The following is a 142,601-nucleotide window of genomic DNA, read 5'->3' on the forward strand; positions in this document are numbered from 1 at the left end:
CTTGGGGCAGGGTGGGGGCCGTTGGATCCTCAGCAGAGGAGTAGGTGGTAGTTGCAGCTGAAGAAGTAGATTGTGTTGAGGAGAAGAGAATGGGACAGTGTGCTCCTCACCAGCATCAGTCTCACACTCGTGCATGCCTTTGGTCTGTATCCCATGGAATTCAGCTGTTGGGTGTGGATTTTTATGATCAGAGGCTCTGAGCTCTAATCCAGCTTTGTGACTTGCCAGGTGTACAACCCCAAGCAGTGAGTGCCATAACCTCTCTGAGCCTGCTTCCCTATCTGTATCACAGTATACTAATGCTTCATAAAGTAGGTGAGGGGTGATTGAGATGCTACTGGTGAACACTTTGTAAGCTACAAAGTGAATGTGTCAGCTGTCATTATCACTGACATGAGATGCAGCCACGCAAAAATGGAAATGCTCTTTGCTAAAAAAAGAAAAAGGAAAGTCACCCCACCTGGAGGCCCCCCATCTCCCGCGAGGTGCCCTGCAAAGAGCAGAGAGCTGGAGCAGAGATGAAAACCCAGTGACAAGAACCACAGAGAGGAAGGAGGTGGCGCCTGCTCACAGCCAGGGCACTGACACCTTCCCCTTTCTCTCTCCCAGGCCTTTGACTGAGTGAGAAGGGCAATCCCTGAGGGCTCTTTCTGGGCCTGGTGCCGAGCAGGGTGGGGGCCTCCGGAGAGCAGGGGTATGGGGAAGGGGACCAGGAGGCCTGGGCCTGAGAGTGGAGACCCCGGTCTTGTGGGCAGGAAGTGTGAGGTGCACAGCAGCTAGGAGCCTGGGGAGGCAGCTGAGCGGGAAGGGGTGTGTGTACTGGTGGTGAGGGGGGAGCGGAAGTCGGAAGCTCCAGCTGCCACACTCAGGGGGCGGACGGACTGTGCAGCAGGGGCCGCTCCTGGGGCGCCTAGGCTAGCTCACCCCTTCTTGGGCTATTCAGAGGTGAGCTTTGGGTGGGACCTGGGGGAAGCAGTCTTTGGAGGCCCATGTGTGGGCCCTCGTGGCAGAGGCTGGGGCGGGTGGGCAGGAATGTGATGAGGGCTGTGTGGGACGTGGTATATGCCCTGCTGCGTGCGTGCACACTAACCGTGAGCCTGGCCTTGTGCTAGAACCCCGGCCCTGCCCTTTCCTTTACTCTGTCCCCCTACCCCATTCTACTTCCCCTCCCAGTCTGGCCCTTTCTCAGATTTCCTGTTCTGGCCCCCCACTCACCTCAGTGGTCTGCCTTCCCATGTCTTCAGTTGTGAAGGGTAAAAGGCCTGCTGTGGGCCCTTGTGACCGCTGTGGTTTAGTACCTATGGGGTCTTTCATGGCCAGAGGCCCCAAGGGAGCCTTCACCCAGACCCTTGAGTCGAGGGAAGGAGGGAGGCCAGACTGGTCAGGGTTTGTGGGGAGCTGGTGGGCAGGTTGGGTGTCATAACTGTAGGAACAGGTTAGACTCAAACTCAGCCGTTATGGCTCTCCCAGCTTTACTTTGCCTTTTGGGCCCCACCCAGAGGCTTGGTTTAGTGGTAAGGAACGCTGCTTGCTGGCCTGCCGGGACAGCTCTGGTTTAAGCTTATCGTCCTGGTGTATTTATTAATAGTACCTATGCCACTCTCCAAAGTGTCCCTATTTATTATCCTATGGTGAAGGGAGCCAAGTAGAGGAAAGACCCCCGTCCACTGTCTCCAAACATCCCCTTACTCTTGGGCCTGAAATCCAAAATCCCCCAGTTGGAGTCACTCTGCTAAAATGCCAGGAAGGGGGGCCTGCCATCAGTGGATGGTAAGTGCTACCAGCACTGTGGTACCTTCACCAGGTTTAAAGGAATGAGCCCTAAGCAGGACTGTCTGCCCCACTTCCTGGGGCACCAGGACATCATATCACCCCTCTTCTGCAGATAAGGACTACACCCAGCACAGAGATTAAAACCTGGACTGCTGAACTCTCTGTGGCAGGAAGGTGAGAGGTCCAAGGAAGGGGTGAGGGAGGGTAGTGAGGATAGAGGGTGACCCCTCTTGATGGCCTTTGTCCTTCATGGTAGCAGCTGCTCTCGGTTGGCACCCAATCCTCCCATCCTCAGGGCCTGAGCCCAGGCCGGCCCCACACCACAGGGCCTCAGCACCACTGTCCTCTCTCTGCGCATTTTCATGAAGGTTCCTTCCGGTGTGGGCAGGATGTGGGGCCTTCCGTACTCATTTCTCTCACGGTGCTCTGGGCCCAGGTTCAGGCAGGGGTTTCTGCCCTGGGATTCCAGACTGGGGAAGGTTGGTCTACCTGTGGTTCCTGGCCTCAGGAGCTGACACACCTCACCCATCTCCTGCCCGGGCTCTGCGGGTACAGGGTGGCCACCACTTGTATCCCTTGATAGGCCAGGATCCTTCGCACTTTTTCCACAGGGAGGAAAAAATTTTAAGGGTAAAAGGAAGCAATGCTTGCTTGCTGAGTCTGGAAGCTTAAAGGGGATGTAGAGGAGAAAGAGAGACAGAAAGAGGCAGAGACAGAGATATAGGCACTCTGGAAGGAATGGTTGAGGGCAGCCCCTTGCGGAGCTGAGAGCTGAGGGCACCAATGGGCTGAGGCAGTGCTGAGGGATTTTTTTTTTTTTTTTTTATTATTGTACTTTAGATGAAGGTTTACAGGACAAACTTACTTATTCAACAGTTAGTACACATATTGTTTTACGACATTGGTTAACAACCCCACGACATGTCAACACTCTCCCTTCTTGACCTTGGGTTCCCTATTACCAGCTTTCTGTCCTCTCCTGCCTTCTAGTCCTTGCTCCTGAGCAGGTGTGCCCCTTTAGTCTGGGTTTGTTTTATGGGCCTGTCAAATCTTTGGCTGAAGGGTGAACCTCAGGAGTGACTTCATTACTGAGCTAAAAGGGTGTCCAGAGACCCTACTCTTGGGGTTTTTCCTGTCTCTGTCAGGCCAGTAAGTCTGGTCTTTTTTTGTAGGTTAGAATTTTGTTCTTCATTTTTCTCCAACTCTGTCTGAGACCTTCTATTGTGATCCCTGTCAGAGCAGTCAATGGTGGCAGCCTGGCACCATCTAGTTGTACTGGACTCAGACTGGTGGAGGCCATGGTACTTGTGGTCCATTAGTCCTTTGGACTAATCTTTCCCTTGTGTCTCTAGTTTTTTTCATTCTCCCTTGCTCCCGAAGGGGTGAGACCAGTGGAGTATCTTAAATGGCTGCTTACAGGCTTTTGAAGATCCCAGATGCTACTCACCGAAGTAGAACGTAGAATATTTTCTTTATAAGCTGTGTTATGCCAATTGAGCTAGATGTTCCCCGAGACCATGGTCCCCAGCCCTCAGCCCAGTAATTTGGTCCCTCAGGGAGTTTGGACGTATCTGCAGAGCTTCCATGACCCTGCCTTGTACAAGCTGTGCTGGCTTCCCCAGTATTGTGTACTGTCTTACCCTTCACCAAAGGTACCACTTACCTATTGTCTATCTAGTGTTTTTCCATCCCCATGCCTCCCCTCCCTGTGACCATCAAAGGTTGTTTCTTTTTGTGTGTAAACCTTTTCATGAGTTTTTATAGTAGTGGTTTCATACAATATTTGGCCTATGGCAATTGACTTATTTCACTCAGCATAATGCCCTCCAGGTTCATCCGTGCTATGAGATGCTTCGCAGATTCATCGCGTTGTTCTTTATCGTTGTTTGGTACTCTGTTGTGTGTATATACCATAGTTTCTCTATCCATTCATCTGTTGATGTGCATCTAGGTTGTTTTCCATCTTTTTGCTATTGTGAACAGTGTTGCAATGAACATGGGTGTGCATGTCTATTCATGTGATGACTCTTATTTCTCTAGGATATATTCCTAGGAGTGAGATTGCTGGATCATATGGTATTTCTAGTTTTCTAAGGAAGCGCCATATCATTTTCTAAAATAGTTGTACCAATTTGCATTCCCACCAGCAGTGTATAAGAATTCCAATCTTCCTGCAGCCTCTCCAAAATTTGTTATTTTCTGTTTTTTTGATTGTGCCAGTAATGACAGGCTGAGATGGTATCTCATTGTGGTTTTGATTTGCATTTTTTTTTTTAATAGCCAGTGATGGAGAGCATTTCCTCATGTGTCTGTTAATTGCTGAGGGCTTTTTGTTTGTGTGTTTGTTTTATTTTGGCTTCTCTGAACTGACCTGCAAAGCAGCAGATTTAAACTGAGAAGGACACACTATTTTCTGAGCACTTCCCCAGGGCCAGGCCCAGCATTAGCACTCACAGACCCATTCCCATTTATAACAAGCCTGCATAGTAGCTTTACTAGCTCTTATTTCCCACTTTTATAGATGAGGAAGGAGGTTAAGTATTTGACCTAGAGTTACATGGCTCATTGATTGCAGACTCAGGACTGGAGTCCAGTCTGTCAGCCCCCAAATCTGTGTCTTAACCATCACCCTACAGAGGCCCTGGAGGGGAGGAGTACAGGATACCCAAGGTGGTCAGCTTTCTTCCCCAGGGCAAGCTGTGCCTCTGCTGAGGTGCCTGGACCTCTTGTTCCTCAACCAGTGTACAGGCTGCATCCCCAAGGCCTGACAAGGCAAAAAACCAAGGGCAAAACCAAATCCATTTGTAAAAAGTACAATCCAGGTGTCAATTGGGCTCCTCCCTGTCCCAGAGTCTAGAAGAGAAATTGCCTCAAAGCCCCAGGCTGGGTGTGGGGTGGGCGTGGGAGATACTTCTGTCTTCTAGGTCCCCAGCCCTCATTTTCAGAGCCCTTCTTCCCCCATCAGCTAGGGTACAAAGCTCAGCCCGCCCGTGTGCTCCAGGAGAAAGCCCCTCAGGATAAAAATTCCCTGAAAAGTAGTCAACTGTGCTCAGGATGAAGGGGGTCCCTAGGGAGGTTCCCCAGTGGAGTGGCACCATCTCGTCCCCCCACCTCAGCTCCCTTCCCGCTCACTCTCTTCTGAAGTTCCAGGCCATTTTTCTGGATTATGCAGAGCCAGTCCGCTGGGCTCAGAGCTTAACGTTAAACAGAGTCATCTCGGTGCTCAGAGAAATGAAGGGCCATTTTATTTTAGAATTTTTGTGAGGCGCGGGGCCAGTCGCTTTCATTGCTGATTCTCTCCCCACTCTTGTTCTGGTTGGGACACCCGAGGCAGATAACCAGTTGCCACCCAGTATGCTCCACTCATGGCGACCCCATGTGTGTCAGAGTACAACTGTGCTTCACAGGGTTTTCAACGGCTGGTTTTTCGGAAGGAGATCACCAGACCTATCTTTCGAGGCACCTCTGGATGGACTCAAACCTCCGACTTTTCAGTTAGCAGCAGAGCACTTTACTGTTTGTACCACCCAGGAACTCCCTGAGACAGGCAATTTCAAAAGGGATATTACTAAACATCGGAGGGGGGAGGGGGGAGGGCGGGGAAGGGAAGAAGAAGGCAAACCAAGAAAATTCTAGATATGTAAGACCAGGGCTCTGCTTCCCAGTTCCTGGCCCACCTCTCCGTGATACAGGCTGGTCTCCACCCTTTGATCCTTCCCAGACCAGGCTGCCCATACCCAGGTGACTAGTGGGACTGCTGTGATGGCCATAAGAAGTGACTTCACCCTTCAGGTCATCCCCCCAACTTCTCTCATCCCACACCCCCACCCCCATGCAGGGAAGAGCAATTGAAAACAAAAACCAAAAATCTTTTAAACACAGAGCATCCCCTACACAAGCCAGGAGCACAAAGAAGATGACTGAATAGATTTCTGCAGGCTTTCTCTGCTCTGTCCGGGCTGCTGTCTGGGAACTAGGGCGAGCTAATGTGTTCCTGGCAACATGATCCTGATGCCCACAGGAATGTGCCCCAAGGTGGGCACACATTCAGATACAATGTGTGTAAGTGTGAGGGAGGTGAGGGCAGGAAAATGGGTCACAGAGGGGAGAAAGCTTGGTACCAATAGGCAGGATGGGAGGGGGCAAGGGAAGTGGGGCTTGGGGTCTGGGGAAGGAGGCTGATGGAGGGGGGTACCTGTAAACCTGGTGCTTCTCCCTGCCTCTCACCCTAGCTACTAATGGAGATACCTTCGTAGTCATTTCTTGAACCTCATGGGCTGGTTGAGGAGCCCTGGTGGAGCAAAGGTTAAGGCTTGGCTGATAACCGAACCTGTCTAGTGGCTCTGCAGGAGAAAAGACCTGGCGATGAGCTCCTGTAAAGATTAAGCATAGGAAACCCTATGTGGCAGTTCTGTTCAGTCCTATAGTGTCACTATGAGTTAGAATTGACTGACAGCACACAACAACAACAACGTGGCTGGTGGTTACTGGAGAAGGCTGGAGTGATGAGGTATTTCACCTCTTTGCTGACTGGTTTTTCTCCACCAGGCAGGCCTGGGGAGAGTGATTTGGGACCCAGGGTGTTGCAGCCAAATGCATTAACTATTTGGTCCATCCAGGGACTCTGGAGTTCATCCTGGTCCTGCCTTATTTCTCTTGGGCACTCTCTTGACAGAAGGCACAGGGCGGAGCGGTATTTTCTAGGTGACTTTAAACAATAGGTAGAACCCACCTGACCTTGGTGTGACCTTGGTTTGACCTTGGTTTAACCTTGGTTTAAAAGCTCTGAGAGTTACCATTTATTGGGTGTCAGACAGTGTGCCAGGCCTGGGCTGAATGACAGACACAATTCAGCTGGGCTAACCACCAGCACACCTCTGGGGTTGGGCTCTGAGAGGCTAAACAACTTCCCAGGTTCGCTCCGTCAGCTGGTAAGTGGCAGGGTGAGGGTTTGAGGTCAGGCCCACTTGGTCATTCACTCAGCCGCATACTCTTTACGTGGCTACAGAGGAATTGTCCCCTTGGGTCTTTTATATGTGCTGGTCAGGCTGGCAGGCTAGGACAGGGCATGAACCTCCTACAACCTGCTTGTGGCAGGACCTCAGCTGGGGGTGATGCTGGTGAGGGGTCTGGTCCTGGGGAAGGCCCCTGGGGCAGCACTCTGTCCATGCTAGAGGCCGAGGCACCTATAGCAGGGACTTGGCTGAGGTGGGTGCCTGAGGCAGAGCTGAGTTCAAGAAGGGCCGTAGACTGGAAGTCAGGTGGGCTGGGGTCAGATCCAAGCCCTTGTCTTACCACCTGTGAATTTTTAGGCCATTCTCATGGTTTGGCTTCCTTGTCTGTGACACCAGGGACAAGACCAGTGCCTGCTAACCTTCCAGGCACCTGGGTGGGTCAAATGGTTTACACTCAACTCTTAACCGAAAGGGTAGCAGTCCTAATCCAACTGGTGGTGCTGCAGAAGAAAAGACTGGTGATGTGCTTCTGTAAGATTACAGCCATTGAAAACCCTATGGAACAGTCGTACTCTTTAACACATGGGGTTACCACGAGTCAGAATGGACAACAACGGGTTTAGTGTCTTGGTTTTGCATACCTCCCAGGGCTGTTGTGGGGTTGAATGGGTGGTAGCTAAGGAGGGGCTGGACTAACTGTGCAAGTGGAAAGGACTGTTGTCTTGGGTATCTGGACATCACACATGGTTATAAGTCAGGAGCATGTGTGTGTGTTCATACCCTTGTTCCCAAAAATATTTAGATAGAACTTACACACGCATATAGTTCTCCAAGACTCTAAGTGAAGAAAATGAAAATAAGAAAAACATGTGATGAAGCCAAGGGTACATTTAATACTGGAAATACATGACATAAGGGCCCTTGTACTTGCTAGAGGTTCAGTTCTGCACTTTCTGACAGCCTATACCAAGAAGGAAACGGGTCGACTTATGAGTTCCACAGTGTCCATTGGATAGAAACAAACTGATTGTTCTGAAGAAGCAGGCCACTCCTGGCCCTGAACCTTGAGAGCCATGGAAGACGTGGGTCCACATTGTTCAGCACGCTTAGAGAAAATAACCTGTTTGCTTCTAACGAGGTCCTACCCAGAGTCTGGCTAGTGCATAGGGCAGCTCTGAGTTGATACAATGCAATGATGCTGCTCCAGGCCGACATGGTGCCCTGTCACCAGCATGCCCCACCCTCCCCAGAAGGCAAGGCTCTCTTTCCCCTGTAGCATGTTGTCTGTGCAGTGGTGGGGCAGCAGGGCTGAAGTGTCCTCACTCCATGAGGCCTGGGCTTGCCTTCCTGGAGCCCCTGCTCCCACCCTGGCCAAGTGGCACAGCTGCTACGGCTTGCAAGAAACCATCAGGCGAGCTAGCTGTGTGAGTTGGGCATGCCCCAGGCCAGGAGCTTTGGCAAGTGGCAGTATAGGACAGTATGTAGCCTTTCTTTCCTGGGTGCCTGTTTCTCCCATGTGTCTGTTCCATCCTTCTTGCCTCCAGTCTTTTTGGCTCCCACGTACTTCGGTTTGCTGCTGCTGTCACACAGCTTTGAGGCATTTCACCTTCTGCCAACACCCCAGTGTCTCAGTTCTCCGATCCAAATTCCCAAGAGAAGGGTCTGATTTGGCTAGTTCATCCTTTTCAGCTAAGCCACTCCAGTCAAAAGATGGACTCTCTTTGGGGCAGGTGCCATCCAGCCTTGACGATCTCCTAACTTGACTTGCTTTGGGCATTTCCAGGGTAGATATGAATTCCCAGTGACCCCGTTGGCCAGCACGCACCCTAATCTACAAAATGGGTTTGTGAAGGCAGACACTTCTGGGGGCTCCCACGCGGCTTTCGCTCTGTGGACGATGGGTGACGACAGACTGTCTGACCACACCACATCCACGGAATTTCACAACATCTATTCGGGAGACGACCTGCAGCCCAGCCCAGGAGTGCCCTTGAGGGAACTGAGCAGCCAACCTGAATCTTCTGGACCTTGTGGGGAGCAGATCTGGGCCTTCGAGCCTTCTGATTCCAGGGGGCAAGATGCCCCCAGGGGCCCTGATGCACAGCCCATGCATCTGGAGAGCTGCTCTTCCCAAGGGGAGTACAGGCAGAGAACAACACCCCCTGGGTCTCCTGGGGACAGCCATCCTCTGGGGAGCCCACAGCAGAGCCAGAGCACTTCTGCCCAGGTCATGTTCTGGGCTGGCATCCTGCAGGCCCAGATGTGTGTCCTCGACTTGGAGGAGGAGCTGGAGAAGACAGAAGGGCTCAGGGCCGAGCTGAGATGCTGCCTCCCCACTGCCCCTGCGGACTTGCCCCCCTTCCCCTCCAGCGCAGCGAGTCCCCAGGACTCGGGCCTCCACCCAAGGTCCCCACCCATGGAGGAGGACTTGGGGGAAGACAGTAGTGGGCCTCAGGGGGAGAGCCGGGGGTGGTCGAGGGAGGGAACGCCAGGCTCTTCTCCAGAGTGGGGCACGGAGGAGGAGAGCCTCTTTTTCGACAACCCCCTCTTCCTGGAGAGCCCTTGCTCGGAGACCAGCAGTTCCAGAGAGCGCTTTTCCTGGGAGTTCCCAGACACCCTTGTGGACGAGAGGACTGGGCCTGGAAGCCCGCAGACCCAGGAGACCCCACTTGCAGGAGGTGGCGTTCCCTGGCAGCTGGGAAGTGAGCCGGATTTGGGGGACGGCACAGATGATTCCAGTGGGCACACCACCCCTCCGTTCCCTGTGCCCATCTACAAGGTGCACTCTCTTTTCTGGGCCACAGGGGACGCCACCGAGGGGGCTCCCGCAGCACTTTTGGGCCAGGCGGAGAGTGAGGTAAGGCGCGTCCGGGGAACCCACCCAGGCTGGTCAGGGCAGCACATATGGGGAGGGCCTTCTGGAGTCTCCAGGCCCAGAATGCTCTTCAGATGCTGGGGTCTTTTGGTATCCTGGGATAATATAGCAGAAAATAAGGACTGCTTTGGCCTTCAGAATTATGAGAAATATTATTGATGCCATGATGTCACTTGGGAGCCCTGGTGGCACAGTGATTAAGAGCTTGGCTGCTAACCAAAAGGTCGGCAGTTGGAATCCACCAGCTGCTGCTTGGAAACCCCATGGGGCGGTTCTACTCTGTCCAAAAGCAATGGGTTTGGCTTTTGATGTCACTTGAATATCATGGAGATTAAGTTTTTTTTAAGTTCACAAATGTCTCCATCTAGCCAGCCCCAAAGGGCTACATCTGGGTACCTTTGGAGAACAAACAGCTCCTCCAATAGCAGCCTGCTCCAGGCCATTCTCAGATTCTGCCCCTCCTACCTCCCAAACATTCCCAGCAGGGCAGTGGTCAGCCTGCAAGGGTGACTTCTTTCCCTAATGATGAGATGTCTATTTTAGTAGGTCTCGCCCCTTCTTTTCTTGAGAGATTTCAGTATTTTGTTATTTTGTGCTCGTCATCTCTCACCCTCCCCCGCCCCTTGTCAGTAGATCAGGCCTTCATGACAATGGCAGGGATCCTTCATATTAACGAGGGTGTGGACAATAGGAAGCACGGTTTTCCCACGGAGGCCTCTGCTTGAGAGATAAGGCAGCACGAAATGGCAGAGCCAGGGCTGTAACTTTCTAATCTCCCGGATCCCACAGAATAGAGAAGAACTGTTAGCCAGAGCAGCTCTCACACCTGAACCCTGAGATCAGAGGAGCTCCCTGAGTACTGACTGAAGTCCCCTCAGCCCATAGGCCGACCAGGTCCCCAGTGTTAGGTGCCAGAGCTGTGTCCTGTGGAGGTGCATTCTCTCAGGACCTTCTTGCTCTAGGGGCCTTGTGGGGGAGGCCTGTGATCACAGTCTTTGGAGCTGGGTGTTTGCTTGAGTTCTGGGATGGTAGAGCCCAGCCCAGTGCCTGGGGCCTATCGCCTATTAACAGCCTCTCCTTGGCTGGGGCCCCTAGGGGCAGGGCCATCTGGGCGGACTGGAGGGAAGAGGATGGGGGCAGAGAAGACTAGAGGACTTTTGGGTGTGGGAAAGGCCCTGGAGGCAATTTCTATCTGGTCAAACCTGTCTCCTCTCTTTCTCCTCTCTCCCTAAGAATTCCTCAGGAGACATGGTTGTTCCTGCCCCATCTGTAGCATCTTGTGTGGACAGAGCATGGGCCTGCGAGTCAGGACACCTTGGATCTGGCCCTAGCCCTGCCACGCACCCTGTGCAACCTTGGGCAAGTCACTTCCTTCCCGTTTCTGGGCCTCACCTTTTCCATCTGTAAAAAGAGGAGCATGAACCCCATGATTCCCAGGGCCTAACACCAACGTGGACACCCTGGTGGCGCACTGGTTAAGTGCTATGGCTGCTAACCAAAAGGATGGCAGTTTGAATCCACCCAGAGCTCCTTGGAAACTCTTTGGGGCAGTTCTACTCTGTCTTATAGGGTTGCTATGAGTCGGAATCGACTCGATGGCAACGGATTTTGTTTTAGCACAAATATTTCTAGGATGTAGTGTTTCTCTCATGTAGGATTCCTCTTCTGACTGAGGGCCCTGACTGGTACTAGTGTCCTCTGGGCAGGGGGATGGGAAGGGGGGTGCTTCTGTGTGCCTCCTAGTCAGTCTTCCCCTCCCCTCCTCTCCCTACATCCTGCCTGGCCTCTCCCTCTTCTCTCAGGGTCTCCAGGGTTAATGGAAACTCTGTGCTTCTCTCCACAGGCTATGCTCTGCCCTGAGGGCTGGCAGACAGAGGAGGGTTCTTCCTGGCCCCAGGTGCCGCTCAGCTCCCAGGACACAGGTGAGACCCAATCTGGGGGGAGGGGATTCGTCTCCTGGGAAACTGGGTGGTGCGAGTCTTTGGGGTCTGGAATGGGGACAAAGGTAGTTCTTGGTCCCTGGCTATCACTAAGAGGCCTTGTTGTATTGTACTGAGCCAGACAGACTTGGGGGAAATCCTGCCTCAGCCTCTGTGACTTCATCCATAAAATAGGTGTAAAAATACTGATCTTATAGCACAAATGCAAAAATGTACAAAAGAACCAACATTTTTGATGCCCAATTCTCTTTGTGGTTTAGCAAAATTCCTGAACTGCTGGTTAAATTCCTGAACCGCTGGTTGCCTCGGGCTGGAGTCCTGGGAGGCTCTGCCCGCTGCCTCCGCATGTGGGAGAGGTCACTGCCCAAGGCAGGGACGGGACATGCTGCCCAGCTCCAGGGGAGGAGTCTCAGAAAGGGAGCTTCTGGAGGTGGCAGCCCAGGCCGTTCTCCTGGCTCTGCCAGGCCCCCTGACCCACAGCCAGCCTCCCGCCTGTGTCAGCCTCGCCCCGTGTTCTTCCTCAGGGGAGACGGATGCTGAGCGCCTTCAGGATTCTGCCACTTGCACCTTGGCCCCTGGCCCCAGGGGGAGCCCAGCTTCTTCACCACAGCCCAGCAGCCCTGAGTCTGAGAGCAGAGCTCCTGGCCCCTGGCCCAGCCCAGTGTCCTCCCAAGAGGGGAGTCCGCAGCTTCCACACCATCACTCGAGCAGCATCTTCCCCAAGGGGACACTTGATGCTTCACACCTTTCACTCTTGGAGACAGACGGGGCAGAGCCAAGTTCCCTGGAGAAAAAGGAGGCAAGGGAGGCCCCAAGCCCAGGGGAGGAAGTAAAGAGCGAAGACGAAGACGCAGTCAGGACTAAAGAGGCCAGAGCTGCCCAGCAGGACGTTCACTCGACTTCTGCAGAAGGGTAAGTGTCAGACTAGTTATGGATGCTCATAAGAATGCCCTGATCTAGATGGAGCACGAGAAATGCACGCTGCGATTTAACTAAGATTTACTAAACAGGAGTCCCTAGGTGGTTCCAATTGTTAAGCACTGAACTACTAGCTGAAAGGTTGGCGGTTCAGACCTACTCAGGGGTGCCTTAGAAGTAAAGCCTGGTGATCTGTTCCCAAAAAGTAATGGCCTTGAAAGTCGTATGGAGCAGCTGTACTCTGGACACATGGAGTCCTCGTGAGTCAATGGCAACTAATAACATTTTCTAAGCCAGGATTATTTGACTGGGAATCAGCAGAGTTTTGAGAAAGGCTGTTGTTGTTAGGTGCCGTCAAGTCAGTTCTGACTCATAGCAACCCTGCGTACCACAGAACGAATTACTGCCCAGTCCTGCACCATCCTTACGGTCGTTGTTACACTTGAGCCCATTGTTGCAGCCTCTGTGTCAATCCATCTCGTTGAGGGTCTTTATCTTTTCCGCTGACCCTCTACTTTGCCAAGCATGATGTCCTTCTCCAGGGACTGAACCCTCCTGACAACATGGCCAAAGTATGTAAGACATGGTCTTGCTTCTAAGGAGCATTCTGGTTGTACTTCTCCCAAGACAGATTTGGTCGTTCTTTTGGCAGTTCCTGGTATATTCAGTATTCTTCAGCACAGTATATGCAATATTCTTTGCCAGTCTTTTGAGAAAGACTGGAGGCTTTAAAAGGACAAGAAATGGCAGAGCAGACAGTCACACTCCTGGACGCAGTTTTGGAATGTGCTCAGGTGGGGCCATGCGGGAAGTGCCCAAGGCAGGAGATCAGGAGAGGAGGAAAAGAAGGTGTTCAGGGAACCTGACCAGGGACATGTGCCTAGAAAAATGGCAGCAGTGTTAGGAAGGTTTGGGGAGTGGAAGGTCAGAGCTTGTGACCATGGAAGTTACAGACGGCTTTGAATTTGAGGAGGTATCTGGAGAAATTCACTAAACAGCCTGGGGCCAGGGTGCTGGCTGGGCTTGCAGGGGAGCACTAAGGGGAATGTTTTGTCGGAACCCAGAGAATGTACCCCAGGGCCCATAGCAGGACTGAATAACCCTAGAATAGTGGCCAGAGATAGGAGTGGGCCAACTGGGAAACCAAACTTGATTTCTTTCTGCCCCAAGCTATTGTGTCAAGGCTGCAGTCCAGGGGGTCTCTACCCTGGGAAGGGGTTTTATTATCTGGTTGCCCGGATAGGGGTATTGAGGAAACCAGGAGGAACCAGGAGAGGTTCAGGCCGTGTACCTAATGTGCAGTACCTAAGGGCTAACCCCTCCCATCTCACCATCCTTGGGTGATGGTGACCCAGCATCGGTCTGCACCAGAAGCCAAGGCACCATCTCTCTCATACACCTAGAAAGCTGTGCTGTCCCTGGAGATGTTCAGACAGAGGCCTGGTAACGAGAGGAGACTCTGAGAATCTGGAGAGGGTGACATTCATTATACCAAAAATTAAAGTTAATCCAACTTAAAACGAGTAAATCCGCCTAAAGTGAGAACCATACTTTCATAATAAATAATGAAAAAAGCTTTAATCAGGGTTGTTGTTGTTGTTAGGTGCCGCCGAGTTGATTCTGACTCATAGTAACCCAGTAGGACAGAGTAGAACTGTCCCATAGGATTTCCCAGGCTGTAATATTTACGGATTGATTGCCTGGCCTTTTTCCCACGGAGCTACTGGGTGGGTTTCAAATGCTGACCTTTCGGTTAGCAGCTGAGCACTTAGCAATTGTGCCACCAGGGACCCTTCTTACAGCATCACTTTTGTGGACTTCATGAAATTCTACATTTTGTTTTGCAAGATTTGTATTTTCACTTTTCATTTCGTTTTCATTATGTTTGCCCTGCACTGTTGGATGTTTATGAGCCTAGGTAAGCAGTGAGAGGTTATCAGCAAAGACCATGGACCCAGTCAGTGGGCAGAGATGGACATTCGCGTTAAGGGGGGAGGGCTGTTCATCTGAAATCTAATTTTATAAGTGGTCAGTTTATTAGTGAATATTTTCGTATTTTGGTGACTTTTGCTTGCCTGCACAATTCCCATAACTGTGGTAACTTGAATAATGAGTATTCAAGTAACTAGGATACCCCAGACCCGATTGTGATGTTGCAGGGGAAACAGAAGAGTCAGGTAGAGGTTGGACTTAGTGAATTGTGAGATTCTGAGTGTTTTCTCAGTCTGCTGGGGGTTCCCTGAGCCTGTTGACAGTCATAATTGGTTACCATCCAAACCCCTCATGGTAAAGGAGTTACTTTACCACACAGCTACTAGATAAGGGATGTGAAAGGTTGGAACCCCCCTCTCTGCTCCCCCAGCTGTCCCCATTCCTCAGGCCAGTCTAACTTCCTGTTCTTGGCCCCATCTTACACCTTTCTTAGCTCCAGGCCTAGGAGTAGAAACTGGAGCTGGTGGGAGGTGGGAGGTGGTGAAAGGGGTCAAAGAGGCGATAAGAGGATGGCAGGATAGGTGGGGGAGATGAACAAATGGCCTGCTGAGGTTTGGGTAGATGATCCCACCCCATTTCGGGTGAGATTCAACACCAATTTAGGTCTCCAGAAGGCTGATGCATCTCCCATCTGAGGTGAAATAAGCTCGGAACACCCTTGGGGCTTACCTGAGGAAGTGCTGAGTACCAAGCTTGGCTTCAAACCTTACCGGCCTTGGATGAATCGCTTCCCACTTTGGGTTCGCCTGGTTCTCAGCCCAGGCCAGGTCCTGATTCTACCTTTTCTCTGGGGAGGCTCTGGGCCCAGCTCTTCCCCTACCTTTCAAGGCCTTGAGCTCCAGTTCTGACCCTGAGCTCTGGGCGTGGACTCTGGGATGCCCTTCCATGATTGACCTGCAAAGACACTCGACCCAGAACCCCCTGGTGTCTAGCCTAAGTGGTATTGGCAACCTGTGGGAGTCTGAGAACACCAATGGCATCTTCTAGGCTTCCTGAGAACCCCATGCCCCAAGAACAGTCCCCAGAGGAAGGCCAGAGGCCACAGGCTGGAGACAAGCTGGCTAATGGCGTCAGGACCGACAAGGTGGCCTGGAACTTGGCCTCACGCCTCTATCGTCTAGAGGGTTACCGAAAGTCTGAAGTGGCTGCCTACCTGCAGAAGAAGTAAGGGTCCTTGAGCCTGAGTGAGGCTGGAGGTTGAGGCAGGACAGGAAGGGGCTGCAGTGAGCTCCTCCACTGGCCGCCCTCCCCTGCCTCATCTCCCTCCAGCCCCCTCACCGACTGCTCTCCCCAGTATTCTTGCCTACTCCCTCCCCATCCTCATCCCTTTCCTCCTCGATCCCTCACCACCCCTGCTTCTTTTCCTCAGCCACGCCCTATTACCTCTTCTTTGCACCCCTGGTCCTTGCTGATGGCCACTGGACCCTGCCACCTTAGCCACCTCAGACTCCTCATGTCCCTCCCACTCAATACTGGACCCTGGCTGCCCCCTTACCCTCTTGGGACCCAGGACCCAGCTGGCTATGCTTTTCCCTTGCCCAGTCTGCCCCGTCAGACCCCATGATGTGTGCAGGCCCTGGGGGCCCCTTTGCACCTGTGCCCTGCAACCCAGGTCCCTGGCTTCAGGCTTCATGCCCTTTCTCCTCTGCAGCAATGACTTCAGCAGGGCTGTGGCTGAGGAGTACTTGTCCTTCTTTCAGTTTGGAGGCCAGAGCCTGGACCGTGCCCTTCGGTAATGCCTTTGGGCCATCGCTGGGGAGGCTGTGGGGAGGAACGGCTGCAGGGCAGTGGCAACAGGCCTGAGGCTGGGACCCGATTAGGTCCTAGATCCTGGGGCCTGCAGGGCCCTCTCAGCCTGGGCTCTGCTTGACTTTGGCCCTCCTCGTCAGGGGCTTCCTCCAGGCCCTGGTGCTCAGCGGAGAGACTCAGGAGCGGGAGCGAATCCTCTACCAGTTCTCAAAGCGCTTTCACTACTGCAATCCTGGGGTCTTCTCCTCAGTAGGTAGGGAGGGGCCAGCTCTGGGTGAAGGGTGGGGGCTTTGGGGTGCCTGGGAGAAGGATGGCACAAAAGTAGTCCCCCATGTCTGCTCAGGCTTTCACTGGTAGTTCAGTGGTGGTGGTGTTGGTGTGTTGTGGGTGGGGGAAGCGGAAGCGTTCTGGGGTCACCCAGCCAAGTGCTGCAAAGGGAGAGCAGCAGTCCTGATTCCAAACAAGCTTCTTCTCCTCTGGCCTCCCGTGGGACAGATTCTGTGCACACCTTGACCTGTGCGATCATGCTCCTTAACACGGACCTGCATGGACAGGTAAGAACGTGGGGAGAGTGACTGTGGAAACTGAGGCAGGGGCTGCGGGGGCCTGGGAGTCTCCAAGGGTAGCTGTAGGAGGTGAGTTGAGAGTGCATGGGTAGGGGTGAGGGGAAGAGAAGACCAGAGGCCTGGGAGGGGATCAGGGAAGGGCCCTGGGGGTGTGGGTGTGGGGAATGGGCAAAGGCTTCTGAGGGGCTGGGGGTTTATAGGGTTGGGGTGTGGTGTGACAGCTGCCCCTTCTCTCCGTGGCCACAGAACATTGGGAAAAGCATGAGCTGCCAAGAATTCATCACCAACCTGAACGGCCTGCGAGATGGTGGAAACTTCTCCAAGGGGCTGCTGAAGGTATGGTGGAGTTCAGGACCCTGGGCTCCCTGTTGGGGGTCTGGAGCCTTAGTTCCTTGTCCCCAGGGGATTGCTGAGCTCTGGCCTGGCTGTGCCAAAATGTCCTGGAGAGAATGTTGTTGTTGTACCTGCTGCGGAGTTGGTCCCCAACTCAGGGTGACCCCATGCACAATGGAACAAAATGCTGCCTGGTCCTGGGCCATTCCCATGGTTGGGTGAGGACTGTACTGTTGTGATCCATAAGGTTTTCACTGATTTTTGGAAGTAGGTCACCAGGCCTTTCTTCCTAGTCCACATCTTAGTCTAGAAGCTCACCATCTTAACAACCTTCAAGTCTCCACTGACAGATAGGTGGTGGCTGTACACGAGATGCACTGGCCTTGTTGAAAGGCTACTGAGAAGTGGTCCCTGGGTAGACGCCTCAGCCACTCCATGGAATTTGTTAGCAATGTGTATTCATGGGCCCTGCCCTGGACCTGCTGAACCAGAATCTCTGAGCTGGGGCCCTGGATCCACTGCAGGTGATTCTAAGGCTTGCTGAAGTCTAAGAAGCGCTGGCTTATTGGTTTTCTGAGTGAGCAAAGGGCAAAGCTTCAAGTGGAGCAAGTCTGGAGCTCAGACCTGGGAGCCTGGTGTTCCTGGGTCTGAATTCTTGTCTTGGCCACGTCTCCCTTGGCCAACTCTCGTTCCTCCTGGGGGTTGTGGCCATCTCACAGTGTTGCTGATGAGATTAAATAGTTTGTCAAATGCTCAGCACTGTCTGGACCACAGCATGCTCTGCATAAGCAATCAGATCATTTGTTCTTTCATCTATTTAAGAAAAACAAACCAGTTGCCTTTGAATTGATGCCGACTCCTGGTGCCCCCATGTGTGTCACTGTAGAACTGCACTCCACAGGGTTTCCAGTGGCTGATTTCTTGGGATTAGATTCCTAGGCCTTTCTTCTGAGGTACCTATAGATGAACTCCAACCTCCAACCTTTCAGTTAGCAGCCAAGTGCACTAACCATTTGTACCATCCAGGGAACATTTATTGAACAGCTACTTTGTGCCAGGCAGCTTGCTAGGTGCTGTGAAGGCCACAAAGCAAGGAAAATACATCTACATCAATACTCTTATATCATTTCAAAGTCATAGCACATCGTCCATCTGTTCATTTATTCATCGCACATCTACTGCTGGGGACGGTGAGCCAGTTCCTTCTCCGTCAGGTCCATCAGGGCAGGATGGTAAGTGGGTAACACATTTTCCTTCAAGATAACTGCAGGTAGCCCCCGACTTATAACCGGGTTCTCTTCTAACAGATGACCCCATCCTAAGTCAGTTCTAACATAAGTCGAATACCTCAATTTTTTTTTTTTTTTAGGTTTTACTGCTATTGCCTTTTATTACCAGTATCTTTGTAAATCTGATCTTTATTTGTCTTTGGGGGTTGTAAACATTACATATAAACTTACAGATATATTTTAATACATACCTACATACATAAAAAATACACAAATCGTAAAAACTTACTCTGAAGGATGAAGAAGAGTTGGACAGCATTGGCATTTTGACAGTTGAAGTAGTAACTCCACTTGTGGAAGGTTCTAGATCATCTGGATTACCCCCGGGAATGGGGATGGCGTTTCTAGTCAGAAAATTAGTGAGAGTTGTCTGTATGGTCCTTTTCTTTTTTTCTTCATATAATTCCTGGTAACATCTCACCACTTCCCGAACCTGCCTGTTGACTTTAGCAAAGCAATCAGCATTTGGATCCATGTTTTCAAGCAACTGAAGCCCCTGATTTAGTTTAGAAAACTAAATCTATACGACAGCGTTTTGAACAACACATCATAAAACTGAACATCTGTGAGGGAACGTCTGAGAATGATAACATCAGCAAATTACTCACAGCAGCCCTGTATGTAGTATATAGCATAGTACTAATGATAAGATGTACCAAAAACCAGATAGTCCTAAGCGTGGTTCGTCATAACTCAAATATGTTGTAAGTTAGGGACTACCTGTGGTTCAGGTCTCACTAAACTCGGGCAAGAGCTGGGGTTGTCTTGATCATCTTTATGTCTCCAGCCCCCAGCACAGTGCCTGGCACATGGCAGGTGCTCCATAAATAATTCGTTGCATGGATGGATTAACAGATGAGCTGGTTCCCTGGCTCAAGGCAGAAGGGCAGCTGTGTTTGGGGAGGTGTGGAGGAAGCAGGCTGCAGATATACCCCTGTTCTACCTCTCCCAAATAGAGAGGGCCCTACAGGCCCTAGGCTCAACTGCCCACCTGTGTGCTTCTATTCCAGGCCCTCTACTGGTCTATCCGGAGTGAGAAGCTCGAGTGGGCTGTGTAAGTGAGAGCCCTTCCCTTCCCCTTCTTGACCTCTTATGGTCCAGGTGAGAGTCCCATCTTTGGGCCTGTCTTCCCTCCCCCTGCCCACTTGGGAGTTGGAAAAGTTCAGGGTCCTGGACAGCGCTCCCAGCTGAGTGGGTCAGGGCCTGAAGCAGGACACTGGTCCAATCTCAGAGAAGGGTGGAGAATCCCAGGTAATACCTGGAGGAGCCAGAGGTCGCAATGGGGTGGGTATAGTTTTGAGTCAGGGAATTAATGGGTTGGCTTGAAGAGTTGATTTTTTGCGGGGAGCCCTGGGGTGTGGATCTCCAGCAAAAGAGGGGGCACTGAGGCCTGGGGAGACAATGGGCAGCTCCTGATGGTCTTTGCCTAGTCAGTCCTCCCAGCCTGATCCTCTCATGTCCAGGGATGAAGAAGATACAGCCAGACCTGAGAAGGCCATGCCATCTGCCCCAGCTGGCAAGATGGGCAGCCCCTTCCTCCAGCTGGCCCAGGACCCCACAGTGCCCACCTACAAGCAGGGCATCCTGGCTCGGAAGATGCATCATGATGTGGACGGCAAGAAGAGTGAGTGTCTGCTGCCCAGTGGCTGTGTGTGGGTGTCTGTGTGCAAGTGGACAGGACTGGCATGTGCACAGCAGGGGCTCTGCTCGGGGCTTGTGTGGCTGTGTGCATGGGGAGTGCAGAAAGACGGCACATGTCGAGTACAGGCAGCGTGCGTCCCTCCCTCAGCATGTACTGTGCACTGAACATAGGCCAAGTGCTGTGTCCATGGGGGGAGGGAGGCAGAGCAGAGATAAAACAGGTGGAGTTAGTCCCTGTCCTCAGAGCCTGTGGTGCAGCAGAAATCAGACAAGCACATCAGTGTCTACAATGAGAGATTGGGGGTTTGGAGGAGGGAAAGTTTTTGGGGGTGGGGTATGGGGGGAAGATTCTGGAAATGATGGTGTCCAAGCTGAACCTGGGAGGATACAAGGGTGTTGACATTTGAAATTGGGCAGAGGGCATCCCCCACAGAGAAAAGAGCAAACAAAGTTTGCTCAGAACATGGGGTGTGTCAAAGAGAATGAGGAGGTGGTTCTGAGCTTGGGCTCCTTCCGCAGGCAACTGGAGGTTTTGAGAAGGGCAGCAGCATGCCTGGAGCAGCGTTCTAGGTGTTAATCAGGACTCATGATACAGAGTAGACAGAATGGGGATGTGGCAGCTAGGAAGGGGATTAGCTGTCATCTGCGAGAAGCTACAGGGACATGAGCCAGGCCCTGGTGACGTGGCCACAGGGAATCAGGCCTTCTGTCAATGGAGCTTAGGGTTGAGAAGTAGGAATGGGTCCCCAATCAAGACCAGGGTAAAGGGCAGTGGAAAAGAAGCAGGTACAGGTGAGGGGCAACCCAGCAGTTGGTGCCCAGAGTAGGGTGCACAGGGATGCATGGCTCCCCTCAAGAAACCCCTCTGGATGGGCACACAACGGAGGAACTGTGCTTGTGGGTGTGTGTTTGCGTGTGGGGTTCTGGGTGCGTGTTTGGGGAGGGGGTGGTCTGTACGAATATCCGCGTTTGTACAAGCGCGATTGCCTGTATGTGGAGAGTCTGTGTACGTGTGTGATTGTATGAGCCCATGTAGGTACATGTATCTGTGATTGCATGTGGATAGGGTGCATCCTGGTGAGGGACTGGAGGTGGTGTTGGAAGGTGAGGACTCGGGGACCGTGTTTGCCCATGTGTTTGTCTGAGTGTGTGTCACTGTGTTTGAATGGGGGTATGGCCAGTTAGCTTTGTCTTCTGCTCCCGGAGCAGCACCTTGGGGCAAGCGCGGCTGGAAGATGTTCCACACCTTGCTGCGAGGGATGGTACTCTATTTCCTGAAGGTAGGAAGGGAGTGGACACCCATAATGGGGGAGAGTGGGGAACAGGGAAGGGCCAACTGTTGGGAGGGTGGGCACCTGATAACCTCCTCTGAGCCTCTGTGCCCTGTGGCAGGGAGAGGACCACTGTCCTGAGGGGGAGAGTTTGGTGGGGCAGATGGTGGACGAGCCTGTGGGGGTGCATCACTCGCTGGCGACCCCTGCCACCCATTACACCAAGAAGCCACACGTCTTCCAGCTGCGTACCGCTGATTGGCGCCTCTACCTCTTCCAGGCACCGTAAGTCCCTGGGGAGACAAGCAGCAAGGGCTCAGACCCTCCCTGCCCACTTAGCCTTCCTCTCCTCTGACTCCCAGCTCACACCTTTGTGTCTGCTGGCTCTGGCCATAGTGAGAGCTGCCATCCTTACCAAGAATACCTTAGAATGCTGCAGCTAGAAGAAGCCCTAATACCAGTTGGGTAGAGTCGATTCTGATTCATGTTGCTGTTGTTTGGTGCCATCGAGTCAGTTCCAACTCATAGCAACCCTATGTACAACAGAACTAGACAGTGCTCGTTATACTTTGTCTTCTCAAGCCACCCTTTGAAATCTTCTGTTCAGCTCTTTTACTTCATCATTTCTTCCATTCAATTTAGGTATTCTATGTTCAATAGCAAGTTTCAGAGTCTCTTCTTAAATTCATTTTAGTTTTTTCTTTCTTTCCCGCCTTTTCAATGACCTGTTGCTTTCTTTATGTATGATGTCCTTGATGTCATCCCACAACTTGTCTGGGCTTTGGTCATTAGTGTTTAGTGTGTCAAATCTATTTTTGAGATGTTCTTCAAATTCAGGTGGGATATACTCAAGGCCGTATTTTGGTTCTTCATGGTCTCGTTTTAATTTTCTCCAGCTTCAACTTGAACTCGTATATGAGCAATTGTTGACTGTTCTGCAGTCAACCCCTGGTCTTATTCTGATGATATCAAGCTTCTCCATCATCTCTTTTCATACCCATACCCCATTGCTGTTGAGTTGATTCTGACTCATAGTAAACCTGTAGGACAGAGCAGAACTGCCCCATAGGGTTTCCAAGGAGCACCTGGTGGATTCAAACTGCTGACCTTTTGGTTAACAGCTGAACTCCTAACCACTACACTACCAGGGTTTCCAATAGATGTAGTCGATCTGATTCCTGTGTATTCTATCTGATGACATCCTTGTGTATATTTGCTGTTTATGTTATTGAAAAAAGGTATTTCCAATGAATAGGTTGTTGGTCTTGCAAAATTCTATCACGCAGTCTCCGGCATCATTTCTGTTACCAAGGCCATTATTTTCCAACTACTGAGCCTTCCTTGTGTCCAACTTCTACATTCTAATCACCAGTAATTATCAATGCATCCTGATTGCATGTTTGATCAATTTCAGATTGTGCAAGTTGGTAAAACTCTTCAATTTCTTCATCTTTGGCATTAGTGGTTGGTGCTTAAATTTGAATAATAGTCGTATTAACTGGTCTTCCTTGTTGTTGTTGTTTGCCATCAAGGCGATTCCGACTCATAGTAACTCTATAGGACAGAGTAGAATTGCCCCGTAGGGTTTCCAAGGAGCAGCTGGTGGATTCGAACTGCCAGCCTTTCGGTTAGCAGCCTGAGCTCTTACCCACTTTGCCACCAGGGCTCTGGCCTTCCTTGTAGCATTGTACTTCAGGCTAGATCTTGAAATATTCTCCCTGATCATGAATGTGAAGCCACTACTCTTCAATTTTTCATTCCAGGCATGGGAGACCATATGATCTTCTGATTCAAAATGGCCAATACCAGTCTATTTCAGCTCCCAGTGCTTAGGATATCCATCTTTATGTGCTCCATTTCATTTCTGGTGACTTTCAATTTTCCTAGATTCATTCTTTGTACATTCTACACTCCAGTTACTAATGGATGTTTGCAGCGGTTTCTTCTCATTTTGAGTCATGCCACATCAGCAAGTGAAGGTCTCAAAAGCTTTGCTCCATCCACGTCATTAAGATCAACTCTACTTTGAGGAGGCAGCTCTTCCCCAGTCATATTCTGAGTGTCTTCCAAGCTTGGGGACTCATTGTCTGGTACTGTGTCAGACAGTGTTCCGCTGCTATTCATAAGGCCGGTTTTATCAGAAGTAAACCACCAGGTCCTTCATCCCAGTCAATCTTAGTCTGGAAACTCCGCTGAAGCTTGTCCACCATGGGTGACCCTGCGGGGATTTGAAATACTGATGGCATAGCTTCTAGCATCACAGCAACAGGCAAGCCATCACGGTACAACAAACTGACAGACGAGTGGTAGAATGACTGACTCATGGCAACCCCATACGTGTCAGAGTAGAACTGTGTTCTATAGGGTTTTTCATGGCTGATTTTTCAGAAAAAGATCTCCAGGTCTTTCTTCTGAGGTGTCTGTACGTGGACTCGAACCTCCAACTTTTTGGTTAGCTGCTGAGCGTGTTAACCATTTGCACCACCCAGGGACTCCTTGAGGAGGCTGTAGGGATAGCAGATATGAAGATACATGCCCCCTGTTCCTCTCCTCTGCCCTTGGCAGACTTTGCCAATGGACCAACCTGCCTCACCATTCTGAATAGAGGAAGCCACTAATAATGGATTGTTTTGGGCACTTAATATAAAATGTATTGCCTTCCGGCAAAATTCCTCATTGACAGATAAGAGAAACCCGCTGAGGTGAACCACCCTGCCTGTGGTAGAACTTCTGGTTTTTAGAGGGTCTGAGCTGGCCTGTGTCCTGAGGGCCTGGATGGCTCTGCAGTCCACAGGAGGTTGGGGAGTGGAGGAGGGGCAGGTGACAGGACCAACTCTGTGGCCCTGGGGACCCACGGCGCCCTCTGCCACAGCACTGCCAAGGAGATGAGTTCGTGGATCGCTCGCATCAATCTGGCTGCCGCCATGCACTCAGCACCGCCCTTCCCCGCAGCCGTGGGCTCCCAGCGCAGATTCGTGCGGCCCATTCTTCCGGTGGGCCCGGCACAGAGCTCCCTGGTACAACACCGGAAGGGGTCGGGGGTGGGGGGGTTTGCACACCGGGGCCAGGGAATGGGTGGGGCGGGGAGGGTTAAGGGGGACTTGCACATCTGGGCTCGGGATGGACGGGGCGAGGAAATAAAGGGGAGGTGGTTTGCAGAGCTGGGCCGGGGAACCGGCAGGGAGAGGGGGGCTGCCTGGCTACACTGACCCTTGGCACATGTCCCCACCGCCTCTGCTCCCAGGAAGAGCAACATCGATCCCACGAGAACTGCCTGGACGCTGCCTCCGATGACCTCCTGGATCTGCAGAGAAACTTACCCGAGCGGCGGGGTCGCAGCCGCGAGCTGGAAGACTACCGCTTGCGGAAGGAATATCTGGAGTACGAGGTGAGCGCCTGAGTCTCGCCGCTCGCCTGGGCCCTCTCCTGGCTCTGCGGCTGAGCCTCCCGGCCTCTCGGCTGGACCCTCTCCCGCCCTCTAGTGGCTGCGCCGGTTCTTGCAGCCTTCACTCCCCTCTGCGGACGCGCGGGGCGCGTGGAGGCGCTTCACTTGGGCCTGTGTGAGCTGTCTGCGTGCGTACGTGCGTGTGCACACACATGGGCGCACGTGTGCAGGCGTGTGCGTAGGTGTGTGTGCCCGTGTGCATGCAGCCTCTCACATTTTGTCCTGGAGGCCTAAGGCAGCTGTGTGTTTGGAAACAGAGGGGGCAAGTTATTTATTTTCTCCTAAGAGTTCAGCTTTTCACTGATCCTAAATTGAAAGACAAAAATTGTATTTGATCTGATTATTCCCCTTCATGTAGTTACCGTCTAAATAACAGAACAATCACATTCTAAATTCTAATTATAAGTAGTATAGGCTCAATGGTTAGCACTGTTTGGCTGCTAACTGAAAGATTGGCAAACCAGCCAGCTGCACTGCGAGAGAAGGACCTGAGTGTCTGCTCCTGTACTATTACAGCCTAGGACACCCTATGGGGCGGTTCACCTCTGTCACATGGGTGGTTAGGAGGCCAAAGTCGGCTCAGCGGCACCCAACAACTACCTAGGCACATTGCATGGACTGTCTTCTTTAATTATCACACAACTTGGCTAGGTACAATTATCCTCATAGTACAGAGGAGAAAATTGAGGCACAGAGAGGTTACACAGCTTGTCCAAGGTCACACAGAGGGTAGAGGAGCAGGAATTGAATCTGCACACGCTCAGCCACTACACCCTTCCACGCCTGATAAATTACACGCTACTCCAATTATGTATGTGCCTCAGTATGATGCTCACCAAGCAATGACCATCTTAGGATCTTGGCATCTCTGTGAGAGGTGCCAGCAGGGTTTATCTCCTACCTTCTAAAAACACACGTGAATTCTGTTTTGGCGTCACCTCAGCGTGCATTCAGCGACTCTGTGACTGAGTGCTCTCTTCAGGGGTCTTGGGCATCCTGTTGGGCAGGAGGGGTGGGTGCACTGCAGTGTGAGGACAGAGGAGATCAGAGGCCACCAGGGGCAGAGACCACGGAAGGGGCTGTCAGCATCCATTCCTGGCTCTGCCCACTGGCCTTCATGTGGCCCTTCTCCCTCCATTTCCTGGCCTTTCTTAAAGCTCCTTGTGTAGTCCTTGGGGTATTTGGTTGAATACATGGTTGTGAGCACACCACTTCCCAGAGGCCTTGAGGTATGGCCAAAGGGACCTGGATCAGCCCTCAGAAACCGGTCTTTCCCTGCCACTGACCAGCTGTGATGCTCCCTATGCCTCATCTTCCATCTTCATAAAACTGAGGCAGTGGTTCATGCCTGGCCAGCCTTACAGGGCCGTGATGAGTATCCAGTGGGATGAAGGGTGGGAGAGCACTTTGCAAACTGGGGACTGCCCCCTAAGGCTGCTGGTTACTGTTACCAAAGCCCTGCCCAGAGGCTGTAGGAGTGTTAGACCAGGGCAGTTAGCATCACCTGCTACAGATGCCAATTATGAAATATTCTTCAGACTGGAACCCTCGTGGCGCAGTGGTTAAGCATTCGGCCACTCATTGGAAACTCTGCAGAGGCAGTTCTACTCTGTCCTATAGGGTCTCTATGAGTTGGAATTGACTCAATAGCAGTGGGTTTGGTTTTGGTTTATTCAGACTCAATTAGGGTCCAGTACAGCTGAGAACTATTTATGTCTAGTGCTGCATAGACCGTAGGTACAGTGGGCTGCAGACCTTTTAGTGTCTTGGAGATACAGCATGTCATAGAGATGTTAGTTACAGCACTACAAGCTGTTGGTGATTGGAACAGGGCTGAGCTGATATCTGTTATAATAATACTAGACAGATAACTACAGTATTGTAATAGGTTACCATTGTGCTCTGTAAAGTCTGGTTGTTCAGGCGCCCTGGAGACATAAGCTGTTGGTCCAGGCCCTCTGCAGATGTGAGCTGACCCTCACGATGCCAGCTGCCTCCCTGCCTAGAGGCAGGTGGGTGCTAAGGGAGTGGGCCTGTGTGTTGCAGAAAACCCGCTATGAGACGTATGTGCAGCTGCTGGTGGCCCGTCTACGCTGCCCTGCTGAGGACTTGGACCTGTGGGAGGAGCAGCTGGGGAGGGAAGCTGGAGGCACCTGGGAGGCCAAGCCCAGCCTGAAGAAGTCCCACTCGAGCCCCTCCCTGCACCAGGATGAGGCCCCCACCACGGCCAAGGTGAAGCGTAACATCTCAGAGCGCAGAACCTACCGAAAGATCATCCCCAAACGGAACCGCAATCAGCCGTGAAGCTCCCACCACCTCTCAGATACTGGCCCTTGCTCTGGGGTAGACCTGAGGTGAAACCTGGAGGAGCCCTATTTCGATGAGCTCCTTCCCAGCTAGGAGGGGACCCATGTCCTCAGGTTCCCTGTGGAAGGACAACCCATCATTTCCCTGTGGTCCTCATCCCTCACTCGCTGGCGCTTTCCCAATACTGCTGGACCCTGTCCCCCGTGGAGCTTTTCAGCTGCCCCAGGCCCTGGTCACTCCTGAGGGAGGCTGAGGACTTGGCTCCACTTCCTGAGGTCTTCCCGTCTCACCCTCCAGCTTCCCTTCCTTAGGCAGAGTCCAGAGCTGTCCCTTTCCCAGGCCTGGTGAGGAGCTCAGCCCTTGTTTGGGAATCAGAGCACAGGTGGGTCCCCGGGCTCCTGGGAGATCATAGCTGCCTCAGAGACCCCTGGGAAGTCAAAACAGGAGAGCAGCAGCCCCGAGGACGGTGTTGCCTCAGGGACGAGGTGCCTGCTGGGGGAGGCCCAGGAGAGAGGACTCCCAGTAGACATCAACCAGCCCATCTTGCTAGAGCCTGCCCGCCAAAAGGGCTGCCTTGTGGGCAGGAGCAGGGACTTCAGCAAGCTCCAAGGCTCTGGGAGGCTGACCGTGGGGCCCGTGTCTTTGTCTCCTTCAGCTCTTCTTCCCCTACAATCATCCATGAACCCAGGCAGATGAGAGAGGCCCCAGCCTCACGTGCCCAATTGCTGATCAATAGAGCAGAGCTGCGGGCTGTGAGTGAGGGGCGGAAGGAGTGGGGGGCTTCTAGAGCTCTGTGGAGAGCCCTGGGGCCCTGGGAACAAGGGGCCTTTGTTTCCTCAGAGCAGAGAAAGAGGTTCTCCAGGTTCATACCCCTAGGGAGAGTGGTAAAAGCAGTAACAGTTGGGGGGAGGGGGTGTCCTCCCAGGCTGGAGCCACAGCTGAGATTTGTGAGGGATGGGGTGGAGGCCTGGGAGACCAGGTGAGGCCCTGGTCAGGCCTGGGATATCCCTGTGGTTCAGCAGGTCTGAGAAGACTCCTCCATGCCCCACTTGCCACACCCCACATCCCTAAAAGCCCCAATCCTGTGGGCACTAGACTTCCTTCTGTTCCCCATGTCTTTGTCTCCTTCTGGCCAGCTCATACCACCCCTCACCAGCTCACAGAGGGCTTAGCTGCCCTCCCCTGAGAAATCCCAGAGCACTGCCCTCTGGCTGTCTCCCAGCTGGGCCTATTCTCGGGGCAGGGGGGTGGGCGGGGGAGGTTCCGGAGATTCAAGGACTGGAGGCTCTGCTGTGGGAAGGAGGCTGGGCTGGAGGGAGCAGCCACCATTGTCTCTGTTCAGCCAAGTGTGCGACCAGGCTGTCCGCCAAGAGGGGGCCTCTCTGCTGCCTGTCGGCCACCTGCTGGCTGACACCCTGCCTCTCCAGGCTTTCTGCTGGCCAGCTCCTCCTTTCTGATGCTTGTTACCAGTCCCTCAGCTGGGGATCGGCCCCTGGGGCCATGCAGGGTCTCTGGCTGGGCCATGCACCCAATGGGTGCACAATAAATACAGGGTGACAAGGAAGAGGTGTGTGCAAGAGTGTGAGGAGGGGAGGGCCGGGCAGTTCTGGGTGATCAGGTCCATCTGGAGTGTGGTAGGCTGTTTTCTTCTTTGCCCCTGTGTGCGTATGGGTGTCTGCTTGTGCACCGGTGTGTGTGTGTACGCAGGACTCACATATTCATAGACTGTCAAAGCTGGAGGAGATGTCAGCATCCTTTATTCATCCATTCATTCACTTGCTGATTCATTCACTCATTTCACAAATATATGCAGCACTTTTGGTGGGCCAGTGCTGGGGGATTCCAAAATGAATTAGGAAAAGGCGGTCTTGCCCACTGGCTCCCAGCTGTCAGTCTAGAAATGCACTTTATCACGCAGGGGAAGCAGGCTGCAAATACATTCCCACCCCACTCCCAGGATTCTCATTCAGTAGGTCTGGGTCAGGGACAGATGTCTATTTTTGAAGCTCCTGGGGCAGCTCTGATGTAGTGGGAGTGAGAGTTACGGTGGAGTCCAATTATCTCATCTTACTGAGGTGAAAACTTAGCAACAGAAGCGTGTGGTTTGGCCAGGACGGATGCTTAGAAGAGAAATGGTCTTGAGTGGGTTACTTAACCTCACTGAACATGTATCCTTATTTCTGAAACTGGAATAAAAGGTGGAGGTTTGCTTGCATATATGTGTATGTGCGTGTGTGTGTGTGTGAGAGAGAGAGAGAGAGAGACGCTTTGATGCTCCTTTGTCTTGTAGAAAGGGCACCTCCCCTTTCACCTGGGCACATGAAACCTTCAGAGCCAGGGTGATGGTGGCTGCCTGGCCTCACCAATCAGTGTTGCCCAGGACCCTTGCCCTTTGTCTGGAGGGTCTTCCAAGGTGGAGATTGGGTTCCTGAGCTGCAGTTATGGCATGTGGCCACTTGGGGGAGGCCTTGCATCTTCCTAGCTGCCAGCAGGGAGGGTCTCCAGCTGCAGAGCTGGGCTCATTGGAAGGACAGGAAGTTAGTCTTTGTGTCCCTGTGTGATCACCAGGGAAACCCTGGTGGTGTCGTGGTTAAGAGCAGTTGAAAAAGGTCGGCAGTTCAAATCTGCCAGGTGCTCCTCGGAAACCATGTGGGGCAATTCTACTCTGTGCTATAGAGTCATTATGAGTTGGAAACGACTTTATGGAAATGTGTTTTTTTTTTTTTTGGTCATCACCAGAACCAGGACCTTCACTCCCTAAGCCCACAGTGGCCAGGCCAGGATTCTCACCATCTGGGGAAGTCTTTCTCAGACAAAAGGTTGGGACTCTGATATCTTTCTACAGGTGAAGAGGAAGAAAGAAGTTTTTGGAACCTTATAGGGTTAGCACAGAGCTCCCCACAGGATGGCTTCAGGTGACCCAAGAAAGTAAAAGCTAAGTGATCACCCAGCCCCAACCCCCAGGGTATAGGACAGATCAAACCAACACAGACCTACGTCACTTTCTTGCCCCCACCCCACCCTGTTTTCCCAGCTGTGTGGTGAGTTGTTCCAGCTCTTTGGAGGAGGAGGGGATAGGCAAAGGCTCTTGGTGATGAGCTCAGCTCAGTGAGGGTGGTTGAAGTTTGTCTTCAATGTCTTCCATCCTAGGGGAGCTCAGCCCCCAGGGCCCTGGGCCTGCTGTGGCCAGCGTGATAGCCCTGATAGACCTCTTCCCGGCTCTCATGGTCCTGCTTGTTCCAGCTTTCTGCTAATGGCTGTCCTGTCTGCTGTTTGTCAGACACCACAGAAGATCTGAGAAATCACTAAGGCCTGGGGCCTGGGGCCTTTCCTTTGGGAACTCGGAGTCTTCTGGGGATGGAAATAGCAAGTGGCATGTTGTAGGGGCTTGAAAGGAGCTGGGCTGAGGGTGGGGGAAGTGGGGAGGGGAAACATGGCTGGAAGGGTGGGCTGGTGTCGGATTATAAAGGGCCTTGAATGCAAGGCCAAGAATCTTATTTAGCTGACCACGAGTGTGGCTTTTTGTGAATGTACAGTGTGGCTGTCAAGCTGAGGAGTGACAGGCTCACGACTTGGGAGACAGCCTGAGTTTTGCTTCATGAAGGTGGAATGACTTGAGTGAGGCAGGCCAATGGGAAGGGTCAGAATATGGCCTGGAAACACTGTACTATTCGTACAATTTGTAAGTCAAAACTTATTTGGGGGGCAGCGGTGGTTCAGTGGGAAAATTCTCACCTTCCGGGGTTCCATTCCTGGCCAATGTACGTCACGTGCAGCCACCACCTGTCAGTGGAGACTTGCTATGATGAACAGATTTCAGGGGGGCTTCCAGACTAAGACAAACTAGGAAGAAAAGCCTGGTGATTCACTTCAGAAAATCAGCCAATGAAAACCTTATGGATCAGATGTGGTCTCCATGAACCAGGGACCAACTCAATGGCAGCTAGCAACAACAAACTTATTTCAAAATAAAAGATACAAAGGAAAGAGGGAAGAAAAACTATGACCTGGAACCTTGGGAGAGCCCTAAGGCAACGTGGAAGCCTGGAGATCGGGCCGGCCTCTCCCTCCTCCCCTGGCCTCCAGCCCCACCCGACGCGCATGCCCACATGTGTTTATGGGTTTGCTGAATGGCCGCAGAGCCACACTGTCTGGAGAACTCCTCACCACTGTTCCTCTGTCACCTCATTTGTCCCCAGCTTTTCTTGATGCCGTGTCCCATCCTCATCTGACAGTGGCTCACACCTTTGCCTGTCCTGTTCCACTTCCCTTCTCTGTAGCCTGGGATCAACCCTTCCCCTGTGCCCCCAGACCATCCCCTCTTCTCCTGCCTTTGTGGACCTCTGCCCCTCAGGGGACACATCTAGGCCTCTTCTCTACCCTCTCTATTATCTTGCCTCACACATACCTTCAGGTATCATCACCATGAGGAAAGAGAAAACTAAAAGCCTACTTCCTGTTGCTTCCTGTGGCTAAGACCTGTGTCCTTCTCTGTGATAAACTCACAGGATGTGTGGTCTTTGCCCACTGTTTCTCTTCCTCACCCGGCTCTCATTCACACCTGGCTTCCAGCCACCCCTTCCCGAAATGCCACCCCCAGGGGCACCAATGCCCCTCAGTTACTAAATCCAATGTCTTTTCTCAGCCTTCACTCCCCTTCACCTCTCAGTGACCTTTGGCCCTGCTGGGCACACAGCCTGCCCCAACCCTGCATCAAATCCCTGGTGCTCACCAAGCCCAACAGGACCTGACATTGACAACCAGGCCCTGCTTGGCCAATGTCCTTTTCTAACTATTTGACCTTGGGCCAGTTACTTAACTTCCTGTGCTTCAGTTTGCTTATCTATAAAATGGGGATAATAACAGTACTTACCTCACAGGGACCTTGTGAAGATTAAGTGAAATTATGCATGTAAACATCTGAGAACAATGCCCGGCACAGAAGGAAAACCTGGTGAGTTAGCTATTAATGTGGCCTTACCTCAGGCATCCTCCCCCTGCTTTTCTGGGTTCCAGCTCAGGTTCTGCCCTCAAGCACGCCAGTCCTGCTTTGATGCTAGGCCCCTGCACTTGGCTTTCTGAAAGTCTGCCTGGAAGTTGCAAGTAACAAATCTTAGCTCAAATGAGCTTTAGCAGGAAACGAAATTGACGGCTTCAATAACCGAACAGCCCACGTCCAGGTTCGGTGAGGCTTACTCTAGGGCTCCACACAGAGCCAAGATTCCATTTCTCTCTTGCCTTCCTGGGCTGTGTCTCCCAGGCTTAGGAGCTGGAGCAACCCTGATGGTACCAAGATGGCACTAGTAGCTCCTGAGACTCCCTTTTCCTGGCACAAACCTAGAAGACAGATATCTGCTTCCTGTAAGTTTCAAACTCTTGTCCAGAGTCCTGAATATCCTTGGGTGGCCTGCCTTGGCCATGCCTGAACCTATCACCAGGGCCAGTGCCTAAGGTAATGAGAGCCTGCCTTTGGAGAGATGGCATAGTAGAGATAATACCACCCAGAGCCTGGGAGCAGCAACCAAATGCTGAGAAATTTCAAGGACTACTAAGACAGGGAAAGGGTAAACCAACTAATTTCCAAATGACACCTCCTCCAAGAAGCCTTCCCTGAGTAATGCCTCCTCACCCCATTTTATTTCTATCACATCAAAATCTGTAACTTTTTACATTTGTTACTTTCTTTACTTCTTTGTTTGCTCTCAGTAGATCATAAGCTTCACAAAGGCGGGGAAGCAGGGATGTTTTCTGTTGTTTCCCCAGGGCCTGTGTAGGACTGACACCTAGGGTTGAAAGAATGCAAGTTTTGAAACTCTATTCCCTCTGCTTTCAGGGCTCCACTTTTCTCCTGGTTCCCATACTTTCTAGGATGCTCTTTTTCTGCTACCTCCTCTTGCTCCCCACATCCCTAAACTCAGCCTTCCCGTAAGATTTAGCCTCAGAGATCTCTTTGAGGTAGCTGCAGAGCCTCCAGGATAGCTTCTAAGAAAACAGTCCCCAAATCTAAATCTTCAGCCCCAATCTCTGTTGTGAATTACAGACCTGAGCTCTAACTGCCTAAGGGATGTGATCCCTCAATAAACCTTCCAGAAAGCACCACGGAGATGTTACTCATTATACACACGTAAGGACTGGACTTAACGTTACCGCCCTCAAGCTGGTCCCCTCCTCACTCCCCTATTTCTACTAATAATTCTGTGGATGTTCACCCATTGCTTTGCAAGCTCACACACCAGTGTATGTAAGGAGACTTCAGCCAGATGGGCTTTTGTCTCACCTTGGTATCAGGGAAGATACTTCTGGTTTTCGGATCTCTTTGCCCCCATCTGTCTCATGACACACCTGGGGTTGGGAGAAGAGGCTCCTTCGTTCAGGGTTTGCTGAACAGTCCTGCCCCCTCCTCTACGTATATACATTCACTGCCCTGACCCTGGGCCAGACCCAGCTGGGATCCTTGACTTCAGCTGCCAGTATTTCCTCTGGGACCCTGGGCACGTCCGTGTGCTAATCTGTGGTCCAAGGCTGAAAGAAGTCCCAGGGCTGAAGGAAGGTTTGAAGGGTACGGAGTCTTTCTCTGTTGAAGATAATTCTGCATTTCAGCACTCTCACTGCCTTGGGGTCTGGAGTGACTGCTTCAGCTCTGCCCGCTGGGCGCTGCTCAGAACAGCCTTGGGCAAGCTACTCCTAAATTTACTGCGGTGTCTTTGCAGGCACCGTACCCTCTTAGTCACCTTTGTCAAGGCGGAGGGGAGTAATTTCCTTTAGATCCAAGTGCTGGGAACAGCGTTGCTTCTCCTGAGAATAGTTTGTGGTCTGCCTGTGAATAATGAGAATCCTGCAAGTGACCATGATAGACTTCTCACTTGGCCACTGAGATACTCAAAGCCAGTTTCCAGCTCTACTTGGAGGCTCTCAGGCCCACTAGAGCGCCCATTGGCTATTTTCTGTGGTTGCCCTGATGCTTTTTTACTTGTGTTTCACTAATTTATTACATGCATTTCCTGTGAACGGTCTCAAATTCTCTCTGGAACAAGGTGGGGAATACATTAATATTTAAAATAAAATAAACACAGGGTCAGTGTGTGTGTCTTAGGTTGGAAATTCCTTAAGGGCAGGGACCATGTCTGTTTATACAGTGCCTGGCACAGTGTCAAACAGAGGCTTAACACATGAACTTTGATGAAGAGGAGAAAGAAGCTGCGTGAACTAAGACACAAAGGTTTAGGTCTCACTCTCCAGCTATCAGAAACCCTGGTGGCATAGTGGTTAAGTGCTATGGCTGCTAACCAAGAGGCTGGCAGTTCAAATCCGCCAGGTGCTCCTTGGAAACTCTATGGGGCAGTTCTACTCTGTCGTATAGGGTCGCTGTGAGTCAGAATCAACTCGACGGCAGTGGGTTTGGCTTTTGTTTTTTTTCTCCAGCTATCCCTCCTCCAAACCCCCTTATGCAATGAGTAACCTTCCTCATGTCTGACGAAAATTATCCCACATTCCTGACCATCCCTAGGCTCACCTCCCTCTCCAGGCCCTGTCCACACACTCCACGTGCCAGCCTCATTCTCACCCACACTCATTCTCACCCACACTCATTCTTACCCACACACATGCACTCTGGCAAATGCTGCCTTCCTCGCACAGATTCAGCATTCTCACGCCTCGCTCAGCCCCACCCTGCAACGCCCAGACCACCCTTTCACCCACTGCCCCAGCCCCGCAAGCTGGCCCAAGGCAGGGCAGCAGTGCATGATGCTAGAAATGCCACCAGCCTGGATTTGGAGGTGCTGTCCCCACGCGGGGGCCTCCAGCCAGGCGGAGACCTGGAGAGGGAGGGAGAGGATAGCAGCTTCAAAACTCCAGATGCAGCAGTTAAAAAGAGGACAGAGGCAATGATCCTTCAAATTGCCACATCTGTATAATCTGCCTTTTATTTTCTGCTTCATGAAGTTTTATTTCCTATTATTTATTCACCTCCCCGCCCTCCCATCCCCCGCCTCTGCTCCTCCTTAGTAGGGGACATGCTCAGATGGGCCTTGGAGCCCTGGCCGGGGCCCACCCCTACACAGCCCCCTGGACTGCTGCCGGGAGAAGGCACCTCTGCCTTCTTCTTCCTCCAGCTCTTCCTCCCTCCCTCTCCTTAGGGCATTTGGGGACTGCACCCCCCTCACATATATTGTTTTTCGGCCCCTAAAGGCCCCTGGCTCCACCCATCAAGTAGAGATCTGAGGAACTATGTATGGGGAAAGAAGGGGACCATGGAGGTGAGGCCTGCCCCCAAAGCCTGTATCACTGTCACATCTCAAAGCCACAGCTGTGTGGGGAAGAGGAAACTAAGAGTCCTGGAACTCACAGCCAAGTGATGCCCCCACCTTCACACTCTCTCTCCGCTCCCCTTTCTTGGCCTGTCATTTTTCCACCGTCTCCACTGAGTGCCTTTCCCCTACTACTCCTTCTAGCTCCTGTGGGCCAGCTTGGGTGAGGGAGGTACTGAGATGGGAAGGAGGGGGACCAGCCAAGACTGTGCAGGGAAGAGCAGTATTTGGTCTGTGTTTTAGGCCCTGGGCACCCACCTGCCCCTTCCCCACCCAGCTCTAGGAACTAAGAGCGAGGCCTTCTGGTTCATCTTCCTTTCTGGAAGGGTTGGGGGCCAGAGAGTATGAGTTGAGAAAATGTTTGGGAAAGAACACTTACATTTTGTCTAGATCCTAGTCTAGAGCCCTCCTTATCCCTCTCTGAGGCCCAGAAGCACAGGAGAGCAGCCCTTTTCCAGGAAGGGTGGTCAGACTTTTGGGCCTGCATATTGGGTGGTACAAATGGTTAACATGTTCAGCTGCTAACTAAAAAGTTGGAAGTTTGAATCTACCCAGAGGTGCCTCCTAAGAAAGCCCTGACCATGTACTGTCAAAAAAATTGGCCATTGAAAACCTCATGGGGCACAATTCTAGTCTGACACACACGAGGTTGCCATGAGTCAGAGTTGACTTGATGGCAATTGGTTTAGCAGTTGGTGTCCAAACCCACCCAGATATGGGGCGGTAGAGAAGATAGGGGTGGTAGAGGCGACAGGGATGGTAGAAAAGATAGGGATGGCAGATGAGGCAGGGATGGTAGAGGAGTTGGGGATGGTAGGGGAGATGGGGATGGTAGGGGAGATGGGGATGGTAGGGGAGATGGGGATGGTAGGGGAGATGGGGATGGTAGGGGAGTTGGGGATGGTAGGGGAGATGGGGATGGTAGGGGAGATAGAAATGGTGGAGGAGATAGGGATGGTAGGGTAGACGGAGATGGTAGGGGAGATGGGGATGGTAGGGGAGATAGAAATGGTGGAGGAGATAGGGATGGTAGGGGAGACGGAGATGGTAGGGGAGATGGGGATGGTAGGGGAGATGGGGATGGTAGGGGAGATGGGGATGGTAGGGGAGATGGGAATGGTGGAGGAGATAGGGATGGTAGAGGAGATGGGGATGGTAGAGAAGATGGGGATGGTAGGGGAGATGGGGATGGTAGGGGAGATGGGGATGGTAGGGGAGATGGGGATGGTAGGGGAGATAGGGATGGTGGAGGAGATAGGGATGGTGGGGAGACGGAGATGGTAGGGGAGACGGGGATGGTAGGGGAGACGGGGATGGTAGGGGAGACGGGGATGGTAGGGGAGATGGGGATGGTAGGGGAGATAGAAATGGTGGAGGAGATAGGGATGGTAGGGGAGACGGAGATGGTAGGGGAGACGGGGATGGTAGGGGAGACGGGGATGGTAGGGGAGATGGGGATGGTAGGGGAGACGGGGATGGTAGGGGAGACGGGGCTGGTAGGGGAGATAGGAATGGTGGAGGAGATAGGGATGGTAGAGGAGATGGGGATGGTAGAGAAGATGGGGATGGTAGGGGAGATGGGGATGGTAGAGGAGATGGGGATGGTAGGGGAGATAGAAATGGTGGAGGAGATAGGGATGGTAGAGGAGATGGGGATGGTAGAGAAGATGGGGATGGTAGGGGAGATGGGGATGGTAGAGGAGATGGGGATGGTAGAGGAGTTCGGGACGGTAGGGGAGGTAGGGATGGTGCAGAAAGGCCTGGGATGGGCATCCAGGACTTAATAAATATTATCTGAAACCCAGCAGCACTTTATATGCATCTCTTCTATGGTCTTCATGGCTTTTCCACCTTGCTCTATGCTTGTGTACAAGTCTCATTTCAAGTCTGGGTTTGGGGGGGTGTGGGGAGGGATGATGAGGGTTCTATCAGGTGATCTTGTTTTCTTCTACGTACTTAGCAAAGGTTTTTGCACATAGTAGATGCCTCATGAAAGACTCTTGATTGAATGAATCAATGAATTAACATAAACACCAAAGCAAAATCCTCATTCCCCAGCCTACACTCTTGTTAGGTGCTGTTGAATCAATTCCGACTCATTGCGACCCTACAGGATAGAGTAGAACTGTACCATAGGGTCTCCTAGGCTGTAATCTTTATGGCAGCAGATCACCAGGTGTTTCTCCCTTGGAGCCACTGGGTGAGTTTGAACCTCTGATCTTCTGGTTAGCAGCTGAGGGCTTACCCTTTGCGCCACCAGGGCTCCTTCCAATCTATATTAATTGTGGCTAATTAGCACCCCTGTGGTTTCTGCCCTGCTGTGGAACCCTTTAGAAGCCCGGCTTTAGCTCAGTGAACTGAATCAGGACTTAAACAACCCACCTGGGTGGGGTGCGGCACCAGAAGCCACCCCACCCCTACCCCAAACAGAAACCAGATTCCAAATATGGAAATACTGTGGTTGCCTGATGGAAAATTACCTGGGGAATTTGGGAGACAGAGGGCCTCATACCTGAATCAGTCAGATGAGGCCCTGAATGCTTTTCACTGACCCAGGTAAGTATCGAGTCAGAATGTTGGAGCTGGAGATCATTCTGGCCCAAGCCATGCATTTTATAGATGAGGAAACTGAGAAGTCTCCTGGGGTCACCAGTGAGTGGTGACAGGTGAGGCCACAACCCCATACTACAGCTCTTCCTGGGCCATTTTAGCAACATTCCTGGGTGATTCTTTCCCAGGAGGATTGAGCTGACTGCAGGGATGGGAAGACTGACCAGGAGCCGCGTTATTATGACGAGGATCCACAGCTTCTAACAGCACCCACAAATTCAGTGCGGGGGATAACAGGGAGAGCAGGTCCTTTCCCCATCATCAGGAAAGAGGCTGGCTGTAGGAGAAAAAGGCTATAGTTTTTACAGGTAACACACTCCATAACCTTCATAGCTGCCAAGAGACATTTTCACCAGGCCTTGCCCCTTCTTTCTTTCCCTTTTCTTCCTTTTTTCCTTTGGTGGGGAGACGAGGCTCCATTCAGGCTAAACTTATCCATTTTACTGAAGATTTCTTTTCTGCTGCAGTTGAGTCTCCTGGCGGGTGTGTGGGCAGATTAGGCCATGGTAACCTCTTACCCCAGGAATTACATGTGTAGAAGCAGATGCCCAGGGCACGGGGCCCCACTATGGGTCCCCACCCAGAAGGCAAGGGCAGGGGTGAAAAGACTGGTGTGATGGTGATGGAAAGACAGCTGAGTTCCCAGCCTGTGCTCCTAGCAAGGCCTGGAACCCTTGGTGAAGCTTGCTGCCAATGACCCCACCCCTAAAAAAAAGCAAACAAACATAAAACAAACAAAAAAAGATTTATTTGTACATGAAAATGTCTCCTGTTCAAGGGTGGTTCCTGGAGTTAAGCAGGAGGCAGTGGGCAGGCATGTGTGTGGCTGTGTGCAGGTGTGTGCCAGTCTCAGCATCACATGGAGGGGGGCCCTTGGCTGGGGGAGAGGCATCCTTGACTGGAGAGAAGGCAGGAGGGTGTCTGATGGCGAGGGAAAGGATGAAGAAGGAGGGGAAGGTGGGGGTCCTCAGAAGAGTGGGGGAGGGTGGGGGGGCGGGGGGAGGGTGCTGGTTTCATGCTGTTACTAGTTTGATTTATCCCTAATGAGTTCTCAGCACATGGCTGCTCCCGGCTCACTCCAGGGGCCAGCGCAGCCTCCTGCGGGCCAAGCCCGCCTGGCTCTGCAGCAACAGCCTTCGCTTGCTCAGAAAAGAGCCAATTTCCACACTGCACAGTCTGCTTCACTCAAGGGGAAATCACATTTCCCTGGGAGAGCCTCAGGCAGCACTTCGCACCGCAGCCTGGCCTGCTGCCACTGGGCACAGGCGCGGGAAAGCTGGGCCCAGCTCCCCCTCTCCCCAACTCAGAGCCCCGCTTCCCGGCTCCATTGAGGTCTGAGTTCCTCACCCCCAATCTCCAGGGTGGTGGCAGCCTCCCACAGCTGGGGCTTGGCCTTCGCTGCTTCTCAAGAGCAGGGTGTTGTCCAGGAGAAGAGGAGAGAAGCAAGGCCAAGATGGGTCCGGGCTGCCTCCTCTAGCTTCTTTCTTCCAGGAAGCTAGGCGCCCTGGTTCTGTTCTACGAATGGATAGGGGCTCAGCAGTGTGCAGTGGTTGATGGTGGTGGTGTGTGTTTGTGAGTGAAGGGTGCTGCAGGGACTGGAGATAGTAACCTCCCCTGTCTGTGTCCCCGAGCCCCCACAGAGCCAGAAGAAGAAGAAAGTAAGAAGAATGAGAAGCCAAAAAGACAGGGAGGTGGAAACTGGGAGAGGAAGTTTTCCCTAGTTGGTGGTTTCTAAATTGCAGAGGCTACCTTCACAGGAGCCCTTCCTGGGACCTTCGAATTATCTTTCAGGGGGCCACGGCCTGAGAGACACAAAGGTCTCTCAAATGATGGGGAAAGGAATCACTGCAGGAGGCTCAACAGAAGGAAGAAGGAAGGAGAAGGAGGTTCGGAAGGGAGAGGAGGTGGCTTCTGCAGGCCGAGCTCTTTCACGGAACACAGCCAGGTGCCGCTGGCTGTCAGGAAGGGGCACAGGAACTGAGGCTGAGCGGCAGGCTGCTCCCCTGCAGAGTGAAGTACTTTATGACCCTTAAGGTCAGTAGGGGGCTGCCAAGGGGCAGCCTGCGGGGACACTCAGGGCCAACCTTGAAGGAGAACTGGGGCTCAGCCTGGCACCCCCTGTTCCTGCCCCAGCTTTCCTTCTCAGCCTGAAGGCTGACCTCCGGCCTTACACACAGGGCTGACTGGCAGAGTGCGAAGTGTGTGGCAGCACCCTCGGTGGTGGCTGGTAGCTGGTTTGACAGGAAACCCCTGTCTCTCCTCAGACAGCAAAGGATGCCTTGAGGTCTCTATGGGAGCCTGGCCACATGCAGACAGCTGAGGCTTTAGGTTTGCATTGAGATTAGGCCTCAGATTAGGGATCAGGCTGTGGTCCCAGCTTCACTGCCAACTAGCTGAGTGACCTGAAAAAGTCAAGTCTCAGTTTCCCCAACTGCAAAATGGGGCCAATGTTCAGAATCACAAACAAAAATTGATGTGAACGGATTTTGTAAACAGAAAGAAACTAGGCCTATGTGAAGTGTTATTATAAATTCTGTGGAGGAGGGAGGACACGGGGCTATTAGTGGGTAAAGCAGGTGGGCTCCCTTCTTCTGCCCAGGCCTCCTTCTGCCCAGGACCCACTGACCATGGGCATGAGGTGAGACTTTCTGTCCCCTCCTCCTGTGCCCACTCCCAAAGGTCAATGATATTATCAGCTGCCTTAAGAGGGCTGATGTTTTTATGCGGAATCCCTCGGTGGTGCAAATGGCTAATGTGCTTGGCTGCTAACTTAAAGGTTGGAGGTTCCATTCCACCCAGAGGCACCTCAGAAGAAAGGCCTGGCAATCTACTTAAAAAAAAATCAGCCTCTGAAAACCCTATGGAGCACAGTTTTACCCTGACACACATGGGGTCAATGGGGGTCAGAGCTGAGTGGATGGCAGCTGGTTTGGGTGTTTATATGTACAGAGAAGGTGTGTGTAGATGTGTGAAGGAGGCAAGAGGATGAGGAGGGCAGGTGGGCTTGGGAAAGTTTAGCGAGTTCCTCAAGTTCTTTGGCCTAGTATTTTCTAATCTACAGACTCTGGTCACAAATTCCTCTTGCCTGGGGTTGCTGGGAGCACTGAGTGTGTGCCTGGCACATGGTGGGCAGAAAATACACGTTTTAGTCACATAAAAATATTCCAATAGAATATTAGAGAAGTGAGATAAGGCAGAGGAACTGGAAGAATCAGAACTAGCCTGGGGGCTGAACTTGGAGGAGGAGGGGCATCCAGTAAGTGCCAGAGGGTTCAGCAGCTCAGGTCAACCTTAGGACAGGTCCTCCCAATCCAGTGCTCTGCATCCCACCAAGAACCCTTTCGCCCTTCAGGGGCTGTCTGGTCCACAGGCTTCCTGGGAGCTCCTTGCACCCTCAGCTGTCTACCTGCTGGGAGAGCAAGGAGGGCTGGAGGAGAAGGGATGAGGGTTATGGACCCTGGAGAGCTGACCGCCTGGAAAGTTAACAGAGGTCTCTCTACACAGTGAAAGGGATTGTTACAGGACCACGAGGCCCCAGTGTGCAACGCAGGGGAGGGTGGACCTGGATGCCTTGGGAATGAGTCAGGCACAGCATCCCCCCGACCCTTCACACTCCGCTACCCAAGGGTATTTCCCATCCCAGTCCCCATCCAGCTCAGCCTCTGCAGCCCTCCTACCTGTTGTGTCTTCCCTATCTTTACACACCCTCCCCTACAGTGCCCCCGTGTGCCACCTCAACTTCTCCCATGCCACCCCAATGCCTTTGCACCTTAATTATCTCTCTCCCCCAATGCATAATGACTGTACTTTCCAAGTTCCAAAGCAGGACCCATGGTTTGACCATGGACAAAACATCAGGATGGGAACAGGTAACTGCTGGGCTTGGGGCATGCCACATACTCCCCAAACACCCACTCAGAGCAAAGCAGAGCAGAGAGTCCTGGGGGGCCCAGCTCACCTCAGAGAGGGAAAGGTGAGTTCTGAACCATGTTGTCATTCGGGAGTTGGAGCAAGTTTGCCTGGAGCACACAGCGGAGGGAGGATTTTGGCTGCAAATGTAAATTTTAGCTCTGCAGGTTCCCCAGGACAGCATGCATCTCTAAATAACTGTTGCGTGTGTGTGTGTCTGTGTCTGTGTCTGTGTCTGTGTGTGGCGGATGGGTGGGGGGGGCCTCACTATGGCCACAGAGGTAGGTTGGCGGGTTGTCCTAGGGCTCTGGAACCAAGAAGTTCAGGAGCATGAAGAGCCTCAGATATAATGGGACTCAGAAGCCTGCTGCTGTCATGCTCATAGCTAGAGGGAAGTCCTGTTATTGAAAAGCAAATGTTGTCTCAGATTCCACTCAGAAGAGATGGGGAACAGGTTTTCTTCATGGGAGGGTCCCCCATGGCTCAGCTCTTCTCACGCCATCCTTGGTGAGCACCCCTGGCCTCTCCTTTGGGAGGACTAAGGAGCTAGGGCCCCATCTTCCCACCTCCCTTCTTAGCCTTGGAGTTCTTCATCTGACTCTGCCCCTGGCAGTTGTCTGCCCGACTGCTCCTTGTCAACATTAACCTGGGCACTGAGGCTGCAGACCCCTGCCCTTCCTGTCAACAGGGTCTCACATGGAGAGGGTCCTAGCAGACCCCAGGCAGCCCCAGGTGGGCCAGGCACCCTGTTGGGGGCAGAGCCCTTGCAGTCACCCTTGTATTCTCACCCTTGTTCTCCCAAATTCCTCAAAGGAATTGTCCTAAGCCCCTGCAGACACCTTCATGCTGCCTTTCTCCCCCTGGCACCCTGTGCCTCCCCACTGCCTAGTCATGCCAAATCTTTAGAAACTAGATTCTCAGTAACAGCCCCAGAACCTTGGGTCTGGAACTGTCTGGTATCCCTGATGAGGGCCCCATGGTGTTGGGCAAAAGGGCTGGACTTGGCATAAGAAGACTTGGTTGAATCTACTACTTCCTATCTTGGGAAGTCATTTCATTTTTTCTAAGCCTCAGTTTTCTCATATGTAAATATGTAAAACAGTGCTAATCCCAATTTAGCTTATACAAAGCCCTCCACACTGTGCCTGGTATATAATAAGCATCTTCAAGCACTGCTTACATAGGCTCTAGGTAACAGCTATTTTCAGTTGCATCACCAACCCTCCCAGTTGACTCTCTGGCTTCCTGTTGATAACAATAGAGACTACTTGTAGGGAGTCTGTGACTGGCCAGCACTATGCCATTTGCTCATTTTGTCCCCGCATTTACTTACAGCTGAGGAAATCAAGGCTTGGAGGTAACTGATTTACCCAGCATTAACCATCTGTTAAGGGCAGAAAGAGAGTGCCAAGCCAGGGCTCTTGGGTATTATATGGTTCCTTTCAACCTGCAGTAGTCCCAGGATAGTGCAATGGTTAACACGCTCCATGCTAACCAAAAGGTTGGAGGTTCGAGTCTATCCAGAGGCACCTTAGAAGAAAGGCCTGGTGATCTACTTCTGAAAAATCTGCCATTGAAAACCCTGTGGAGGATATTTCTACTCTGACACACATGGAGTTGCCATGAGTCAAGTTAACTTGATGGATGGTCTGTGTTTTCAACCCACAGCTGGGTACTTGGCTCTGAGGTTCTCGGGAGAAGGCCCAACACTGAGGCGCCTCCTTCCCCAGCCAACCCCAAAGCCAGAGATGAAGAGTAATGGTTTATTGAGTCATGTGGCAATGGTGTCTTTAAAAAAAGAAAGAAGCAACAAGGACAGAAGCCTGACATGGCAGGGAGACAATTCATTTGAAGGTCAAAGTCTGGCGGATGGAGAGAGGGAAGCTTGTCCCAAACAGAGCTCATTTACAGTATTTACAGTTAGGTGTGGGGGCAGCAGCTATGGGGAGCACGAAAGTAAACCTCCATTGTTGGTTTCAAGGGGCTACATCAGGGCTCCTTCAGAGGCGGTGGGCTTGGACTGCAGGAAGCACATTGGCTTGGGAGGAGCTACTGAAAAGGGAAGTGGGTCCCCAGCAATCTGCCTTCCTCTGTCCTGGGCACAGGAGTACCTCACACCATCCCAGGGCCCAGAGGCCCTTTGGAATGTCGATCCCAAACTGTGTAAGGCTGGCACAGCTGATGGTAGCTCCCAAAGGGAAGACCCACCGGACGAGAACCTGGGATGGTGTTTGTACATTCACTGCAGCAGGCAATGGAAGATCAGTTAATAACGGGGTGGAGTTTCTGATTGACCAGACCCAGCCTTCAGCCCATACCCAAGAGAGGGGCATAGGAAGAGCCAAGCAAGGTGAGTGGAGAAGGTGGACAGGTAGGGAGGCTGAGGGAGGTGACCATCAAGATCTCTGGGGGAGACAGCCCTTGCACTGGGCTATGGCTTGTGGGCTGGATGGGAGTGTTTCCAGCACACAATTGCTAGAGTTGTGTTGGAGAAAGAGCCAGGAGGCATCACTGTTCACCCCTCAGGCCCAAGTGGCCCCGTCTGCCATCCCCTCAAGGTCGTCCAGCTGTTCCTTCTTCTCTCCTTTGATGGGAAGCCTCCAGGGGCCATGGTCTCTCCTCCAATTTTGTCTTTTGCTGAATGGGATGGTTCTCTTTCCCTGGGACTCCTGCCCCTCATTAAGGAGTCTTAGAGGACAGTTTGGCCTTCTCCAAGATCATTGTGTCTTTCAAGGTTCATTAAATTAACCACATGGGGAGTGAGCCGCAATGCTGGACTTGTGGTAATTTTTCATGTAATAAATAAAGATTCCTTTGTGTGACTCTCCGGGGCCTGTCCCAGGCTGAGTCCTCCTGTTGCTCGGTGGCTCCCACTGTCCCCATGGCAACTACAGATGGTCAAAGGCCGTAGCGGTGGTGGGCGGTACACTTGGCCTTGATGTGGAACTGTAATAATATGGGGAACCTGGACATGTTGAAAAAATAACAACACTGCTGGTCAGAAGGGGAAATTGCACCATAGCTTTTCCCTGCATCTGCTGACCTTTAAGACAGCACAAGTTAATCATTTATCCCTCTGGCCTATCTGATCATCATAGATTAACTCCTGTCCGGTCCTATTTCCTCCTTCTCCAGCCTCACCTTTGAGTTTCTAGCCAGAATGAGAGCAGTTGCTTCTCTGCCCCCTCCCTCGATGACTGCTTTGACCTTCAACACCCTCGATTCAGGGAGAGGCAATAGAGAGCATGATATCTGGGGCTCCGAGGACCTAAGCACACTGGGGGGAGCACCTGGATCCTCCACGCTTTGCACAAACAGGGCGAGGTCAGACAGTCTTCATCTTAAGGCCCAGGGATAGAATCCTGACTGGTCAAAGGGGGTTGGGATTTGAGGCCTAGGGCAGGATGGGTGTCCCGGAGGCCCAGCAGGAAGATGCCCTGACGCTCCAGCACATCTCACCGCCCTCATTCGTTCTGGCTAAACTGAACAGAAAGGTGGCCTGGAGCTGAACTCATCTGGGCAACAGAGCTCAGGTCAGCCATCATCCCAGTCACTTCTGGAGCTCCAGGAGGCAGTGGGAGCAGGGAGGACTCTTGAGAAACGGTGGTCCTGCCTGGTCTGAGAGAATGTCCAGCAGGGCCGGCCACACTTGCACTGCTGACTCTCTCTGGCTTCAGGTTCTCTCTGAGATCCCCAAGGCCAACATGTGAGTGAGGTCCCCTTGAGCACGGTCTCTCAAGCCTCCCTTTCTAGGGCCTTGGTTTCCTAAAAAACTTCTCTACTCAACCCAGTGTTCCAGGCTGAGAGAGGGTTAAGAGTGGCCATGCGGCTGACTCTCTGGACCTCACTACAGAATGCTGTCCAGTTCTTTCAAAGCAGATATCGGGGAACATGGTGGAGCGAAGGATTTCTGTGTAAGGGTTTTGGCGCAGAGCCCTTTAGATGGTAAACATGGAAGACAGGACAGCATTTTTGGCATTGGGAGCCTCCCAGAAAGAAGGGCAGCTGGTGTGCCTCTAGGTGGCTCTTAGTAGCTCCTGCTTTTAGACTGTAAGCCCCTAAGGGCAGAAGGTCCACTCCTAGCTTTTCTTGTGCGCAACTTCTCCCTTCCCTTCAAGGCCAGAGCCCAGAATCTCACACAAACCAGGACTTAATAGACATGGATGTGGATGCTTGGAGGGAGACTGCTGCAGGGGAGTCTCTTCCCTCTGCCCTCTTCCCCACAACCAGCCAGGTACATTACCCTCCCCTTCCTTCTCCAACTCTACAAACATCACCTTATTCCTCAAGCCCTTCGTCTAACCTAGGGCGCTGAGCTTTGAGACAACTTTTGACCCACTCTTGCACACCCAAGTCATCCCACACAGCAGAGGCGCTGGCCCCAGAGGTGACTTACTCAGCAAGCTGGAGTTGGGGAAGCGCCAGGCCTCGCTGTAGGAAGAGTAGGGGGTGTGGCCATAGGCGTTGCCAGAGTATTCACTTCCTGTTGGAGGCACATAGAGAGACCTGTGAGATGGTGGGTGCCACCATGGGGCTGGGGTCGGGGAGATGGCCCTGTAGGGCTGGCAGTGGGTGAGCCTGGGGTGGGGGCAAGTGGCAAGGGCAGTAGAGTTCAGAAGCCCCCTCCGTTATCCTTTGGGAGCCCCTCAGCCTCGCCATTTTGGATGACGACGTTTTTGCAACATACTAGAGGTATTTCCTTGACACACTGCGGTCCTCACAGAAGCCCCAGGGGGTAGAGATTATTAACCCCATTTTCCTGAGGAAAAAACTGAGGCTCAGGGATCTGCAGAAGCTCACACAGCTGGAGAGTTTGGTGGAGTTTGGAAGTTGTGTTCTATGATGCCAGGATCCAGATTCTAACTGCTGCTTCTACTGCTGCCTGGGCCTTCTGCAGAAGAGCCTTTTAGGGAGGAGCCACTAGCGGGGGGCTTTAGAGGTCAAAGAGAAATCTGTTATGTATGTGTGTATATATGTATGTACGTATGTGCTGCAAGTGATTAACATGCTTGGCTGCTAATGGAAAGACTGGAGACTTGTGCCCACCCAGAGGTGCCTCAGAAAGAAGGTCTGACGATCTACTTCTGCGTAATTGACCACTGAAAGCCCTATGGAGCACAGTTCTACTGTGACACACCTGGGCTCCCCATGAGTTGGAACTGACTTAATGTCATCTGGTATGTATGTATGTATGTATAAACTTTTTAGCCTGCTGAGCATGAATTTGTTGAAGAGAAGTACATGTATGTGTATGTGGGAGAGGGGTGCTAGGCTTAAGGAAGGGAGAGGAGGGAGGGACCCTGGAGGGCACCAACCACTTATGTTCTTGGGGAAGCTGGGCTTTGAGGAGTTTGCAGTCCCATCCTGAGTCCACCGCTTTAAGCAAACTCAGTGCATGAATTTACACAAAGTAAATTAGATCATCTCCGTCTGTGAGTGGACTCCTGGCTTTACCAAAAGAATTACTACAGGATTCCTTCAAATAACAATCAAGTCAGCCTCAGTCACCACAACTACCATTGGTATGAGCTTAAAGTTTGCAAAGCACTTTCACACACATCACACCCTTTATTCTCACAACCATCCTACGAGTGCTCATCAATACTGCCAATTTGTAGAAGAGGAATTGGAGTGCAGCAAGCTTAAGTGGTTTGCTCCAAGCCTCACTGTTGGTAAGTGGCAGGACAGACCTTGACCTTGGGCTCTTAATTCTAAATTCCAGATATCCCCTTATGCACTTAAAAGATGATTCTGTTTACAAAGCAAGGTTCCTGCCAATCCTGAGATCCAATGAATGTCTACAGCCATTCAGAGGCTCATCTACTATTGGAAACCAAGTGCCTTCGGTGGCTCAGTCTCCTTCCCATACTCTCTGTTAGGAAGGCTTGAAACCCCTTTGCTCTAGAGCTGGACTGCTTGGAGTCAAATCCCCACTCCCCACTTCCTAGCTGTGTAACCTTGGACAAGGCATTTAACCTCTCTGAGCCTTGATTTCTTCATCTGTAAAACGGGACAAATTATTGTCCTTATCGTATTGAGTTGTAAAAAACAAGTATTAAATGAGATACATATTAAATGCCTATAATAAGCACTCAGAATTAACTTCTATTATTTTCACATTAAACAGGCACTAAAATAAAGTGCAATGGAGGCTCAGATCTGTCATGCAATTAGCGAGGAAGCCTGGTTGGGGCGGCTTCTTTTCCAGAGAAGAAGGCATTACTACAGAGAAATGGAAGCCAGGAGGAGGAACATGACACAGAAAAAGGTGCTGGATCCCTCCATTTCTAAGGAGTCAGTGATAGGCTGTGAGACAGTAAGTTCCACAGGGACAGGGACTACTGTCTAACACAGAAAAATAAATAGAAAAAGGAAAGCTAAGAGTTGACCTAACCCAACCATTCATTTCAGAAACGAAGGTGCTGCTACCCAGAGAACCAACTCGCTGCCGTCAAGTAGATCCCAAATCGTACTCATAGTCACCCTATAGGATAGAGTAGAACTGCCCTATAGAATCTGAGGAGTGGCTGGTGGATTCAAACTGCTGAACTTTAGGTTAGCAGCTGAGCTCTTCACCACTGCACCACCAGGGCTCCAGAGAGGGGAAGACGTTTGTCGAAGGCCATACTTCAATGAGAGCTGAACTAGAACCCTGGCTCCTAATTCCTACTTCAGTGCTCCCTCTTGTATTCCATAGATCATCCTGTTTACTGATGGTATACCCCAGAGCTCTCTGGTTTCAGTGGACCCTTGAAGGAAATCAATTCCTTGCTGTCTCAGCTACATGGCAAGAGTCCCCATGCTTTTACCCTGTCCCACGCAATGTCAAACACTGCTGGTTCAAGGATAAGGAAGACAGGTGGAAAAAAATGTGTGCTGTCATTTTGCCACTCATTCATACACTCACTCATTCACTACTTACTGACGACTTAACACACACTCACTAAGTACCTATCTGCCTCAGTTACATGGGGTCAGGGTATTAGTACATCCCTGGGTGCAGCATCTTCCCACCACCAGATCTGTCAACCTGCCTGCAGCCATGGCATATGAAATGTTCCTGAGCTGACAAAGAGCGAACACTACCTCTTTGCTCTGCATGCCACCCCACTCACTCTCCCAAGGATGTGGCCCCTGTGAATATGCCCTCTCTTTCCTGCTTCACCCATTTCTCCTTCTCTAGTTCATTTTTCCCTTCAGTCTGTAAACATGCTCTGGCATTGTCTATCTTTTTTAAAAATCCTCTCCTATCCCCATACCCCCTCTAGCTACTGGCCCATTTCTCCGCTCCATGATCTCTTCCTTTACCTTCTCACTGTCTTCCAACCAGGCCAACAGTGATCCCTTCAAAAACCCTACAATCTCTATTCCAGTCATTCCAACAATCACTTCTATGTCAATCGTTCAACCTCTTGGCAGACTTGGAATTCAGCATATCACTCTATGCCCTCGGTTTTCACTTTTCTGGTTTGCTTCCTAACTCACTGACCTTTCCTACTCAGTTTTCTTTGCTAGTTCCCTCCCTGTTAGGCCACAGAATGTTGAAGAACCCCAGGGCTTGGTTTCCTTCTGTGCTTTTCTATTCCCATTCTCTTTCTGGTGATCTTGCCTAATCCCTTGGCATTAAATGATATCTCTGTGCAATGACTAAAATTTATACCTCTAGCCAGGATTCTTCCTGACTGCAGACATGCCCATGGGCCTACTGACTTATTAAATTGGGTATCTAGTAGGTAGGCAGCTCAGTTTTAACATGCCAAACACAACTCTTGATTTCCACTTCCCCACTCACTCCACTGCTTCCTCTTCTAGTCTCCCACTACCATCCATGCAGTTTCCCAAGCCCAAAACCTAGGAGTCACCCTCGTTTCCTCATTCCTACAGCCGATTCACCAGCGAGTCTTGGCTAAACCACCAAAATACATCCTCAGTGTTTCTGTGCTCCTTCTCCTCTGTCACCCTAGTCCAGGTCACTGTCATCTCGTGCATGAATTACTGCAATTGCCTGCAAAGTGGTCTCTAAGCTTCCTTTCTTGACTCTCTACAATCACATTTTTCCAACAAACTGAGTAGTCTTTTAAAACTTGATCCAGCCACTATCAACATCACTTCATCTTGCAGCGCTTCTACTGTCACTCACTAGTCTCTAGATAGACGCACCTTCTTTCTGTGTGCTATCATGTTCAACTAGTTCCTGCCTTAGGGCCTTTGCACTTGCTGTTCTTTCTGGCAAGGGATGATCTGCCCCAGTTTATCACTTGGCTGACCGCTTTGAACACCTTCTCAGAGAGGCCTCCCCTGACCACCCAATCTAGTCATCTCCTCTCCCTGTGGTTCTTCATTACATCATCTCATTTTATTGCCTTCATGGTGCTTATCATTATCTGAAATTATCTTGTTTATTTACTTCTTTCTTTACTTACTGTCCACGTCCCTTCCTATTAGGTTGTAACCTCCATGAATACAGGAACCTGTCCTGTTCCCTGTTGTATCTCCAGCATCTTAACCAGTATTTGTTAAGTGAAAAATGAGATGAATGAATGGGTGGATAAAAGGAAAGATGGGTGATGGAAGAATGACAGAAGGAAGGATGGATTGATGTATAAAAGGAAAGATGGATGATGGAAGGATGGATGGAGAGGAAGACACACTAATGTATGAAAAAATGTATGAAAGATGAACGGATGAATAGATAAATGGATGGAAAGATGGATGGATGGTGATTCAGCTCTAGAACTTGGTTGAGAGTCATTAACTCTGTTAATGGGGCAGGAACAAAAAAATGAGAAGGCAAAACAGAAGGTGAGTGGACTAGAGAAAGCTGTGTTTTAGCCCTGTTCCTATGCCTCTGTCTTATAACTTGTATCTTTATTTCCAGTATGGTGGAAGACAGTGTGTGTATATAGTGGAAAGAACCCCAGATTTGAAATCAAAAGAGCTGTACTTGAACAACTCGGCTACTTAGTATGATTATGACTTGAACACATTTTTCTTTTTAAAACCCCAGTTTCCTTATCTATAAAACTGGAATAATACCAACCTCCTGGGCTTATAAAAAAAAAATTATGGTGAGGATTAAATGAGAAATAAAGTTACATGCGTGAATGGTTGGACCGAATGGCTGAGCACACAGATGTGCCTAATAAATAAATGCTTCCTTCCTTCTACAATTGATTGAAGAATGGCATTAGCATGCTTTTCTTTAAACTTTCATTATGTACCTAGCACAAAGCAGAGTCCCTGGGCATAAGAAGACAAATGGTTAATGTGCTTGGCTGCTAACTGAAAGGTTGGAGGTTTAAGTCCACCCAGAGGTACCTCAAAAGAAAGGCCTGGCAATTTACTTCTGAAATATCAGCCACTGAAAATCCTATGGAGCACAGGTCTACTCTGACACACACAGGGTTGTCATGAAGCAAAGTTGATTCCAGGGCAACTGTTGGAGCACAAAGTGGTGTTCAGTGAATACTGACTGATTTGAATGGAAGGAATTGCCATTCAGTCAGCTGGGAGGTCACAGGTAGTGGTATCAGAGGGGCAAATAATTTTTCTACAAAAAAAATTCCTTTAGAATTTGCACAGTAGGGTTCCGAGGAATTGGATGAAGCATTTTCTGAAAACTGATTTGCATTTTTTTTTTTAGTGGTAGCCCATCCACTTTGTATGGCAAGGCCCCCCACCTTCTGCAAAAAATAGTTGTGCTATTTTTTTCCACAGCACCCACTCAGAGTGAGGTCTTTCTGGAAACAACCTGGAGGCCTTTGATGAGAGGCCCAGGCCTTCAAGCTGCTCACAGGTCAGACGCTGGGCCCCAGGATCCCCTCGCCCCAGGTCTGCCCTGGGAATGGTTCATAATTAAGAGAAAAGCCCAGTGCTTTATGTTTCTTCCTCCTCCTCTGAGCGGGAGGCAGGGAAAGGTGGAGAGGTTGGAAGGGGGATGGGTGGAGCAACTGAAGCCTGGGATTTTGATTGAGAGGCCCCATTATCCACACTCTTAAAAAAATAACTGAATCTTTTCCTTTTTTATCTTGACCAATCTCATTTCACGCTCCAGAAGAGGAAGGGAGGGAGGGAGGGAGTCCGGGGCCAGGAGGGAGAGAGGAGTCAGTATTCTGTATTTTCAACACTGCATTAAGCACATCTCCACGGTAACCAGGCAGCAACAAGTGCCAGCTCAGCAGGTTCCCAGGGAGTGCACAGTCTTCTTCCTTCCCTCTCTCCCTCCCCTCTCTCTGCCAGGAGAATCCAGCCCACCTGCCTCTGCACAGGGTACCTAGGGCAGGTGGCCAGCAAAGATTAACCCCTGCTAGTTTTTTTAGGGAGGCAGGGAAGCAGGCCCAGGTGAACGTACTACATTTGTGGATTAGAGCCAGGGAGGCTGGGCCAGGGCTAGCATGGTGGTCACAGATGCCCATTCCAGAAGCATCAGGTCCCAGGCCTCTCTGAGTAGTGGAAATTACTCAATTCTACCCCACACATCCCTCGGTTCTTCCTTTATGGTTCCTAAAAGAGTGGGACTCATTCTAAGAAATTCTTGTTGTTCTTCTCCCTTGCCCAGAGTTGATACCCTGAGTCCCCTCTGGGTGATGATCACACTGACAGACAAAGAAATCTAAATGATCAACAGTAAAGACTCCAAAAAAAAAAGCCAAACTCATTGCCATCGAGTCAATTCCTACTCATAGTAATTCCTACTCATGGCGACCCTATAGGACAGAGTAGAACTGCCCCATAGAGTTTCCAAGGAGCGCCTGGTGGATTCAAACTGCTGACATTTTTTTAGCAGCTGTAGCATTTAACCATTACGCCACCAGGGCTTCCAGTCAAGATTCCAGGACAGTCCAAATGAGGGTGAAGAAATATTCCCAGCTCATCTCCCACACCATGGTACCAATAAGAACCTGAGTTCTCCCCATACAGGGGTGAGTGTGGGGTGGGAAGGAGAATACATTTGAATCATTTTCATCATTGTAATTCATATTCATCTTTTACAGAAGGAGTAAACTGAGACCCATCAAAGTTAAATAACAGGGAGCGTATAGACTGCTTAAGGTGGGTTTAGACTGGGCTCACAGCTGTTTTGCTGGCCCTAGAGCACTCTATGGCAATTCTCACTGAATCAGTGAGAGGCCTGTCTGAGTCCATGCTGTTCCCTCAGCCGGTTGTTCTTCCTGGAGGTGGTAATACGGGAGCAGACGGCCTCTGGGAAGGAGGAGGCTGTGCTGGAGAGAGGCAAGGAGCCAGGACTGCACTGAGATCTTTTCTTCAGGTATTTACAAGACGATGCACCCTCTGGGCCATCCTTCCATGCCTTTCAGGAAGTCTAAGCATGACACATGCCCTACATCTTGCCCCCTCTTGTCCAACCTTTCTCCGGCACTTCCTGTTTGTAATGCTCCCCCCATCCTGTCCAGTTCTGTCCAGTCCCTCCTCTTACCTGCCACCATGCCTGCGATGGCAGAAGAGGCATAGCTGCCCTGTCCACTGGTGGGGATATGAGGTGGGTATCCAGGCAGCGTGGGCCCCACCATCTCACGGCCTGGAAAAACACAGCAAAGAGACATCATTTGAGACATGGTGGGCTCCTGTACTTTCTGTCTTGCTCCCCTGCGGCTCAGCATGCCTGACCTCAAGCCATTCATATCTCACCAAAGCCATTCTCCAAACCCATCTCTTTCCTCCTCCCTCCTCTTCTGAGTCCAAGTTCCTCTTTCCTCTGTCTGGTCTTCCACATGACAGAAGCTCCACCACACAGGAAGCACTTGCTATTGCAGTCATGTATTGTTCACTGTCCTCCAGTGCTTTTATTTATGTGAATCTATTCACCCAGAAAAGTGCCATGGTACTGGAGGCCAGGGGCTATATCTTCCAGGTCTTTGTTAGCCCCCCAGCACCTAGATTAGCAGTGGGCACAGCTGATCTAAATAAATACATCAGAGGCCACTTGACTCAGAGCTTAAATTCATTTCAGGCTCAGGAGAACCAAAAACTGGCCCTAGAAAAGGATGGCATGGGTGAACCAAAAACTGGCCCACCGCTCTCCTTTCTGGGCCTATGACTGGCACTGCTTATCGATCACCACGCTCTTTTCCACTGAGCCAGAGAGGGGGTTCCTACACCTTCACCTGGCCTTCTAGGTGGTTACAGTCCATCAGATTTGCAAGGGACATGAAATCTAGTGGCTATCTCTGACCTAGAGAAAAGTCAGATGAGAAATCTTTAGTACTAACACATGGCCATAAACCACACATCTGGTAGATTCCATTCCCAAAAAGATCCAGTTCCATCAAAATACACATCAATCTCTCTTTGTTTATAAGTTGGAGATGGTGGCTAATTTGAGTAACACCCTAGCCTTGGTGACACTAAGGCTGCTCTGTAAAGATTAGCCTCTTCTTTATATCAGGAAGGTAAACCTTCTGATTTTGGAGACCTCACCCGGCCTTGTGAGTTTCTCCCATGTGTCACACACGCCAGCAACCACCATCCCTTGCTCACAGGTCTTTTGCCATCGCCCCTTGTCCTGCAGACCCAGACTAGAGTCTCCCTTACCCAAGGATTCTTGAGAAGGTGACCATACATCCTGGTTTGCCCAAGTCAGTCCAGGTTATACCCACTGTCCCAAAGTATTTATTAACGGTGTTCATTTCGCTCTCATAATGCCCCCATTTGAAGGATGAATTATTCAGTCATCCTAGTTCTTGATGGTATTCACAGGGTTTATCAACCTCAGCACTATTGACATTTTGGGCTGGATACTTCTTTGCTGCAGGGAGCTGTCCTATACTTTGTAGGATGTTTAGCAGCATCCTTGGCTTCTATCCACTAGATATTGGTAGCAGTCCCCACACAGTGTGACAACTAAAAATGTCTCTAGACACTGCAAAATATCACCTGGCGAGCAAAATTGTCCCTAGTTGTGAACTGCTGTGTTAGAATATGGCAGTTTTACCCAAATGTCTTCTGCCTCTTCCATATTGGGGGCTGGTTTCTCTCCAGGATTTAAGAGGCCACCTGTTAGCCCTATCAGCCAGCTTACTAAGGCCACCCCTCTACAGCACTGCAGGCCCAACTTTCCCCCTCAGTCCCCCAAGGTCCTTCATCAGCCAGCTTACCAAGTCCATCCCCCTATAGCACTGCAGGCCTAACTTTCCTCCCTCAGTCTCCCAAGGTCCTTCATACATCAGTCCTCCAGGGGTTGCCTGGTAACGATGGAAGGGAAGGTACATCCTGTGAAACCTTGGAAGTTGTCAACACCACAGTAACTAACTCCTTCTTCTCTCTCTGTGATAGACAATTCATTCATCCAGCAAATATTTATTGTTTAAATACTATGTTGTTGTGTGCCATTGAATCAATTCTGACTCATGATGACCCTACAGGAAATAGTGGAACAGCCCCATAGGGTTTCCTGGGCTGTAATCTTTATGGGAACAAATTGCTGGGTCTTTTCTCCCATGAAGCAGCTGGAGGATTTGAACTGCTGACTTTTCTGTTAGCAGCTGAGTGCTTAACCATTGCACCACCAGGGCTTCTTAAAGACTATGCACTAAGCACTTTTCTGGGTGCTTGGGATACAACAGGGAACAAGAATGCTACATTAACAAGGCCAGACACTAAATCTAGATGGGCATGGTCTGGAATGGGCATTTGGAACCAAGCCTAAGGGGTCAACAAACAAGACCAAGCACACGCAACTTCTCTCCTTCCCTGGAAGGCAGAATCTAGGCATCAGAGGACATGGGTTTTCTCCTGCTTCTATCACCAATTTTCTGACTGCCCTTAGACCAGCCACTTGCATACCCCAAGCTTCAGTTTCCTCACATGTAAAATGGGGAAAATAAAAGTAGCTTTACACAATTTATTATTATTATCATGATGTTATCAGCATAATTCAGAGCCAGGGTTTCATACTTTGGATGGACCTTGACTGGTACAATGGGTACATCCTAGAAACAGTTATGTGTTGATGGAGCTTTTATGAAACAAATCCTATTTGAAATGAGCCATCAGTGTTCATGATTTAAAACAGTATGAATGTTCTGATAAGACTGACCACCACTCTCTAAACGTCTGATGTTTAATACATGTCCAGCTAGGGTTGGCACTGGACCAAATACGGTGGAGCCCATTGGAATTCTACAGGTGGGTTCACTTCACTGGACACAGGGTCATCACGGAACAACTGAAGAGATGGAAAAACTGGCGATGGAAAGGGAATTTTAGCATATTTAGAACTAGAGGGAGAAATGTGCAGAAGATACGCTGTTGTTCTTGGGTGCTGTCCAGTCAATTTTCAACTTATGGCGGCCCCATGTGATAGAGTAGAACTGCCCCCACAAGGTTTTCTAGGCTGTAATCTTTATGGGAGCAGATCCCCAGGTCTTTCTCCTGTGGAGCCACTGGTGGGGTATGAACCACCAACTTTTGGTTAGCAGTTGAGGCTTAACAAGTTCCCAGGAAGCTATACATAAGAACCACCTGAGGACCTTGTTAAAATGTGGTTTCTGATTCAGTATATCTGGGGTGGAAATACAAATTCTCAGCAGGGAACCTGTTAGAAATTCAGATTCTCAGCAGGGGTTCAAACTGGAATGAACTGGCTCAAAGCCCTGGTTTGTACTGGGGCACTTTCTCACTTTCCAGGGCACTGTGTTGAGAAGGATTCTGAGGCTGCATCCATGTCTATCAAGATTGGAGGAGGGGGGTGGGGCGTATTGGCTCTCAGGCCACCTACCTGCTAGCCTAGGCACACCCCAGGGCTCCTTCCAACCCTGGGATCCTGCTGTCACAGGGTCCACCTCCTGCCTCATTCTGCTCCTTCCCAACACCTAACCCTGCTGCCTCTTGAACTTTGCTCCTCAGTGGCTAGTGCATCAGGACACATGCTCCCCTTAGGCCACAACTTGAGTCCACAGTTGCCCCACATGGGGCCCCATTCCCATAAGAACTAGTCCCCAAACTGCTCTTGGAAATGAAATTCATTGGCCTTACTCCCCTGTGTTCTGAGAATTTAATCTTCCTCTCCCTTCAATCACCTAATTGTCTCCCAGTGGGCAAAAGTGTCTGAATCAAGCACCAGAGCAGACCCTGACAGCTTCCTCCCATAAAATCTGGCCCTCCTGGGACGACTGGAAAGACTTTCTCAGGACCACCTTCACCCAGACTGCAGCACCACAAACTCATGTAGCTGTATCTGGACACTCTTTGTCTGCTCCAATTCCTTAAATATGCAGTTTCCTCCAAAAAGCCAAGAACCTTGCAACCTTCTTGGAAATGAAACCACAGAAGCCATAAAGGGAGTCCTCTCCATCATGGCCTATCCATGCCCTCTTATCTACTTAATTAAAGGAGTCCCCGGGTGGTACAAATGGCTAAGTGCTGGACTACCAACCAAAAGGTTGGCAGGAAGAAAGTCCTGGTGATCTGCTCTGGAAAGGTCAGACGTGAAAACCCAATCAGGTGTAGTAGTTCTACTCTGACACACGTGGGGTTAACCTGAGTCGGAATTGACTCAGTGGCAATTTTTCATTAATCACATTTTTATCTGTGGTGTGGAATTCCATCTCCTCTGCACTCCAATATACTTCAAATGTGGCCCTATTTTTTAAAAAGTTGACATAGACACAAGGTTCATTTTGGCTGGTTGTGGAATGGGGTTCTGTAAGTGTTTCCTACAGGAAAATAGTAGCACCCCAGAAATGTTGGTAAATATTCTAAATATTGGTAAAGACGAGGCTCAGAAAACCATTACCTGGAGGAATTCAGAAGGTGGAGGTGAATGCAGACAATTTTATTTGTCCCCTTTGATGTCTGCCCTCTGTGTGACCTTTTTCAATGCCTTATCTTGTTCTGATAGCAAGGAGAATTTATGGCAATCCAGAAATCTCTCTGGCAGGACTAAATATAATTTTGCACAAAAGATGGAGGAGGGTAATGAAGTCTTTGAAGCCCTCGTCTGTGGTAAGGCCTGATTCAGAGCCTTCCAACAGCTGAGCTGTAGCAGCCAGGACAGAGGTGGCCTCAGAGCACTGTTTTGGCCAGTGTGTTGGGAACCTAGATTGTGGTGTCCAGAGGGAACTGGCAGGAATGCTAGGGGAAATCTCACTGTTCCCCAAACTCTGAGGTCTCCTTCTTCTTGGCCAACTGGGGAGAAACTGAGACCCAAGAGGGACAATCACTGTGGAAATTACTATTACAGCCACTGGTCTGGGAGAGGAGGTGGCCCCAAGGGGAGGTTCTGGGGAGCGGCTAAAAGAATTTCAGGAAATGTCAGGAAGGGTCCTCAGACAATCATTCCAAGGAAGGGAAGCTGGGAGGGTCAGGGTTCTTAGGAAGTTACTCAGAGGACAGGGGCTTGGGAAAGTTCGGGTTCTTAGAAAGCCATTCAGGGGGAGGAGGACTAGAAAGGCTCCTGAAGGTTAGAGCAGTGCTGGCTTTGGAGTAAAAGTTCACCAGGTCCTCCCTTCTCTCCCATTGTCTGCAGGATTGCCTAGGGGATAATCTCTTCTCTCCTTTCCTTTCCTTTGAATTCACCTTTTCATCTTCTGGATAGGTTTCTTGCACTCATTCCTGTCCTAACCTTCCTCACCTTGTGAAACCCCAACCAAGTCCTCTCCCCATGGCTCAGCCACATGCTAGGTATTTAGGTCCAGTCTCAACCAGAGACCTCAGGTGGACTGGATTTAAAGAGCTCTAGCCCAACACCTTGGACTCAGTCATCATCTGCCTGGAGCCTGAGTGGCGGGGCTGGGTCTGACTCTGTGAACTAAAGAAGCCCTGATTGCTTTCTGTTCTTGGCAACCGGCCCAGGATCCCAGACCCTCCAAGCCTGGGCACTGCCTTGCTCTTCTCAGAGCCCCGGCCTCCGTGCTGAATCTTCTATGCTTGGGCTGGGCCTGTGGCCAGTCATCAGCCTTCACAGGTGCTCATATTCCTGCACTGCACGTCATCAGAGCCTGGCTTTGGAGACCCACCTGCCTAAGGACATGCCGAGGTTGCATATTTGGCATTCATTGTCCAGCTCCAGGCCAACTGCTACCTGCAGGACCACCTGGTGTCTGCTGCCAGCTGTTCTGCCCAGTGGGTTGGATGAACTCTAGTCCTGAAGGTGGTCTGGAGAGTGGGCATGTCCACTCTAATAGGAGCTGACAAAAGTTAGAAGTGTCACTTGATGTGACTGCATGATGACAGGGGATACTTGAAGCCTTAAAGAGGTGGCAAGAAGTAGAGAAGGTGTGGGGCTTTGGGGACAGGGAGTTTGCCCTGGGTTGTTCCAACTGCACTTCATACCAAAGCGTAAGTCTGTGCTCTGATACATCAGCTTCCGCTGCCATCTGCCCTTCCCTCTCCTCTCGGCTGGTCCTGCCAAGCCTCTCCGCAGCATGCTCAGGAACTGAGGAGCTGCTCCCCATCATCAGATGCTCCAACCATGCCCTCATCTCTTACCTGCTTCCTATGACCCTCTGGGCCCCAGCCTGCCATTCACACAAGGCACGCAGGCTTGCCAGTGCTCAGGTCCCACCACCCCACAGCAGATACCACCTCTGCTCGCTTTGCCCCTCCCCTTTCCCACCCCACCCCATTTTCTCTGGCTGACATCATTCCATTCAGCTCACAGATTATTCTCCTTTAATCACTTTGGTCAAAAGAAATTGTCGTCTCTACTGACCTCACCCTCTTTTGAAATTTCCAACTCTGAGCCAACACTTCCTCACTTCAGACCTCTACCACTGCCTCTCTGCCCATACTTCAAGCTTCCTTTACTTACCCCTTATCTTTGTGCTCACCTCTTCCGGGGGGACTTCCTACATTATATGTGGGCATGCACAGAGAAAACAAATTGAAGTGCCAGACAGACTGACAGAAAATGCAGTCAGTTATATGGAAGATCCGATGGACTGAATAAGGTGGCCTTGTGGGCCCTCTGGGCTGGCAGAGATCCTGGTCTGGTGCAGTGGTTTTCAAATCCAAGGGCTTTTGAGGAGCAGGGCTCCTACTTCAAACAGAGCAGCTCTTGTTTGTCTGTTTCTCATACTGGCTTCTGCAAAGGCGCTCATTTCAAGAGTGTGGTGGGGCCCAAGAGGTGTGAAAACCACTGGTCCAGGTGAACTGTGACTCTGGGTTGTCTCTGGAGCAGCTCCCCCAGCTTCCCACTTGTCTCTGCTCTAACAGGTAGCAGGGGTGAGGTGGGGGAGACATTCACTCTGTCACTAAATACCCATAGTCCCTACAGGAGGCTCTACTGTTAAGACAATTCTTCCTTACGCTGAACTGGAATCTGCTGCACCTCTGGCTTCACCCACTAGTCCTGGTTCAATGCTTTGGGCCCTCATCCAAAACAGTCTCATCCCTGTGGAAGCCCTTCAGGTATCTGAAGACTGTTATTAGTCTATGTCCCTGCCCACACTCCACCTCAGGCGTACTCTGGCCTGGCCAAACACTCTTGGTTCATTCAGACATTCCTCAGGCCCTGGCTTCTGGGCCGCCACGTGGACCTCTTCAGGGGTCTGACACACGCGGCTGAGGCCTAGCCTCACCCTGCCAAACACCACACTCCCATTCAGGGACCTTTGCCAGGCCCATTCCCTCCCTGGGCCTGTGTCCTCGTCTGTAAAAGAGAGGGTTTCCTCTAGTTGGCCCCTAAGGTCTTCTAGCTGTACATTTTTGAAGGCCAATGAGACTTCTCATGGGAAGCCTCCATCTCCCATCTTCCAAGTGGCTGAGTCACTCTGAGTTCATCCTGTTTAAAAATTCTTGAGTGTCCTCAATGGGTGATGGTGTTAAGATGGGTATGAAGACAGCCACATTATGGGGACTCAACTGGGACTGACCCTCTGCCTTCTTTAGAAATTTGACCCAGAAATTGGCTCCAAAAAGTCAATGACTTTTTTGCTCCAAAGTTATCTTTCTTTTTTCTTTTAACCAAGACCAAGAGTTCATTCATCACTTTACAGTTCCTGGCCCCTGGCCTCAGGGTCACCACACTTCCAGGGGACCTTGGAGCAGGATTCTGGAAACCTGCCAGGCACCCATTTCCCTGATTTGCCAGAGTTCCTGATCCTTCCCGCGGCCTGACTTGGCCAGCATGCAGAAACATGTCTCGGCACCTCCAAAAGTTAACAGTGGAATTAGGGAACAGGGTGAAGGCGGACGTACCTGGAGGCCATAACTGGGGCTGGAACCAAACCAGGGGGCAGGCAGCCGGCACTGAAGACCCCCCTCCCACCCCCATGACACCTGCAAGGCCCCGGAACCTCCCTGTCGTACCTGAGAGGAGGGCCTGGCCCGTGAACTGCCCGTACACGGAGGCAGCATGGGGAAAGGCATTGAAGGGCGGGACCGAGGCACCGGCTGGGACCCCGGAGCCGACTTGCTGCAGATCCAAAAAGGCGGAGCTAGATAAAGAGGAAGGGGTGGAGCTAGAACTGGACACCTCGGGGGTTTCCTGCTTTATGGCGAAGGGTGAATGAGGATCTGCCGGAGGGAGGGAGACAACAAGGAGAGAGGGCTGTGAGATGATGGGGTGGGAACATGCAGAAACCAAGCTGTGAGATGTGGGGACGCGTGCGGCAGATGGGGCGCTGGGGCAGGCAGACCTGGGCTCCTTTCAGAGTCTGGGGGTGGGGAGGGAGGGGCCAGAAGCTGTTCCTCAGGTGGAGTGAGGAGGGGAGACAAGCTCTTCCTCTCTGCTGTGCCTTTTGCTGTGTGGATGTGGTGACTGCGAGAATGTGTGGCCCCTCTCTCCACAGTGGGGAGAGATGGCATGACCCTCTTGACCCACCTCGAAGCCCAGCCAGCACAGCCCACGTCTCGTCACAGGCCCGGGGCCCCAGGCGCCTTCCTCCTCACAGCCAACCAAGCTCTGCCTTCCCTGCCCTCCAGCCCACCCTTGCACCTGGGTCCAGATGACCCAGGAGATTCCGGGCTCCATACCTGCCACCACGGGGTACGTCTGGTGAGTGGAGAGGTTGCGCCCCAAGGGTGTATTGGAAGGGGTCAGGGTGGCCTTCCCATCATCCAAGGTGCTGTTGAGCAAGGGCAGCGGATAGAGGCCCTGGAGAAGAAAGAGAAGTCAGCACACAGAGTGGCCCAGCAGGTCCCCGGCTTCGTGCCCCCAGGCAAGCAAGGGCAAACAAGCCTTTCCAGAGACCCTGCAGCCAGGCTGTAGGACTGGGCAGCCGTGACCTCCCAGAAAAAACTCCTTTGCTCATTGTCCCCTTCTTCCTTTTCTGTGCTGACTTCCCTTAGTGTGTTTAATCTGTTCTCCAACTGACGGCTCTACCGTTCATCTCCTAATCCTGGCTCAGGGTTTCCACTTTTGCATCCCTGGCATTGAGCAGCCCTGGTAGAATACAAGCTCAGGAATCACATAGAGTGTCTCCTTCAAAGGCGCAAGCCCTGGTGGGAATGCTGGTCTCCCTCCTTGTCTGCTCACACTGTCTGGCCTCATAGAGTATGCGATGGCACCAAAGGCTGGAGGAGTCAGCTCACGGTAGCGTTCAGAGTGCTTCACCGTTATCAATTAATTTAATCCTCTCCAGATAGGAAACTGAGGCATGGAGAAGTTAAGAAACTTGTCATATTTACATATGGGGCAGTCAGGATTCAAATCCGGGCAGTGTGACTCCAGTGTCCATGCTCTTAACCTCTGCCCTAAATTGGACAACACAGAGATCACCCCGTATATCTGCAAAGAGCTCGCATTAGAGCTTTTCCTAGGGTATCTTAATTGATTCCCCCTCAAGAGTCCTGTGATGTGGACAGCGTGAGACATGTCTGTTTTATACGTGGAAAGCCTGAAGCCCAGAGAGGTAAATGTCCCAGATCCATGTACTAAAACTGGGACTAAAACCCAGGACTTCTGATCCTTCAACAATCGGCAAATGTGGTATCCTGTCAGAATAGGTAGATTTATTCTTCTTTCTCTTCATATCCAAGGAAATATAAACCTGCAGGTTCAGCTTGAAGATGATACGTGGGGGATAATTTTACTCGCAAGGCCGTTTATCAAATTCTTGGAAGTTTCTTTTAGAAGACCTGGCTTTATACTCCTATTGGGCTCCTCCGGCCTCTGCAGCTGTCTCCTAAGGTGCTCTTTCCAAAAAGAACTTGTTCCATTAAGAGCAAGTGTACACCACCCTCACCATGACCCCTCCTACCAGGGGACCAGAAAGCACACACAAGCACACACCTCCTTCCCCACAAATGGACCACACCCAGCACTAATACACTACACAAAATACTGTGCAAAACTGAAGTCAAAGGCTGTTCCACGGTTACGTAACAGTGGTGCTAAAGGCTGCTAAATGATCTCCAGGGAGCCAGGTTCTCTAAGGAGCCAGCGCTTTCTAATTGCATGTTGGGCACTTCCGGAAGCTTCAGTCAATTCTGGAGGCCACCAGGGCACTATTAGCTCCTGGCAGCAATTCCTTACTAAACAGGGCTCTGGTTCCATGCGTTTCGAGGGGGCCTGCCTTAAGGAAATTGAGCACAATACCTGATTTCTAGAGAGTGTAAGAAAAGTTTCAAACCCCTCATGGATGTCTCGATTTGATACCAAAATATCTATTCAAAATCCTGTATCTGTTCCAAAATTCAGGCAATTCAGTGAAAAAAAAAGCCTTAATAGTCAAACACTTGGGTGATGTTGCACTGAACAGCTTAAACACCCACATGACTGACAAGATTTTTTACTGGAATTGAACTTGAATTGGGGGGCGGGGCAGAACTTGGGCTCTGGAGTTGAGAAGAGGCTGGTTTTAGGCCTGCTTCTGTGATGACCAGCAGCCCACCAGCTTTAGCCTACTTGGCCTCCTTGAGCCTTGATTTTCTCACCTACCGTGTGCCAGGGATCACAAAATCTACTAACAGCTAAGGCTCCTCTAAGGGTTCGGTGAGATTTTATATACACACTGGAAGTGCTTAGCACAGAATGCTGGGTAATAGTAGACGCTCAATTAATCAGTGTCGTGTATCTTACTATTTCAGGATTATGTGAAGAGTCAAAGGCTGCCTAGTTCTTGAGCTGTGTCATCATGATATCCACGTTTTGTGGATTTGCGTCTTTGTGCGTTCATAAAATAGAGGAACAAGAGCTGTGCAGACTCCTAACTAAGCCTGGTAGTGAAACAGCAACCAGGAAGGAGGCCACGTGATGTTTCTGTTGAACACGTTCTTGCTCGTTTTTACATAAAAGATGACTATGTCTTTGCCCCATTCTAAAGCAGGTGTGAGTAACCCATGCTTCTCCCTCGGCTCCCCAAGCTGGAGGGCCTTCTCATGCCCACATGAGAGGACAAGGAGTGCTGCTTTGGCAGCAAAGTCAGGGTCACTGGTGCTGGCAAAGGCAAGGGCTCTGGTCAAGAGGGGCCCTGGGCACAGGCTAGGCTCTCCCTGCCCCTCACGCCAAGCCAGGTGAATGCGTGAAAGAGTAATGATTGACTGAGGGAGTGAATGAATAATTGATGGAAGCGCCCTAGATGTCGCAAACAGTTTGTGCTCAACCGCTAACCTGAAGGTTGGCGATTTGAAACCATCCACTGGTACTGCAGAAGAAAGGCCTGGCGATCTGCTTCTGTAAATATTATAGCAAAGAAAACCCTATGGAGCAGTTCTTCTGTATAACACATGGGGTCGCCGTGAGTCAGAACCGACTCAACAGCCACAAATAACAATAACAACACGACAGACTGGGTCTCAGTCTCTTCATCTGTAGGTTGAGGGGTTGGAGCCGTTCAGCAGTTTTCAAACTTTTTTTGCAGACTTCAAAGAACTTACATAGAGGCGTAATATATAAAAAGAGATTACAGTGGACTGTTTGAGTGAAACCAGGGCTGGCAGGCCTGAACGCCACAACTATCTCTTTACCCCTAGGCTTCCCCTTACCTCCCTGACCCTGGGTTATCGCCACACAACTAGAAAAACTGGACTAGGTGGTCTTCGAAGTCCTCTCCAGCTCTAAGACTCTCTTGTTCCAGGATTCCCTATGCGCGTATACAAGCATGGTGCTGAGCTCCTTGTAATCACACAGGGTACCCTGGGGGACTCGGGAATGGAGATAGGCCCTAGAAAATGGCCCTGTGACACACTGGGTGTCCAGGGACTCCGGGACAGGGTTTCTCTACTCTGCTGGGGTGGCTGATGCTCCACTCTTGGCTTTTCAGCTCACTCTTACACAGCAGCGCCCTGCAGGCCACCCCATTTCCCTCCCGGAGCCATTGACTATTGCCTGAGTTGATGAGCGCCCAGGCCCTCTCCCTGGGGCTGCTGACGCCCGGCTTTCTCTACACCCCTCGTGGTTGCCACAGCCTAGGCTGATGAAATCACTGACGCAGGTTGCCTGCCCAGCTGCAGGTGCTGGCGTGGGCCCAGCGGTCCAGACAGTCACTGGCAATGGTTCAGCTGGCTATTGGCATTGCCACCATTGTCCTAACCAGATCTTAAAGGCACATGGGTCTGACTCACTCTGGGATGAAATGGGAGCAAGCAAAAAGGAATGAACAGAAACCACCCTGAAGAAACTCCTCAACTGGTTGAGTTGGTGGGACGAGGGGAAGAAGACAGTTAGGCTATTGACTGATGATAATGAACCAAGAAAAAGGCCAGCGGCCCTAGAAGGATGGAGTTTTGAATCTTTCTCTTGGACTTAGGGGGACCTCTGGCATCTGTGCTAGCTTTTCCCAGCAGCCAACCCACTATCATCCCTTCTACCTGTCCTGAGTGCTGGAAATAAAAAAATTCCCTTGTGACGTTGTTTTTTATTGTCCCAGATTTCTCAGCTTATTCATTTCTTCATTCATTTAATAAAACTTTATTGAGTATCTAGTGGAGGGGTCTCTGGGTGGAGCAAATGGCTAAGCATCTGACTACTAACTGAAAGGTTGGTGGTTCAAACCCACACCGAGACACCTCAGAAGAAAGGCCTGGTGATCTGCTCCTGAAAAGTCATGGCTATGAAAACCCTGTGGAGCACAGTTCTGCTCTGACACACATGGGGTTGCGGTGAGTCGGAATCGACTTGATGGCCGCTGGTTTGTCTTGGTTTATTATAACTGGGGCACGATATTAGGTGCTGGAGATAAAAAAAATAAAAGATGTTGAAGAGGCTGCCCTGTCCTTAAGAACCCGGTTGTCTCTTTACACCTCTGTCCGGATGATTACAATACCCCCTGCGTGCTACGTGATGAGGAGGGCCACGTCAAACACGAGGCAGTACAGAGGGGTAGAGCTGCATTCTGTCTGAGGGGCAGCAGGACTCTTGGAGCAGGGCTGTGAGATCTGAGCTGAGCAGGGTGGCTGAGTGCTGTATTCCAGGCAGAGCAGTGGGAGAAACCGCCTTCGGGGAGGAGGACTGAGGACTGGGAGAAGAGAGAGGCGGGTGACAGGACATCTGATGAAATAAAGCCGTGACTGGGCTTTGAGCTGCACATAGCACATACCCTGAGCCCATCGAAGCCCCTTCCGGGCTGGCTTTGGTGCCGGACTGCAAGCTGCTTAGGAACCTTTCAGAGCACTCGCCCCACTTTAGCCCCTGTGCCCCAGCCCATGGCCCACGTCTCACCTGGTCGCCTTTGGTGTGACTCGGGGAGGCATAGGCCTCGGGGTAGTGCTGCCGCTCAAACGGGCACTCAAGTGGCTCGAGGTGGTGCTGGCTGAACGTGTCTGTCCGAAGATGCTTGCGGGGCCCGCTGCTGCTGGTCTGGGAGTCGGTGCTCAGCCGGCAGCTGTCCTGGTCACCTGGTGCCCCGGCAGGAGAGAGCTTTCAGTGGGACCAATCTACCTATCCCCTGCTCCCAGGCTCTGTGCAGTCAGGCAGGCGTAGAGGAGCAGAATAGGCCTCCCAGACCCCAGGGGCTGTGGCCAGCTTAGAGACAGGACATGCCATGCTGAGGGATGGAGTTACAGAGCCACGACAAAGTCCTGGGCCATGAGAGGGGGCTTCTGTTTCCATCAAAGCCTCAGCAACTGTCCTTCTGTACCCTCAGCCTGTTCCCTGTGCCCCCAACACTCACTGTCATCCATTTTCCTCTTGCTGTCACTGCCGGGCTGAGCAATCCCCAGGAGCCCGTTGATGGAATAGGTGGAGCCCAGGGAATCTGACTGCGGTGACTCCGGGGGTGTTACAGCTGAGCTGGGGACTGTAGAGGGTGAGAGGGAGAGAGTCAGGACCCTGGGAGTCAAGTGACACTCCTCAAAGCACCCGCTGTCCCTGTGGAGGAAGCAACAAGCAACCTGTGGAGGGTTGAACCCTGGAGAGGCCCAGAGCTCTTTCCTCCAAGGGGAACATTGGTGGGAGAGAGTCTTGGAATCAATGCTGTCTGAAGCTTTTCCACCACTAAATGTTTCCTAAATACCTCTAAAGTGAATCTTCCCTGGGAACGAGGCAAGGCTGTGTACCTGCGGAACGGCTCAGCTACACCTGGGTTTATGGGTGTACGGATGTGCATGTGTGGGCGTGTTGCTGTGTGATCTCATGTGCGTGTGGGTACATATACAGGTACACGCGTGCATACACACACATTCGGTCAGCACTCACTCAGTGTGTGTCCTGGGCTCAGGGACTTGGTGGCCACGCAGCTGTCCATGGGGAGGTTAAAGGGTTGCTGCACCTTGGTCCGGATGATTCTATGCAGAAGAGAATGAAGGTCATTAGAAGCAGAAGAAATTGGACTTATGGCTGCCCCAGATCCAGCTGCCTTTTTGACATCTCACGTGGGTATCTCAAAGGCACCTTGAACTCAACCTGTCCATGATCAAACCTATGACCTTACTCCTCACACCTAGTCCTCCCAGTGTCCCCATTTCATGATTGGCACTCAAGGCAGAAATACAGGTGGGCTTACCATCAACCTCTCCCACTTCCCTGTAAACTCATCATCAGTTCTGTGAGTCTGACCTTCCAAACCTTGCCAACATTTAGTCACCTCTCTCCAACTCACTGCCAACACCTTAGTCCATGGCACCACCAGCTCTCTTTTTCTAGGATCACTATCTTGTCCACCTCCATCCACTCTTATCCCTTTCTAATCTAGTCTCCCTACTGCCGCCAGAGTGGACTGTCTGAAATGCAAGCCATCCTCCTGTATAACATTTGTCAAAGTCTGCCATTGCTCATAAGTCAAAGGCAAGAATATGCAACAAGGCCACCAGCCCCTGAAGGGCAGCCTCAGCTGACATCTCCAGCCTTCTTTCTGCTTCTTATATACAACCCTATTAGCCACAGGGCCTTTGCACATGCTATTCCTTCTACCTAGGGCTCATTTCCCTCCTTTTTCACCTAGTTAACTCTTACTCAGGGGCAGGCCTTTCCTAACCTCCCTAAACTAGACCACCCGAGGCTAGCTCACAGACCCCCTTAGGTCCGTCTCCTAAGCCGGACTTAGGGTTGTACTTCTATAAGTGTTTGTGTGGTTATTTGATTAGAGCCTCTCTTCCTCTTAGACTGTAAGCTCTGTGAGGACAGGGATCATGTGTCCCCAGGACCTAGCACATAATGAGTGAACTATGTGTGAATGAGTGAATGATTGATGGAGGCAAAGAATGCACATGAATAAATAAATGAGTGAATGCTTGACTGAGGGCCAGGTTAAGGCCTTGTGGCTAAGGAAATGACCAACGCAAGGAGATTTTTACTGAATGAAAGAGGATTTGGTGCATGAGGGTTGAAACTGCTGATAGTATTCTAGGAGGGATGCAGGAGTGCCCTGGGGGGTGCCCATAAAATGGGACACGTGAGGAGGCAGGCAGGTATGATACCCGCCCTGTGCCTGGGGTGTTCCCTGCCTGATTCTTCAATATGAGACCGCTTTGAAACCCCCACTTCACTCGAGCCAGTCCCTTCATCAGATCTCTTTCACAATTCCCCTATAACCAAATGATCCCCAGTTTCATTCAGGAGACTGCCGTCTCTCTCACCTGTTGATGGAGCTGACACTGGGTACAGTGTCATTGTCACAGACACCCTCAGCCAGGAGCCGGTCTCGTATCTCCCATGCAAACATGGTAGGATTCTGTCGCTTGTAGTCCCCAATCTTCTCCACCACCTTGGGGGTGGCCACCTTGGGCTTGGAGCCTCCTATCACTCCAGGCCGGATGCTGCCAGTCTCGTAGTACCTACTCCAATAGAGAACCCCAAAGAATTACCCAATAAGCAGGTGGGATCTTTGGGCAGGAATTGAACCTTAGACTCTCATTCTCTTCAGGGGCTTCTGTGGAGGGATTCAGGGTGAAACATGTCCCTAAGTCTAGCCTGAAACACCTGATATTCCCAGGACTGCCTGTTTCTCTTGCTTGGGTAGGGTCATGCGGTTGCTCAGTCAGAGCCCTCTGCTAAAGATCTCATCTTGGGATGCCAGAGTTCTTTCTAGCCCCATCTCCTATAGCAGAGCACCTGCTAGAGCCATCTTATGGGCAACAAAAGATTTTCCTTCTAAGTACATCTTGGCCCATGTGCTCTGCGTGAATTATAAGTTCACAGCAGTTGCCTCAATCAAGCCTCTCTTGGTAAAACATTGCTTACTATTCCCCTTGACCATCTGATGTTATGCCTACCCTGGGAAGTGAGCTAGGGTCACTGGGCCTTCTGCCCTGTCTTGCTGGTTCATTTTTCCCTTCCACCTTGTCCAAGCCTGAGCTACAGCGCTCATCCCACCCCTATCATTGTTGAAATGAGACTCTTCTACCATGCTGCTTGGTTCCTGTTGAATCTGCTCTTTTCATGGAACTCTGGAACCTCAGCCTGGCTTTTATCCCTGGCCAGGTCGTAGTCCTTAAAGGAGCCTAATCTTCCAGAGTCTCCACATTGCCCTTCAACTGCCTACCTGGCCCAACTAGCTGCCTTGACAGGTCAATGGTCTGTGTCAGGATACCCTGCCTCGCTGGTTATGGAAACTCTGTCTCTTCTGCTGTGGGGATAAACATCTGGCCCTCCAAAACTCCATTCACTTGTCACTACCATGCTAGGCTCAGCCTCACCTTTGGGAACATCACAATCCATTTCAGGAGTCCCATCTCCTGACCCCAGCAAAGGACCACACTTTTCCCTGACAACTTCAGTCAAGCAGCCAGAGCTTCCCACGGTCCAATTACAGTTCAGGCCCCTTTGCCTTGTCAAACCAGGGTTCCCCTCACATCCTCACAAAACCTGGGGAAGAGGGACCATACACTAAGTTGACTCAAATCCTGAATCCTCAGGGCAGGGGCATTGCTGGTGGAAGTAGCTTTCAAGATTAGAATATGTGGCTACCTCAGCACAGAGGTTGGCCTTTGCTGCTCCTGGTCCCTGCTGAGCTTTTGGGTCAGTGGTTCTCAACTCTGGCTGTGCAGAGTTAAAATATACCAATGCTTGAGCCCACCTTCCCTGAAGTTCTGATTTAATGGCATAGGGTGGGATCTAGACACTGATTTTTTTTTCATTTTAATTAAGGCTTTCCAAGTGACTGTAACGTGCAGCCAGAGCTGTGACTCACTCCAAGGACTTGTAGTTCAGTGGCTGTCAAGTCTTAGTGTTTATAAGTATCACCTGGTCATACCATAAGAAATACAGCATCCAGGCCTGCCTCCCAGAGAGACTGGCTCAGTAGGCCTGGGCTGAGGGCCTAGGGATCTGCATTTAATCAAGTAATCCCAATGATTCTTTTGTAGGAGCTCTGAAAATTACGGCTCTAGAAGCACAAACTCAGACGTCCTTCTTGTAAGGGCTAGGCTTGGGCAGCCATCTCTGATGGTGTGTCCTTTCCCTGGTGGATCCACTTCCCTAGGTCTCTGCAGGGGGAGGAGATTTGGGGAATAGAGATGTGGTAAAACCTATGTGTTGACTACAGATTAGTAAGTAAGCACAAGTAAGCCCATGCTTACCTTGCTTACTTGGTCATCCATCTCTGTCAGGGATTGTAAATTTGAAAAGAGGCTTTGATTCTGTAGGAAGGTGCTGTGGGGTTGGGAGAGAGACAGATGCCAGGCATACCTAGAATCTTTGATGTGGTAAAAAATGTGAAATTGTTCACCACAGATGATCTGGTAAGGAAGGTAAGCACCGTGCTTACCTTGCCTATTGGCTAATCTGCCCCTGAAGAGAAGGAGCAGAGAAGCCTATAGAAAATGAGAAATGGGGTGAAGGAGGAAAGGGAAGACAGAGAAACTAAGGGAACGAGAAATGGACAAAGAAGGAAAGAAGGGCAAGAAAAAAACAGAAGAGCAGCAGGATGTGGGGGTGTGGGTGGAAATGGCTAAGAAAACATGAGCCCCCCAAAATCAGAACACCCTACTCAGGTCCCGGTACCAAATCTGGACACTAGGGAGCTGACCTGGCATTCCAGAGAGGGTCAGCCGCGGGGTGGGCTGCAGAAGGAAAGCCCTGCAGAAAGGCGATGTGTGGGGTGAATTTTGCGCTTACCTGCCAAGGATCTTGCTGACGCAGCCATGGCTGACACGGAGCTGGCGGGAGATGTCGCAGGGCCGCACGCCTTGGTGGGCCAGGTCTACGATGCGCTGGCGTACTACTTCTGGCAGGGGTCGGCCGTTCACAAAAGCCCCTCCCAGCTGGTTCAGCCCTCCATGGCCTAAGGGAGACAACAGTCTCAGGGACGGTTGGTCAGGGCCAGGCGGGGCAGCTGGGTGGGAATTAGCCCATTAGTGCAGGTGGTGTGTGTATACCTGCCTGTGAACAGCTGTTACCTGAATGGCTGTCAAGCCCTCTGGGCTTCCCCTGCCACCCTCTCCTGTGCCTGCCTTCCAGGAAGGCTAGCACAGGGGGGTGTATGATGTTCAGGGATCAGGCTAATGGTTCCAGAGGGTGACATTATAATCTGGGGACCCCATGGGCCTGCTCGATCTGCTCTTAGGCCCTCAGCTCCTCACCCCATCTTTTCCTTCTCTCCCTTTGAAAAGAGCAGACATAAAGACTCAGAGGTCTAGGTCTTTATGTACCGACACTGAGCTGTGTCACCTCAGAAAAATCCTCTCTCCTCCTGGGCCTTTGTTCCCTCATCTATAAAATGAGGGTGTTGGGCTAAATAGTGGTTTTCAAACATCTCTTTCTCTCTCTCCTTTTTATTTGTAGAACCAGGTTTTTGGACAAAATCACGTCGAGAACCACAAACACAAAATGATAAAAGCCTAGCTTTCCTGGTTGAGGTGGAGCAGGATGGGGCTGAGAGCTCTGCCTGTGGGCTTCCAGCCTGAATGACCCCAAAGGTTTCTTCCCAAACAGTCCAAAACCCCCAAACCTGTTATTGCCAAGAATTCAATTCTGACTCATGGTGACCCCACGTGTTACAGAGTAGAACTGCTCCAAAGGGTTTTCTTGGCTGTAATCTTTACAGAAGCAGGTCGCCAGGCCTTTCTTCCATGGTGCCTCTGAGTGAGTTCAAACTGCCAACCTTTAGGTTAGTAGTCAGGCGCAAACTGCTTGAGCCACCCAGGGACCTAACAGTCCAGGGCTCTGAAAATGTCTGGCTGAGACCTCACTAGTACCCATGCCCCTGAGCCCAGGACATATCTGATGGGCTGCAGAACATGCACGTGCCATGGTAAACGCATTCTGCGCCTTAGCTGCCTTCCTGACTCAGCCTCTCCCTCCGACCCCAGCTGGGATCTCATTCTGAGCCCACCCATCTATTCAAACACATATTTATTGAGCACCTACTCTGTGCCAGGCACTGTACTAGGCCCTGTCGGTGCTGAGGTGACTCAGGCAGATGTGATCGTTGCTCTTTATGGGGTTTATTATCGTAGGAGCACAAACCAGAAAACAGGCAATTACAATACTGCATGATCACTGGTGGGACAGGAGAAGAGCAGGGGGTAGGGGACCTCTGGAGAGGACCTAGCTCAGGCTCAGATGGCCATAGCAGGGTTCCTGGAGAAGGAGAGTCTGAGACTGAAGGATAAAGAGGTGTTAACTGAGGGAGAAGGGAGAGAAGTGTCCCAGGCATGGGAACAGCATGCATGAAGCTTAGAAGAAAGAGGGTGCTTGTCTCTACAGATCTACCAACATATTCAATGAAATCCCTAGATCCACATGGGGGTAATTTCAGGGCCAAGATTTCCACTTCACCAATGAGGAGATTGGCGCTTGGAGAGTGTTAGCAATTTCAAGTCTATGATTTATGTGACCCAGCTTATATGAGGTGGAGTCAGGACGCAACCAAGGCTTAAGGCTGCAATCATACCACGAGCCCAGTTCTACCGCCAGAACTGACCCTGGGACCTTGAGAACGGCCCTGCAGTCTTCTGCTGACATGTCGTGGCCAGGGCATAAAGGGCATCTTTTCACACCAGGGACACGATTTGGCTGGGATGTTGAGGTGGTGGAGTCCTCGGGGTGGGAGTCGGAGGGAGTGGGCAGGCAAGGAGGACGATCCAATCGCTAGATCCTTGTGTTAACTGGTTAGTTAAGACTATTTATGGCAGAGGGTGGGAAGTGCCTTTGCTGGGCACACAGTGCCCATTATCACCCACTGACTTAGCACATTCAGAACTGCCTTGCAATGTCTCCTTAGGGGCCCAAACTGTCTTCAGCAGAACAGCCAATTTCCCTTAAAAAAAAAAAAAAAGTTACAAGGCTCTGGCTTGAGCAGTAAGTCAGGAGCAAAAGCCCGCTGGTCAAACCCTGAGCAGGAGGGACACTGTAAGCCATCTCCTTGGGGAGGCAGTTGGGTGAGCTTGGGAATGGCTTCCACCCATATGCATTCTAGGCAAGTTGTCCCAGGGAGTGCATGCTGAGGGCACCAGGGCTCGGAGGGCATTCAGAGGGGCTTTCAGCACTGCCCAGGTGGCCTGCAGAGTGGCCACGCCTACTCAAGAGCCTCTTCTACTGGCTTTTCTCTGGCCACAGCGGCCATCTGCGGGCAAGACAGCAGCCATTTGACCACTCACTCTATCCTTGTTACCTTTCTGCCCTTTTGAGTCAGGCACTGAACACAAGGCGGCGCCAAACGGCCACCCAAACACAGGCAAGACCTTGAGCAGTACCCCTTCGTCCCATTTTCCAGAACTTTCGCTGCCTAGTCGGCTGAGGCTTACATGTTTGGGCTAGGACCTCTGCATCTGGAAGCAAGGCTTCCCACAGAGTTTGAGGAGGTCTTCAGCACTAGGAAGGTACAAGGTTTTTTTTTTTTTTTAAATTGGAATGAATTGGGTAGCTGTGCTGTGCCTTTTAAAAAATTCTACCTTGTTTCTCTACGTAGCTATGCAGGCTACTGTCCTGAGATGGCACCAAGAATCTATCCTAAAGGGCTAATTGAGGATCCTTAGGAATCCAAACCCTCAGGAACTCTCTTGGACAGTTATCTACTAGAGCAGCCGGCATCCGTGTGAAGGGGAGGGTGTATTCACACCTCTGCCCCCCAAACTGTGAATTCTTTTGTGCTTAGTCTTACTCAGCCTCTAGGTGACTTTGTGCTATATGGAAAGAGCCTTGGGCCAGACTCTTCACTGACTCTGCATGTATTAATCTTATCATTTGATGTTTCCTTCCTTCCTTCCTTCCTTCCTTCCTTCCTTCCTTCCTTCCTTCCTTCCTTCCTTCCTTCCTTCCTTCCTTCCTTCCTTCCTTCCTTCCTTCCTTCCTTCCTTCCTTCCTTCCTTCCTTCCTTCCTTCCTTCCTTCCTTCCTTCCTTCCTTCCTTCCTTCCTTCCTTCCCTCCTTCCCTCCTTCCCTCCTTCCCTCCTTCCCTCCTTCCCTCCTTCCCTCCTTCCCTCCTTCCCTCCTTCCCTCCTTCCCTCCTTCCCTCCTTCCCTCCTTCCCTCCTTCCCTCCTTCCCTCCTTCCCTCCCTCCCTCCCTCCCTCCCTCCCTCCCTCCCTCCCTCCCTCCTTCCTTCTTTCTCTTTCCTCCCTCCCTCCTTCCTTTATTCCTTCCTTTTATCCTTAGTGTTTTCATCTATTAAATGGAGCTAAATAAAACTTTCTGTGCTGTGCCTAGTGATCTGAAAGAAGATAGGAGAATGAAGATGAAGAAGTGTCTAGTTAGCTGAAAATATTGAGATAAGTGTATGGGTTTTTTTCTCATGTTTAATATTCACCTTGTGGCATGTTATGGCCAAAGCCTGGCCCTAGGTATAGGGCAAAGGTTCTCAAGCTTCAGGGTACATCAGAATCACTTGAGGGGCTTGTTAAAACACAGACTGCTGAAGCCAGTGCCCTGAGTTTCTGACTCAGTAGGTCTGAGATGGCACCAAGAATCTGTGGTTCTAAGAAGTTCCCAGGTAATGCTGATGCTGCTAGTCTGGGGATCACGTGTTGAGAACCATTGGTTTAGGCTGGGCAATGGCTAGTACAGAAAATTTAAGAGAATGTCTTCTGTGAATAATTATTCTTATTGTTTTATATAATGGTTTTCATTTCTTTCCATCTTAGTACATATTTATTGAGTACCTTTCATGAGTCAGGTATAAAACACTAGGTTTACAACTCTGAAAAAGACAAGCATCCTGGCTCTCAAGGAACTTAGAATCTTTTAGGGGAAACAATCAGGTAAGTTGGGAATCACCATGTTAAGGGGGAAATCTCTTGAAAGAGGTAAACCCAGGTGCTAAAGGAGCCTGCAAGTGTTTGGAGAGAGGTTGCAGGGAGGAAGCCTAGGAGGCAACCAAGTGAAAATGTTTCCACAGGAAAAAATCCATGGCAAGGTCTTGGTGCTTTCAATAAATTGAAAGACACTTATTGTGGCTGTAGGACAGACAGGAAGGAGAGTTAGGAAAAAGTCTGCTGGCTACAGGTGGACATAGCTCTTATGGTTTGAGGTTTTGAACTAAGTCCCTGTAATGGAGACAGACTTTTGTCCTTCCTGTGTCCGGTGTGGGGGAGTGGACTCCACTGGGTGAGTCACGACCAAATGCCCCCAGGTGGGTGCAGTCTTCCTTCCTGCACTGGGGAGGGCCTGGCAGCCCATTGTATGACCACCTTTGTATGCTCCTGTGGACTAGGTGGGCCTTGAGGCCGGAAGCCAGAAGTGAGTGGGAGCCTCATGGTTGGGCTGGGGGCAAGGCATGAACAGGAAGAGGTTTGAAACTTCATAAGCAAAGGCCCTTTGCGTTGTCTAGGGGCACTTCTGCAGAAATGTGGGGGGTGGGGGAGGGGTGGACATGGAGGGGGAAGACAACACTGCCTGGCCAGAGACAAGCATGTTCCTGACTACAGAGGTATTGATGCAAGGGATTGCAAACTTTCTCAGGGTTGTAGAGGGCTTATCTCACAGTAAGGGCATTTGGAGCTCTGTGAAACTCTAGGGGAAGCCTGCTGTCCAAAAATATATACTCTGGAGAAGTGACCCTTTGGGAAGAATTAGAATTTTCTTTGGTAATTTCTTCACCCTTATAGGGCTCTGAGGAATAGTGATAGAAAAGGAAAAGAGAGAGGATCATTGCTCAAAACCCTTGCTACATCCAGCAACACCACTCCTAGGTATACACCCTAATGAAGTAAGAGCCATGACACAAATAGACATACGCACACCCATGTTCATTACAGCATTATTCACAATAGCAAAAAGATGGAAACAACCTAAGTGCCCATCAATGGATGAATGGATAAACAAACTGTGGTACATACACACAATGGAATACTATGCAACGATAAAGAATAACGCTGAATCCGTGAAACATCTCATAACATTGATGAATTTGGAGGACATTATGCTGGGTGAAATAAACCAATTACAAAAGGACAAATATCATATGAAATTACTATTATAAAAAAACAAGAAAAGGTTTACTCACTGGAAAAAAAAAATTCTTTGATGGTTTACCAGAGAAGGTTACTGACTAGATAGAAGATTCATGTTTATACTGGTGAAGAGAAAGGCAATACACAATGTGAGGGAAGTCAGCACAACATGACCAAGGCAAAGGTCACTGAGAGGAACAAAAGAATAAAGGGCAACTATGGTAATTACGGAAACCCTGGTGGCGTAGTAGTTAAGTGCTATGGCTGCTAACCAAAAGGTCGGCAGTTCGAATCCACCAGGCACTCCTTGGAAACTGTAAGGGGTAGTTCTACTCTGTTCTATAGGGCTGCTATGAGTCAGAATTGAATCCATGGCAATGGGTTTGGTTTTTTGGTATAGTAATTACTGTAATACAGACAATCCTGCACAATAGTATTAACAAACAATAACCTAAGAATGGAAACATAGGCTGATAGGTATGCTAAAGAGGTGTGGGGGGGGAGTGTAAGGGAGCACACCCACCTGCAGATATAGGTTTGGCTGTGGATATCTCTACATGCATGACTGTAGCTACTGCATGTATATTAATATAGACAATACAGCACACAAGGGACATAGTCGGAAACTTCTTATATATAACCAAAGACCTCATAGGATGAAGTTTCTAGGCTTAAAGGCAAAGGACCATAAACTTGGGGATATCTACCTTCATTGGCACAACATAGTTCATAAAGACAATGTTCTGCATCTTACTTTGGTGAGTAGTGCCTTGGATTTTAAAAGCTTGCAAGCGGCCATCTAATATACAACTATTGATTTCTTTCCATCCAGAGCAAAGGAGAGTGAAGAAAACCAAAGACTCAAGGGAACAGTTAGTTCAAAGGAGTAACAGACCACATGAACCACAGCCTATGTGATCCTGAAACCAGAAGAACTAGATGGTGCCCTTCTACGAATACCTACCACTCTGAGATCACAACAGAGGGTCCCAGGGAGAGTGGGAGAAAAATGTAGAACAAAAAGTCAAATTCACAAAAAAGACCAGACTTGCTGGTCTGAGAGAGTTTGGAGGAACCTCTGAGATTATGGCCTTAGGGCACCGTTCTAACCTGAAACTGAAGCCATTCCCAGAGACTACATTTCAGCCAAACTGTAGACGGGACCATAAGATAAACAATAACACCCAAGAGGACAATCAAATATATGAGATCAAAAGAACAACATTTGCCCAAAGGCAAAGATGAGAAGGCAGGAAGGCGTAGAAAATCCAGAAGAAAGGAAACGGAGAACCTGAGGCAGAGACGGGGAGAGTCCTGACACATTGCAGGGAATGCAACCAACGTCATGGAATACTTCATGTACAAAGTATAGAATGGGAAATTAATTTGCTCTGCAAACTTTCATCTAAAGCACAATAAAAAAAAATTCAAAACAAAACAAAAAACCCTCTATTATAACTCACCAAAAACCCAGTGCCGTCGAGTCGATTCCGACTCATAGCGACCCTATAGGACAGAGTAGAACTGCCCCATAGAGTTTCCAAGGAGCGCCTGGCGGATTCGAACTGCCGACCTTTGGTTAGCAGCCATAGCACTTAACCACTACGCCACCAGTACCTTAAGATATGGGGATATTTTTCCCACACCCCCATAGTCTTGTGAATAGTCTCTATCATAGCACTGGGCACGTCAAATGGTAACTTTATCTGTTTAGACTCCTTTGTGAGTTCTTCAAGGACAGGAACCCTGTCTTTGTCTACTTAGCACCTAACACAAAAGTTTAATTAATGCTTCAGTATATACATGTCAGTGAAAATGAGGGAAACCCATAATGAGATGGATTGACAAAATAGCCACAACAATGGACTCAAATACACCAACGATCGTGATGATGGCAAAGGACCTTGCAATGTTTCATTCTGTTATATGTAAGGTCTCCACGAGCAGGAGCAATCTCAATGGCAACTAACAAAAACCTATACGTGTCACAGAAAAATGCTTTGTAAATGGGGGGAGCTGTTGTGATGGTTATTTCATGAATTCCCAGGATTCTTCACTGTGGGACCCCCAGGCTGCATAATTTATCACTTTCGTCTTTTTCCCTCTGTCTGATCCCTCACGGCTTTGCCCAGTGCTAAAGTGGCAGTATTCAATGTATTACTCTGCAGAAATTTCCATTAAACTACCTGGGAATTTTTGCTTTAACTCAATAGAGTATCAGGTGGGAGTCTGAGCCTTGGCAGGGCAGTAGTGTGAGGGGCAATAGCTGTTTTGGGGTGCCCTTAAAATCATGCTGAGCCTACTACCCTTCTGTGAAGACATGGCCTTGCCAATGCTAATCAGTCTCTGACATGCTCAGCCCAGTGCTGTTGCTGGTTCCCAGCACGGTCACTCGCAGGCCTGTGATCTCCCTTCATAACCTCCCAGCTGCTCTCCTTGGCTTGGTGCTTTTCTGGAATAAAGGCCAGGGTCTCTGCCTCAAACCACTCCTGAAAAAAGCATCACAGAACCATGGATTCCCACTGCTTTAGGCTCTTATTCCACCTTCTACCCCAAGTCTGCATATGGGATTATTCAGCATCCATGAGGTTATGGCTCACCTAGATACATTAAACCTTCTAGACTAAGGATGAAAGGAGCTGGCATGCTGGAGAGCAACATTCTGTATTGGGCTTTACCCCAACTCACTGCACGCACCTTGGTATCTCTGTGCCTTAGACTTCTCCTAAGGGTAACTGGAAAAAAGAGATGGCAGTAGGCAAAGGTGCTACCAAATTCCTCATTGCCCCCTCACCCTTCTACCTGTTCTGGGACCTTACTCCCTAAATTATCCTCCTATTTCTTCTATATTACTTACCTCTCCCTTCCCCTGGGCCTACAAATGCAATGAAATTTATCTATGCTCAGTCCCCACTCCCTGTCAGCAAAAACAAAAACAAACAAACAATAACAAATGTTCTCCTCTTGACTACAAAACCCTTTTTTATCATTTTTGACCAATTTTCTCAAAAAGTAGTTATATTTGCTATTCCTATTTCTTCCATTTCCTCCCTTCCCATTCACAAATCAACTCACCATATGCCTCATGCTTAGCATATGGTCAAACATTTGGTAACGAGTGGTGATGTATGGATGGTGGGTGGGTGGAGGGTGCTATGTTCTCCCTCTTGAAGAAGTTTCCGTGAGAGTGCTGTCTCCTGTTTCCTTATATCTTTGGACTATGCAGTTTTCTTCCTCCATTGTTACTGCTAAATATATATATATGTATACACACACACACATATGTGTGTGTGTGTGTAATGGTTAAGGTTTGTGTCAACTTGTCTAGGCCATGGTTCTCAGTGATTTGATAGTTGTGTAATGTTGTGATCACTTCCATGTTGAGATCTGATATTACGTGATCACCCCCATGATGGGATCTGCTGTGAGTAGCCAGACAGTTGAAAGGGATTTTCCTTGGCCTTGTGGCCTTCATTGAATATAAGTGGATATTCTGATAAGGCTTGTGGGCTCTTGCTCATTCCTGCAGCTGGCTCGTGTTTGTCTGGACTCCAGTTCTTGGGACTTGAGCTAGCAGCTTAACTGTGGTCTTACCTGCTGATCTTTGAGATTTATTGATCTTCATGGCCTGTGAACAAGAGCCCTGCTCTCCAACCTGCTGACCCTCAGTTCACCATCCCCTGCTGCTATATGCCTCAGGAGAAGCCTCTATCCTGATTCACGGACTTGGGCTGTTCCAGCCTCTACAACCTCTTGAACCATTTCCTTGCTATAAAATCTCTCTATATATTTAAATACACTTTGATGGTTTTGCTTCTCTAGAGAACCCAGCCTAAGACTATATATATATATATGCCAGAAATGATGACTTGAAGAGGAATGGCGTTGTATTTATACTTAAAAAGAACGTCTCAAGATCTATCCTGAAGTACAGCGCTGTCAGGGAAAAGATGATATCCATAGCCTACAAGGAAGACCAGTTAATATGACTATCATTTAGATTTACACACCAACCACTAGGGCCAGAGATGAAGACATTGAAGATTTTTACCAGCTTCTGTGTCTGAAATTGATCAAACACGCAATTGGGTTGCATTGATAATTACTGGTGATTGGAATGTGAAAATTGGAAACAAAGAAGGGTCAGGAGTTGGAAAATATGGCCTTGGTGATAGAAATGATGCCAGAGACGCATGATAGAATTTTGGAAAACCAATGACTTCTTCATTGCAAACGCCTTTTTTCACCAATGTAAACGGCAACTATACACATGGACCTTGCCAGATGGAATACACAGGAGTCAAAACCACTACATGTGTGGAAAAAGACAACAGAGAAAGCTCAATATCATCAGTCAGAAGAAGGCCAGGGGCCGACTGAGGATCAGACCATCAATTACTCATATACAAGTTAAAGCTGAAATTGAAGAAAATTAGAACAAGTCAACGAGAGCCAAAGTACGACCTTGAGTATCCCCCACCTGAATTTAGAGACCATCTCAAGAATAGATTTGACACATTGAATACTAATGACCAAAGACCAGACCAGTTGTGGAATGACATCAAGGACATCATACATGAAGAAAGCAAGAGGTACAGAAAAGAAAAGTCCTAATTGGATGTCAGAAGAGACCCTGGAACATGCTCTTGAATATCAAGTAGCTAAAGCAACAGGAAAAAATGATGAAGTAAAAGAGCTGAACAGAAGATTTCAAAGGGCAGCTCAAGAAGACAAAGTATTATGATGACATGTGCAAAGACCTGGAGATAGAAAACCAAAAGAGAACACGCTCAGCATTTCTCAAGCTGAAAGAAATGAAGAAAAAATTCAAGCCTCAAATTGCAATACTGAAGGATTCTGTGGGGAAAATATTTAAACTATGTAGGAAGCGTCAAAACAAGATGTAAAGAATACACTATGCCAAAAAGAATTGGTTGATGTTCAACCATTTCAGGAAGTAACATATGATCAGGAACCTATGGTACTGAAAGAAGAAGTCGAAGCTACACTGAAGGCATTGGCAAAGAACAAGGCTCTGGGAACTGATGGAATACCAACTGAGATGTTACAACAAATGGATGCAGTGCTGGAAGTGCTCACTCGTCTATGCCAAGAAATTTGGAAGACAGCTGCCTGGCCAACCGATTGGAAGAGATCCATATTTGTTCCCATTCCAAAGAAAGGTGATCCAATAGAATGCTGAAATTAACAAACAATATCATCAACATCACATGCAAGCAAAATTTTGTTGAATATCATTCAAAAGCGGATGCAGCAGTGTATTGACAGGGAATTGCCAGAAATTCAAGCCAGATTTAGAAGAAGACATAGAACAAGGGATATCATTGCTGATGTCAGATGAATCCTGGCTGAAAGCAGAGAATACCAGAGAGATGTTTACCTGTGTTTTATTGACTGTGCTAAGGCACTCGACTGTGTGGATCATAACAAATTATGGATAACATTGTGGAGAACAGAAATTCTGGAACACTTGGTTGTGCTCGTGAGGAACCTGTACGTAGATCAAGAGGCAGTCGTTTGAACAGAACAAGGGGATACTGCATGGTTTAAAATCAGGAAAAGTGTGGGTCAGGGTTGTATCCTTTCACCATGCCTATTCAATCTGTATGCTGAGCAAATAATCCAAGAAGCTGGGCTATATGAAGAAGAATGGGGCATCAGGATTGGAGGAAGACTCATTAACAACCTGCATTTATGCAGATGATACAACTTTGTTTGCAGAAAGTGAAGAGGGCTTGAGGTACTTACTGATGAAGATCAGAGACCACAGCCTTCAGTCTGGATTACAGCTCAGCATAAAGAAAACAAACATCCTCACAACTGGACCAATAAGCAACACCATGAAAAATGGAGGAAAAACTGAGGCTGTCAAGGATTTCATTTTACGTGGATACACAATCAAAAGCCATGGAAGTAGCTGTCAAGACATCAGAAGACACATTGCATTAGGCAAGTCAGCTGCAAGAGGCCTCTTTCAAGTGTTAAAAAGCAAAGATGTTACCTTGAGGACTAAGGTGGGCCTGTCCCAACCCATGGTGTTTTCAATCACCTCATATGAGTGCAAAAAGCTGGACAATGAATAAGGAAGTCCAAAGAAGACTTGACTCCTTTGAGTTGTGATGTCGGCCAAGAATATTGAGTATACTATGGACTGACAAAAGAATGAACAAATCTGTCTTAGAGGAAGTGCAACCAGAGTGGTCCTTAGAAGCAAGAATGGTGAGACTACGTCTCACACACTTTGCACATGTTATCAGGAGGGATCAGTACCTGTAGAAGGACATCATGCTTGGTAAAGTAGAGGGTCAGAGAAAAAGAGGAAGACCCTCAATGAGATGGATTGACACAGTGGCTTCAACAATGGGGTGAAACATAGCAATGATTTTGAGGATGGTGCAGAACTGGGCAGTGTTTCATTCTGTTGTACATAGGGTCCCTATGGGTTGGAACTGACTCCATGGCACCTAACAACAACTATATATATTTTTTCAGGCTTGTATCAAATCCCACTACTATTCTCACTCCACACAGCTTTCCTTTGTCATCTCATCCCGTCCCATTTTTCTACCTACTACCCATATACTTACTGATGGAATCTTGAGTATCTGAGTATCTCCAGCCTAAGTCTTTCCTTCTGCTTTTATGGGCAACTTTTCATTGGAAACCTGCCTAGGTGACAAAGAGGATCCTCTTCTAGTGTTGCCTTGATTGGTAACATCACCAGATGCAATGCAAGCAAAGCCTGTCCCCACAATTTCATCTCATGTCATCTTCCACCACACTTTCTGAGTTATGCCCTTATTGGCCTTCTGCACTTCATTAGAGTTAGCAGTGCCTCCTCCTGCCTTGGGGCCTCTGCACATGCTGTCCCCTCCACCTGAAACTCTTGTCTTCCCTTTTCATCTAGCTAACTCCTACCCATTCTTTATAGTCCAGCACAAACATCACTTCCTCTAGGCAGCTTTGCTTTATCTTTATCCTACATACTAGGTTAGGACCTCTGTTTAAATGTTCCCATGGCATCCTTTATCTTTCTTGGTTGGCATTCATCCAACTTTGTAATTTGCATTTATTTGCACGGTTATATGTACGAGTGATGCCTGTCTTTCTTGTTCATTGTTCATTGTTCAATTAATTGATGTTTGATAAATATATGCTACATGAGTGAGCTAACAGCCCTTAGATTCTCCCACTCACTCCATATGGAACACTCATTAACCATGACACTTTTACCTCCTAAATATTTACCTAACTAGTACTTTCCTAGCTGTCCCTAGCATTCACACGTCCATGCATCCTTTTATCTGTTCAACATATATTTATTGTTGAGTACTATACTAAAATTGACTATATAGAATCAATCTCTGCCCTCACGGAACTTCCAATCTGGAGATAGGTAGTCTAGGGATCTAAACCCAAAACCCACTGCCATCGCTATCGAGTTGACTCGGACTCATAGCAACCCTGTAAGACCGAGTAGAACTGTCTCATAGGGTTTCCAAGGCTATAAATCTTTACAGAAACAGACTGCCACATCTTTCTCCTAGATAGCGGCTGGTGAGTTTGAACCACTGACCTTTCAGTTATCAGCTGAGCACTTAACTACTGAGCCACCAGGGCTCCTTAGTCTAGGGATAGGTAGATATTTAAGAAGTAAACACACAAATAAAATTGTAAGATAAGTGCTAAGAAGGAAACAACCAGGTTCAGTGTCAGAGAATGATGGGGTGGGAGGTGAGAGATGGGATTACCTCACTTGGTGCATAGTAAAGCCTATTGCTGTCAAGTGAATTCCAACTCATAGCGACCCTATAGGACAGAGTAGAACTGCCCCGTGCGGTTTCCAAGGAGTGGCTGGTGGATTCAAACTGCTGACTTTTTAGTTATCAGTCAAGCTCTTAATCAGCGCTCCTTGATGCATAGTAGGCACCCAATAAATGCTGGCTGAGTTAATGAATGGAAGAAAGGAGGAAGGAGGGAAGGAAGGACCAGAGAGAGGGAGGGGGAAAAAAGCATGCCAGCAACAATTTAGTGAACCCACATATTCTTTGGCCTAAATAGAATTCTGTTCATCTTCCACAGACCCATATTCTTAGACATGAGTTGTTAAAGAGGAGCGTCCACATGTCGCAACCCAGGAAAGGGTAGGTTTGCCTTGCTTCTGAAGGAATCAGAGGATGAACGCAGAGACCTTCCTGCTAGCATTAAGTCTTCAAGGTCAACATTGAATGTGAGTAACTTTTTGTCAAATCAAGCTAGCAAACACTTATAGGGCTTACACTTTTGTGAGGAGCTTTACAGTTGAATGTGGCACTGTGTTCATATACTGCCTTGTCCATTCTGTAGGAACATTCCGTGAAAAATGAACATTATTATCACCATTTTACTCTGAAGAGGCAACAGTTCCCAATGCAGGTCTTCAGATTCTGAGTTGAGCAGACTTTCATTCTCACCTGGCTATAGATGCTCTAAGAGGAGTGATGAGAGGTGATGTACAGTCCCTGCCCTCAAGGACTTTGTAGCTCTGTTGGGGGAGATTTAAACAAATGCCTATGAGAGAGAGATCAAGCTACTTCAAGAGAAGTTTTTGATTCAAGGCTGCCTGGGAACTGCTGCCCCTTTATATCTGCCAGGGTCCAGTTGGGAAAACAGAAACTAGTTCCCCATTTCTCAGTGTCAAGGAGCTCAGCACGGGGTTCAAGGCCAAGAACATGACCAAATCAGTCCTAGAATTCTATTTCCTTAGACCTCTTCTGGAATCAATTAGCGTATCAGTTGGGGATCAGTCAGAAAACAGAAACCTATTCTGAGGTATTTCAGAAGAGGGGCTTCCTTATTTGGGTCTTGGAAGGCTGTAAAAGCACAAGGATTGAGGTGACCCTAAGACAGTAACTTCAGGAAGTGGTCACTGCCTCTAAGGCTGGGGAAGTAAAGGAGAAGGTTATTAGAATCTAGATGCTTGGAGGAAGGGCCTGGGAGCTGCTGCTTGGATCTCAGATCTTGGCATTGATTTCACCTCTCTCTCTTTCCTAGGTGAGGGGCAAATGAAGATGGTTCTGGGAGAGCTGGAATTCGAACCAACTGCTGCTGCTGGGGCTGTGGTGACAAAAACCATGTGTAACAATAAGAAGGAAGCTCCTCTGCCATCCTCCAGCCATCTAATACCACCATCCAGCCATGGCCTACTTGCCAGTCCCTCATTGAAACCCAAACTGATAAGTAGCTTTTAAATTTGCCCCTTACACTGATAAATGGGTGAGGTTCATTTATGGTCATTCACTCAAGCAGTATAGGGTAACGGTTGGGAAAATAGGCCTGGAGACAGACTGCCAATATTCAAAGCTCTACTCCACCTCTTACTAACTCTGTGACCTTGGCATAGATTTTACCTCTTCCTATCACCATTTCCTAGGTGTGTTGTATGATCTAAATAACACAATACATGTGTAGCACTCACTACAGGGCCTAGGACACAATAAGTCCTCTACAAACATCAACCAAACCAAACTAGTAGCCACTGAATTGACTCTGACTCAGGGACACTCCATGTGTGTCAGATTAGAAGTACATTCCATAGGGTTTTCAATGGCTAATTTTTTAAGAATTAGATTGTCAGGTCTTTCTTTCCAGGTGCCTCTGGGTGGACTCAAATCTCCAACCTTTCATTTGCATCACCCAGGAACTTCTCACAAACATTAGCCATTACTATAACCACCTTGACCAACACTGATTCTATGCCAGCCACTGCTCCAGGCTCTTGGGACAGAGGGTTTCAAGACAGATGGGTATACACACTTTTGGAGGTTATAGTTTTATGGGAAGAGTAAGGGAACGGAATACAGGCTTTTTTTGTAATGGTTTCAATTTAACTAACTTATTGCTCAGCAAGTGACAAAGCTCCCCTGCCCCTTCTGCCCTTCTTCTTGCCTGGCTCTTCCTCTGCTCTCATTCTTCCAGAATCCTTAGTGACGAGAAAGGGGCTGTGCTGAGGCCAAGGTTCTGGGGTGCTCTGAGGTCCAGAAAACACTCCTTCCCAGCTCCTTCCCTCCCCTCTCCTCTCCTGGAGCCCACATCTAGGTGGTTATTCATTGATTCCTGGGCTTGCCCTTAATTCATTCTCCAGGTTTGTTGGGCTTTACCACTCTGGTGGTGACTCCGTGCTCTTTAATGCAGCCCAGGAGGCCCCAGGACTGTGAGGCCTCTGAAGTCATGAGAACCAGCTCCAGCTCCCAGCCTCCTAGACCAAAGATTGGGAAAATCTAAGGAAGGCCCCCAGAGGCCCTGGGAGAAATAGGATAAGAAATTTTCCTTCCTTGGATTCTCTTGCCTTACATCAACGCCGATGGTGGCTGTGGTGGGAGGGCTTAGTATTATTCTTTCATCCCTAACAGGGAGGGTGGGTAGGGGCAGAGAGACAGAGAGAAACAAAGGATGGATAAAGAGGTGTCCTCTGAATTAGACTGTAGCTGGGAAAGAGGGGAAGGGAGAAGGGAGGAGGGCCATCTGCAGTATTCAGCCTCCCTCCTCTGTTAGTCAATGTTTAGGGATAATAATAATAGCCAGGATTATAGGATTTTCTTATTATTGGGCTAAGCTCAGGACTTTAAATGCATCTTTTCACTTAATTCTCACAACACTTTGAAGTAGGTAGCACCTTATCTCCATTTTACAGATGAGGAAAGGAGGAGCAGAGGGGGTACATAACTTGTCCCAGGATCTATTACCATAAATTGGCAGAACTGAGACCCACGCTGAGGGCTCTGGATGCCACAGCTAAGGCCTTGCACTGCTTAATTGCTGCCCACCCCTGCCACTGTCCCTGGCAGCAGCATGGTTACTCCAGAGACAATCAATCAGACCCTCTCCTACTACAAGCCAATTTGTCTTCACATCACCTACCAAGTGTGAGTACTTTCTAAAGCCCACTTCAAAATCCCCTCCTGGTTTTTATTTTGTTTGGGATCTGATTTTTACTTTCTATGATTCTGTATTGTCAGAGAGCTAACCCAATTCCTTTTATTTTCTTTTCACTCTTCCATGTTGGCTTATTCTTCTCCACTCTCTTTATTTACATCCCTCTCTGCCCTCTTTCTTCTCTGTATTTCCTCCTCTGGATTTTTATCGTCTGCCCTCAGTCTTATCCAAGTATCTCACTTTCTTTTATTTCTACCCCTTACTGACTGCCTCCCTGCTCTCATTCTCACCTCCTCTCAGCTCCTTCCCTAGCCCAGCCTTCTCCATCCCTGTCAAAGTTGGCAGACCACTCCCATGCCACCTCTCCCCTCACCCTTCATCAGAGTTTTCCCTTTTCTCTCCCTCTCTCTCCCCACTCCTTTGGCCAATCCTCCCCCCTCCCTGCATAATCTTTATAGCCTGCATGACTGCTCAGGTTCTTTATCCCATCTTCCCCTCAAAGGCATTCGCAGCTCGGTTGTTATTCTTGTATTAGCATTGAACCCATTAAAGCTAATTTGTTTGCCCTAATCTCCATTTATTTTTCCCTAGTTGATATTAGATTTCCCTTTCTATTGCTCCAGCATGATTTTCTCTTTGTCTTCCTAATGGTCTACCCCCCTCTCTCTTTCTCTATTAATCTGGTTGGCTTCGCTGTGTGGTTTCAAGTCCTTTCTCCACCTCCCCCGGTCCTTAAATTAGCCCTGTCACCTTCCTCCCAGGAAGGGCCCCAGTATGTGAATTTCCAGGGATGGAGCAGCTGCAAATGTCAATAGACCCGCAGGCTCCCTAAGAAAAGTACTGCTTGACAGGAGGCCCTGCCATTTCCTGAAGCATCTGAGAGCCTGTGGAACACTGGGCCTGGAGAGCCTCTCCCTGTAGGCTGAAGGCAGTTGGGACACACACAATCTACTCTGAGTCCTGAGGGCCACCAAGCCCAAGTTCCCTTTAGGCTTCTCTCAACCGTTTCTGAAGACCTATGTGAGTGTTCTTAGATCCTTTAAATTACATCAGTTGGCCAAAAAGTGAAAAAAAAAAAAACAAAAAAAAACTGTAGATGGGCCATTTTCTCCCTGTATCTAAGAATGAGCACTGTTTCTCCTTCATTTCTGTTCTTATGTAGGAGACACACATACTCTCTCCCCTGCCTGGAGAGATGAGGCCTCCTTTCTCTGTGAATGTGAGTCCAAGGGTGGCTATGGGTGGCAGAATGGTTAAACATGGCTATTAGCTGAAAGTTTGGAACCTTGAACCCACCCACAAACATCTCAGAAGAAAGGCCTGGCGATCTGCTTCCAAAAGGTCACAGCCACAAAAACCCTAAGGAGTGCACTTCCACTCTGCGACGTATTGGGTCACCATGAGTCAGAATCAATGGCAGCTGGTTAATTCAGACCCTGTGTTCTGTCATGTTCCTTGAGGAGAGAAGCCACTGAGAACCAACACACAGGAACCTTCTCTATCCTCCCACTTCTGCCCCCACTGGCCTTCCCTGGGCAGAAGGCAGGGCCCTCCCACCCGCAGTACTCTGAGTCTTCATTATGGCACTCAGCCCTTTATCTCCTGGAGGGCAGGCAGGTGCAGCGTCTCATCTGATTTTATAAGCTTGGAGTCAAGCAACCAGCCCTGGCTGCACATTATAATCAACCGGGAGTTCAGAAACCTCCTACCTCAGATCAGGTCAATCAGAATCTCTTGTCCTGGTGCCTGAATCTGCATTTTTAGAAAGCTCCTTTGATAAATAGTTATTGACCATCTACTGAGTAGATATATACCCAAAGTTTATATCCATCTACTAAGTGGATATGGATATGGATACTATACAGTAGATAGTCAATAAATATTACAAGCATTAATTAATTGATTGAACATGAACTTCCAGCCAGAAGCTACAAATGGAACTTCCGAGCTCTCGCTGGGAAGTTCATTCTTCTGAGCTTCCTATGTACTCCAGACTCCTGGTATCGCACACTGGGCTGTGGAAGGACCCTCTGGGCCTACATAGGGGAAGCAGGACCTCTGTGTTTTGGGGGGGGGGTATGTGAGGCAAGTATGCCCGCACCTCCTGAACACACGCTTGGAAGCCTAGCATCGGTGCAAAGCCCTATTCTCTACCCTTCTATTCCTCCTGGGGTCAGAGACCCATGGATATTAATCCTGTTTTCAAAAAATGGGCCTATGTTAAACCAATTTTTAGTTCATTAGATTTAAATTCAATGAGTACCCGTTCTACGTCTATAAAAATTTCAGGATGTGGGAGATGGTTTCTGAGCAGAAGACACAGTCCTTGCCCTTGATAAACTTACAACTTAATAACCCCTGAAATGTTATAGAGCCTTAAAGTTTTTAAACCCCTTCACATCCACTGTCTCCTTTAGTTCTTTCTACAACTTGGTGTGGAACATCTATGGTGAGATGTGTACGTGTGTGTCAGTGTGCATATGTGTGAGTCTGTATATTTGCCTGTGTGATGGAGGTAGGGCGTGCATTGTACATAATCCACATCCCAACAACATACGTTAAAATGCATTGCCAGGTTCTATAGCTAAAAGTTGCAATGCTATAAATGTGGGTTTGTGAACACAGACTTAAAAATTACCCATAGATTGGTGAGAGGAGATAGAAAGGTGGCTAGAAGGACCCCTTGTGGCTGGCTTGGGGAAGGGAAAATCAGAGAGAGAAGGAGGAAGAAAGAATGACAATCAGCAAGAGAGAGGGTGAGAGAGAGAGAGAGAGAGAAGAAGGGAGGGAGAGAGAGAAAAAGAGGAGGAGGGCGAGGAGAAAAAAGAGAAGAAAAGGAAGAAGAAAAGGAAGGAGGAAGGGGAGCAGGAAGGAAACCATAGTTCTGTGGCCTGGGTTACTGCAGCGACTGAGAGACCAGAAGAGTGAGAGGCACAGATGTAAGCAGAGGAGGGGTCTCCTAGAAGTCACAGGAGGTCCAGAGGCTCTGACTCTTGCTTTACTCAGACGGTTGAATTAATGACCTCCAAGGTGCCATGGTGGCACAGTGGCTAAAGTGCTTGGCTGCTAACCAAAAGGTTGGGCCTTAAAACCACCAGCAGCTCCGAGGGAGAAAGACGTAGCAGTCTTTTTTCCGTAAAGATTTGCAGCCTTCAAACCCTATGTAGTAGTTACACTCTGTCCTATAGGGTTGCTGTGAGTCAGAATTGATTTGATGGCAACTGGTTTGGTTTTTAGTTTTGGTTAAGGTTCACTCTAAGGCGGCTTGGTGGGTCAGTGGTTAAGCACTTGGCTGTCAACGGAAAGGTCTGCAGTTCGAACCCACCAGTCACTCCACCAGAGAAAAGACCTGGCTATCTGCTCCCATAAAGGTTTCAGCCTAGGAAATCCTATGGGGTAGTTCTACTCTATCATAAAGGGTCACTGTGAGTCAGAATAGACTCAGTGGCACACAACAACAACAACGTTCACTCAAAACCTAGGATTCTATGCTTCTGAGGTGTTAACTAAGATAAGAGGTGGGCTGGATGGTGAATGACTTGGGGGAAACCCAGAGCGGCAGATGATTGGTGGAGGCAGCTGTTAGAGGTGGGTTTTGGCCTGAAATTGAGTCTCTGTTACAAGTAGTGCAGAGTGTTTGACTGTGCTTGAGTATCTGTGATTGTGTGTGACTGTGTGTGTGTGTAAGCTGCAGAGCCCTCAGAGAAGGGGGCCAAGAGAGGGGTCTGGCTGTCCTGAGGAGTGAAACAGGTAGGAACAAACGAAGAAGAACAGTGAGCATGACACACTGAACAAATTCTGCGACAAAAAAAAGTGCATTTGTGGTTTCCACACCTGTCTACAGCTGGTTTCCCAGAAGCCAGCAGCATAGCGAAGGGGATTATAACTCTAAAAGCCACACCCAGTGCTGTAGAAGGAAACAAGAAGGGACAGAGGGAGCAGATATAGCCTGTAGATTGTGGGTTTAGGGGAGGAAAAAGAGGTGAGGAATTAGGAGACCAGGGCTTGGGTCTGCTCTGTGACCTTGCCTGTCTGTTTCCTCATCTGGCAGGGGGCAGCAGACAACCTCTGAGGTTCTCCCAGTCCTAATACCTTCAACCCTGAGACTGCCCTCGGGCCCAGGAGCAGAGGCCAGAAACCCCAGAAGAGGGTGCAGAGAGCTTTGTGAGGGGGCCTTGGACAATTTCTTCATGCAGGAAACAGCCAAGGAGCTTCCATAAGGCTACCTATAAGAAGATGAAGGAAAGTGGGCACACATTGGGCCCTGTGCATTGCTTCGGGATCTGTATGATCACGAAGTGGCCTGCTCTGGTTAATAAACTATTGAAGTTGACATATACAGTATCCTATAGAGTGGCAGAGGGAAAAGGCACTTCTGAGTGCATTCTCAGCTGGAGAGGGAATGAACCCATCTAATGTCCCAGATCGGCTTCATGGCACAGCCAGCACCAGAACTGGAGTTTTCTGACCTAAGTTTCTGTTCATTCCAGGAAGCCCTTCAGGATCTTAGTGCCATCTTGGTACATGTAGCATCTTGGCCTCCACTTGGCAGTGGAAGAAGAATGTAGAGAGGTTTAGACAGAATGTGTTCTAATCCAAGGCATACCCTGAAAGATTTTTGGTTCTCTTTAGCTTGTTTGCTTATGATTTTACTTTCTGAAGTGTTGAATGCGGACTGGAGGTTCTCTTTTGCGTGCTCTGGGTTTGGGAAGCAGAGGTTCCCCTCCTTTCTAGGGCACATTGGGAAAGGCTCTGGAGGATGCACGTCAACCTCTCCTCTCTCTGTGGGTCCTAAATCAGGGCTTCTGCTGCCAGTGCCACTCTGACCTGTACCAGCTAAGGGTGGGGGTCAGGACTGGGTAGGGGGCTGAGCTAGACCAACAGATATGCACCCCTCAGATCTACAGGATTCTAACCTTGAATTGGACATAGCTGGTTGGGAAAGTCCCCTGGTATACTCTCCTGGGATATTTGGCTGCCCCTCCAGGCTTCCCTTTCAAATGACTCTTCAGTATAAGACAGGCTCACTCAGAGGGCAAAACTACTTTTCCAAAGTCTGTACCACACACTTTTTAACACCTGCTCCTCTCTAAGTGCACCTGCTTCTCTTTACATCATTATTCTGGTCTCCATTCTTGATCCTAGTATTAGAGAGTCAAAGTATTAACATATCAAAGCCTCCATGTAGGTTGGTCACTCTTGCCCTGCTGCACAGGGTACTCTCTAATCCCCCAGGACTTCTAGGCTGCCAGCATGAAGCAGAGGCCATACTCTCCTTCTTTCAAGAATTTTCAGACCCTGGATCCAGTCTAAAAAACAAACTAAACATGTTGCCATTGAGTCGATTCAGACTCATAGCAATCTTACAGGACAGAGTAGAATTGCCCCATAGAGTTTCCAAGGAATGCCTGGTGGTTTCAAATTGCCAACCTTTTGGTTAGCAGCCATCGCTCTTAACCACTGCACCACCAGGGTTTCCAGATCCAGTCTAAAGGTTGGTTATTAATTCACTTAACATTTGTACAGCTCTTTCAAAGTGCTATCAGATAAGTGATTCTTGAAATTAATTCAATTCAATAAACATTAGTTGTGCTTTAGTTGCATTGTTGTTGTTAGGTGCCATTGAGTCAGTTTGAACTCATAGCAACCCTATGTACAACAGAACGAAACACTGCCCAGTCCTGCACTATCCCCACAATCGTTATGCTCGTTGCAGCCAGTGTGTCAATCCATCTCATTGAGGGTCTTCTTTTTTTTCCCTGGCCCTCTACTTTACCAAGCATGGTGTTCTTCTCCGGGGACTATTCTCTCCTGATAACATGTCTAAAGTATATAAGACAAAGTCCTGCCATCATTGCTTCTAAGGAGCACTCTGGTTGTACTTCTTCTAAGACAGATTTGTTCATTCTTTTCATAGTCCATGGTATACTCAAAGTTCTTCTGAACATCACAATTCAAAGTGTCAATTCTTTCTTGGTCTTCTATATTCATTGTCCAACATTCGCATGCATAGGAAGCAATTAAAAATACCATGGCTTGGGTCAGGCGCACTTTAGTCTTCAAGGTGACATCTTTGCTTTTCAACACTTTAAAGAGGTCTTTTGCAACAGATTCACCCAATGCAACGCCTCTTTTGATATCTTGACTGCTGCTTCCTTGGGTGTTAATTGTGGATTCAAGTAAAATGAAATCTTTGACAACTTCAGTCTTTCCCCATTTATCATGATGTGGCTTGTTGGTTCAGTTGTGAGTGTTTTTGTTCTCTTTAAGTTGAGGTATAATTAGTTGCATTAGGTACTGGGTTTTCACAACAACCTTGTGAGCCGGGTGCGTCTGGCACTTTGAGCCCCATATTATACATGAAGACATTGTCTTGGGAGGTGATATGATTTGTGCAGAGCCAGTTAGGAGCAGACCTGAGACTGCATCCAGGTTTGATCCACTCCTGACCACAGCCAAGCAGGGAGCCCTCTGGGAAGAGGGGCACCATGCACAGAGAAGTCTCGCTGGGGCTGGCATGACAGACTCCACATGGGGAAAGATCTCTGGCTGGGCTGACTCTATTTCTGTGGTTCTCAAAAGCTGATCTACAAAAGAATCACCTGGAAGCTAGTGAAGGATAGAGTCCAGGCTCCACACATGCTAAAAGCATCTCAGGAGATTCTGATGCTAGACTAGAGATCACAGTTGAAAAACATCTCTCTAAAACAAAACTAAGCAGATTCCTAAACTGAACAAATATTTATTAAGCACCTAGTATAGATTTGCTATGGGTCAGCATCAACTTGATGGCAATGGTTTTTTTAATATATCCACTATGTGTTAGATACTTTGGGGGAATTTTATTCCCAGACTACAGATTCTTGTAAGCTCTGGTCCTCACAGATGCTCTGACTCTAAATCTGACCAACCACTCCCCCAAGCTGACATCCAGTGTCCACCAGCAATGTCATCTGTTGGGCCAGAATTTTCCAGGCCTGCCACTATTTGCTATTTCCAGTTGCCAGGGCTGCCTGCATCTGAGCACAGGCCAGCAAGATGCCACCAGGACTGGCAAGATGTCCCAGAGAGGCAGCTTGGGCCTCAATGGCTGTATCAGTTTTCCTAAAAGGCTGCATTCCTTGTTTTCTCAGCCCCGTTAAAAAAAACCAAGCCCATTGCCGTCCAGTAGATTCCAACTTATAGCAACCCTAAAGGATAGAGTAGAACTACCCCACAGGGTTTCCAAGGACTGCCTGGTGGGTTCCAACTACCGACCTTTTCGTTAGCAGCCACAGCTCTTAACCACTACAACACCAGAGTTTCCTGAGTCCCATAAAAAAAAAAATTTTTTTTTTTTTAAGATAGTAACCATTTATTATAAAGAACATAAAACGGTAGTTAGAGAAATATCTCTGGAAAGGACCAGATGTGCTTCATTTTGGTTGGGGAAACTTCATATACAAAACTCAATTGCACAAATCAGGTCAACTAGTAAAACATTATCAGGCAGTGGTTGTTCAGTGGTAGAACTGCTGCCTTCCATGTGGGAGACACGGGTTCAATTCCTGGCCAATGCTTCTCATGCATGGCCACCACCTGTCTGCCAGTGGAGGCTTACATGTTTCTATGATGCTGAACAGGTTTCAGCAGAGCTTCTAGATTAAGACAAACTGGGAAGAAAGACCTGAAGATCTACTTCTGAAAAATCACCCAATGAAAACCCTATGGAGCACAATGGTTCAACCTGTAACCAATCATGGGGATGGCACACCACCAGGCAGCCTTTTGTCTCATCGTGCATGGAGTCACCATGAGTCAGTGGCCAACTTGATGGCAGCTAACAACAACATCAGTAAAACAATAAAACATGGAAAATTACATGAAAACTCTCATCATGGACATTTGTAGAACACTCACTTCGTATAGGATTTGGTCTAAAGTGTTAGGGATATAGAAAGATCTATAGGATTTACAAGGAGTGGCTGGTGGATTCCAACTGTAGACCTTTTGGTTAGCAGCTGAGCTCTTAACCACTGCTCCACCAGGGCTCCAGTTAAAGGAGTTCTTACTCTTGCCTAGCTCAGAGGCAAGACATCAATCTAAAAAGATAACTATCATTTTTTTTGTAATATGTATTAAGTGTCAAATGAGAAGAACAGAGTAGGTACATTGGGGAGTCATATGGAAGAGTCACTAAGGGTTGAGGGTGTCAGAGAGGGTCTGATCAAGGAGGTGAACATTGAACAGAGCTTTGTCAAGAGGGTTGGGGGTGGAGACAGTGTTCCAGGTAAAAAAAAAATAGCTGCTATTAAATAGGCAAAGACACAGAGATGGAAATGTACATGGAAACAATGACTAGTTGGCTGGAAAGGATGGGTTTGCATACAGAAATAGTGGAAATAGGGCCAGGGAGGTGGGAAGGGCCTGGAACAGAGTCTTCTCGGATTGTTTACCAGCAGTTTACCTATAAATGCATGTTAATGACTGTATTAAAAGGGGACTGCAAGCAGGAGTCTAAGATTCTTTTGGAAAATAACCAAGCTAAGGTTCTCTGGAATAAGGCCAGGAAAGATGAGAAATCAGAAAATTCTGATAATGCATATAATTCAGCTATCACAGCTTATTGCCATGGCTGTTCCGCTGAATAAGAACACCACAAGGTCCAAAGAGGAAAAGTAAGCCAGTATGTGGCTCCGACAAGACGGCTAAAAGGAATATGAAATTGATGACAACAGAAGAAGCCAAACTCAAGCCAGGTAGGGATGGAAGTTTATGGAGAAATAAGTCAAGGCACCCCAAAATGCACATTTACCCAGGTTTCCTGATAGCAGGGTTAGAATTAAATGCCTTAGCATGGCTCTTCTTGCCAAAACCATGTACAGCGTATCTGAACCTAACACATGTTTCCATTGATGTCTCCCTTCACACCAGCTGATTGCTGGTCCCTGGAACCTGCACACACCCCAGGACTCCACAACTGCACTGGTGCTGGTCCCTCCCCTAAGCCACCCTGTGAGGGGTAGGTTCTGATAACAGCCTGTGAGACCTGTCCAATCACAGCCCAGCACTCCCCACTTTCCACTTGCTCAGCACTTGGTGTCTACTTGGGTTGAAGACTTTCCTTTCTCTCTTCAATTGTGGTTAAAAGTCCAACTTCTTTCCTCTCACTCTAGAATGTAAGCATGAAAGTAGAAGAAATCTCTTGGGCTCTGTAACCCTAAAGCCTCACCCCAGGTCTGGCACACTGAAGGCACTCAATAGATCTTTATTTATTGAACAGAACATTACTGTAATCATTCTTTTTGAGCTAGTTTGGAGTTAGAACTCAAGGCTTGTATGGTCAGGAGATGTGTGAACAGGCAAGGGCACATTGTAGGAACTGGGGGTCACTGAGCAGGGGTGGCTGAGAGGCTTTCTGGGGCTCTGCCAAGTACTGGGGAGGCAGGGCAGGAGTGCTGGTGATGGAAAAGTCAGAGTCAGGTGTGAAGCAACATAAGGCACCTCTTCAGGAGCTAAAGCAAAGCCCGAAGCAATCCAGGCACAAGATACAGACTGAACACCCATTTAGAAAAGAAATACACCAGAAGCAGAGGAGAGAGGCTTATCCTAGGACTGCAAATGCTGGGAGTCCCTAGGTGTTGTAAAAGGTTATCGTGTTTGACTGCTAACCAAAAGGTCGAAGGTTCAAGTCTACCCAGAGGTGCCTCAGAAGAAAGGCCTAGTGATCTACTGCTGAAATACCAGCCATTGACAACCCTGTGGAGCAGAAGAACTGGAAGGTGCCTGGCTACCACTAGATGGACCCTGACAAAATGGGAAAAAAACGTGGAACAGAAGCTCAGACTCCTTCAAAACAAACAAACAAAACAAAAACCAGGCATACTGGACGGGTTGAGACTGGAGGACTCCTAGAGGCTATTGTTCTGAGGTGCCCTTCAAACCTTGAGCCAAAACTAACCCCAGAGGTCTCCTTGTAGCTAAAGAACATATCGCCTCAAAAAACAATAAATATCACTCGTAAGTACTGTGCTCCTTTAAAAAATCACCTATATGAGACCAAATGGTCAACAATGACTTTAAACCAAAGGTGGGGAGGGAGACCCTTCCTCTTGCCCTTCCTCTCATTCACCCTGGGTCTGCTCACTCAGAACAGGCCAGACCAGTGCTGCTTAGCTTGGACCTCTCACTTTTCCCTGCACCATGCTCTATGAGGCACCACAGTGTCATGAAGAGAGCTCTGATTATGAGCATGGAGGCCCTGCTCTGCCACAGAGTCTTATGGGATCTGGGACAAGTCACACCTCTCTGAGTCTGTTTCCTCATTGGTAGTATATGGAGACAGGACCTCATGTGTGAACCCCTTTAGCCTTGAACAACTCTGGGCGTAGGTGAACTATTTGATTAATAAAAACCGCAGGGGTGTGCAAGGCTCACATCCTCCCAGGCACTCAAGTCGCTCAGTTCTAGAAAAGGAGAGCCCACAGAGAGAGGTGAATCCTACACAATGTGGAAGGTAAATTTTGCCATAAAAATAAAAACAGCCTTGGGGAGCTGGGGAGGAGGGAAAGGAATCCCAGAAGGCTTTGGGAGGGGGTGGCATTTGAGCTGAGTTGATCAATGGTAGCTGAGATATGGCAGGAAAGTGACTAAGTGCTGCACAGATAGTAAGTCCTTCAATCCTTGTAGTAGCCCTTCAAGGCGGCAGCTATGAGTCCCATTTTACTGGTGAGGAAACGGGCTCCTGAGCTCGCACAGATGGTGAGTGGTTGAACGGGACTCAAAGCCAGGTATGTCTGACCCCGAAGCCCAGCCTTATAAGCACTGCCTTTTATTCTTCACTCAGGGGGAAAGATAGGTTCTCTAGCATCAAGAAGGGCACTATCTACACAGGCAAATTGATGAACACACAAAAAAGAGTCTGCAAACAATAGAAGGCCATACATAATTGTGTCTACACCTCATGGTACAGAAAGTGACTTCCAGGGAGTTGGGGATGGAGAGCAGCATGGGCAGGGGCACGATGTGCTTTTGGGCCTCAGATCTCCTGGACAGGTGGACACCTTCCAGCCAATGAGGCCCAGGCAGGCCCTGAGGGAAGAGGGAAGGAGAGCCTCAGGACAACAGCTATGTCTCCTGATAGTCCTTCTCACCTGTAAAAGGGTGAGCCCTGAGGCATGAGGCAGGCCTGTCACAGCTAGGGACACCTGTCCAGAGAGCCCTATGGCCAGCGGGAGAGGTGGGATGCATGGGGCATGGGAGTCTTTCTGGTATGGGTACTGTGATGTTGCCAGAGAATACTGGAGCTGGAAGGACCTCGGTCTTGTCTCACTGTCAAGTTGGTGGGAAGCTCAGAGAGAGAAAAGTCTTACCAAGTTTGCAAATCACAGGGATTAAATATTGGAAGTACCACCAAGCATTTTGGTTTGACAGAATTAGGCATGTTTCCACAGCTTTTGCACCTACAGCTCTGTCACATTTTGTCACAAACTGGCCAGCCACCCCAGCCCAGAGCTCCTGTGTAAACCATCATTGATCTGGGCTGATCCACAATCTGGCTCACATGCTGCCCTTCCAGAACAATGAATGTTCCAGGGATCCACCCTACTCACGGAGACCAGATGAGCTCTATCTTTTATTGGCGATGTGGTTGGGCTGTGGTGGCTATTCAAGATAAATGGCCTTTAGTTCTCCTGCTGACCAGGTTGTTTGTTTTTAGTCCTCGTGCCTTCACTGAATTGTTTTGTCTGATTATTTCCTATTCCTGGTTTTGTAGGTCTGTCCTCTTGAACGAGAATCACAAGATCCCAGCTCTCTGCCCTGTGAAAGTGCCTCTCACCTTGTGTCACTCTGAACCCCCCATTTACTTCCACAACCCTGGCAGCAAATGCCACCAACCCTGACATCACACTGTGCACATGGCGGGCAGCACTCCACAAGGGCTTGTTAAATGGAATTAAACCACTGACCCTCAGATTCCTGTTGGTTCCCATCTCAACTTTAGTACTTCTCCCACCCCAAAGCCCTCCCTCCCAACCTCATTCCTCCTCCTGGTTCCCACTTCGAAGTCCCAGTCTGATGCTTAACCTGGGCCTGCGTGCATGTCAGGAGGTCACCCCCACTCTTGCCACCTCCATTTTGAGATTTCTCAAGAGCCAGTCTCAGCACTGTGTAACAGCAGAACTTGTGTCAGTGGTCTGGTGCTCAGTGAATCATAGAGATCTGTAAGTGTCACCCAGGGCTTGCTGCCGTGCCAAAGCTGTGTATTATTACACAAAGCAGGAAAACATAAGACAAAAGGAGAGAGAGAGAGACAGAAGCTGGGGTGGGGGGAGGGAAGAGAAAGAAAAAAGATGCCAGCCTAGAGGACTTGTGGATTATTATTATTTTTAATAAATGCATGGTTCTGTGTCAATTAAAAACAAATATCCGGAGACAAGCCTCATGGTCCTGTCTTAGCTGCATACACAACACAGCTCTATACCCTCTATAAAAAAAAAAAAAACATAGCTCCTCTTTAAGACCAAGTCTACTAAACATTTAGAACATTCTGGATTCCAACATAAAGTTCACGACGACCCTTTCTATTACAAGCCTAGTGCTTCCCCTATGACTAGGTTTTCTGGTAGAATGAAACAAGGCATTCCTTTCCAGGCCAGGTTACAGCAGCAGCTGACAATGCCTCAGCCAGGGATCCCCAGGAATCCTTTCATTTAATATCATCAACACGGACATCAAGTCCCTCAGTGGTGTAAACAGTTAAATGCTGGGTTACTAACCAAAGGTTGGCAGTTTGAACCCACCCAGAGATGCCTTGGAAGGCAGGCCTGGTGATCTACTTCCAAATGGTCTCAGCCATGCAAACCATATACAGTGTAATTCTACCCTGACACACGTGGGATCACCATGAGTTGGAATCAACTGGATGGCAAATGGAAAGAACAAACAAAAACAATTGCCTTTGTCCACGTGGAATATTGCAAGATCTGTCCTGAATTTTAACTGGAACAAAGTTTCCACACCGGGTTTCAAGTGACTTATGGTGAGTTTCACAGGAAATGGTAAAACAATGTAATGCTTGGGAATTTGCCCTGGAGATTTTTCTGGAGACTGTCTTCACTGACGACCGCTCCATGGAGTAGGAAAAGATGTCTTGAGAAGCTGCTCTGCCCCAGGTGAGGGTACTAGTTTTACTTCTGTTACTCCCTAGAAGCCCAGCACCTTTTCCATACTTTATACAGATGAGGAAATTCAAGCCCAGAGAGACCACAGACTTGCCTAAGGTCACACAGTAAGTAAGTGGCAAAGCCGGTCAAAAGCAAAGCCTCCAGTCCTTGGTTCTCTCTTGCTCTCTGGGGCTCTGTGATGGGGAAGGTGGGGCATGGCTGTCTTTAAAGTGATTTCAAGAGCTCTTCACCCTCTTGACACCTCCCGACCCCTGAGTTTGTCCTAGGAATAAAAGTTCTGCTGTCCTTCTAGAGAAGTTGAAGACTCCAAACTTCAGCACACAGAGAGGCCTGGATGTGTGCAAACACACAGCTCACGTGATGCCCACAGATTAAGCAGTTTCTCTCTTAGCTGCGTCACCAAACCTGCTCCCTGGACTTTTCTGCTGTGCTGGTCTGACAGCGACAATATGTCCCTGCGGACTAAATTAGCATTAACTACCCAGGTCATTTGAAGGCCACTTAGGAAAACAAGTGAAAAAGACAAAACCAATAAACATCGTGGCTGAAGACAGGAGAAGAAAAGAGATGAAAGTAATGTGTTTTCTCCCTTGATCTTTCCCTCTCTGCTTAAACTAAATGCATCTGAGAAATGCAACCAACCCAGGAACTGGTGCAGCTTCTCTCCACACAAAAAAGGGAAAATATTAGATTTAAAATACCTTTTAAGCTAATGGTAACTGTTGAACCTTGACAGAGACTCCTAAGGAGCAGACACCTTGGTTCTGAATGTCTGAGCAAGCAGCAAAGGGAATGGACCTAACCTTTGGGAAATGATACCCAGTTGCTCAGGGGGCCACTCCTGGCTGTGCTACCTATGGACGGGACCTCCAGCCCTGGTCCCTGACTGTGAGGGCATGAGCAGGGTCCTCTGGGTAACTCTGAAGCTGTTTCTGTCATGCCCACTGACTCATTTGTCTCTGAAATGGGCCCAGGCAGGGAGGCAGCGTGTGGCTTGGAGGTGTCAAGGGACAGAAGTAAGTTCACCATGAGCCTATGGGGCACCAAGCCCCACTGAGGGTCTTTCTTATTGTCCTTGAGGAGGACAGCATTGAGGTGCCCTTGGACAGTGGCTTTTTTTTTTTTTTTTTTTTTTTTGGTGCAGGTAGAAATACAGAAGCCTTGAAGTATGTGTTAATAAAAGACCCTCTCCTCTTCCTTTCCTAGTGGAGCCTAGGGCCACAAATGGCTAAGTGCTCAGCTGCTAACTGAAAAGTCGGCAGTGCAAACTCACCCAGCATCTCTGTGGGAGAAAGACTTTCGATCTGCTTCCAGTAAAATTAGAGCCAGAAAACCCTATGGGGCAGTTCTACTCTGTCACATAAGATCACTATGAGTCAGAATCGAGTTGATGGCACCCAACAACAAGGATCATCTCATTCTCCCTCATAGCAACCTCCAAGAGGGGCATCCAGACAAGGGCCGCTTCTCCCATTTGGCAGATGGGTTAACTGAGAACGCATTGAAAAGGGATCTACTTTAATTAAGGTGGGGACACTGAAGAAGAAAACAAGCTGATAGTCTAAAGGTCCTGCCTGTCTCTCTTGGTATAGGCCCATGTGCCTTCTTACCAAGGGTTCTTTGGGGAGTTTCCACTGGAGGTGCAGGTGTGGGCCATCTAGTTTTGCAGAGATTCCTGAGGAGCTGAACTTTGAGATGCAATGGAAACGGGACTTGGAGTCAGATCAGCCTTTCTGAGCCTCAGTTCCCTTCTCCTCAGTAAAGCTGTCCATTACACTACCTGCATGGCAGAGTTGTGGTGAGAATTAAATCAGACAATGGATGTGCTGTTCCCAGGAGCATGCCACACCTGTAGTAACCCTCCATGATGCTAATAATTGCTTCCATTTATGGAGGGCACACTAAGCGCCAGATGTGCTCAGTTCTCTGTGCTCAGTCTTCAGTTCTTTCTTTGGTTATGAAAGTAACATTGGCAGAGCAGGGGAGACTGTGAGGCTGGCTGTGCTGAATCCTAGCAATACTTGCCACCTTATATGATATTCGGGACTGTGGTGGTGGGCTGGGGGAGGCGTGTTCTCAGGAATAAACACAGAAACAGGACCCAACAATACCTGAGAACTCCTGAACTCCCTCCACTTGACCTTGGCCGTGCCTCAGTAAAGAGACTCTGGTGTCTGTCCAGGCCCACTCCTGGGGAAGGATCCCCAGTCAAGGTAAAGTCCAGACTCAATGAATTGTGGTTTTAAAACAGAAACTTTTCCATGAAGATGTTTCTGGCGTGTGGCTCACACTATGGGGCATTTGCTCATCATGTCCCCACCTGGCTAAGAGAGGATGCAGGAAGGGCTTTCAGCCACACAAATGGGCTGTTCTACCTCAGCCTGGACTCTGGACCTGAGGAAATGATTATGAATTCTCAAAGGTTTACTCAAATTGCCACTGCCCAGCCCACCCTCATCCACAAACTCCATCCCAGGGTCACTGACCATGGACCACATGCTTCTGGGGTTGGCAATTCCCAAGAGCAGAGTTTTCAGGAACCAGGACATCTTTTTTTGTTCTCGGTATTCCTCCTCCAAATGAGAAACGTCTAGTACCCCTGTTGGAAGCAGCCATTTCGTACATTTTCTAGGCAGAATGCTCTTTTAACTCTCTCTCAAAAGAACCTGACCTAAATAGTTCCAGTCTGAACTCAGGAAGAATCACTCTCCCAAAAAGCTGTGAGTTTAGGGGAACATCTCTTCTTTCAGAAGGTGGTTTACATCCTCAAGTCTACCTCTGAAGGGAGTGGGGAAGGGGGGCTCAGCTTTTCACAAAGTCTGAGCCATAACAAAGCAAAAATAACCTGCAGCCCAAACGAGGGCTCTTTTTATTTTCTCCCTTTTCTCTTCCATCGTCTTTTTCCGTTTTATCTTTTGGCTCCTTCTATACTCAGAACCACAAAGCTCAAAGCGTTCTCAGCTCAGCTGAGAACTCAGCACCTCTTGGACTGATAAACAGACCAGCTTTAAAATGCTTAGAAGGAAGACAGACCAACTGTGGCGAGAGAAAGTAAACACATCCATACACCAGTCAACCCTAGCAAGCTCCTCGCTGAGATTACAAACAGGTCCTGCCTGAGCTGGCAAGGATGCTAGAGCAGGCTGGGGCGGAGGTGGGGAGTGAGGGTGGGGATGGTGACAACAAGGGCAAAACAGGCTTCCTGTGCCTCAGTTATGCCCCAGAGGAGAAGAGTCATCTGGGAGTCTGCCCAGGACCTGGCTTGGATGCTCCTAAGGATAACCTACTCTGCCAGCTTGTCCCCCATCCCTTTGGAAACACCCCAAGAGAATGAGAATCCAACATCATTCTCCCTGATTTAAAGGGGCTCCTCTCTTTTGCCCCCAAGCTCTCTGTGTGCAAGTAAAATTAGCCAGTGAGAGAGTCCGGGTTTTTCACAAAACAGAATGTGATAACTACATAATGTGATATCAACATTTGAGGAACTTTTCCTATTGAAAACATACACTTTAAACAAGTCACTATGCGCAGGCGCGCGCACACACACCCACAAATTGTTTGTATGAGAACCAATTAATAAATGCGAATTCATTCAGGCATATCTGCACTAAATTACTGTTTCATTTAATTGCAGGGGAATTTTCCATTACTAAATGCTCCCTTGCTGATTTTTTTTTGCATTATTTATCTATTTTTCCAGTTTTACTAATAGTGAAGTTGGTATGCGATATTATCTGCTGTTCGTACGTCTTACATTTTTTTTTCATTTGAAAATGTTTCCTCATTCTTGCATCTTCACGTAATCTGAGAGAAGCATCATTAAAAGCAGACAAGGTTTTACACAGAAATGATTGAAAACAGCTCTGCTGGAATTACCCTGACAGGAGCACGTCCCGTCTGCTCGTGTCTCTCCTTCCAGGTGTGCGTGAGGGTGTGCGCACGCTGTGTGTCTCCACTTTTGGGTGGAGAATGTTTTCCTATGTCTGTGAGTCACAAGTCTATCTATATAAAGATCATGCACACCTAACTACGGGTGGAGATTGCACGGGCTTTAATAATAAAAAATAAATAACGCTCAGTTCACTTCATAAGCCCCCAGAGTGCAATGAGCATTTTTTTACTAACTGTTCATGAACAACAAATCAAGATTCTGACACCCAGACACCCAAGATCTCAACCTGCCGCCCCTAGAAGGTCCTGCCTCTTTATGCTTAGAAAAATGGGCAGGTTTGCATGGTGGTTAGGGATTGCTTAGGGGCTGTGGTAGAGATTTTATGTTCAAAAGAATGTGTTTTAAAGCAGGATTTTTATTTTCTTACATTGAAAGACAAATGTTCCATGCACCTGGCAACCTTTTTTTTTGATATCAGTTCTTTCATTTCTTCTCTCACCAGCCACCTTCTCTCTCTTCCCTCCCCTCCCCCCTTACTAGTTTCAGTGTCTTTTTTTTTCCTTCTTCTCTTTATTCTTTTCTTTCTCTTTTGAAGTAAAATGTTCTAGAGGATGTGAATGATTAAGCTGTTTACTTCAAGGTTTAAGTACGAAAAGGCATGTCACCGTAAGTAAAGTTTCACCTTTATCCCCAACTCCATCAATAATTACAGAACAAGGACGACTACCAGTCAATCTTTCTTACGATTAGCTTTTATAAAAATGATTCCATTTAGCCTGAGCATACTGAGTTCTACTAACTTTACTTTGCACCAATATTAATTGCAAAGCAGAGTAACTTGCCCCAAAATAAATTCAGCATATAAAGGGATTCTGAGTACTTGATGGCACTGGGTTGGGCTGGGTTAGGGGAAAATACCCATAAAACAAATTTCTCACTAAAATTAGAGATTTGAGGCAGTATAATAGAAAGTTGTGACATATTGCTGTATTACTAGATGCTCTCCTTTAGAACCAAATGTCTTTTAATAATTAAAATTCCATTAGATTAATTTTTGCTTGTTCTCCTTCACTTCTTTTGTCCTCATCAGAAAAAATTAGGCAGAGCCCTTTTGGGTACAGACTTATAAAATTAATTAACTTTCCTTCCACCCCCAAAAAGTTCCAAATAAATGCTTCCAGTAGACATCAAAAAAGTGTCAATTAGAAATAATTACTTTTTATCAATCAGCGGTGCAATTAAAGTGACAAAGCTTGGAAAGATACTTATCTTAAAACTAATTCACAAGGTAGCTAAATTATCTCCTAATTAACTTGCACTGAGGAGGTTGGGAGGGTGGACCATCTTGAAACAAAGATGAATTGAGGAACCCCAATACCTCTTTACGTTCCTGCAGACCGGTTCCAGTTCGGGAAGATCTTATTTTCAACTCAGGCAAAAAAAAAAAAAAAAAAAAAAAAAAGCCCTGGGAAGAAAAGAAATCCTTCCCAAATGCATTTAACCTCCTTTCCTCCTTTCTAAAACCGGGTGGAGGGAAGCGGGCTCAGGGGAGGGGAAGTTAGACGACTGGCTCTTCCTTGTTCTTAAGTCTCATTTCATCCTCTGAATAACCTATTTTCAGGAGCTGGCGGAGGGGTTGCGCCAAGTGATTTCAAATAACTTTTAATGACAACCTGCTCGTTTTTACTGAACTCTTTCCTTATAATGCAGTCTCATTTACATTTTAATAGTTACATGGCGTTCATCACTAGGCATGCATCTTTGAGTATTAAAAAAAATTAAAAAAAAAAAAGCTTTTGCCTTAGAGGATTTTTGTTCCCCGATGCTACAAAAACCCGCACGGATTTTACAGAACGTTCCAACTCCCGTCGCTGACCAATGCACATTAGAATAAAACTGGAGAAAACAAAAACAAATTAGCATCTCTCTCCCAGGCAAGATCAGCGAGGTTGAGCCCAGGGTGACCCACAAAGCCTGGGGCGACGGAGACCGCGCAGCAAACTTTCGCCAGCGACTCGGGTTTTGGGAAACTGTGCGGCCGGCCTCGCTCCGGCGAATGGCCGAGCGGCCCCCTGCACCCTGGGATTCCGCTCCAGGGAAAGTTTTAAGTGGGGGCTCTACACGCGCAACCGAACTCAGAAATGGAGCTGCCAGAGGAAAAAGGGGAAAGCCGCGAAAACTTAAGAGAGAATAAACCCAACCCAAACCAAACCCAGTACTGTCGAGTCTATTCCGACTCATAAACAAGGCCAGCTTATGAATTAGCTCTGATGAATTTAGGCAACAGAGTCAAGTAAGCTGATCAGAAACTCGAGGGTGTCCTGTTCAGGTTTTGCCCAAGGCGGGGTTCCGAAAAGAAACAGGAGCCTCGAGACTTCTAAACAGGGTTTTAGGCGACTTTCTTCTGGTTTAGCATTAAAACTAAGTTACAAAGTCTCGTTGTTGCTCCCTCGCAGCTTTATTTCCTTATTTGCAGCTTTATTTATTTTTTAAAATTGGTTGTGGGGTGGGTAAAGAAGAAACCTCTCCGACTCCTCAAGACAGAAAACTACATCTGCTCTTGGCTTTTGGGGCGAGACGGTTCTGTCCTCAAACCTAAGGGCGATTTGCATCTGAGTTAATGGGAAAGCGGCGTCTTACCCCCTGGGCCCGTTGCTGATCAAAAATAAAGTTTAAAAAAATGTTATCATTATTTTTTTCCTTTTTTCTTTCCTTGATTCTCACGAACTCGAATGAATCCTTCTAGGAAGGAAATAACGAAAACAAAATCAAGCCAACCTAGGGCACCGCGACACTGCCTCTGGTAACGTCAGCGGAAGGGGTTCGGCCCGGCCCGGTAAATTCGAAGTCCGAGGGCACCCACTCCTCCCAGCAGCGCCAGAAAGGTCAGGGGAAGGTCAGAGGGGTAGAGACCGAGCCCTGGAGAGGAGCAGAAGCGGCCGGAGCCAGCCTGGCGCGGAATCGGGCACCCGGCACCATGCGCTAGCCAGACGGGACCGTCCTGATCCCAAGGCAGGGGCACTGTCCTGTACTGTTACCCTGGTTCAGCTAGAGACTAAGGGGGATAAAAACTTGTCCTGGCTTCCGAAAGTGGCCAAGGAGTGCGCCCGGCACCCGGGGTGGTTGATTAGGGGGCGTCAAGCAGCCCGCTCGGTTCCCTGGCTCCCTGACCCCCGCGGCTCCAGGGAAGGGCCGCCGGGTCTCTACCTCACTGGTCCTGAGGCAGTCACTCATCGCAGCGAGCCGCCGGGACCGCTAGGGCGCCGCTCTCGGAGGGGAACGGAGGATGGGGAGGGAGCGTCCTGTTACCTAGGTCTCAGGCCCTAGAGCGAACCAGGGGGAGAAATCCCCAGGAGTCCCGGGAGGGGGATCCCTGTGCCCCTCCTAGAGGAACCTCGGCTCCCCGACCCCAGGCTGCGCGGCGCAGCCCGGCCCTGCGGGGCACTCGGCTAAATAGAGATCTCAACCGCTCGCCGCGCCCGCTCCGACCCCTCTTTATTGTAACAAATGTCCCGTTTGCCTAGCGGGACTTCATATTCGCCTAGAATTCATCTGAAATATTGATTTCCTCTCACTTCGCCAGCCCAAATCGATAGCGCTGCGCCCTGGCCCCATAAATCGCATTCCCGGCCGCCGGCCCGGCTCCATCCATCACAGCTGGCCGTGCAGTGCCTCCGCCGGCTGTCCGCACTCACTCCTCGCCCAGGCGCCAGTGCCCACCTCGCGCACCGGCCTCGACCCCAGGGCGCCTTCCCTGCAGTCCTCGCCCGGCCCGGGCAGGAAGGGTGGGTGGGGACAGCCGGAGCCGCGGCCGCGGGGTACGAACGCTTTTGAAGGCCTGGGCCCAGGCGCTGGTGGGGACCGAGGCTCGGCCCAGCGGGCAGCGGTCTTCGCGGGTGGGATGCTCTGCTCGAGGCTCTCTGCCTACCCGGTGCCGGACAAGGAGGGGTCCGAGAACGTCTGAGTGCGCTCCTGGCTCCGAGACCCGGACCACTAGCTTCTTTTCGTTTGGCTTGAGAGGTGCGGGGCGGTTCAAGATCCCGCTGGCGGAGCCACCAGCCAGGACTGCGCACACCCGGGGAAGAGGGCTTAGATTACTGGGGCAGGGGTTCTGCGAGCCTAGCGCGGGCGCGGCCCAGGGCCTAAGCGCATGCAGGATGCCCACCAAACCTGCTGTGCAAGGGCGGTGTTGGGGGCTCAGAGGACACCCCTCTGGTCCTCCACGGAGAGCCAGCACCTAGCCGCTCGGTGTGGCCTACAGAAGCCAAGGCCTGGGAAGAGCAGTTCCGCCAGCGGAGGGAGAGCCCAGACCCTAGAGCGGGGAGGCTGCCCCAACCGAAAGTCGGGCCTGAGGCGCTCTCAGCTTCTTCCCCAACCAAGTGGATTCCACGGGCCCTGGGCGTACGCCCCGCAGCCCCAGCAGACCCGAGCGCACGCACAGACGCACGGTGGCTGCGCGGGGGCTCGGCGGTCCTGGCCACACCGCGACCTTACCGGATCTGATAGAGTTGTGAGGCATAGCCAGGGAGTCTCTCGCAGCCTGCCAAGGACTCGGGGCTTCCTCTTGCTGGTCCTGGCCTCGCCCGCCGCCACGCTGCTGCCCTGCACAGACCCAGGGAAAGGGGCCTGAGATTGGATGCCTGCCGCCTTAGACCCCCCTCCCCAGGGCCTGTCCCTTAGGCTTTCATTGCGTGCCAGGAGGAGTGGAAGGATTTTTTGGCTGAGTGGGGCCAACCTCAGTCCAGAGGTTTCAGGATTGGAGGTGTGCTGAGGAAGCCCCAAACTCCAGTCCCCGTGTCTTATACCTCCCAGCTACCCCAGCCTTATCCCGTTTACTGGGAGGGAAAAACCTACCAGGCTCCTGGGACCTTCTCCCGTCTCTCATCACCCCTTTACCTCAGCCAGCTTTCACCCAACCCCTAGGCGTCATACCTGGCCGGCAGCAGGCTCCCCCTGCCTGGGTCCTCCTGTGAGGGTGCCCTGGGCCCTGCGTCTCTCCTCCTTGTGAAGTTTGTTCCCATCCACTGGCATCACCAACCGATTTTATCCCGCTTAGGCCCTGGGAGATGGGTCTGGCGAGGCTTGAAGGCCACGGATTGGCTGGCTGAGAGCAGGGGGGTGCGGGAAGGGGAGGATTTTGCAAGGGGGACATGGCTGAGTGGACTCAGGAGTTAGAAACATTTGCTGGAGCTTCTGTTGCCAGCAAAGAGAAGAGAGGCAGCTGAGCCTTAACTCAACTGGGCAGGTCTTGAAATATTCGAGGAGTGGGAGATAGAGGCCTTGGGTCCTGAGGATGAGGGTGCCTGGGCTCCCCTGGTGTCACTGACCACCAGAACTGAAAGACACGGTCCTTCCTTGACACCTTTGTCCCTTCCTCATACCCAGGCCTGCTCACTGGGAAGGAGCCCTTTTCTCTTATATGAGGAAACTTATTTTTCTGCCTAGTTCCTGAGGTACAAGGCTGCTCACAGTGCTAGAAGCAAAGTGACTCCATCTTCTCACCAGTGGTGTTGACCTCTTCCAGGTCAGATCCTTGAACAGCCCCTGAACCCATTCGGTATCAGACATGATCCACACCAGGTTACCAGGTTGACGAAAATAGTCACATAACCTATTTCACAGGAACTCCTCTCCTCCAAAAGCCTGCATAGCCCCTGTCCTCTCTGCTCCTTGTGGATTTCTGATTTGGGAGGAGAGTTCAGGGGAAGGGCTGTGGGACCTAGACCTCACCTCAAAGTGGGCAATTACCAGCCCTAGAAAGGGACTGGGCTGGGGTGACGTCTGGTGTTGTCAGCAGGAATGGGCAGCCTGGGCTTGGTGGTGGCCGGGGTGTGGATTGGAAGGGATCTCTCAAGTGAGAACAAGAGGCCCTTAGTGGGGGCAAACACAGCTCCCTCTTTCCTCACAGGTGTTCTCCTCTGTCAGGGAAGTGGGGTACAGTGAGGATTATATGTGGGTACATGGAAGCAGATGTCCTGGAGTGCAAGGCCTAGGCACTCCTCCACTCTCAGTCCAGACCTCTGGTTCAGGATTACAGCTGAGAAGGCAGCCACATTCCTGCAGAGCAGCTCCTTAGGCCTGGGGGATGCTCTGGATAGGGAGGCTGGAGGTGCTGGAGAGAGAGGCAGAGGGAGAGGGAGAGGAAGGCACAGGGGGAACTGGGACTAGGCAGGTGTGTGAGTGTGTGTGTGTGTGTGTGTGTGTGTAAAAACAGGCAATTAGTTTTCCCTAGTTAAAAAAAAAAAGAAAAATGTTTTATTTGTCAGCTTAACTACTGCCTCCCATCCAGCCTTTCTCATTCCTCAATTTAACAGAAAGGAATCATTGTGTTAAAAAAAAAAAAAAAAAAGTATGTGTGTTGCTAGATGGATACTCCACCTGTGTAAAGGGGACTAAAACTAAAACAATAGGGGCTTTATTATTTTCAAATGTTTCTCCAAAATTGTTACTTAAAATTGCTCTGTGCTTTCCAAAGGTCCAGAAACTTGACTTCTCTGTTACATTGGAGAGAGAGCACCAGAGACAGTGGTCTGAGGGGAGCAAGGCTTTGCACCAAGACCGGCAGGGTGGCAGGATGGCGTGGGCCTAGGCATGTATCCCACTAACCCCACAGTCCTACCTCAGAGTGTGGGAGCAACAGCTCAGGTGTTCTCAATTCACCCAGGAAGGTGGCACTGGAAGGGGAGCCCGGACAAGCCCTTACTCAAATGGTTTGAAATCCTCAGTTTCTACTCAGGAAAAGATCTGATTGGTACCAATCACAACCCAGTGTATCAATTCTTGCCAAGGTTTTTCTCCAGCCCCGCCACACAAGCAGGCCTTCCCTCTGCTTTCTTTGGGTGAAGGTTCTCAAGGGGAAAAATGGCACATCATCAGAGCATTCTGTCCAATTTGTGAGCTCATTAAAAAAAAAAAAACTCTTTAGTGTGAAAAAATGCTATGGAGCTGTACAGGGTTGCTCCTTCCTCAAGGAAACGCATCCTCACACCTCTCGAGAGCACCCCTTCCCCAGACTGCACGCCACCCACAGTGACCAGGAGGGGACTCGGCAGAGACATTCCTGCAGAACAAACAGGCAGGAGGAACACAGTGAGTCCAAGCGGCTGAAAGGGCTGCCGTGTGGTTTTTGGACCAAGCTTCCTAATTAAAATTGGAAGTCAGGCCTCAGATCCTTGCTACTTCCCAGTTCTCTGTGACCAAGTTCATGGAAACCGTCATTAACCAGCAGCCCCAAATCCCTCTCTGGCATCCTTTCCAAAATGAAGGGTTTGAGATACATATATTAAATTAAATGCCTTTCATTGAAGTTTTCCTCAAACTTAAAAATATCCATGATTCTTTTAGCTAAGCATAACAATATCAAACCTACCTTTGGTGTTGTTTGAAATTTCAAGATAAACATCACGTCATGACTGCGAGACTCTCAGATCAATGAGAACTTCAGAACACGCTTTCTAAAACCAACCCCCAGTTTATCCAAGAAAATTTAATTACTTGCCAATATTAAAATAAAGAAGAGAAAGTAGGTCTGGCTTGCCTTTAAAAATTGAGAGAGCTGGCCACAGATCTAAGTGTGTCTTTATGGAAAGGAGCATTCCTTCAGGTTTACCATTTAAACAATGCTAGGTAACTACCTAATGGCAGTACATATTTGAGTTTGCATAATGCTCTGTGGGAAACACTGGTGGTATAGTGGTTAAGAGCTACTGCTGCTAACCAAAGGTCGGCAGTTCAAATCCACCAGGTGCTCCTTGGAAACTCTGTGGGGTCAGTTCTACTCTGTCCTGTAGGGTTTCTCTGTGGTTTTTAAATTCTAAGTTGATCTTCTGGACACTCAAGATATAGCCTTTCTTTCAGGATTCAGCTCAGATGCACTGAGGTGGTGATAACCAGCTAGGTGGTCAAGTAGGGTGACCAGCCATCTTGGTTTGCCCAGGGCCAGGAGGTTCTCAAGAGGCAGAATTTTCAGTGCTAAAACTGGAAGTGCCCTTGGCAAACCAGGATGAGTTGGTCATGCTCACTAATAAGATTGAGGAAGAGGATGGTTTGGGGTCTTTTATAAGGGGCCCGGAGTTTAAATTGACTACTTGATTGACTATTTGATTGTACAGGCGAACTCCTACCCCCTTTTAGCTCAGGTTGCTAGTCTTCAGGAAGGTCTGTAGGCCTCTCCCCTTATACACCCCCAGGATGTGGAACCTAGGACCACCTCCTCCCCATTGACACACGGCCTCAGAAGTTCCTCTGTACAGATTGCCCAGAGGCCAGCTTTGGGGGAAAACCCCTTCCACCACAACTTGTCTTGCTGAGCTGCCCTGCCGCCTTTCCCTACATAGGGAGCAATTCCTGAAACTAACGTGCATCCTTTGGGAAGAAAACAGGTGTTCAGTACTTTAAGTCAGAAAATGAGCGAGTCAGCCCCAGTTATGGGAAATTGGATCGTTTCTTCTCCTGAGCCTCAGTTTCCTTTTTACAGGATGCAGAGGCCAGGGCAGGGGGAAGGAAGGTAGGACCCAGCTAATGGCTTTGTTGAGAGGATGAAGAGAATTATGAATCTGAAAGCCCTTTGAAAACTACAGCTCTGTACAAAAGTTAATTATTATTAGATAACAAAGGCAGAGGCCATACTTTCAAGAAGGGCAGATTAAAACTCCTCTAAAATTTTGCTGTAGAAGTCGGTTCCTTTAATCCTCTCCTGAAAGCACTGTGGTTTTTCAGCTCTCTGAGCCACTGAACACTCCAGGAGAGAGCCATGGGACAGGAAAAGGGCAGTGAGCACGTGTTTGTGGGTACAGGGGCCTGTGAGGGGCTGCTGTGGGCCAGGGGTGCCTGGGAGGGGAGCAATTAATATCCTTTAACCCAAAAACAGGTGAGCAGAGCCAATGGCAGAAGGATTGGGCCAGTGCCAAGGCAGAGATTTCAGACTCACAGACTTCATTTTGCAGAGGGTAGGCTCCCTCAGCAGAAGGTTTACTGCCACTCTTTCCTCCTCACAGAGTTGCCCAGTCATCCTCAACCAAAAAAAAAACTATTGCCCTTCAGTCAATTCTGACTCATAGCAACCCTACAGGTCAGAGTAGAACCGCCCCATAGGGTTTCTCAGGAGCGCCTAGTGGATTTGAACTGCCAACCTTTTGGTTAGCAGCTGTAGCACTTAACCACTACACCACCAGGGTTTCCCAATTGTCCCTAGCACACCAAATTTCTACCCTGTCCCCACACTTCAGGAAATGGCTGACAGCCTGCCCTGAGGCCTCCTGGTGGCTGAGCCTGAAAATCAATCATTAATTAGCCTACGTCCCCCACCCCCAGGCTTTCAAAACAGAGGTAGAAATACAGGTCCCAGCAGGGGAAAAGAAAGGGCCCCTGGCTGTGGAAAGCTGTTTGGAAAAAGCCACCTATGGCATTTGTCCAGTTGGGTTCGGTTGGAGATGTGCTCTCTGCACTTGTCTCTCAGGCTCTTTGCCCAGCCCTTGGCCCCTTGGAGGCTGGCACCTGGGCGGCTGGGAGGATAAACTTTCAGGGCTGGCCAGGAAACAGCTGCCTTGGGGAAGCAGAAAGGAAGGCAGTGGAAGGAAGAATTCAGAGGAAAAGAGCAATGTATAGAGGGGATAACACAGGTCAACTATTTTTTTTTTCCTAGCCAACCTGACAATCCTTTGGTTAGTAGTGGGGTGCTCAACAATTTGTGCCACCCTAACAAATGGAACTGCTTTGGCTGGGAATCAAACCGAGGTGAGCTGCTCGGAAACAGCCGTGCTCACCACGGCACCACCAACTCTGACCAATAGTTAAATGACAAGTTACGAAGCATGTGCTGGGCCCTTTGCCAACGTCCTCCTATCTTGTAGATGAGAAAATTGGGCCCCAGGGAAGATAAGTAGCATGTCCGAAGGCTCCCAGGTAGTAGGTGGCAGAGTGGATGGCTGCACAAGCACTAGTGGCCTTGGCTTTGCCTTAAGTGTTAGAAATTTTGCTCACCCCAGCCTAGCTCCTCTCACTCCCTAGCACCTACCCAGCTTCTGTCAGGAAGGAAGGTTCTGGAATCCAGGGAGCAGCCAGGGTGAGGTCAACCCCCATGGACAGGAAAACTTTCCTGCCACAGAGGAGAGCTAGTCATGCTGTAGGAATGCTCCCCCCCGGACCAGCCCCCCTGCCAGTCCAGGCCAGAACAGCAGCAGTCAAGGCAGGAATCTCTCAGGCCAATGCTAGGGAACCAGAGTGGGTGCCTTCCTGATAGCTGTTCCTGGGGAGGCGCCAAGGAAAAACCCAGGCCCAGAGCTTTTCATCGGATTCAGGATTGGCTTTGTTCTCTGTGGCCTTGGAACACCAGAAGTTCTTGCTATTTGCACAAACCACAAAACAGGGTGTGCCCTCCCCCAAACCCTGGCAATGCCTAGGACCCTGAAGAAAGGACCGGAGATCCTGTTGGTTGGCGGAGAAAGGATGGAGAAATCAAGAGAATTCAGGTGATCTAACCTGTCTTTTGACCCCAAACTTCACTGCCTGCTCCATGGGAAGGCTTCTGGCACGTACTGAGTAGAGCCATCCTAGGTACTTTTTGCACATGTCTTTGGGCCTGGGGTCACCTCGAGACTGTCTCCTAGCAGTGAGAACCTCTTGCTCTAGGCTGCCTCTTTGTATACCCCCTACCTTTCCTGTCTTTGGAGGAGCAGCCCTGAGGATTTGGGGCTCTGGACGATTTCTTTCCTCTCCATGCCCTGCCTGCTGTCCCAGTGCTGTGACCACCTTTGCTGTGCTGAAGCTGTGTCTCCCAGGCACAAAGGCCCCCCATACTAGGGAGGACATACCATCACCTTGGGGGAAATGACTAAGCGTGGCATTTCCATTTAATAATGACAGCTACTACTACTATCATTTATTGTTACTAAGTACCAGGCACTGTTGAGGGCCTGCCTTACCTATAACCTTATTTACTCTTCATAACACCCAGTGAAGCCAGGTCTTCAGGCAACTGGAGGCATAGAAGTTACCCTTTTTACCAGGCACTGTTGAGGGCATGCCTTATCTATAACCTTATTTACTCTTCACAACACCCAGTGAAGCCAGGTCTTCAGGCAACTGGAGGCATAGAAGTTACCCTAGGTCACCCAGTTGCTGAGTGGTAGAGGCAGGGCCTGAACCCAGACTCATCTAACACCCAAACATCTGTTACTCTATGAGGCATCTTCAGGGCATGGGAAACAGTAATAACTCCAAGAAAAGCAGAATAAAGTAGTAAAAGAGGCCCTGTTTTTTCAGTTTTAGGGGCCGCAAGTGGCCTGTAGGAGCCTGCGGTGGTTAAGAGCTTGGCTGCTAACCAAAAGGTCAGAAGTTCGAATCCACCAGCCACTATTTGGAAACCCTATGAGCAGTTGTACTCTGTCCTATAGGGTTGCTAGGAGTAGGAATAGACTTGAAGGCAACGGGCCTTTTTTTTTTTTTTTTTAGTGCCCTCTTGTGGAGAGGAAGCCCTGGTGGCATAGCGGTTAAGTGCTACGGCTGCTAACCAAGAGGTCGACAGTTCAAATCCGCCAGGTGCTCCTTGGAAACTCTATGGGGCAATTCTACTCTGTCCTATAGTGTCACTATGAGTTGGAATTGACTCGATGGCAGTGGGTTTGGTTTTTGGTTTTGTGAAGAAGCTTGATTTCTAGTAAGGAGATTCATATATCCTAGGCCTATAACTGACAGCATTGTACTTCAGGATAAATCTAGAAATGTTCTTTTTGATGATGAACGCAACACCATTTCTCTGCAAGTCGTCATTTCTGGCATAGTAGGCCATATGATTGGCCGATTCAAAATGGCCAACACCCGTCCATTTCAGCTCACTAATTTAATGCCTAGGACACTGATGTTTATGTGTTCCATTTAGTTTTTGACAATTTCCAATTTTCCTAGATTCATACATAGTATATTCCATGTTCTGATTATTAATGGATATTTGCAGCTGTTTTGTCTCATTTTGAATTGTGCCACATCATCAAATGAAGGTCCTGAAAGCTTGACTCCATCCGAGTCATTAAAATGGACTCTACTTTGAGTAGGCAGCTCTCCCCCAGTCGTATTTTGAGTGGCTTCCAACCTGAGGGACTCATCTTCTGGCACTATATCAGACAACATTCTGATTTTCAGGTTTTTACTGGCTAATGGGAATTCCAGACCACTTAATCGTGCTCACAAGGAACCTGTGCATAGACCAAGAGGCAGTCGTTCAAACAGGACAAGGGGATATTTTGTGGTTTAAAGTCAGGAAAGGTGTACATCAGGATTGTATCCTTTTACCACACCTATTCAATCTGTATGCTGAGTAAACAATCAGAGAAGCTGGACTATATGAAGAAGAGTGGGGCATCAGGATTAGAGGAAGACTCATTAACAACCTGCAATATGCAGAAGATACAACCTTGCTTGCTGAAACTGAAGAGGACTTGAAACACTTACTGATGAAGATCAAAGACCACAGCCTTCGGTATGGATTACACCTCAACATAAAGAAAACAAAAATCCTCACAACTGGACCAATAAGCCACATCATGAAAAACAGAGAAAACATCGACGTTTTCAAGGATTTCATTTTCCTTGGATCCACAATCAACACCCATTGAAGCAGCAGCCAAGAAATCAAAAGATGCATTGCATTGGGCAAATCTGCTGCAAAAGACCTCTTTAAAGTGTTGAAAAGCAAAGATGTCACCTTGAAGACTAAAGTGCGCCTGACCCAAGCCATAGGGTTTTCGATTGCCTCATATACTTGTGAAAGCTGGACAATGAATAAAGAAGACCAGAGAAGAATTGACGCCTTTGAATTGTGGTGTTGGCGAAGAACATTGAATATACTGTGAAAAGAACAAAAAGATCTGTCTAGGAAGAAGTACAACCAGAATGCTTCTCAGAAACATGGATGGCAGGACTATGTCTGACGTACTTTGGACATGTTGTCAGGAGGGATCAGTTCCTGGAGAAGGACATCATGCTTGGTAAAGTAGAGGACCAGCAAAAAATAGTAAGACCCTCAAAGAGATGGACTGACACAGTGGCTGCAACAATGGGCTCAAGTACAACAATGATTGTGAGGCTGGCACAGGACCGGCTAGTGTTTCCTTCTGTTGTACACAGGATCGCTATGAGTTGGAACCGACTGGATGGCACCTAAGAACAACACCAGCAAGAGCCTCAGAGGGGTTGGGTAAATGAAAGCATGGAGCGAATTAAAGGTGGAGGTCTCATTTCTCTCCCTGATTGGATTCCTGCTGCCCTTGGCAAAGCTTAGACACAGAACACAGTTATGGCATGAATGAGTGAATCATCCACCTATGTGTTTTGCTAAACATTGTTTCAAAGATCTTTCTATTTTCAGGCGTGCCATCTTTGTGCAAGGCAGCATTTCCTTTTATTTGTCCTGCACTCTCCTCTGACCCTCAGGGAGTGTGCCGTGGCCCTGGTGATTTCTGCTCACATTCTCTGTGATTTTAGACTTTGATCCTGTCTGCTGTGAGAATCCATTTTTCCAAACAGAATCACTTCACTCAGGCTTACTCTGGTGGACAGAGACCAGAGTCCAGGGAGAAGATCTTTTTCTGCTTGGTTCCTGGTTACCCCTCCATAAAGCAGGGGCAGTGGAGGCATCCTGACTGTGGGCATGGCACTGTGGAGGCAAAAGCTGGAATTCTGGCACATCACTGTACCAGCTGTGTGGCCTTGTGCCAGTTATCCAGCTTCTCTGAGCTGAAGTTTCTGAATCTGCAAAGTGAGTGATATTTTGGTGACTGACTCAGACAAAGTGCGTGGAGCATGTATGTTAGTGACTAAAATTGGCCACAATAAAGATGGTGGAGAAACATTGCTCATCAACCTTGGTGGAGTGTCACTGTCACATACTCAGGACTCCAGGAGACACTGAAAGCTTACAAAGTTGGCAATGGGGTAAGGGGGTGGCGAGTGGGACTGAGCTTGCAGGTTCCTGGGACAGTCCAAGGCCAAGATCTCCCAAGAGTGTATGAGCCCCTTCCTCCCCTTCCACAGGGTACACGAGACTAGACTTATGAACTTAGGACCTGCTTCATTGCCTGAAGTGGCTGCCAAGTTCCTCAGGCTGAGAACCCTCCTCTCAGAGAGATCCCATGCTACTAAGGACCCTGTGGCCCCAAAGGGAGGAGTCCAAAATATAAGACCCTTTCCTCGGAGGGCAGGTACATAGTGGTGTGTGCCTCTCCAGAGCTGTGACTCTCCAGGCTCAGGTTCTTAGGGGGCAATGTCTAATCTAGCTACATTTGCTGATTCATTGGGATGCTGGGGTCTTCTCTATTTTTTCTTTCTGTTTTTGTTTTTTAATTTATAGACATAATACACCATTAATAATTCTATCTGTAGTGGTAGATGTCCCCCTTCTTCTAGCTCTTAGCCCGAGGTAACTGCATCAAATTGATGTTTATCCTTCTAGACTTTTTCCATGTGTATCCATATGCCTGTTCCTTAGGAATCATGACCTTTGTTTTAGGAATGTATGTTTAGCACAAATAGTAGCAAACTGTATGTAAGTCGTGTTCTGCAAGCTGCTTTTATTCGCTCAGCATGTCTTGAATATCTTTCCATGTTACAGCATATAGCTCTTTCTCATCCACCATAGTTCACAATATGGATACAATACAGTCTAACTATTTTTCTTTCAATGGATATTTATGTTTCTGAGTTTTTTCTTAGGAAAACTGTTCCACAATAAACTCTTTGTACACATTTATGAATATTTTCCTGGAGAAGTAGAAAATGAGAAACAGAATTGTGAGATTGCATGGTGGGCATGGCTTAATTGGCTTTCTATAAACCTAATCTGTCTTCTCTTTCCATTGCTCTTTAAACATTTAAGGTAAGCAGGTAGGGCAGAATTAGGAGATACCTGGAGAGATTTCCTAATCCAGGGTCACTGTCATTTTCCAAGGCAGTGACCAATGTGTACAGAAGTTCAGGATGGGTGTCCTGATTATGAACTGCTCTTGATCCTGAGAACATTCTTGACTTCCCAGAAGTAACCAGGGAACAGAAACAGGGGTACCTTACTCCCCAGAGGTCCTAAGACCACCTTCACAGGTCAAATGGAGTGACTGAGTTCAATTTTATGGTCTCTCCTTCAGGATTCAACAGAGACCTGAAACTCCATGCTTGGAGCTTAGTCTCTTCCCTTCTGGAACCCGAGGAGGTGTGAATTATGGACAGACAGCATGCTGAACTTGAAGTCAGAGAGATCTGGGTTTGTGACTCAGCCCTGCCACCAACTGTGTGACCCTGGGAATATCACTTACCCACTCTGATTTTCAGATTTCTCATGCTTAAAAAAAATGTGTATAACGTCTATATCCTAGCAATGGGGTGGTATGAAACTGATTTGTAAATAGTAAAGAAATGAAAAAAATGTGAGGGATGTCAAATTTGAAGCAATTGTGACAAATATAATTCCAGGGATACCTCATCAGGAAAGCCCCTTCTCTTTCCTTTTTTCCCTCCCTCCACCCCTTCCTTCCTTTCCATGTATTGAGTTCTACATTCATTGAACATCTACTAAGTACTGGGCACTCTGCTAGAACCTGGGAACACAGTGATTACCAAGACAAGAATCATGTCATTATGGAACAAATAGACCAGTTATTGCAGTGTGGTGCATACATGCTGTGGTAGGGTTGGAATAGAGATTGGGAGGTATGGGAGCACATAGCAGTGCACTTCACAAAGTCTTGGCTATCAAGAAGAGACCAGAAGGAAGAGTTGGAATCAACCAAGGATATACAGGAATGGAAAAGGGCTGTAGGTAGAATATGCTGATATGAGCAAAAAATTATATATATATATATATATGTTGTTAGGTGCCATTGAGCCAGTTCTGACTCATAGTCACCTGTGTACAACAGAAGGAAACATTGCCTGATCCTATGCCATCCTCACAATCAGTGTTATGCTTAAGCCCATTGTTGCAGCCACTGTGTCGATCCACCTCGTTGAGGGTCTTCCTCTTTTTCCCTGACCCTCTACTTTACCAAGCGTGATGTCCTTCTCCAGGGTCTGATCCCTCCTGATAACATGTCCAAAGTATGTGAGACATAGTCTTGCCATCCTTGTGTCTAAGGAGCATTCTGGTTGTACTTCTTCCAAGACAGAGTTGTTTGTTCTCTTTGCAGTCCACGGTATATTCAATATTCTTCTTCAACACCACAATTCAAAGGCGTCAATTTTTCTTCTGTATTCCTTATTCATCATCCAGCTTTCACATGCATATGAGGTGATTGAAAACATCATGGTTTGGGGCAGGTGCACTTTAGTCTTCAAGGTGACATCTTTGCTTTTCAATGCTTTAAAGAGGTCTTTTGCAGCAGATTTGCTCAATGCAATGCGTCTTTTGATTCCTTGGCTGCTGCTTCCGTGGGCATTGATTATGGATCCAAGGAAAATGGAATCTTTGACAACTTCAGTCTTATCTCCATTTATCATAATATTGCTTATTGGTCCAGTTGTGAGGATTTTTGTTTTCTTTATGTTGAGGTGTAATCCATACTGAAGGTTTCATCAGTAAGTGCTTCAAGTTCTCTTCATTTTCAAGAAGCAAGATCGTTCATCTGTATAACACAGGATTGGGTCTTCCTCCAATCCTGATAGCCCATTCTTCTTCTTATAGTCCAGTTTCTCAGATTATTTGCTCAGCATACAGATTGAATAAGTATGGTGAAAGGATACAACCTTGACAAACACCTTTCCTGACTTGAAACCAAGCAGTATCCCCTTGTTCTGTTCTAAGACTGCCTCAATCTATGTGTAGGTTCCTCATGAGCACAATTAAGTGTTCTGCAATTCCCATTCTTTGAAATGTTATCCATAATTTGTCATAATCCACACAGTCGAATGCCTTTGCATAGTCAATAAAACACATGTAAACATCTTTCTGGTATTCTCTGCTTTCAGCCAGGATCCATCTGATATCAGCAATGATATCTCTTATTCCACAACTTCTTCTGAATCCTGCTTGAATTTCTGGCAGTTCCTGTCAATATACTGCTGCAGCCACTTTTGAATGATATTCAACAAAATTTTACTTGCATGTGGTATTAATGATATTGTTTGAAAATTTCCACATTTGGTTGGATCACCTTTCTTGGGAATAGGCAATAATATGGATCTCTTCCAATCAGTTGGCCAGGTAGCTGTCTTCCAAATTTCTTGGCGTAGACGAGTGAGCACTTCCAGTGCTGCATCTGTTTGTTGAAACATCTCAGTTGGTATTCTATCAATTCCTGGATCCTTGTTTTTTGCCAATGCCTTCAGGGCAGCTTAGACTTCTTCCTTCAGTACCATTGGTTCCTGATCATATGCTACCTCTTGGTTGAACATCGAACAATTCTTTCAGTACAGTGACTTTGTGTATTCCTTCCATCTTCTTTTGATGCTTCCTCCATCGTTTAATATTTTTCCTATAGAATCCTTCAATATTGCAACTCAAGGCTTGAATTTTTTCTTCAGTTCTTTCAGCTTGAGAAGTGCAATTTCTTCTCTTTTGGTTTTCTACCTCCAAGCCTTTGCACATGTCATTATAATACTTTACTTTGTCATTTTGCGTCACCCTTTGAAATCTTCTATTTGGCTCTTTTTCTTCATCGTTTCTTCCTTTCACTTTAGCTACTCTATGTTCGAGAGCAAATTTCAGAGTCTCTTCTGGCATCCATTTTCGTCTTTTTTCTTTCCTGTCTTTTTAATGACCTCTTGCTTTCTTCATCATATGATATCCTGGATATCATCCCACAATTCTCCTGGTCTTCGGTCATTAGTGCTGAATATGTTAAATCTATTCTAAATTCAGGTGAAATATGCTAAGATCGTACTTTGGCTCTAGTGAACTTGTTCTAATTCTCTTCAGTTTCAGCTTGAACATGCATGTGAGTAGTTGATGGTTTGTTCCACAGTTGGCCCCTGGCCTCGTTCTGACTGATGATATTGAGCTTTTCCATCATTTCTTTTCACAGATGTAGTGGATTTGATTGTTGTGTATTCCATCTGCTGAGGTCCATGTGTATTATTGCAGATTATGTTGGTGAAAAAAGGTATTTGCAATGAAGAAGTCATTGGTCTTGCAAAATTCTGTCATGCAATCTCTGGCATTGTTTCTACCACCAAGGCCAATTTTCCAACTACCAATAATTACCAATACATTCTGATTGCATGTTTGATCAATTTCAGACTGTAGAAGTTGGTAAAAATCTTCAACTTTTTCATCTTTGGCCTTAGTGGTTGGTGCATAAATTTGAATAATAGTGGTATTAACTGGTCTCCCTTTTAGGCATATGGATATTACCCTATCACAGACAGTGTTGTACTTCAGGAGAGAGCTTGACATGTTCTTTTTAATGATGCATGCAATGCTATTCCTCTTCAATTTGTCATTCCCAGCAGAGTAGACCACATGATTGTTCGGTTCAAAATGGCCAGTACCAGTCCATTTCAGCTCACTAATGCCTAGGATATCAATGTTTATGCATTCCATTTCAGTTTTAATGATCTCCAATTTTCCTGGATTCATACTTCATACATTGCATGTTTTGATTATTAATGATGTTTGCAGCTGTTTCTTCTCATTTTGAGTAGTGCCACATCAGCAAATGAAGGTCCTGAAAGCTTAACTCCATCCATGTCATTAAGTTTGACTCTACTTTGAGGAGGCCGGTCTTCCCCAGTCATATTTTGAGTGCCTTCCAACCTGAGGAGCTCATCTTTTGGCACTATATCACACAATGTTCCACTGCTATTCATAAGGTTTTCTGTGGCTAATTCTTTTCAGGAGTAGACCGCAAGGCCCTTCTTCCTAGTCTGTAAGCTCAGCTGAAACCTGTTTGCCATGGGTGACCCTGCTGGTATTTGAATACTGGTGGCATAGCTTCCAGCATCACAGCAACATGCAAGCCCCCACAGTATGACAAACTGACAGATATGTAAGGGCATACATATATATGCATATATACATGTACACACCCACTCCCCAACCCATATATATATGTATATATATATGTATATATATATGTATATATACGTATATATATGTGTATATATATATATTACAATCACATGCAAAGGTTCAGAGGGCAGGGGGAGCCAGGCACACTTAGAAAACTGACTTCAGTCTGGTGGAGCACAAAGTACAATTTTAAGGTGTGTGTGTATATGTGTATATGGGGAGGGCTGAAAGATGGGGCTGAGAAGGTGTGCAGAGTAAAATCACAAAGGTTCTTGTAGATCTGTTAAGGAATTTGGACTTTATTCTAAAAATTGAAAAGGATTGACTAGAGGGATTTAAGCAGGGGAAAGGAATGACCAGAATTTTGTTTTAGAAAGTTCTTCTTGACTATGGCGAATGGATTGGAGGAGGCCAGGTTGCAAACTGGTTGTTACCATAATTCACTGAGGGATGTTGGGGGCCTGCCTTCAGGCACTGCAAAGGGGGATAAACCATGATGGGGATGGGGGGCAGTGGTGAAAATATTGTCATGGTCAGCTTTTGACTCTGAGTTGGATTCTTGGCCTGGTGATTGTAGGCTGCAGCCCTGTGAAGGCCAGACCAAGTGTAAGCTCCAGCGCTAGTGCCTTCCCCAACCTTCCCATGTCTTCTAGAGAGCTCTAAGCTTGGCTCCCAAAAAGCATTAGCCTCTGCAGGTAGATTCTGGCTTTTCTCACCTCAAAACCTTCACAAGAGGAAATGGCCCCAAGATAGGTGGTCTTCCAATGGCTGAGGGGGAAATTTCTGTCTGATTTCACTCAGGTCTGGCAGGAGAGTGAGGAGATACAGGTCTAGGATTCAAACTCTGTAGAGGGGCTGATGGGACGGGGAAGGAGGCATGTGCCTGAAGTTACCCAGGGTCTTGGATTTCAAATCCTACCCCAACCAGGAAACTGATAGCACCCCCGTGGCTGAGCTGATACAGAAATTCTGAGCAGGATGAAGCAGGGGTAGAATGTTATACAAGGGGTTTCTGTCCTCTATATACTAGTTGCCATGGGGCCAAATCTGACTCATGGTAAACTTGTGTGTGTCAGAGTAGAACTGTGCTCCACAGAGTTTTCAATCACTGATTTTTCAGAAGTAGATTGCCAAAACTTTCTTCTGAGGTTACTCTAGGTAGACCGCCAACCTTGAAACCCCAACATTTGGGTTAGCAGCTGAGTGGTTTAACAGCGTGCACAATCCGGGGGCTCCATCCTCTCCACAAGGCAGCAAAAAAGAGTGTTAGGGTCCCACGCTTGGCTGTGGGGCCTTGGTGAGATCACTCAGCTTATCTGGGCCTTGGTTTCCCATCTCTGGGTAGCGTCAGGCCATACTGTGGGAGGAGGACCAAGTACCGGCTCTCAAGTAATAGTGCAGAGGAATATTTCCTAGCATTGTACCCTCAATCAAAAAACACTCAACATCTATGTTTTCTCATTTTCAATATAAAATGCTTAAGGACATTTTCCTTTATAATATCATTGGGTTGGCTTTTGTGAACCAGTGTGTGTGAACGTACTTTGAAAACTCCTAAGCTGTTATAACGCTGTAAATGGATGTAACACTTCACAGAGGGTAAATACTATCGTATCCATCATCCTATTTAATGTATCTGGGAGTACACACTGCTGTGTGTACTATGTCTGTCTACTATGTGTATTGTACAGCAGGTACAAAATTCTGATCTATTCCAACGCATATTCAGTGAGTACCTACCTCACTCAGTAAAAGTAACAACATTCTTACAATGGCTTCCAAAGCCCTACTCTATCAGCACATACTCCCCACATCTCACCTCATCACCTGTTTCCTCCATCTCCATTTACTCTCCCCCTCTTTTATTCTGCTCCATCCCAGTATACTCTGTAACCGTTGCTGTTGAGTCAATTCTGACTTATGGCAATACCACGTGTTTCAGAGCAGAGCTGCCCTTCGTAGGGTTTTTGGTGGCTGTAATCCTTGTGGCCTTTCTTCCATGGCACCATCAGGCGGATTTGAACTGCTAACCTTTCAGTTAGTAGCCGAGAGCAAAGTGTTTGTGCCACCCAGGGACCTTGTTTTCTTCAAATGTGTGAGGCTAACTCTTACTCTGGACCTTTCTTTACTTTGCTGTTCTTTCCCTAGTTAGCCTCGTGCTTGCTTCCTCACCTGGAAGTCTTGGGTCAAATGTTATCTTCTCAGTGGACCTGCAAATCTCGCCTATCACTCTGTTTTATTCCTTTCTATCATCTGATATGGAGTCCTGGTGGTGCGGTGGTTGAGAGCTCGGTAATAACCAAAAGGTCAGTAGTTCAAATCTACCTGCTACTGTTTGGAAACGCTATGGGGCAGTTCTACTCTGTCTAGTAAGTCGCTATGAGTTGGAATTGACTTGATGGCAATAGGTTTGTTTTTTGGTTTTATCGTGGCATATTATATATTTCACTCATCTGTTTTTCATCTACCTTCCCCCAGTAGGTGGTAAGTTTTATGGGGGCAGGAATTTCTGTTTTGTTCACTTCCATATCCTCAGTACCTAGGACACTGTCCAGCACACAGGAGGAGCTTAATAAACATGTGTGCTTGCATGAGTGTCTGATGGAATGAGTGGAGCAGTGGGGATAACACAGGTGACCTCATTTTGAATGTTGTGATGCTAGGTGCTGGACATACAGCAGTTAATAAGACCAACACTTGTTAACCTGTTAAGTCTCAGCTGTGCCCACCCCTCACTGGTTCTTGGCAGCCAGTGGTAGAAGCAGAAACTCAGAAGCTCTTAATTTTGTACCCGAGGATGCTGCCTGCCTCTCTTTTCTTTTCTTTTTTTTGGGTAGCTGAGGTCACTGAGTAGGTTTTGGGTGGGAATTGGTCTGAGTTTTTCTTCCCAGTCAGGCCCCATACCCAGAGCAGGGTTGGTGAGGAGTGCAGGCTTTACCCTGTGTGCAGGGAGTGGCCTTCCAGGGGCAATGGGAGGCGTCCAGACTACCCTCCTCCTTGTTGGCACTCAGACATGCCACTGAGGGCTCCAAATCTCTGGGCAAAGGTCACAGCACCTGCTGCCCAGGGGACATGTGACTACTTGAGCTCTGCTGGGTTGGAACAACCCACACAACCAGGTTATTGTGCTAAACACATGGGTGTCCTTGCCAAGCCACACCCCATTCCTGAACTGTCAGACCCTTCTGGGGCCCTAATTTACAGGGGCCCCACACTAGGGGTGGCTGTTGTTCCCGTGGCCCTGGGGGAGGATGGGCCCTCTTCTGTGAGGCTCCACTTATTCTGGCCCTGCTCTGAGCTCCAGGTAGAAGCAGGTGGTAGAAGGAAGAAATAAGCCCAACCTGGCTTTAGGCTCCACAGGGAGTGGCAGATACTGACAAGGCCAGTGCCGTCTGACTCCTGGTAACACTTTGGCATAAACCATTGTCTTTCAGGATTTGCTTTGGGTGGCAAAGACTGTTGATTGCTAACCTTAATTTTTCAGAAGTCCAAAGGTTTTTCTCTTGTCACAACTGAGTCCAGAAATTGCTATCGAGTCATTTTCCACTCCTGGAGGGTGATCTTCCTTCAAAGAACAAGTTATGGATCCAGAGATCCCAGCTCTGCTTTGCCCTCAATCCTCGGCACATATTCCACAGACAGGAAGAGAAGGTAAACAGTGCTTGCCCTGATGACCTACCTCTTCTCCTGCAGAAAGTCTGGAGGCCAGGACTCAGGCACCCAGGAAGCCCATGACCTTTGCCCATGGCCCATGGTTTCTGAGCCCAGAGGGTTATTTGCGTATCCCATGTTTTTGTCTCTTCCTAGTTATCCTCCAGAGCCACACGCATACCCCCGCCATGTGAAGGAGTTTCCTCAATGAATTGCTTTGCAATGGAGTTCCTGGGCACATTTCTTTCACTTGCATTTACTGGGCAAGTGAGGAAGAACATTGCAATTTTATTGAGCACCTACTCTGTGAGCACCAACTATGTGTCATGTACTCTCCAATGTGCTTTGTGGATGTTATTTCCACCATTCTGGGTGCATTGGAATCAACTTGACAGCAGTCAGTTTGGTTTTAGTTGGGTGTCTGTCTTAGCTGCCCATGCTGCTGTAACAGAAATACCACAAGTGGATGGCTTTAACAAACAAAAATTTATTCTCTCAAGTCTAGGAGGCTAGAAGTCCAAATTCAGAGTGCCAGCTCCAGAGGAAGTCTTCCTCTCTGTGTCAGCTCTGGGGGAAGGTCCTTGTCATCAATCTTCCCATGGTCTAGGAACTTCTCGGCACAGGGATCCCAGGTCCAAACAACACACTCCACTCCTGGCTCTTCTTGCTTGGCGGCAATGAGGTTCCTCTTCTCTCTGCTCACATTCTCTCTTTTCTATCTCAGAAGAGATTGACTCAAGATACAAACTAATCCTGTAGGTTGAGTCCTGCCTTATTAACATACCCAGTGCCCTCGAGTCGATTCCGACTCATAGAGACCCTATAGGACGGAGTAGAACTGCCCCGTAGAGTTTCCAAGGAGCGCCTGGTGGATTCAAACTGCCAACCCTTTGGTTAGCAGCTGTAGCACCTAACCACTATGCCGCCAGGGTTTCCCTTATTAACATAACTGGCCCGAATCCTGCCTCATTAACATCATCAAAAAAAAAAAAAAAAAAGAAAAGCCATTGCTGTAGGGTCGACTTCTACTCATAGTGAGCCTATAGGGTAGAGTAGAACTGCCCAATCGAGTTTCCAAGGGCTGCCTGGTGGATGTGAATTCCCAACCTTTTGGTTAGCAGATTTAGCTCTTAATCACTACATCACCAGGGTTTCCCATTAACATCATAGAAGTTAGGGTTTACAACACAGGATAATCACATCAGATGACAAAATGGTGGACAACTACCCACTACTGGGAATCATGGCCTAGCCAGGTTGGCATACATTTTTGGGGAATACAATTCAATACACAATGGTGCCATTATCCCTAAAGAAAACGGCCCTGCGGTCTTGAGTTTTTGAGTTGGATGGTCCTGGAGGCTTCCCTCTACCACCTACTGTAGGACCCTTAACAAATTGTTTAGCCTTTTTGGAGTCCCAGTTGCCCTAACTAAGAGATGGAGATAATTAGAATACCTACATTTTGGGGGTTGTGTGAGAATTAAATGAGGTGATATATGCGAAGACAGTACAGGGCTTGCTAAGTGCTCTGCACATTTTGGGGATAATGATGATGATGAAGAAGAAATAGTGTTCCTTCTAAAAGGCCCCTCTGGGGTTATCCTTGGCTTCACTTCTGCTTGGAATTTCTGGCTGGGCAGCAGAAAGACCCTGAAGCTAGCAGTCCTGGGAGACCCGACCCTATTTCTCACTTGCCAATCACTTCTCCCATCGCGTTCCTTTCTGGGGTTTGAGGGTTGAGTCTCGCGGCTCTGGCAGTAGTCAATGTCGGAGCAATTCTAGAGGACCTAAGAGGCCCTCGCCTTCCCCAGGCTCCAGCCTTCTCCCCTAACTCAGTCCAGTCAGTTTGCTCCTCCGCGTGCTGAAGGCGGGAGCGGATGGGGAGGAAAGCTCAAGGCCCTTCTCTCCGCCACCAAGGAGCGCGACAGACTTGCTCTAGTTCCCTCCTTCCACCGGCTGGATCTCCAGGTGCCTTCCTTTAATTAAAAGTATTTAGCCTCCCACTACACTGGCCCTCATTTGCATGGGGTCTTTCCCTTTAAGCAGCCCCAGTGTCAGAAGGAGCCAGGAGGGTAACAGAGCGCCACTGTGCCCCGTCCCAGGACAGCCCAGAGAGCTGAGCGCGCTCTGTTTCCCACTAGCGCCTCCCCGGGACTCCGCACCGCAGCGGCGGCAGTCACCACGAGCCTGCAGGAAACTGTCAGGCTTCCAGTCCCTCAGCAGGCCCTCCTGGCTCAGAAATCGGGTACCAGGGCGGGAGGAACGGCACCTCAGCTTCCCAACCTCGGGCGGGCGCGCAGGCATGGCTCCTGTTATGAAGCTCATTGACAGACTAGGTCTTCATTGGTTCTTAATGCCAGGGATGGGGGCCTCTGCATCTCTGTAACCTTTAGGGCTGGTCCTTGGCATATATCTGAAAGAAGAAAAAAGGCAGGTGTTTGGATCACCTATGTGGCACAGACAGTTAAGTGCTCAACTACTAGCCAAAAGGTTGGCAGTTGGAACACACACAGAGGTACCTTGAAGACAGGCCTGGCAATCTGCTTCTGTAGGGTCACAACCTTGAAAACCCTATGGAGCAATTCTGCTCTGCACAGGTTTGTCCGAATCAACTCCACAGACACTAACAACATGTGTCAGGCACTGGGCTGAATTCTAGTGGGTATTTCAGGAAAGAATGAGACACAGATCCTGTCCTGAAAGAACTAGAAGCTAATCAGGATAAATATGGGTTGGAAATTACACAAAGAGCTATGACATCAGGTAGAAGGTGGTTAAAAGCTGCAGGAAGGGTTCACATTACAGGCCCTGCAGTTCAGCGGAGAGCAAGAAGCCAAGAGAATGCTTCTTCAATGTCAGATCTTTTCGTATTAATTTGTTGTTGTTGTATATCTGTTTTAAACAAATGAAGATTCTGAAAAATCAGACAACTTCACCAAGGTCGTACAGATAATGAAAGGCAGGCCTCGGGTTCATACCCAGGCCAGGTTGCTCACAGGCCCATCGTTGCCCACTCAGGAGGACAGAAAGTGCCAGGCTGAGGAGACCAGACTCCTGCCCTCTAAGATACTCATGCTCTGATAGAGAAGGTAGGACATGGACCTGGAGGGATCTGGATCAATATCTTTGCTTCTGACTCCATAGCCACTTCTACCTCATGGTTCTGGCTTCCTCAGCAGATACAAAGTTTTCTCTATAGCCTCTCCCAGCCTGCTCACTGCCCTAATCTAGTCTTCCTCATCATTGGGCCAGTGCTTCCCCCTCCAGCTTGCCCAGTGTCTCAGGGGTCGGAAGACCCTTGTTTACAGGGCAGGCCAGATTCATTCAGGGAAGGAAAGGGTGCAGAAAGAACTTCTTTGTCTCTGTTTACCATTTTTGTCCCTTGTCCCAGGTTGATTCTAAAGATCCATTCACTCTACATCTATAAACTAGTTCAGTTCTTCCTTTTCCACAAATCCTTCCTCAGTTCCTTGGACTAGGAGAGAGGCACCATGGGGGATATGGGACTACCATGTTTTGTTCTCATGCATAGTGTGTCTGATACAGAGTAGAAAAACAACAAACACTCAGCGAATGAATGAGTGGGTCCTAGATTGGGCCCAGAATTAGACCCAGACTTCTATGTTAAAGACAAAGGAGGAAAGAGACATAAACCAAAATGTGGAAGAAGTTTGGAACCTCTTAGTCAGATGCTTCTTACACACTAATTCTGTAACCTTCCAGTGTGTAAACACCTTGGCACCAGCCCTCCTGCAACACTCCTGAGGAAAGCAGGTGTGGTGGTTAAGATTGTGTGTCAGCTTGGCTGGGCCGTGACTATCAGTGTTTTGGCAGAGGTATAAAGTTGTGATCACTTCCCTGTTGAAATGTGATGTGCCATCACCTCCATGATGGAATCTGGTGGGTGGTACCAGCAGGGATGGGGCCTGTGGAGTTCATTGCCCCCTCAGCCTTCATCTCTCCACCCTCCTCCACCTACTTGTTTCCTGCTCACCTTGCCCAGGTTTTCGTTTTGTTCTAGATCCTGCAGTTGGCTCCTGTTTGTCTGACTTCCAGTTCTTGGGACTTCAGCTAGCAACTTGCCTGCTGATCTTGAGATTTGTCAATCTGCACAGCCTGCTACAACCCTGCTGTCCGACCTGCTGTTCTTGGGTTCACCAGCCCCTGAGGCTACGTGAGCCAGGAGAATCCTCTTTTATGTTGCACGGACTTGTGACATTACCCAGCCTCTAAAAACCACATAAGCCACTTCCTTGATACAAATCTCTCTTGTATGTAAATATATACGCTTTACTGGTTTTACTTCTCTAGAGAACCCAGCCTAAGACAGCATGCAATGTTCCGACTCACTTCACTCTCTGGAGTCTCTGAAACTGGTAGTCCAAGTGGCCTCCTTTGCTCTCTAGAACTGGTCTAGAGAGTTAGTCAGTTAACAGTGTTCTAGACCCAGGCTAGATGGTGGTAGAATAGGGCAAGGTGAGCTCAGGAATTATTTTAAAGGTGTGCTTTTTCTGTGCTTTTTCAGTAGTTCTTTCTCTTTCCTTGCCAGTTGGTAAAACACATGGAAGGTATACATATATTTATCATAGTTTAGATGAAGGTTTACAGAACAAACTACTTTCTCATTAAAGAGTTAGTACACATATTGTCTTATGACATTGGTTAACAACCCTGCAACATGTCAACACTCTCTTCTCAACTTTGGGTTCCCCATTACCAGCTTCCCTGTCCCCTCCTGCCTTCTTGTCCTTGTCCCTGGGCTGCTGTGCCCCTTTAGTCTCATTTTGTTTTATGGGCCTGTCCAATCTTTGGCTGAAGGGTGAACCTTAGGAGTGACTTCATTACTGAACTGAAAAGGCGTCCAGGAGCCATATACTCTCGGGTTTCTCCAATCTCCGTCAGGACAGTAATTCTGGTCTTTTCGTGTGGGTTAGAATTTTGTTCTACATTTTTCTCCAGATCTGTCCGGGATCCTCTATTGTGACCCCTGTCAGAGCAGTCAGTGGTGGTAGCTGGGCACCATCCAGCTCAGGGCTCAGGCTGGTGGATGCTGTGGTAGGTGTCATCCGTTAGTCCTTTGGACTACTCTTTCCCTTGTATCTCTAGTTTTCTTCATTTTTCCTTGCCCCCGAAGGGGTGAGACCAGTGGAGAATCCTAGATGGCTGCTCACAGGCTTTTTAAGACCCGAAGCACTATTCACCAAAGTAGAATGTAGAACATTTTCTTCATAAACTATGTTATGCCAATTGACCTAGATATTCCCTGAGACCATGGTCCCCACACCCCTCAGCCCAGCAATTCGGTACTTCAGGGAGTTTGAATGTGTCTATGGAGCTTCTATTACTTTGCCTTGTACGAGTTGTGCTGGCTTCCCCAGTATTATGTACTGTCTTATCCTTCACGGAAGTTGCCACTTATCTATTGTCTATTTAGTGTTTTTCCATCCCCACTCCTCCCCTCCCTCGTAACCATCAAAGATTTTTTCTTTTTGTGTGTAAACCTTTTCAAGAGTTTTTACTGTAGTGGTCTCATACAACATTTGTCCTTTTGTGATTGACTTATTTCACTCAGCATAATGCCTTCCAGATTCATCCATGCCATGAGATGCTTCACAGATTCATCATTGTTCTTTATTGTTGCATAATACTCCACTGTGTGTCTGCACCACAGTTTTTTTTTTTTAATCCATTCATCTGTTGATGGGCATCTAGGTTGTTTCCATCATTTTGCTGTTGTGAACAATGCTGCAGTGAACATGGGTGCGCATATGTCTATTTGTGTGATGGCTCTTATTTCTCTATGATATATTCCTAGGAGTAGGATTGCTGGATCATATAGTATTTCTAACTTTTTAAGGAAGTGCCACATCATTTTCCGGAATGGTTGTATCATTTTGTATTGCCACCAGCAGTGCATAAGTGTTCTGGTCTCTGTGTAGCCTCTTCAACATCTGTTATTTCCTTTTTTTTTTTTCTGATTTGTGGCAGTAATGCCAGGTGAGATGATATCTCATTGTGGTTTTAATTTGCGTTTTTCTAATGGCTTGTGATCACGAGCATTTCCTCATGTGCCTGTTGGGTGCTTGAATGTCTTCGTTGGTGAAGTGTCTGTTCATTCCCTTTGCCTATTTTTTAATTAGATTGTCTTTTTGTTGTAGAGGTGTTGGATTTTCTTGTAAATTTTAGAAATTAGACCTTTTTCTGATTAGTAATAGCCAAAATTTTTTCCCAGTCTATAGGTTCTCTTTTTACTCTTTTGGTGAAGTCTTTCGATGAGCATAAGTGTTTAATTTTTAGAAGATCCCAGTTATCTAGCTTATCTTCTGGAGTTTGTGTGTTGTTGGTTGTGGTTTGTATCCTGTTAATGCTGTGTATTAGGGCCTCTAGCATTGATCCTATTTTTTCTTCTATGAACTTCATAGTTTTTGGTTTTATATTTAGGTCTTTAATCCATTTTGAGTTGGTTTTTGCATATGGTGTGAGGTATGGATCCTGTCTCATTTTTTTTGCAGACGGACATCCAATTTTGCCAACACCATTTGTTAATGACTGTCTTTTTCCCATTTTATGGACTTCGGGCCCTTGTGAAGATCAGGTGACCATAGATGGGTGGATTTACATCTGGGTTCTTCATTCTGTTCCATTGGTCAATGTATCTGTCATTGTGCCAGTACCAGGCTGTTTTGACTACTATAGCTGTTTAGTAGGTTCTGAGGTCAGGTAGTGTGAGTCCTCCTACTTTTCTCTTCTTCGGTAGTGCTTTACATTTCTGGGGCCTCTTCCCTTTCCCTATAAAGTTGATGATAAGTTTTTCCATCTCTTTAAAGAGTGTTGTTGGTATTTGGATCAGGATTACACTGTATTTGTAAATCAGTTTGGGTAGAATTGTCATTATCACAATGTTGAGTCTACCTATCCATGAGCATGGTATGTTTTCCCATATATGTAGATCTCTTTTGGTTTCTTGCAGTAGTGTTTTGTAGTTTTCTTTGTATAGGCCTTTTACATCCCTAGTTAGATTTATTCCCAAGTATTTTAATTTTTTAGGGGCTATTACAAATGGTATTGTTTTCGTGATTTCCTTTCCATCTTTCTCTTTATTGGTGTATAGGAATCCAACTTATTTTTGTATGTTGATCTTGTATTTTTTTTCTTGTATTCTGCTACTCTGCTGAATCTTTCTACTAGTTCCAGTAGTTTTCTGGTGGAGTCTTTTGGATTTTATAATACAGTATCATATCTCTCCTATCTGCAAATAGGGAGAATTTAACTTCTTCATTACCAATTTGGATGCCCTTTATTTCTGTTTCTTGTCTTATTGCTGTAGCTAAGACTTCCAATGCAGTGTTAAATTGGAATGATGATAAAATGCATCCTTGTCTTGTTCCTGTTCACAAGGGGAATGTTTTCAGCTTCTCTCCATTGAGAATGAGGTTGGTCTTTGGTTTTGCATCTTCTTTTATTATGTTGAGAAATTTCCCTTCTATACCTAGTTTATTGAGAGTTTTTATCAGGAATGTGTGTTGAACTTAGTCAAATGCCTTTTCTGGGTCGATTGACATGGTCATGTGATTCTTTTCCTTCCTTTTATTTATGTGGTGGATTATGTTGATTGATTTTCTCATGTTAAACCATCCTTGCATACCTGGTATGAATCCTACTTGGTCATGGTGTATTTCTTTTTTTGATATGATGTTTAATTCTATTGGCTAGAATTTTGTTGAGAATTTTTGCATCTATATTCATGAGAGATATTGGTCTGTAATTTTCTTTTTTGTGGTGTCTTTGCCTTATTCTGGTATCAGGGTTATCCTGGCTTCATAGAATGAATTTGGAAGTATTGCTTCTTTTTCTATCTTCTGAAATAGTTTGAGTAGTACTGATGTAAGCTCTTCTCTGAATGTTTGGTAGAATTTTCCAGTGAAGCCATCTGGGCCAGGGCTTTTTTTGGTTGGGAGTTTTTTTTTTTTTTTACCTTTTCAATCTCTTCTCTTGTTATGGGTCTGTTCAGATTTTCAACGTCTTTTTGTGTTAGTTTGGGTAGGTACTGTGTGTCTCTAGAAATTTTCCATTTCCTCTATGTTTTCAAATTCGTTGGAGTATAGTTCTTCATAACACTCTGTTATAATTCTTTTTATTTCAGTTGGGTTTGTTGTAATGTCCCCCATTTCATTTCTTATTAGGGTTATTTGCATTCTCTCCTGTTTTTCTTTTGTCAGTTTGGTCAGTGGTTTGTCGATTTTGTTGATCCTTTCAAAGAACCAACTTTTGGTTTTGCTGATCCTTTCTATTGTTTTTCTATTCTCTATTTCATTTATTTCTGTTCTGATCTTTATTATTTCCTTTTTTCTGGTGGCTGTGTGCTTCTTTTGCTGTTCTTTTTCTATTTGTTCAAGTTGTGTAACTAATGTTTTAATTTTGTCCCTTTCTTCTTTTTCAATGTGTCCATCTAGTGCTATAAATTGACCTCTGAGGACTGCCTTTGCTGTGTCCCAAAAGTTTTGGTACGATGTGTTCTCGTTCTTTTTTGATTCTAGGAACTTTTTGATTCAATGTTTGATTTCTTCTATTACCCAGTGGTTTTTAAGCAGGGTGTTATTCAGTTTCCATGTAATCGATTTTTTTTCCTTGCTCTTCCTGTTGTTAATTTCTACTTTGATTACATTGTAGTCAGAAAAGATACTTTGTATTATTTCAATGTTTTGAATTTTGTTGAGGGTTTCTCTGTGTCCTCAGATGTGGTCTATTCTTGAGAATGTTCCAAGTGTGTTGGAAAAAATGTGTGCTTTGCAGCTGTTGGGTGCAGTGTTCTATATATGTCTGTGAGGTCAAATTGGCTGATTGAGCTCTTTAGCTCTTCTGTATCTTTGCTGAGTTTCTTTCTAGATGTTCTGTCCTTTACTGAGAGTGGTGTGTTGAAGTCTCCTACTATTATTGTGGAACTGTCAGTTTCTGTTTTCAGTGCTGTTAGAGTTTGTTTTATGTAATTTGGAGCCTTATCATTGGATGCATAGATGTTTATTATGTTTAAGTCTTCATGATGGATCATCCCTTTAATCATTATATAGTACCCTTCTTTGTCTTTTATGGTGGATTTTCTTTTAAAGTCTATCTTATCTGAGATTAATATTGCCACTCCTACTCTTTTTTGGTAGTTATTTGCTTGATATATTTTTTTCCTTTGATTTTTAATAAATTTACCTGTTTGTTTCTAAGGTGTGTCTCTTGTAGACAGCATATTGATGGATCCTGTTTTGTTATCCATTCTGTGACTCTGCATCTCTTTATGGGTGCATTTAGGCCATTTCCATTCAGTGTAATTGTTGATAGTTATGAGTTTATTGCTGTCATTTTGTAGTGCTTTTTTGGGGGGTGCTAACATTTTCTTTGTTCTTCTGACTCTCTTGTGCTAAGTTCTTTTGTTTGTGTATTTATTTTTCATTTTTTTTGTTTTTGTAGATTTTGTTTTTATTGAGACTTTATGTTTTTCTTCTTTATTTTGATCAGTAGGTTTGTTAACTTTCTTTGCAGTTACCTTGAAATTTACCCTTATCTTCCTAGGTTTGAACCAGTTTATTATTACTTGGTATCGCCATGCCTTCCTCTTCATTAGAAAGTTCTATACCTATACCATTTATTTCCTCTTTTATTGTTCTGACATTGTTGTCATTTACAGATTAAGCTCTCTGGTTTCCTGTTGGAATTCTTTTGGTTTTGGTTAGCCCTTGAGAGTTCATTTCCCATGTTGGTATCTGGCTGGTACAATCTTGCCTCCTAGATTCAGCCTGTGATCTGATGTTGTTTGTTCTCTGCTCGAAGTACTCCCTTTAATAATTCTTGTAAGTTTGGCCTTGGTTTTTACATAGTCCCTTAACTTCTGTTTATCTGGAAATGTCCTAATTTCACCATCATATTTGAACAAAAGTTTTGCAGGTTGTATTTTTCTTATTGGAAATTTTTTTCTTTCAAGGTTTTATATATGTCATCCCATTGCCTTCTTGCCTGCATGGTTTCTTCCAAATAATCAGAATTTAGCCTTATTGTTTCTCCTCTGTGGGTGACTTTTTGTTTTTCTTGAGCTGGTCACAAGATTTTTTCTTTGGTTTTAGACAGTGTGATTTTGATATGCTTTGGTGTTTTTCTTTTGGGGTCTATCCTATATGGGTTTCATTGAGCTTCTTGGATAGTTGTTAGCTTTTCATTCTTCATGATATTAGGGAGGTTTTCTGTCAGCAATTCTTCAATGATCTTCTCTGTGTTTTCTGTTTTCTCTCCCTGTTCTGGAGCTCTGATCAATTGCAAATTTTTGCTCTTGACTGTATCCCACGTAATTCTCAGGGTTTCTTCATTTTTCCTCATTCTTTTCTCTGATTTTTCCTCAGAGCTGTATCCAAGTGTTTGTCTTCAATTTCACTGATTCTGTCTTCCATCATTTCAAAGCTGTTCCTGAGCCCTTCTATGACACTGCCCATTTCTGAAATCTTGCATTTTATCTTTTGGATTTCTAATTGCTGTTTTTGTATGATTTCTAGTTGTGAGTTTATTTTGGCATTTTGTTCCTGTATTACTTTCCTGAACTGTTCCATTTTTTGTCTGTATTTTCCAAGAATTTGTCTGCCTTTTCCATAAATATGTCTACTTTTTCCTCATTTTTGTCTGTTTTTTTCTTCAACTCTTGGGTTGCTGTGAATATTAGAGATTTGCATTCCCTGTCAGGTAGCTCTAGTGCCTTTTCTTGTCCTGGAAAGCAATCTGGGGTTTTATTTTGGATGCCCACTGGAACCATCCTGTCCTATTTTTTATATGTTTTGATATATATGCTGTCTTTGGGACATTCAGGAGTTATTTTCTTTGTTTCTTGAATGTAAATTTGTTTCATTTTTTTTTTTTGGAAATGAGCAGGCAGGCTGTGTGTTCTCCGTTGTTTGCTCATCTGTAGCCACAACGCTTTTCACCTCCTTGTCCAATGGGCAGGGCCAGTTAATCAGCTATGGTGCAGCAGGGAAGGTCCAGCTGAAAGGGAGGGGTTGGGATGTGTTGCTTGTGGCATGTACTGGGGCCAACAGGGTGGGCCAGGAATCAGTGCTGGGCAGGCTGCAGTAGGTCATGTGTGTGCTGCTCAGGGTGTAATGTTCAGTGCACAATGCAGGTAAGCAGGAAAGAGGGGTGAGGTTGTGATGTGTGGAGCTAATAGGGGTATGGGGAAGAGGAGAGAGAGGAGAGAGAAACAGGAGCTAAAAACAAATAAGCAAGAAAGAAAGAAAAAAGGAGGGAGCTTGCTGTTAGAGTGCAGAGAAATGGAAAAAAGGGAAAAGAAAAAAGGCAAAAAGAAAGAAAAAAACTAGATAAAATTTGGAAAAAAAAAAAAACCCAGAAGTCCTGGAGTCCCACTGGTGGGGCTGCTAAGACCGGGAAAGTTGCTCCCAGGCCGCATGGTATAGCCTGGCTAGAGGTGGTATAGATGTCAAATAGTACCAGACATTCAGGAGACAGGAAAAGAAGATAGGTGTAGAGAGATGAGAACTGAGGAAAGACAGAAAGGGAAAAAGAGAGAGAAAAGAAAGAAAGAAGGAAAAAAGAAACTCCCCCAGGGATCCCAAGTATGTAGCCGGGCACATTGGGGTAGCGTCTCCTAAGCCGTGCAGTGCAGCCCAAGCTGTGAAAAGAAAAAGAAAACATAGCGAAACAAGGCAAAAAAAAAAAAAAAAAAAAAATCCCCAGTGGTCCCACCAGAGTGTTGTCCCAGGCCGGGGGAGTGCTTCCCTAGTCCAGCGTGGCTTCACAGCCTTTCAAGAAGAAGCAAAGATGGCACACGGAGTCAGGTGTTCCAGAGAAGGGAGCGGGAGGTGGTAGGAGGCACAGAAGAAAAACGCGAAGGAAAGAACCAACACCAGCTCAGGAGCCCAGCTAGTGTGGGCAGGGCGTATCCAAGCAGCCTGAGGCCAAAGCACTTGCCTCTAGGCTAAGAAACTGCGGCTGGTGGGAAGCAGAGGAGGCCAAGGGAGGGAGGATAAAGGGGGGTAGAAAAGCATATATCACTTGTTGCCAGGTGCTGTGTCTCCTGCTGTGAATTTCGTGGAGCTGCTTTCCCTTACTCCCTGTCCGCCGGTCTCCGACATGGGTGGGGTGAATCCCAGTGGAACGTTCGCTGCACTTCCCATCGTCCTAGCCACTGCAGCCAGCCAGGAAGCTCGGAGGTAGAGCCGTGGGGGAGAGAATGGAGGGTGGGAAAGTGTGTATCGCTGGTTACCGTGCACTCTGTTTCCTGCAGGGAGTTCCATGAAGCTGCTTTGCTGTGCTCCCTGTCTGCCGATCCCTGACAGGAGTCCAAGATGGCAGATCCGTAGTGTGTTAGCAATGGGGTTCTCTGCAGGTATCTCTTCTCACTCTGTCCTCTGTAAGTTTCTTATTCCATTCAGTGCTTGGCTGAGTTCTTTATCTCTTCATTTGACACTTAAGGTTCCAGGAGTGACATTTTTCTCTGTTTTGCTTAGTTTTTTGGGTCTTGCTGTAGAGGAACAGGGTAGTGCTTCTGTCCATGGTGGCATGTTGCCCAGGAGTTCAAGGCATTGTGACTTTAGATATTAAAACACAATTTTTTTGTTGTTGTTGTTGGGCAGAGTGTGACTGAATCAATCCAAAGGCCCGATAGACATATTAGCAGATCCTGGGTCATTAGATTAGCTTTCTGTCCCTCAGAAAGTGGAGAGGACAAACTTCAGGGGACAGATTTTTAGGGTAGGAACAATTCAATGAAAGTCTAGGAAGGCTGGAAGCAGAAAGGAAAAGCGGACAAGTTTCTGAGCAGTGAGCTCTGTGTGGAAAGTAGAAGGTAGATTCTGAGGGCTGGGAGTAATCCCAGTAAGCTACCCAAAGCCAAACATAGCAAAGATTATGAGGATGGCACAGGACTGAATAATGTTTTGTTCTGTTATATGCAAAGTTCCCATGAGTTGGAGCTGACTCGGTAGCAACTAAAAACAACAACCCAAAGCCAGAATGTGGGACTATCTTGTTCCTGTCTATGTCCTCACTGCCTTATACTGTGCCTGGCACATATAGTTTCTCAAAGAAAAATAATTGAGGGAGAAGGTATGGGAGTAGGAGAAGAGTCTGGAAGGAAAATTTTGTGTAGATGATTTCTATTTTAGGGTTGGAGCTATGTAAGAGAATGGGTGAGATGGAACACATTCATTTCAGTATGAATTGGAGCCCTAGTTTTCCCACAGCACCTTCTTGACCCCCTCCCCACAAAAAAGACATTTCCTTAAAGGATAAATTAATTTTAATGGTGAATATCTAATCACCATTGGCCTGGGAGTGGGTTGTCCTGAGGGTATGTGAAGGTGATGGCTTGGTAGAATACATACAGGTCCTCACTGATGTGAGGTGAAAGGAAAGGTCTAGGCAGGTCTAGAGGCTCAAGAAACATCCACCCTACAAAAGGGAGGCTTGTCCCCACCCAGTGCAGACATAATAGCATTAGCACTGCCGAAAGTTTTTCTAGGTAATGTATTCACTGAAACCATTTAGTTGCAAGAAAAGGCAGAAGCTAAGACCAATTTAGGCAAAAAAAATATAGGGAATAGGTTATAGAGATGAAGGGATGGATCATGGAACTCAAGGTCAGAGATTCAGCTGAGTCTCAGAAATGACCAGAGCCATTTCTTCATCTTCTTTTTTTTCCCCCATCAAAGCATTGGCTTGTCTTTCTGCAGGCAAGTTCTCTGTTCCACCATGTACAAGGCAGGGGGTGGGGGATATAACTGCCTACAAATTCCTGAGATTATCCATTGGAGCTTCATGAAGGAGATCGACCACATTCTCTTCATCAGAGAGAACCTGCTCACACCAGCCTGTGTTGCATGGCGTCCTGGTTCAGTCAGCTCTCACCAAGGCTATTGGGGTTCATTTTTTGTGAATAGGAATCACAACTCTCAGAGAAAGGGAGGTTATGAATTTTGGGGCTGCATATCTGCTTAAATCCACTATACTTATACACCAAAAATACTCATTACAGATGTTTCCTCAGAAGACTTAGGATTTTCCTAAATACGCAATTTCTCATAATTTACCCAATAAATCTGACTGAAAGTTTGTTATAATTTTCTTGTTTTTGTTGGGTGTCGTCGAGTTGATTCTGTCTCACAGCAGCATCATGTGACAGAGTAGAACTTCCCAATGGGTTTTCTTGGCTGTAATTTTTATGGAAGCAGACCACTACATTTTTCTCCTGTGGAGCAGCTGGCGGGTTTGAACTGCTGACCTTTCTGTTAGCAGCCGAGCTCTGAACCACTGCACTACCAGGGCTCCTTTCGTTGTAACATTAGGAAGTATTAATAGTAATTGCACATCCAAGATAAAGGTAGTGATATTTCCTCTGGCTCCTTTTGAATCACACCACACCTGGATTATGAGTTCGGTTCTAGGTACTACCTGATAAAGTGACTGGGAAACAGAAACAAAGGGGACCAGAGGACCATGAGGCCACTCTAAACCATGCCCACTGAGGAATGCTTAAAAGGACAGAGAATATTCTCCTGAGAAGAGAAGACTGAGGGGAAAATGAAAGTTGTTTTCAGGTAATTAAACAAAAGTTATAAGAATCCGTGCTGTTATGGTTTGAATTGTGTCCTCCAAAAAGATATGCTGAAGTCCTAACTCCTTGTACTTGTGAACATGATCTTGTTTGGAACTAGGGTCTTTGAAGATGTTCTCAGTTAACATGAGTTCATACTGGACTAGGGTAGATCCTAATCCCGTCTCAGGGGTGTCCTTATAAAAGAGGAGAACAGACAGAGGGACAGATAGAGGAAAGACAGCCATATGGAGATACATCTACACGCCGGGAAATGTCTGGGGCTACCAGAAGGCTGGAGAGGCAAGAAAGTATTTTCCTCTATAGCCTTCAAATAGAACATGGCCCTGCTGACACTCTAAATTCAAACTACTAGCCTCCAGAACTGTAAGACAATACATTTCTATTATTAAAACTACATATGTGCTTGGTGAGCAATGGGTGGCTATTGTGGAGAACTAGACTTTGGTTAAGACTAAGCAACAAGTTTGGTCTGCCTAGCAATGGAATGGGCATTGCTGGTAGGGAGTTAACTGCCTACAGCTGAGAGTCTTCTTCAAGTGGAGGTTGGATGCTAGGGATATAGGGAGAGGCCTTTGAGACTGGAGGTTCTAAAATCTCCAACCTTGCAGAGTTTAAAAAAAAAAACAAAACACAAATGTCATTCAAGACTGCCGAAGCAGTATCTTGAGTTGCAGGACAAGAAGAGGGTGAGGGTGCTCTAGTTTCTAGAATCTTCCCAAGCATTCTGATGATTAACTGAACTTGGGAACAATTGAACCAGAAGACCTTTAAGGTAACTTCAAATTCTAAGTTTTGATGAATTTATACCAAATGT

At 48.2% G+C, this 142,601-nt stretch overlaps 2 protein-coding genes across 6 annotated transcripts; one reads left to right on the forward strand and one right to left on the reverse strand.

The window, feature by feature from the left end:
- Positions 1-868: 868 nt before the first annotated feature.
- On the forward strand, positions 869-30,434 carry PSD4 (pleckstrin and Sec7 domain containing 4). Its single transcript, XM_049857022.1, has 17 exons — positions 869-945; positions 8,512-9,585; positions 10,837-10,962; positions 11,447-11,525; positions 12,068-12,455; positions 15,441-15,617; positions 16,105-16,185; positions 16,343-16,455; positions 16,698-16,756; positions 17,015-17,104; positions 19,401-19,444; positions 19,854-20,014; positions 21,241-21,311; positions 21,424-21,587; positions 24,175-24,319; positions 24,547-24,690; positions 26,794-30,434. Exons 2-17 carry the CDS (start codon positions 8,626-8,628, stop codon positions 27,049-27,051), a joined length of 3,060 nt encoding a protein of 1,019 aa, XP_049712979.1. The 5' UTR covers positions 869-945; positions 8,512-8,625; the 3' UTR covers positions 27,052-30,434.
- Positions 30,435-38,971: 8,537 nt separating this feature from the next.
- On the reverse strand, positions 38,972-109,629 carry PAX8 (paired box 8). Of its 5 annotated transcripts, none has more exons than XM_049856701.1 (12): positions 109,473-109,629; positions 109,035-109,142; positions 71,278-71,443; positions 68,799-68,996; positions 67,420-67,508; positions 66,896-67,021; positions 66,445-66,620; positions 61,818-61,938; positions 61,152-61,279; positions 53,320-53,421; positions 46,279-46,365; positions 38,972-44,847 (listed from the first exon to the last, which is right to left on the reverse strand). In XM_049856701.1, the coding sequence occupies exons 2-11, from the start codon at positions 109,057-109,059 to the stop codon at positions 46,279-46,281; spliced, it is 1,218 nt and encodes a 405-aa protein (XP_049712658.1). In that variant the 5' UTR covers positions 109,060-109,142; positions 109,473-109,629; the 3' UTR covers positions 38,972-44,847. The 5 variants fall into 5 exon arrangements, with proteins under 5 accessions (XP_049712658.1, XP_049712656.1, XP_049712655.1 ...); XM_049856699.1 differs by having other exon boundaries at positions 61,152-61,358; XM_049856698.1 differs by having other exon boundaries at positions 61,152-61,358; positions 68,799-68,999.
- Between the last annotated feature and the right edge of the window lie 32,972 nt (positions 109,630-142,601).

This window comes from Elephas maximus, chromosome 17 (genome assembly GCF_024166365.1).
Source record: "Elephas maximus indicus isolate mEleMax1 chromosome 17, mEleMax1 primary haplotype, whole genome shotgun sequence".
In the NCBI taxonomy this organism is placed as follows: domain Eukaryota; kingdom Metazoa; phylum Chordata; class Mammalia; order Proboscidea; family Elephantidae; genus Elephas; species Elephas maximus.

Bases quoted from the DNA above. Each gene is read 5' to 3' on its own strand.
- PSD4 (XM_049857022.1), top strand. From the start codon at position 8,626: ATGGGTGACGACAGACTGTCTGACCACACCACATCCACGGAATTTCAC. The intron at 15,618-16,104 runs GTAAGGGTCCTT...TCTCCTCTGCAG, and splicing joins GCTGCCTACCTGCAGAAGAA to CAATGACTTCAGCAGGGCTG. The intron at 16,757-17,014 runs GTAAGAACGTGG...CCGTGGCCACAG, and splicing joins ACACGGACCTGCATGGACAG to AACATTGGGAAAAGCATGAG.
- PAX8 (XM_049856698.1), bottom strand. From the start codon at position 109,059: ATGCCTCACAACTCTATCAGATCCG. The intron at 71,444-109,034 runs GTAAGGTCGCGG...TGTCTCCCTTAG, and splicing joins TCACAACTCTATCAGATCCG to GCCATGGAGGGCTGAACCAG. The intron at 61,359-61,817 runs GTATGGAGCCCG...TCCCTCCGGCAG, and splicing joins GACGTACCCCGTGGTGGCAG to ATCCTCATTCACCCTTCGCC.